At 43.3% G+C, this 144,179-nt stretch overlaps 1 long non-coding RNA gene across 1 annotated transcript; it reads right to left on the bottom strand.

Moving 5' to 3' along the window:
• Nucleotides 1-46,187: 46,187 nt before the first annotated feature.
• Nucleotides 46,188-125,404, bottom strand: LOC141144752 (uncharacterized). Its single transcript, XR_012244454.1, has 3 exons — nt 125,234-125,404; nt 121,753-122,015; nt 46,188-50,305 (listed from the first exon to the last, which is right to left on the bottom strand). It is a non-coding gene; the product is annotated as an uncharacterized lncRNA (long non-coding RNA).
• Between the last annotated feature and the right edge of the window lie 18,775 nt (nt 125,405-144,179).

Raw genomic sequence — 144,179 nt, 5'->3', positions numbered from 1 at the left:
TACAAACTCTAAAGCGATAGATCCGTGCTGGTCTGTCATCTGAAAGTGCTCTGGCCCCCCTTTTAGGAGGTAGTTCTCAGATAAGGGAGGGCTCCACCTAAAAATGGATTTCCATCCTGCTCTGGCTTGCTTGACGCCCTCTTAGGCATCTCTGTTCTCTTCTGTGTTGAGCGTATGATCTCCATTGTTTGAAACACATAACACATGAGATTGTTTGTATTCACCTGGAAGTTCTCAGCCCAATCCCTTTCCCCTTAACCTCACTTGTTGAAACGTGTTGGATTTCATCTGTCTCCCTGAGTTGTTTTAGGCCTCTTCCATTTATGGACTTTTTCTGTATATCATGTGTTTCAGTTTTACTCATGTTGCATGATGTTATTTACTCTTTGTAATAAATTTGTATTGTTTTGTATACAATTTCTACTCTTTGAGTGTTCATGGTCCTCTAAAGTCCCATTCTTGAGGAATCCGGTTTTTAAAAATCTCCAGTGTGTTCCTGCTCTGCTCCCCTGTATGACTTGGCCTGGCTGACTTTTCTTCTCATTCCTTCTCCTGATTTTTAGCTCCTGGCAACGCTGACTTCTGGTTCCCTGATCCCAGCTCATTTGATCACCTGCTCTGACTTCCAAACCCTGGCTTCTGTTTTTGACTAAGTTTCTGAACTGTTGTTATTTTTGCTATTACATTAAAGGTGTGATTTTTAACTGCGTTTTCTGTCTCTGCCTGGTTTATGGTTCCTGACGCTTACAAACCCGCATCTTTCACATTGCAATTAAAGGGACTGCATCATCTTGAAGCGGATCTCTACCTTCAAGAAACATACGTATAGAAAAGATTATAAATAAAATGAAAGAAACTTTACATTCATGTCATCTATTTTTACATTATATTGGATAGAAAAATTATATTAAAATTCTAAAATACCAAAAATGCCCCTAATATTATGAATTCTTCACAATGCATTTTTAAAGGAAATGCATCATCTTAAGGTGGCACGCTACCTCAAAGAATATTAAATATAAAGATAAATATATAAATATAAAATAGATTTATTAAATAAGGATAGAAAAGGGAAACCTTTTCATTTAAACTTGCTTTATTTACATTTGTAACAACCTGTATATACAGGAAACGAAGGTATTATATTGAATCCTACCTTAGATGGAAAACCAAATATTATTAACTAGAGTATATTTTAAAATCATCACAGCTGGATTTTCCACAAGGATCACCCAAAAGAGCAAGAAACAGGTGACTCCAATCTGCCTACAAGAGGTCACATGTATAAATTAGGCGTGCAGGGGTACATGGGCGGAAGCAAAAAAGGGGGGCTAGGAAAGAAAAGGGGAGGGAAAGAGAAAGAAAAAGGGGAAGAAATGGGGGACACAAAAAGGGGGGGGGGTGGGAAGGGAGGTGGACGATGGGACGTAAGAGTGTATTATTTATCTCTATATGCTATAGACTTAGTTGTGACTAACATATACTAGATCTAAATTTGATAGTGTATGTATAATTACCTTATCTTTGGCCGCAAATCAAGAGAATATCAAATATGTTGCTATTTCTGGCATTGAAGGGAATGTCAATCTATCATATATATGCATTTGATGGTCAGATTAGATGTCCATCACAGGGATCCAAATTATGAGCTGCATAAGTTATATATATATATATATATATATATATATATATACACATATACACACACACACACACACACACACTATATAGTTTTTTGATGCATTTTGCATACATGCATGGGAATTTTTTAACATGGGTTCCTATGGAACATGTTCACATCAATGCCTTTTTGTATTTCTGCGTTTTTGGAAAGGGTCGGGGACTTTTTTTCATGCAAAAAGCAGCGTTTTGCATGTAATGGATTTCAATGGACAAGCATCAAAAACGCAAGTGCACCGTTTTTGATGTGTTTTTGCCGTTTTTTTTTTTTTATTATTTTTTTTTTGGACTGTATACAGTAAAAAAAAAAAAAACTGTAAAAAAAAAAAAAAAAAAACGCAAAACGCGGCAAAAACGCGTCAAAAACGCTGCTCAAAAACGTGGCAAGCATGAAAAAAAACCTCCAAAAACGCTCAAATGCAACATGCATAGGTGTGAATCGAGCCTTATTGTTCCTCCTGCAGTATGCCAGTGTGTTTGTCCAGGTGGATGTGTTTGTCTGCTCTGCACATGGTGTTTATATATGGTTGTGTTAATTACTTCACCTGTGTTCTCACTTGGACCAGACATCATACACCTGTAACCCTCCTCTTAGCCCAACTCACCGACTACACAACTCACCAGCCTTGACTACGTCAGAGGCCAGTCATGTGACCTCCTCGGCATTCTGGAGGAAAGCCCCAGCATCTACCGCCGACTCCATGGCAACATGGCCAGCTAGCCGATGCAGCGCATCACGCACGCCACCACCTTACAGGGGCCCTACGTATGCGCACAAAAACGGAGCCTGGAGCCGGTCACAGAATGCCGCTGACACAGAATATAAGGACCCCGACAGTTGCCAGGGAATGAAAGGGGAGGGGCGGAACCAGGGATTCCCAGCTCATACCACTCCCCTCTTCCGCACAGGAGACAGAGGGGAACCCCCCACTTACGCCATCCAGGTGAAGATCCCCATAGAAAAGCCCGTGCTGTGATGGAACACCATCTACAAAATTAAAACAGAAACAAAACAAAACCACCAAAAAACAAAATAAAAGTAAATATAAATAATAAAATAAAGTGAAATTGAATTAAATTAAATATTGATCAAAACACTAACGGGGAAACAAAAAAAAAATGAATATCAATCTCTGCATTTACGTAAGAGCCTCACTATATAGGACAGTTATATGTGTTTTTTATATTTCAACTCATGATATATATTATACATATGTTAATATAAATGTCAGCATTGTCAACGTTGTTTTTAGTGTCTGTTTAGATTCAATCTCGGTCCGCTGACCAGTACTATTTCATTCCATTTAGTTGCATGGTGTGCAAATTCTAGTTGTTAATTGGTCTTCCCAGAGGAAAAACCTTTTAGAAAGGCACAGTATGAAATGGACTCATTTAACCCTGGAGGAAAAGTTGCCCATAGGCGAAAGATCCATTTCTGTTCTAGTTGTAACAATGTTTTGTTCCAGTTACCTCCCCGAATAGGAATGTGTATCCGATCGAGGGTGGTGACTGTGATTTGGGGAACTATGTAGTAATGATCGTTTACTATATGTCTTCCTTACAGGGACATAAAAATTACCAATTTGCATACTGTATACATGTTTTTGAATTCTTTGCCATAGCGTGTTTCGTTTTGCCTACATAAAATGAACCGCATTCACAGAGAATCAAATAAACTACCCCTCTTGTCTGGCAGTTGGAAAAATGTTTTGGAGAGAATTTCTCTTCATTTGGTAAAATAAACTTTTTATCCTTGTTGATCAATGAACAACAGGGACAGTGGCCACAGGCAAAAGGGCCTTTACTCCTGCAATGCATCTGTTTTGATGTATCTATATATTCCCTTTTGACCATTTTGTCCCTTAGTGAACTGGCCCTTTTGAAAGTGATTGAGGGGGTCTTGTTGACAAACTGAGTAACAACAGGGTCATCGGTAAGTATGGACCAATGCTTACAGAGTATATTCTTAATTTGAACATGTTGATTTGAATATCTCAGAAATATCCGGGACATTTCCCGGTTGTCCATTTGTGTTGTAGGCACTGATTTAGTCTTAAATAGAAGACTGTTTTTTCTGTTGTACTTTGTTAAATGCTTTACGTAAACATGTTCTACTGTAACCTCTGTCCAAGAGTCTCATCTGAAATTTGTTGGCCTTTTCCAAGAAGAGAGTATCGTTTGAACAAATGTGTTTCAGTCTGAGATATTTACTGTATGGTATTGAATTTTTCAGGGGGTTAGGGTGGAAACTGGAGGCATGCAATACTGTATTGCCTGCAGTTTCCTTTCGAAAAAGGGTACTGTCTAATTTGCCTCGTAAATTCCTTTCAATCATCACATTCAGAAAAGCAATTCATTTGGGTTCACATGCCATAGTAAATTTTAGATTAAAATTGTTTTTATTCAACATATTCATGAAAGGACAACAAATCATCTCTTGACCCCTCCCACACCAGGAACACATCATCAATATATCTGTGCCATGTAAGAACATGACCAGAGAATTGACCGCGTGGCCTTGTCTGAGAGGAGAGACCGCTTCCACTCCCTCTCTTTTTTTTGTTGTTTCTTCGTGGACTTGCAGGCTCTACATTTATCACACCTATAGAAGCCTTTCCTCTCAAAAAAAATTAAACATCTTTTTTGGGGGTCAACCACATTGCGAACTTTGTTCACGTTGTTTCAAAATGATAAAGCTCTTCTGTAGATGAAGTTTATAACATTTTATTCCAACACACAAAGTGAAGAGTAAATTGAAAAAAAATAATATAGAAAGGAAAAAAGGCAGGTATTTTGACATCAAAAGAAGCTAAGTATTTGATTCCCCGAGCTTCTCAAATACCCACTATTTGTTAATTGCCAAAAATACATTACAATAAAAAACAACCCTTAAGAAGGCTGATTGTCAGTGGGATAAATTCCCTATGTTCTAGAATGGGAGCGTATAGTCATTTCTTCTTACAGTAATCTTGTAGTAAAAATTTCTTTTTGTAGTAAAGCATATTTGAAATATAGTGGAGAGCCGATTAAGATTTTGGATAATCTAGAGATATTTGAAGGGATGTTTATTGGCAACAATTGATGTCAACTCAGTGTACACAAGTATAACCCAGGGAAATGCTTTATTTTGTATTTTTTTATATACATGTTTTACATGTTATTTGTGATGTCCGGGACAATGCTTTATATAATGGGATATGGGCTGACGTGCACACATGCCACTTCTGATGACGATATTATGTCGAAACGCATAAGAAAGCCTTGGGTGACGTCATCTCATACTAGCCCATAGTGGCCTGCAGCCTGTGTGTGCGGCTAGAGCTGGCGGTGTATGTTTGAACCACGCTTGTACCCCCTTGTGTCAGGTATAACATAGTGAAATGTAGGTGTAACTGCTTTATCTTCAATAAAAATCAGTTTACAGTTTTACAGTATGTGGAACTCTCCTTCCATTTCCTATGTTCACATTGGATTGTTTGACACAATGATAACCAAGATACACTAATCCCTAGTAAAGGGGAGAGAGGAGCATTTATCCATTAGGCTGGATGATTCCCGGACAAATGATTAAATCGAGATCCTCTTGTGTATTGTGCCACTTCTCAAGTCATACAAAAGGAGAAAAAATTATTACTTATCATCCAATATTTATTCCACACCACATCCCCTAATAAAAGCATTTAAAGATCGAAGAGGACATTTTTGGGATTTTAAAGGTGCACATTTACAACAAGAATTGATATCTATCAATTCTTGTTATAAATGTGCACCTTTAAAATCCCCAAAATTTCCTCTTTGATCTTTACATTTTCCCAAGTAATACAGTTTTTTCGAGAGGTGAGACAAACTTTATTAAGGACACATAGTGAATTTTCACCATCTAATAATTTTTCTTGCACTTGATTTTTTTCACTGAGTGGTGATAATTAGCACTTTGGATATCACCTTGTACTATTGTTTCATTGATTTTTGGACTTTATGAAATATATGGAATTTTGATTATATATTTTTTTGTGATTTGTGCTGCTACAATTCTTATCTTGCACTGTGACTTTATCAACATTTTATATTGTTGTAGCGGTGCCCCAGTGGGGTCGCTGCGTGTTGTAGCTCCACACATCACCCTGCTTGGTCAGACATCTATTTCAGGCACACTTTCTCCAGTCAATGAACAGTCTTTTACTTGTTTTTATTAGGGGATTAAACTTGGATGGGGAAAAGGGACATTGGATACCCAAATGATGAATCTTTCTTAGTTGAAATAAAGGTAGTTGAATCTAAATTGACAGTCTCTCCTACTTCACATCTCCTCCAGCATACTACTTGAGATCACTTGCTTTCCTCTACTATCCAATTCTAGATTCCTGTCACCGTTAGCACATGGCTAGGCCTCACTCTGAATAAGTCCTAACATTTTCCTAGTAGCCATTTGCAGGCAGGGGTCTGCCATCCCCTTAGTTGTAGCAAACATTTTAGATGAAAAGAATAGTTGTGCTGATACTTGGTGGACTACTGATCCCAGAAAGTCTGGTACAAATCCTGCCAACCCTCCTGGCTGTAACGACTTGACAACACCACAGTCTCTCCCTCTGGCTTCACATCCAAATCCTGGCATGTCTCTCCCAGAGATTCTCACTGTGCTTCTCACTCACTGGCCCAGGTATGGATCCCTCCTGAATGACTTGCTCGGCAGTGCTCCCTACTGTGCTCCTGTTCCAGGACATCTTTCAATGACCGTTTAGAGAGAGGCTCCCTCCCAGCTCCCAAGCTCCAGGCCTGTGTTTACTACCCCAGAAAGGGGTTCCCTCAAAGGCCACGACAGTCTAACAATTCATCAATCAGTTCTTCCACCTGGCAACTCCTCCCACAACAGGTTGACCATGGGTATATATCGGAGGCCATGCCCCTGCCAATACTAGTTGGGGATTGGTCAGGGCTCCCAAATACACCTAATGATCACTCCAGCCCTCTGCCCTGCCTCTTTTCCAGAACCCAACCCTCTGAAAACAAAGGAGGTGCCAGAGAGCTGAAGCACGTCAGTCACCTGCTGCTACACTAAATCACTCCACAGTCCCAGATCAAAAACAAACAGGCCTAGCTCACAGCTAGGCCTGCCTATATTTACCTGCACTGGCAGTACTAACAAAAACACTACTCTAGCTCCTACCTACCTAAGGTGGAGGGTACTGCATTGTTGCATCAATGGATCCAGATTTTTCACTGATGATGGTCAGCCACACAAGGGGTTTGCTGTAACCACTACAGAAACCATTTTACATCAAGAAGCATTGACACCCCAGATTGTCAGCACAGGAAGCTGAGTTGTGTGAAGTAGTCAAAGCATGTCAACTTCTAGAAACAATTACAATGACAGCAGATATTTGTAATAGCTTATGATTGTGGGCCTGTTTAGAAAGTACAGAACTTCCTGACCAGTCCAGTGCAGGGAAATCAGTGAGACATGCAAAACTTAAAGAGCGGCTATTTGAGGCCTTTCATAAATAAGCAGAAGTTGTCATCTTGAAGGTAAAAGGACATGCAAGGGGAAATTATATGACAGCCAGAGGAAATGCTTAAGCAGACCAAGCGGCTAAGCCCTTATGGCACTTGGAGTCACACCCACTTTAGGGGTCGCCCAGGTAGCTGGGAAAAATTCCCTTCATCAAGAGTAGTGGAATATAAAAAACAAAAAAAAAAAAACAAACTTTAATTTAGATGCAGAACCAGGTGCCTGACAAAGAAGGATAAATGGATCAAATATAACGCTACTCAAAATTAGCAGGGCCTGGGAGCACGGAGAACAGGTGGTGTTTGCCCAGGAGTTTGTCCCCAGTTTTGCACAACTGGCACATGGCGTTAGTCATCTTGCTAAGGTCGCAAAGTTGGCACTTACTGACTGTTATTGGACAGCACCTGGATTTAGTGCATTTCCAACCAGGTTTTGTGCTTCATGTCTCACTTGTGCTCTGTACAACGTAGGGAGGCCTGTCCATGCTCCCCAAAAGCAATCTCCTAATCCAGATTTTCCTTTCAAATTAATTCAATAGATTAGATTACATTCAGATGGACAGAATAGGCATCTATGACTATGCTCTAGAGTGCGTTAACATGTTCTCAGGTTGGCCTGGGGGCTGGCCAGTTGCTAAAGCAAATACAAAAACAGCAAAGAAAAAAACTTAACATATAGCAAACTTTCCATGCACGAACTACAAATCAACCACATGGGCTGTCCCCCTATGATATTTTATTTGGAGGGCCACCCAAAAATCAGGGCTTTTTTTTTCCAACAGCTGCAGGCTTCTCACTCTAGTCTGTTAGAATATGTTCAGATTTTGCAAAGAACATTGAATAGTGAAGCCGTTTACAACTCTATCCCCGATCCAGATTCTGTTTCAGGTGTTCATAGAATCCAACCACGTGACTGGGTGGTGGTCAAGCAACACATGAGAAAGCCACACGAACCAAAATTTGATGGATCACATTTGGTGCTTTTGACAACAGGTTCCGCTATCAAGTTGGAAGGAAAGCCCACCTGGATTCATGCCAGTCACTGCAAGAAAAGTGATGGTAACAGAAGTCTGGTAGAATTGGCAATTCTCCAATGACAGCTTCAACCCCTCTTCATGTAACTGCTGAAAAACCTTCTCTAAATCGGGCCTCATGTTCTTCCAAAGTTCGCCCAAACGCGATGATATCGTCAAGGTAAACTAGTACTTCTACCAGGTTCATATCCCCCACTATTTTCCATCAGTCGCTGGAACATGACAGGGGCCCGAGGCACCCAAACTCAAAGAAACCCAGTGGGTTAATAAAGGCAGTCTTCTCCCAGTCTTTGGGGTGCATAGGGATTCGGTAGTATCCACTCTTCAAATCCAACACACTAAACCCTTTTGCCCCAGATAAGCACTGCAAGGCTTCTTCTATGCGAGGGGTGGTGTATTGATCAGCGATAGTTCGATTCAAGGTTCGATAATCGATGCACATTTGTAGAGACCCATTCTTCTTTCTCACCACCACAATTGGGAAAGCATAAGGGCTTCAGGATTCTTTAATCACTCCTGACCTTTTCATTACAGCTAGTTGTTCCCTAAGGTCAGTGACACTTGCTTTGAGACAGGCTCTCTCTCCAGGCTGCAGCACCCTTTCTTGAGTGTCTAATCACCACAACCTCCTCACTCTTTCAGTGGGTGCCTTCTTTTCTTGCAATACCCTCTGAAATGCTTGTCTCAACTGAGGATGGATTTTGCCAACAGGGGCACTCTCTATGGCCGAAGGGGTGAGTAGTCGTCTCACTAAATTGGTATTAGTTACTATCAGCAAAGAATTTCTGCCAGCTCCAGGCAGTCGGGGGCATACGACAGCCAGCATGTCGAATGTCTTGGGTCTTTCAGCTAAAGCAGAGTCAAAAGTTATCTTGATAGGTGTGTAACCATTGTAAGGACACTTCTGAATTCCGATTCCCCAAATTTCCAACTCATCAAGTTTACACAAGGGCATGTGTTTAAAAAACTTATGATCGAAGTCTTTATACAGCAGCGTTACTTGAGGTCCAGTGTCCAACAGTGCTTGTGTATAGATGCCTTCCACTAGAACTGATACTATGGGGGAAGGCCCCACTAAGTTCTTGCGTAAGTTCCCTCCAGGTACCTCTAAGGCATTTGCTCTAACAGGCCGCCTTGGAGGCGGTGTTTGAGATTGAACTGCTTGTTTAGCGATGTGTGCACCAATTTCCTGTCCCCTTCTTCCATTTTCTGGGGATTTTGATTTTGAGTCGTGCTTAAGCACGGGCAGGTGCGAGGGGACTGATAACTTGCGTTCTGCCCTCTTTGTTTTCTTCCAATTTCTCTTCTTATCCTTGGAGCACAGCCTTCTCTTGGGACTCCAACTAGCTCTCTCATTGAGGTCCCTTGAAGTTTCCCGCTGGCTTAGGGAAGAGGAATTTCTGGAACGCTCTCAAAAGTTCATTAAGGGGTTGAGGGTCGACACCCGCCTTGGGACACTTGACTTGGAAATGTCCAGCTCTTCCACATCCATAACACCTCCTCTCTAGTCCTGAGTACTGTTTTGGTTCGCTTGCACGAGTCCCTTGCTCCTGAACTGTTGCTTGGGTTTTGCATTACTTGCATCAGCGCATGGTACATCTGAGTCTGAGCCTGTGCTACCTGCTTCATCAGTTCCGTTGGCCCTAGTTCTACAACTGATTTATGGATTTTAGGGAGGAGTCAGTCCCTTGGGTTCAGATTCAGTTCCACTATCAGAAAACTCTATGTCAGCATGAACAGCGCGGGCCACCACTTTCTCTGTTTCCAGAAGCAGGATTCACATCTCTCAGTCTTTGACTCTTTTCTTCCAGCAAAGCTTCTTCCCCTCTAACCTCTCTTATCAATTCAGGGTAAGTTTGTACCACCTGGGTCCTTTTCAGTAACAGCTTCAGCACAATAGGATGATTTGGCCGGGCCCCATGTAGCACCCAATCCAGTCGTGCTTGGTCAGCGTCTTTGGGGTCAAGACCTCTCTTGAGGATGATTTGGTGCAGCATTCAATCTACCCGAGAGATGTATTCGGATAAACTTTCCCTTCTTTGTTGATGGGTGTGGTTGAACTTGTACATCAGGTCAGCAATTGTCTCAACTCTTCCAAAAACAGCACACAAAGCTTCAATGTAGTCCATGGCAATACAAGTCTTCTTGCCCATCCTTAGATTACAGATCACGTCGGCTGCTGGGCCTCAAAGGCTCTCACCAAGTCGCTGTCATTTCACAGCCTCTGAAACACTCCACTCTTCCATTGCCTGTAAAGCTTGACTCATCCAGATTTCAAACTCGTCTTCTCCCACAGGCGTCGCCAACTGTCCTGAAAAAAAAAAAATCGAAGTCTCCAACAACTTTGATTTGCTTTCCCAGGCCCATTCTTCACCAAGCTAATCGACCAGACGACTCACATCTGTGTAGAGAGTCGAGGGGTGCTGGCCCCTTGAGAGTCAGTCCCCAAAGGCACAGAGCTTTTCTTGTGAGCCTTTGTTGGAGGTGGCTTCTCACTCCCTCCTCTCTCGCTAAGTACTACCTGCTCATCTGCACGGCCATGACCAAGTGAACTTCCTACCCACCTGACACTCTGGGTTCAGTCATCCTGTTAACACTATATAAAGCAAGAATCAAGCAACTCAACCGTATAAGGTTCTGAAATGTTTTACTTGAATCAAATAGGAAAAGCTATTGTACAAAGAAAGGAGTAAATCCACTGAGCTGTGATAACAGCGCCAACTCAGCAAAACAGACTCCTCCCAAACACAACAATGGTTGAACATTGAATAATGTTATATACACAAAGGTACACTGTTTTCAGATCCTAGGTCATCCTTCTAGTAGATGTTTCAGTTAACTACACTTGTGGCCACACTGAGATAAATGCAATCTAAACAGCCTATGCTATATTCATGGGAGAGCTAATATCCCGCTGGTTTTATATATATGTTTTATAATATATATATATATATATATATATATATATATATATATATATATATATATATATATATATATATATACACACACACACACATATACACACACACATACACATACATATATACACATATACACACAGGCTTCCTATAAGTGATTGCAGTAACAGCTCCACGTGGCAGATCTGTTATTCTTCGCTAGCTAGTTGGAGCTTGTTAATTGTAATCCGTTTGGTGGCAGATGAAACAATAGATTCCAAGTAGTGTAGGCCTAAGGCTTCTGAGTACAGTGTTCAAGCAATTCAGTAAAGTGTTCTTGGGTAAAGATGTGTGCGCACTGTGTTCGGCAATGGTGGTAGTAGACAGGAACATGGATGACGACACTCCGGCAGCGACTCCTCTGTCTCAGTCTTCTGTAGCGACTTTCCCCACATGTCCGCACCGATGGGTAGGCGCTATAAATCATGCTATTAACAGGATGTCCGTCAGTGGGTAACAGGACACGGCCTCCTGGGCTTCCTAAGCTCCTTTTATCATCCCTCCCAGCAACCTTCAGGCCACTGTAAGGGTCCCTTGGATTTGTAGTCTTAGGGTACAGGAATGCATAGCAGCAGATTCCGCAAGGACTATACGCCCCATAACTCACTCCGCTAGTGCACGGGTATGGGGTCACTGACTGCCGAGTGATCACGGGGCAAACAATATTCAAAACACTGGAAGGTATGAAACTTTCTGGTTACAGTCAACATCGCTACATATGCAAAAAGAGGAAAAAGGCTGAGTTAGAAAAAGACTTATTGAAGGAGCAACATGTGCGCTGGAAGCTGGAGGACTTTGGAGAAAGCAGTTGGACTCTAAGGAAATAACCATGAAGAAGATTTCATCTCTGAGTATCTTTTTAGTATACTTATTGCATATACATTGTGTAGCAAGGTCCCGGCCTCCAGAAGCCTAAATGGTGACCTCCAGAGTTAGGGACAGCTGACATCCTTCTGTGTAGAGTGGGTTACGAGGCATGGTGGGTGCACTGCAAGGTAGATTCATGGGCGGCAGACACTTCTTGAATGCAAAGCTTTATTGTCTCTTAAAAAGAACTATGGGAGAGAGGGTTTTAGGGTCAGGAAACCCTTCAGTAGTTGCAAGGCAATGACACCACATCTGCATGTGTAGACACGCTTTCTCCTATAGCAACCACCTTGAACAGTTTCTAACAAAGTTTACAATGAACTCTCTCTTTCTCTACAATCTCCTATTGTAGATCTTCACTCAACTGAGCTCAACTGAGCTCCCAGTCTCTCTCACTAGACAGGCCAGCAGAACCATCACTTCTGGTTGGACTGGAAGCCACAATCCCAACCCTATGCTGCTCTCTTGCTTCTGGATAGGCCCTCAGACAGCCTAGCAGCCAGATGTCCCCTGGATAGGCCTCAGGCTCTGGCCTAGCAGCCCGGGGTAGCACAATACACATCCACCCATACAGCCGTCCAGGTGGCACAGAACCCCGATCACCTGGTCTCGCCCAAATAAATATGCTCTCCCAGCATGCCAAGGGACCCAAGAAGATCCCAGCCCATTGACTGAGATACCCCATCTATTCCTAATCTGTCCTTGTAATGCCCTTGTCTTATCTAAAGCCACCAGATAACCGTCCATCTAGTGACAGAAGAGAGAAGTGCAACAATTCCAAAATTAGGGCGAAATCAATTGACCTATCAATTGGCCAAGGCAACTATCACTTGGCAAATAAATTTACTAGCAACCCTGCCTAAACATCAGGGTGCTACATCCTCCCCCTGCCTGCAAAACTAAACCTCGGAGCTTGCAGAAAATAATTTTAGCTCTCAAGCCTGAGAGCGAATGTCCTGGCAAAAACTGGGATGGGTGGGGAAACAGGAAAGAAATAATAACAAGTAAGGCACATAGCATATCACAGGAAATTAACATGCGCAACACATACTGTACATGAGCGAATGGTAGTTCACACAGGGTAGATAAATAACAGGCATTATATATACAGTTTAACGTGCGGTATACCACCCAACTGGTCAAGGGAAACATATCAATATTAGCCTTATATCCTATATAATATATGCAGTAATGAAGGGCATGAATATTTTAGCATGATTATCATGTCGGGGCACTGTCACTCCTTGTACAAGGAAGACACGATGGTGCAGGAACACCTGAAAGAGAAATAACAGCAATGCAAATGCATCCCATCTCTATGATAATACAGTGTAATATGTACATAAATTAACTTAACCATTTGCCGCCCGCCATATAGCAAAATGACGTCGGCAAAGTGGTTGCGATATCCTGACCGAACATCATATGATGTGGTCAGGATAACAAGCCACTGTGCGTCCCCGGAGGCGCACATTGCAGCGATCATTGTTGTAGCGTCAGTCTGACACACCGCAACTCCGATTTAGGTAAAGAGTCTCTGACAGACTCTTTACCACGTGATCAGCTGTGTCCAATCACAGCTGATCATGATGTAAACAGGAAGAGCTGTTTATTGGCTTTTCCTCACTCGTGTCTGACAGACGTGATTAGAGGAGAGCCGATCGGCTGCTCCTCTGACAGGGGGGTGTGCGCTGATTGTTTATCAGCGCAGCCCCCCTCGGATGCCCACCCAAGGCCAACAGAGATGCCACCAGGACCACCACTGATGACCACCAGGATGGCATCCCTGGTGGCCATGTGTGCCCACACATGATGCCTATGTGTGCCCACACGATGCCAATCTGTGCCCACCAGCAATACCTTCCAGTGCCTCCTAATCAGTGATTCCAATCGGTGCCATCTATAAGTACCAATAAGTGCAGCCTTTCAGTGCCCATCTGTGCCACCTATGAGTGCCCATCAGTGCTGCATATCAGTGCCCATCAGTGTCGCATATCAATGCCCATCATCAGTGTCCATCAGCGCCACCTCATCCGTGCTCATCAGTGCCCCCTTATTAGTGCTCGGCAGTGCAGCCTCATCAGTGCCCATCAGTGAAGGAGAAAACATACTTATTTACAAAATTTTATAACAGAAAGGAAGAAAAACTTTTTTTTCTCCAAAATTCAGTCTTTTTTATTTGTTTAGCAAATAAAAACCACAGAGGTGATCAAATACCCCCAAAAGAAATCTCTATTTGTGGGAAGAAAACTATAAAAAAAAATAGTTTGGGTACAGTGTAGCAGGACCGCGCAATTGTCATTTAAACAGCGACAGCACTGAAAGCTGAAAATTGGCTTGGCAGGAAGGGGTGAAAGTGCTCAATATTGAAGTGATTAAGAAGTTGTTAATTGTCCTCAGCCGAGAACAGCAGAGCAGTGTAAATACACCCTATAATATGTCTAAACTATATGCATATAAATGAAAGTGGGTCCCGTCCTCATCCAAAGATGCCACCCCCCCTTCCACAACTAGTCTACAAAAACTTTTCTTTAGCCTATTCTATCAATTACTTATAACACAAATAGAGGTTTACTCAGGTCAGCACCGCTCACGCTGCCTGATGACCAGCATAAGAACAGTCCTGGTACATTGATCAGTCCATTATTCAATTGTAAGGTGAGAATTTATGCCTCTGCCACAGCTCATTCTACCTAGCTAGCTAAATACCCCAATGTCCTTGATGTTTCACAGTCCATCAAAGTTGTTTCATGTGAGGTAGAACAACATTTCCCAGCAGTTCCCTTTCTTCTTGAAGGGTAACTCCAGAGACAAGAGGCACAGCTGCATTCAAACAAGCAGCCCGGCCATGGTTCAAGGGACTGCACTCTTGGACACAGGTCTCCTTGCAATAGTAGCCTCATTCTGTCCGCATGACAGCCGGGGACTGACTAAACTTCCTCATTAGTTGAGGAGCAAACCTGTCGAACGTCACTTCAGCAAATCGCTGTTCAGAGGGAGGCACATTGTCAACTTTCAGCATGACTAAAGTGGGCACTCCCTGTATTTGCCGGCAGCATTCAGTCCAGCAAAAGTTCAGCAGTACAGCCAGCAGGAATGTTCTCCACTAGCAATAAGATTTTCTTCAAAAGTAAAGTGGCTTCCAGCATAGCATCCTTGATTCCACACAGCACTCATTTGTAATCCAAGGGTTTATGGAACAGATACAATTCAATAGAATTTACCAGTAATAACTGGGATCTGGCAACTTCAAATCTTCCCCTCTGGTATTTACTGTAGTGATGAAGTATTTAATGACCTTCTTTTCTGGCCTGCGAATAATTACACTGTCCAGATTGATTTTACGGCCATAGCCTCAGGTGTGCAATACTGAAACATATCTCTCAGCAACTTTTGGTGACAGTTTCGGAAATTCTACCTGTGGAGGGATCCGTAGGAAACTGCGCACAGCTTCATCTACTCATTGGGTCTCTTTATCCAGAATTTCCTTTTTTAGGTGAGCCAGTATGTAGGGGTACAGATACCCATACTCATCCACTTTCTTTATGATGATTCGCTGCACCGTGGACAGCCTGGGCAGGGTCTAGGGGTCTCCATACCCGGGTAGGACCCATGCGTCTGAAGCACGCTGATCCGGGTACCCAGCAACAACATCCGGCTTGCAATCAGACTTATTCACGGGTGTCTGCTTGGTATGGCAAGCTTTGGGGACCCATCGAGCCCGATCCTCCTCAAAAGATTTAGTAATGCACACCAGCCAAGCTGCATTGGCAGACAGCTCAATTTTAACACTAGCAGCAGTAGCAGGAGAAACTTCATCCTCCTCCATGTTACACTCTTGCTCCTCGTCACTTTCACGCCACTTCCCTATCCAAGACAAAGTGTCCGAAAACAGTTCAGATAATCCATCAGAGAGGATGTCTGAATTGGTTATGGTGGAGCACTCTTCAGCCAGGAGGTAGTTGCGCTTAGCACTGGCTTTAACCAGCGCAACCACGTTGTCTCCTTTAATGGCCACAGGTATTACCTCCCCTACAGGCACACTGCTTTCACCCCTTGCAGGCTTACCCGACTCCGGCACCCTTTTTTCATGGTGAATCCGACATCAGAGCGTGCAGGTTGGCACGATCACGGCCTCTAGGAGCGACCAAAGCTCTGGGTCCTGGGGCAGCAGCCGAGACAGGAGGAGCAGCTTCCTGCATGACTCGGGTGATGGCAGATGGGCTATTGCTATCACTCCCAGCCGGGGTAGCAAAATTCTTGTCCCAATCTGCCTGCAGTATCCGCAGAGGTTGGGCTGGCGAGACTACCTCAAGCAGGGGGTTCTCCGCAGTGTCCACAGACAATCCAAGGCCTCAGAGGCGTGGCCAAACCGGAACACTTCCTGCAGATCAGTCTCAAGGCCTCATAGCCTCCAGCCATATACAGGGGAAGCCTACCCTTAGGTGTATACCACATTCCGGTGTCAGTCAGAAAACTTTGACTCGCTCAGATCGAAACCAGCACCTGAAGCGTACATATTCCAATCCGCCATCTTCTCCAACACACAACCAGGCATACGCGGCAACACTTCCTTATCCTCCTCTGTAGAGTGGAGACTCCTCCCCCTGCCAATGGATCGGTGCAGATACTTTCTAGAAACCGCAGCGCCGACCCTTTTGCAGCATGCCAAATCTGTAATGGAGTCTGTTTTAACCCTCACATCGCTGGCGGGAAGTGTCAAAAGACCATGCTGATACTATCCCATGACCAATGAGATTTGTTGGTTCTTCCCCACATTAACACAGTCTATGAGAAGTATAGATGTTATTTGCCACTTTCCCACAGAGCTGTAGCTGGTTACTATGGGCAACTGCTGCGAGGATAATGCCTTTGCCCCACATTAGGCACCAAATGTAGCAAGGTCCCGGGCCTCCAGAAGTCTAATGGTGACCTCCAGAGTTAGGGACAGCTGACATCCTTCTGTGTAGAGTGGGTTACGAGGCATGGTGGGTGTAATGCAAGGTAGATTCATGGGCGCCAGACACTTCTTGAATGCAAAGAGATTTTTTTTCTCTTAAACAGAACTATGGGAGAGAGGGTTTTAGGGCCAAGACACCCTTCAGTAGTTGCAATGTTAATTGGCAGACTCCGAGACTTCTAAGGGTAGACAGCCATGTGGGGAAAGGCACTCAGCTGGACACCACATCTGCATGTGTAGACACGCTGTCTCCTATGGCAACAATCTCTTCCTCTACAATCTCCTATTGTAGATCTTCACTCAACTGAGCACCCAGTCTCTCTCACTAGACTTGCTGATCCACTGCCACTGAATCTCCTGAGCTCTTCCAACCTTCTCTCTTGGTATCTTTCTCAATCATCACCCCCCACTTCCCTGCTGGGTCCCTAGCTTGGCATCCAAGATACTCTTCAAGCGTCACCCCACTGGCCTGCTCGGTCCCTGGCTTGGCACACAAGGCTGCTCTGCAAATGTCACCTCCGCTGGCTGGGTCCCTGGCTTGACACTTGCTGAAATTTTCCAATTCTTCACCGTGCCCGGTTGGCGAGAATACTGCTCTGGTACTTGCTTCAGCAGCTCACAGTGGTCGCTGGAAATAAGGTGGATGGTCCCTTAGTGGCGTTAGCTTCCCCTCTACCTCCGACCACGGCAGGTTCTCCGACCGGCAGAACCGTCACTTCTGGTTGGACTGCAAGCCACAATCCCAACCCTATGCTGCTCTCTTGCTTCTGGATAGGCCCTCAGACAGCCTAGTAGCCAGATCTCCCCGGGATAGGCCTCAGGCTCTGGCCTAGCAGCCTGGGGTAGCACAACACACATCCACCCAGACAGCCGGTCCAGGTGGCATAGAACCCCGATCACTTGACCTCACCCAAATAAAAAGGCTCTCCCAGCATGCCAAGGGAACAAAGAAGATCCCTGCCATTGGCTGAGATACACCATCTATTCCTAATCTGTCCTTGTAATGCCCTCGTCTTATCTAATGCCACCAAATACCCGGCTATTTGGTGACAGATGGAAGAAGTGCAACAATTCCAGAATTAGGGTGAAATCAATTGACCTATCAATTGGCCAAGGCAACTATCACTTGGCAAATAAATTTACTAGCAGCCCTGCCTAAACAGAAGGGCGCTACACATTTATTTTCTAGAAAGGATAAGTAGCTTGTGCATGTTGTAGACATATTTTATTATACTTTGCATGCTATGAAGTGTGTTTTCAGCAGTTGTACTGTATGTGCAGCTTTTCTGTTTTGTAAAGGTATTAATACACTACAGAAGTCTAAGCTTCCTTGGCTTTATTGCAACGTGACCTTATTAGATGCAAGCAAAACACACATACAGGGCAGTGATTTGCTATTATGGACAGTTCAGTTACAGGTACATTCATTTCTTTCAACTTAGTGGACTCTTTAATCAATTTGAAAAGAGGATACATGTGTGATTTAAAGGTCTTTGGAAAAAGTGAGCAACATCCCTAGGGTATTGTTAAATCCAGGACGGGCCAAGAGAGACAATGGGCACATGGATAATTGGAACTTACCGTGTTTTGGCCAGTTTTTTTATATTATTAACAAGTACTGGCATGTTGTACATGACGATAAAGATCTGTCTAAGATACTACCACAGACCCCTCAGATTACATATAGAAGGGGTAGAAGTCTCAAAGTCATGCTAGTACAGCCCTCAAATTTTCCACTCGCCTACTCGCATTTTGCGAGTGAAAAATGAGTTGGCGAGGAGCTGGGCTGCCTGGGAGCGGGGGGAGGGGCAAGCATCACTGTCAGGGAGCCATGCTCCCAGAGAAAAAGAGTGTGAAGGAACAGAGAGAGTGGCCCGATCATTATAGCGGAAGAGAGCGCAGAGTAAGAGGAGAGCCGGCTCGATCACAGAGCAGGGTTTGCCCGCTGTAACAGCTTACATTACAATTGCAGTCCGCGTGCCATCACACACACAGCCCCGCCCTCCTGACCCCGCACCTGTGACAGACAGAACGCCGTTCCAATGCAAGGGCGCTTTCTGTCACAGGTGCAGTGTCAGGAGGGCGGGGCTGTGTGTGACGGCGCGCGGACTGCAATTATAATGCAAGCTGTTACAACAAAGCCCACTCTGAGCAAGCCGGCTCTCCTCTTCCTCCAGGCTCTCTTCCGCTATAATGATCCGGCCACCCCCTCTTCACTGGGGAGGCTGTAATGATGGACACAGGTGAGGCTGCAATGATGGACACAGGTGAGGCTCCATAGGTGAGGCTGCAATGATGGACACAGGTGAGGCTGCACTGGTAATGCTGCAATGATGGACACAGGTGAGGCTGCGTTAGTGGGCACTGGTCACGCTGCGTTGATGGACATGGGTGAGGCTGCATTGATGGGCACAGGTGAGGCTGCCTTAGTGGGCACTGGTCACGCTGTATTGATGGACATGGGTTAGGCTGCATTGATGGGCATGGGTGATTATTTAGGAGGTCGTGTATAGGGGGGGGCATGGTAGGGGTTGGGTGGGGCAACTGGTGGCGAGTAACCCTTAAAGCCTGACTAGTAGCTCAGGACTTGAAATTTTGAGCCCTGTGCTAGTACAGGGCCATCTTGATAAAAATCCTATGCAACATCACCCACCCTGTAACCTTGTTACCAGATAAACCTCATCGAGGTTTAGACGTGGTCATTGCAAGGCTTGCAAATATATATGCCAACAGTGAAAAGTTTCATTGTCCTGCCTTATGTTAGCTAAATGATTCGCCAACTTAGGCACAGTGTTGAATATGTAAATAACATCATACTTTAAAAGGATAGAACCATTGGCAGATATATTTGGCAGAAGCATAGCGGAAAATCAGACTGTCTAAGCTTTTGGGCTGTCCAACAAGTTAAGTTGGCTCAGAGAAAAGGGGGACCTGGACAAAAAAACAACTTAAAACAGAGGCAAGATGGATAGTTCGCCTGGGGATGTGCTCCCCACGTGGCTTAAAAGAGGGCTTTACTTATTTGCCCTTTGTGGATGAATAAACTTCCCACTGTGTAGTTTATTTATAAATCAACTTAATATTTATTTAAATTGTGGCTGGTAGTTTGTGCTGGCCCAATGGATATGCTATAAACTGTCATTTTTAAAAGTAATTTATGTACCTGTAACTGGGTTGTCTATAACAAGTAACTGCCCTGTATGCAGGGTTTTTTACGCTGAGGAAGAATTATTATAGTTGCAGGCTATGCATCTCCTCAATTAGCCACTAAATGGCAAATGCGTCGTGACGTAATTATGTCATCGCGTATTCATGAGCGATGACGATGAGCATAGCGGCCATGTTTATGGCTATCTATAAATAGAGGGCAAAGTAATGGCCAGTCGCCATTAGCCATTGGAATTTTTGTTTGCACAGAATATGATTTATGGGCACCTCTCACTAAGCTTGTATGGAGGAAACACTTTTTCTTTTGTTCACTTACCTTTTTGGCACTTTTGGGGTCTACATAGTTAGTGGGGAGTATTTACCTCCAGTTTATTTGATTCTCATTTTATTTTGAATGCTGCTTACCTGGCTCTCTTTTTTTAAAAAACAGGATTGGGTAGAGATAGTCTTCGTTTTTGGGGGTATTTTTTCTTACACCCCCTAAAGACGACTTGTTGTGGAAAGTTATAAGCTTTGCCTATAAGCAAATAATTCCGTTGCGCTGAAAAACACAATTATAGCTCTCTTATACAATGCCAGAAAAGCGCGCTTTATATCACCAAGTAACACAGACGCCGGTATCACGTTGAGCTTAGAAAAGTCCTCCTGAATAGGACATGCTCTCTTTATAGTGTAAAACAGGGATAATCGGACACATGTACAGTATTTATTCAAATAGCTATGCAATAGTGACATATGCAGTCAGCCATGTGCAGAGCCATGTGGGCAGTTTCCTGCTGAGACACAATGTGCCTCACATTGTGAATACTACAAACATGGCATTGATCACGACCGTGTGCATATTCCCACCGCTACCATTGTTGCGAACCATACTCTTCCATGGCTCAGCGAGCCATAATTTTGCACGGTTATGCTATTGTTCCCATGTACGCGGGTCTGCTTGCCTGGAGCGTAGATGCAGTCACCATGAGGTGGCCAGTCTCTTGGTGAGGCATAATTCCTTTAAAGGGCGAACAAATCACTTAGGTCAAGGGGAAGGTTTCCATAACCAACGGTCAGTCACCGGTGTTTGTATGTGCGGACACGCTCGCATGAGCATATTGCAGCAAAACTGACACTGGGGGACATCTGACAATATACATTAATAAAAATTTCCACAACAGTCCCTCCTCTGTCATATGCTTCCATGTGTCCCTCGATGAATCTTGATCTTCTTACACCTGGAAATGAATCAGTCTTTACAGTCCATAAAAAGAAAAAAAAACACAATTTTTTCTTCTTTCCATACCACCCTTGTCAGAGTCAGTACAGGTATTTTCACTCCAGCCATCTTCAAAAATCCTACCAAGAGATCATCTACTTGCAATATACTTAATAAGTACTGTTCCATCCCACACTATGGAGTCAAATGCCTTGCCAGCATCTAAAGATGTCAAAACACTTGTCTCCGGGATAAAATCTTTCAATTGTGCCATTAATTGCGTTCTTATATTGGATTGATGTTGATTTTTCCTGGCATAAAACCTGTTTGGTCACGGTTTAGAATGCATATTTAAGCTCCTGCCCAGAATTTTTGCTAAAACTTTATGAATCTATATTTAAAAGTGAAATTGGTCTATGCGATGCACAATCGGACTTGTCTTTATCTGGCTTTGGTATTAGAACAACTGTTTCCTCATACATGGAGGCGGAGGACATCTCCTTCTGAAAGATCACTCTATGCATCCTGGTCAAGACTGGTACAATATCTATATACTGCAGGTACACCTCTAATGGTACACCATCCAGTCCTAGGGACTTACCCCTCTCTAAAAGAAGGCTAGCCTGTCTTACCACCTCCTCCTCAATCTCCTACTCCATCATCTCCTCTTGCTTCTTTGTAAGTTTAAGAAATCTCTTCCGTTGTACATATCAATGTTGAAGTGTATATAGTAATATAATATCTATGGAAGCACTTTATCTTCTCTGTTGTATTAACTACATCTCCTTTCTCACCTTTGAAATTATGAATGATTCATGATTGTTGTTTTATTAGAAAATTCAACATCTTATTAGCCTGGTTTCCTTGCTCAAAATTTCGTTGTATTAAAAAAAACAAAAAACTTTTGCACTTAGTATTAGCTAATGATGGATTCTTATATTGATGCATTAGACCTTCCCATCTTATTTGCTTATTGTTTGAAGGGCCGTTTATGAAGTCTGCTTCCGCCTGTACACAATTAAGATAATTCCACTTCTTCCTGTCTATTAGTACATTTTACATATAAAATTGTCGTTTTTAGTGCACCCCTCAAATACACCTTGAAAGTGTCCCAGAGGATACATCCATGTTTCTATCTCTATGGGCCTCTAAAAATATTTTCATCTGTTCCGGAATTCGATCATTTGATCCAATCTGACATATCCAGGTTGTAGGATTCATCCTCACTGGCGGTCTTCCCCTAGGACAGATTAATTTAAACAACCCCCGGGCATATATGTTACTGAATGTACCAATGGTAATGTCTTCTCACTCGCCAACAGTAAATCTATTCGAGCATACATCCTTTTCCTGGCACAGGCCAAGAATAAGCTCTAGTATTTGGGTCTTTAGATCTCGATAAATCAACCCATCCTGCTTTTATAAACTTCTCTAAAATATCAGATCCCACTGTTTCTTTCTGGGGTATTTTTGCATACCTATCCATCCTTGGGTTCAACCACATGTTAAAATCTCCCATACAGAGAACGCATGCGTCTGGGTGCGGTGTCATAAATACCATTGCTTCCCTCAATACCCCTAATGTAGCTGGAGGGAGATTATAAATCCCCATAATTACAAATGGTAATGAGTATACTATAGCATAAACACGTATCTCCCTTCGGGATACAGTCCCATGCCACCATCTTATATTACATAGTTACACAAGTCTATCTAGTTCAACCAATAAAATGATGTACCATCAGGGAAACCCCCCTCAAGTAAGTTGTATGGCAAGAGTGACCGGACCACTAGATCAACAATTTAACCACTTCAGCCCCGGAAGGATTTACCCCTTCCTGACCAGAGCACTTTTCACAATTTGGCACTGCGTCGCTTTAACTGCTAATTGCACGGTCATGCAATGCTGTACCCAAACGAAATTTGCATCCTTTTCTTCCCACAAATAGAGCTTTCTTTTGATGGTATTTGATCACCTCTGCGGTTTTTATTTTTTGCGCTATAAACGGAAAAAGACCGAAAATTTTGAAAAAAAAATGATATTTTCTACTTTTTGTTATAAAAAAAATCCAATAAACTCAATTTTAGTCATACATTTAGGCCAAAATGTATTCGGCCACATGTTTTTGGTAAAAAGAATGTCAATAAGCGTATATTTATTGGTTTGCGCAAAAGTTATAGTGTCTACAAACTAGGGTACGTTTTCTGGAATTTACACAGCTTTTAGTTTATGACTGCCTATGTCATTTCTTGAGGTGCTAAAATGGCAGGGCAGTACAAAACCCCCCCAAATGACCCCATTTTGGAAAGTAGACACCCCAAGGAAATTGCTGAGAGGCATGTTAAGCCCATTGAATATTAATTTTTTTGTCCCAAGTGATTGAATAATGACAAAAAAAAAAATTTACAAAAAGTTGTTACTAAATGATATATTGCTCACACAGGCCATGGGCATATGTGGAATTGCACCCCAAAATACATTTAGCTGCTTCTCCTGAGTATGGGGATACCACATGTGTGGGACTTATTGGGAGCCTAGCCGTGTACGGGGCCCCAAAAACCAAGCACCACCTTCAGGATTTCTAAGGGCGTAAATTTTTGATTTCACTCCTCACTACCTATCACAGTTTTGAAGGCCATAAAATGCCAAGATGGCACAACCCCCCCCCCAAATGACCCCATTTTGGAAAGTAGACACCCCAAGCTATTTGCTGAGAGGCATGTTGAGTCCATGGAATATTTTATATTTTGACACAAGTTGCGGGAAAGTGACCAATTTTTTTTTTTTTTTGCACAGAGTTGTCACTAAATGATCTATTGCTCACACAGGCCATGGGCATATGTGGAATTGCACCCCAAAATACATTTAGCTGCTTCTCCTGAGTATGGGGATACCACATGTGTGGGACTTTTTGGGAGCCTAGCCGCGTACGGGGCCCTGAAAACCAAGCACCGCCTTCAGGATTTCTAAGGGCGTAAAATTTTTATTTCACTCCTCACTACCTATCACAGTTTTGAAGGCCATAAAATGCCAAGATGGCACAAAACCCCCCCAAATGACACCATGCTATTTGCTGAGAGGCATGTTGAGTCCATGGAATATTTTATATTTTGACACAAGTTGCGGGAAAGTGACCATTTTTTTTTTTTGCACAAAGTTGTCACTAAATGATATATTGCTCACACAGGCCATGGGCATATGTGGAATTGCACCCCAAAATACATTCTGCTGATTCTCCTGAGTACGGGGATACCACATGTGTGGGACTTTTTGGGAGCCTAGCCGCGCATGGGGCCCTGAAAAACAAAGCACCGCCTTCAGGATTTCTAAGGGCGTAAAGTTTTGATTTCACTCCTCACTACCTATCACAGTTTTGAAGGCCATAAAATGCCCAGATGGCACAAACCCCCCCCAAATGACCCCATGTTGGAAAGTAGACATCCCAAGCTATTTGCTGAGAGGCATGTTGAGTCCATGGAATATTTTATATTTTGACACAAGTTGCGGGAAAGTGCCAATTTTTTTTTTTTTTGCACAAAGCTGTCACTAAATGATATATTGCTCAAACATACCATGAGCATATGTGGAATTACACCCCAAAATATATTCTGCTGCTTCTCCTGAGTACGGGGATACCACATGTGTGGGACTTTTTGGGAGCCTAGCTGCATACGGGGCCCCGAAAACCAATCACCGCCTTCGGGATTTCTAAGGGCGTAAATTTTTGATTCACTCCTCACTACCTATCACAGTTTCGAAGGCCATAAAATGCCAAGATAGCACAAACCCCCCCAAATGACCCCATTTTGGAAAGTAGACACCTCAAGCTATTTGCTGAGAATCGTGGTGAGTATTTTCCAGCTCTCATTTGTTTTTGAAAATGAAGAAAGACAAGAAAAAATTTTTTTTTTCTTTTTTCAATTTTCAAAGCTTTGTGACAAAAAGCGAGGTCTGCAAAATACTCACTATACCTCTCAGCAAATAGCTTGGGGTGTCTACTTTCCAAAATAGGGTTATTGGGGGGGGTTTGTGCCACCTGGGCATTCCATGGCCTCCGAAACTGAGATAGGCAGTGAAGAGTGAAATAAAAAATTTACGCCCTTAGAAAGCCTGAAGGCAGGGCTTGGTTTTCGGGGTCCTGTACACGGCTAGGCTCCCAAAAAGTCTCACACATGTGGTATCCCCGTACTGAGGAGAAGCAACAATGTATTTTGGGGTGTAATTTCACATATTCCCATGGCATGTTTGAGCAATATATCATTTAGTGACAACTTTGTGCAAAAAAAAAAAAAAAATTATGTCTTTTTCCCGCAACTTGTGTCACAATATAAAATATTCCATGGACTCTACATGCCTCTCAGCAAATAGCTTGGGGTGTCTACTTTCCAAAATGGGGTAATTTGGGGGGGGTTTGAACTGTCCTGGCATTTTATGCACAACATTTAGAAGCTTATGTCACACATCACCCACTCTTCTAACCACTTGAAGACAAAGCCCTTTCTGACACTTTTTGTTTACATGAACAATTTTTTTTTTGCAAGAAAATTACTTTGAACCCCCAAACGTTATATATTTTTTTTAAAGCAAATGCCCTACAGATTAAAATGGTGGGTGTTTAATTTTTCTTTTTCACACAGTATTTGCGCAGCGATTTTTCAAACGCATTTTTTAAAATATGAATGCACTAAAACACACTATATTGCCCAAATGTTTGATGAAATAAAAAGATGATCTTAGGCCGAGTACATGGATACCAAACATGACATGCTTTAAAATTGCACACAAACATGCAGTGGCGACAAACTAAATAAATTTTTAAAAGCCTTTACAGGTTACCACTTTAGATTTACAGAGGAGGTCTACTGCTAAAATTACTGCCCTCGATCTGACCTTTGCGGTGATACCTCACATGCATGGTGCAATTGCTGTTTACATTTGACGCCAGACCAACGCTTGCGTTCGCCTTTGCGCGAGAGCAGGCGGGGACAGGGGTGTTTTTTTTTTTTTTCGTTTTTTTTTTTCCTTTTTTATCTTATTTTTAAACTATTCCTTTCGTTTTTTAATTTTTTTTAATCATTTTTATTGTTATCTCAGGGAATGTAAATATCCCCTATGATAGCAATAGGTAGTGACAGGTACTGTGTTTTGAAAAAATTGGGGTCTATTAGACCCTAGATCTCTCCTCTGCCCTCAAAGCATCTGACCACACCAAGATCGGTGTGATAAAATGATTTCCCAATTTCCCAATGGTGCTGTTTACATCCGGCGAAACCTAAGTCATGAAATGCTCGTAGCTTCCGGTTTCTTAGGCCATAGAGATGTTTGGAGTCACTCTGGTCTCTGATCACCTCTATGGTCAGCTGGCTAAATCACCGGCTACATTCTCAGGTTCCCTGTTGGGACAGGAGAGCCAGAGAAAAACATGGAAGATGGTGGGGGGGGGGGATTCTAGAGTCTAGAGGCTAATTAGCCGCTAGGATTGCTTTTACATGAAAGCCGACCGCTGGCTGAAAAGAATGATACCAAGATGATACCTAAACCTGCAGGCATCATTCTGGTATAACCACTCAAAGTCCAGCAACATACCAGTACGTTGCTGGTCCTTGTTGGGCATATATTGTAAACTTTTTTTTCATGCAGCCTGTGGGCTGAACGAAAAAAAGATTGATCGGTGGGTATGCCCACCATTAGAATACCTCCCTTCATCCATCCACCCACTTCTAATGATGGGCATACATGCACCGTATATATATGCCGAAGCATGGGGGCATCCTCCCACAAAAGGCAGGAGCAAATCGCTCCTCCACCCACTGCTGCCCCCACTCTTCGGGATATATGCTGAAGTATGTAACTGTGGTGGTGAAATCACCTCCGACAGCGCTGGAGTCACGGCTTTATGTATCGTGGGAGCAAACGCTGTTGCTGTCAAGATAAATAAATACGTTCTGCAGCTGAATGGCGTACCTGAAAACAAAAAAATGGTTACCAACAAAACACAGTAAACAGTAAAGTATAAAAAAAATTGCATATCTGAAAAGCAGAAATGGAAATAAAAAAGAAAAAAAACGCGCTGCAGAGCAAAGTATAAAAAAGCAAATTGATAGCAGCACTTAAAACACACCAATATCTGTGTACAAAATGCAAAAAAATATAAAAAACGAAAAGTGCGCTTACAATATGATAGTACACGTGAAAATGCAAATAATTAAATGTGCAAAACACAATATATTGAGGACAAACTGGTAGCCCAGTATATCACATATAAATATGTGTATAACGTAAAAGAATCTGGTGATGTCAAAGTAAGACCTGTGAAGGTGGGCAATTCTATGCAAATAATAAATATAAAATATATCTAGACAAAAATGTGGGGACCGCAAATCACAGTCCATAAGACAAATCGAACAAAATTCATCAGTGAAAAACTTGCATCCACTATACAAACACCCAATGTCCTTAAATATGGAACAAAAAGGAGAGAGGGGTAGAGAGGGTGATTCAACTCCACTTGCAGTGACTCCAACGGGTATAGGAAAAGTAAAAGGTGGACCCTTACCCTCCGTGTTGGACCCCCTCACTGGCGGGATCTATCGAGCATGCAGACTTTGTCCTCTGCAAGGACCGTGTTACGATGGACTCTGCAACAGCTGACAGGAACGATATCCTCGGTCCGGACCGGTCCAAGTGATGCGCCTGGAGGGGGGGGGGGGGTGGAGACGGCTCTCTTGCTCCCAGAGCGATGGAATGGATAAAGCAAAAAGAGCGGAGCTTGTATTGTTACTTGGCAGTTCTTGAGGATAACTGAATATTGAAGGAGTCAGATATTGCACTGTTCTCCTCTGCTGCCACTTCCAGCAATGTAGCAGAGGAGAACAGTGCAATATCTGACAGTCCTTCAATATTCAGTTATCCTCAAGAACTGCCAAGTAACAATACAAGCTCCGCTCTTTTTACTTTATCCATTCCATCGCTTTGGGAGCAAGAGAGCCGTCTCCCCCCCCCCCTCCAGGCGCATCACTTGGACCGGTCCGGACCGAGGATATCGTTCCTGTCAGCTGTTGCAGAGTCCATCGTAACACGGTCCTTGCAGAGGACAAAGTCTGCATGCTCGATAGATCCCGCCAGTGAGGGGGTCCAACACGGAGGGTAAGGGTCCACCTTTTACTTTACCTATACCTGTTGGAGTCACTGCAAGTGGAGTTGAATCACCCTCTCTACCCCTCTCTCCTTTTTGATCCATATTTAAGGACATTGGGTGTTTGTATAGTGGATGCAAGTTTTTCACTGATGAATTTTGTTTGATTTGTCTTATGGACTGTGATTTTGCAGAATAGAATACAGTAAAAAAGAGCAGGAGAGAGAGAGAGAGAGAGAGAGAGAGAGAGAGAGAGAGAGAGAGAGAGAGAGAGAGAGAGAGAGAGAGAGAGAGAGAGAGAGAGAGAGAGAGAGAGAGAGAGAGAGAGAGAGAGAGAGAGAGAGAGAGAGAGAGAGAGAGAGAGAGAGAGAGAGAGAGAGAGAGAGAGAGAGAGAGAGAGAGAACGATAAAACGACAACTTTTTTTTTTTGTTTTTATTTTTTTTTACACTTTTTTAGTAACTTTAGTAACTGGTACCAGGTTTGGGTCTCTCAAAATGCGATGGCATCTTGGAAGACCCTGTGAAAGCATATCCTAGTCTGTGCAATGCTGTACCCTACGCTAAAACTCAACTAGTGTATGGTAGCGTTCAAAACATTCACCAATGCATAGACCAGGATTGTCAGGACAGGAGGGCCAATAATACAGAGTGTTACACCTAAATCCGCGCTTGCTACAGACACGACATCTTCTTTGGGGGGCTCTATGGGTAGGGGTACTCGAGAGGACATAAGGAAAATGCCTCTCATGCAGCCGGCTTACTGCATTTGGTTGGGGAAGGTGAGGTGGAGCACCGTCTGGAAACAGAAGGGCTCTGACAATCTCTTCCTGGAATTTAAGGAAGGATCCAGTCCGTCCTGAAGCTCTGTATAGCACATGAGCGTTCAGCAAAGCCAATTGAAATAAATAAACAGACACTTTTTTGTACCAGCGTCTGGCCTTACGGGCAACTAGGTACGGCACCAACTGGTCGTTGAGGTCCACCCCTCCCATATTTTGGTTATATTCGTGGACACAGAGGGGTTTCTCCACAACACCAGTTGCCGTAGTAATTTGGACCGTCGTGTCTGCATGAAGGGAGGTAAGAACAAAAACATTCTTATTATCCCTCCACTTCATAGCGAGCAAGTTATTACACTTCAAGCAGGCTCTCTCCCCCAGCCTAAGACGGGAATCTACAAGCCGCTATGGAAAGCCCCGGCGATTAGGTCGCACGGTGCCACATGCTCCAATCTGTTGATCAAAAAGGTGACTAAAAAGTGGCACGCTCGTGTAATAATTGTCCACGTACAAGTGGTACCCCTTTCTGAATAAGGGTGACACCAAGTCCAACACTATCTTGCCAGCGCTTCCTATGTAGTCAGGGCAGTTTGTCGGCTCTACGTGACTATCTTTGCCCTCGTAAACCATAAATCTACATGTATAGCCTGTGGCCTGTCACAGAGCTTATACATCTTGACCTCGTATCTGGCACGCTTGCTGGGAAGGTACTGTTTGAATGACAAGCGGCCAGAAAACTTAATCAGGGACTCATCACTGCAGACAACTTGATGGGGAGTAAAGAAGTCTGCAAAACGCTGGTTGAAGTGGTTTATGAGGGGCCGAAGTTTGTAGAGCCGATCGTATCCAGGGTCTCCACTAGGACGACAGAGTTTATTGTCATTGAAGTGCATGAACCGCAAAATCTGCTCATATTGTGCCCTGGTCATGGAGGCAGAGAACAAGGGCATATGGTGAATTGGGTCAGTGGACCAATATGACCGCAACTCACTCCTTTTTAGTTATGCCCATGTTGAGGGAAAGGCACAGAAAGATCTTAAATTCGGAGACCGTAATTGGTCTCCAATCTCTGGCAACGGAGGACTGGGGAATAGTGGCGATGTGTTGACCAGCGTATAAGTTGCTTTGGTCCACAATAGATCTATAGAGATCTTCGGTGAAAAACAGCGAATAAAAATCCAGTGGCGTAAAATCAACTGTTTCCACCTGAATTCCGGGTTGGCCAGTGAAAGGGGGAAGTACGGGTGCTGCAGAAGTGGTGGGTTCCCAATTCGGATTGGCGAATACAGCAGGTAGGGCACTATGGGCACGACGGGCCTGTGTTAGTCTTCTTGGTGGCAGCAGGACACTACTAGTGCTTGCCCCCTCGCCAGCTTGAACTGCACTTATGGGACTCGCCACGTCACCACGTGATACTGCAGTGCTGGATGTACGACCAGGGTGTACTAGGCCGCTGGTGCTTGCCAGTTCACCAGAAGGAATAGCGGCGCTAGTACTGCTCTGCTCCATACAAGGGACCTGCGGTTCTTGCACTTCAAGGACAGAAGAAGAAGATTGGGGTCTGGTACGCCTGACTTTAGCAGGTCCTCTACAGGATCGTATTCTGAGCCTGAATCTGACAGATGAGTGACTTCCTCTTCACCCACCTACCTTCGATTTGCCATTTTGGGCTCTAAATTTAGGGGTACACTAGTGAGACTCACAGGCAAAAATGCTTCTGACTGTTAGCGACTGATTCAAAACACTACAAAAAAAACTGTTAGTGATCGCAGGGATCAGGCCTGACTCTGCGAACGCTGCAGTTATGTGCTTAGTGTTTTGTAAGTGTCAGTGATCGATCGATACTGCACTTGGGTGGGCTGGGCAGGGCTGGGCCGAGGGGCAAAATGCAGGTGCTAGCAGGTATCTGGGCTGATAAACACTGTGTTTATGGGAACCCTAAACTGCTGGGGATGCTAGTATAGATCTGATCGGATATTGATCCGTTCAGATACTATAGCACTAAGGGAGGTGTATGCTGCGTGCGTAGGTGTTAGCGGTACTGGCACTAACCTGACCCTGCCTGGGGTGACGCAGACCTTATCTGACCCTAAAAACGTAACTTATATCACCGCTGGACAATTAGGGGGTTAAACCTTTATAAGGTAACAAACGGCGGGTGCCCTAAAACTATAATAAACTATAAAAAACAAACTAACTAACCAGCGTCACCAGTAACACTTATACGGTGATCGCTGGTGAAAGGGTTAACTAGGGGGCAATCAGGGGGTTAAAACCTTTAGTAGGTAGTATATGGGGGTCACTCTCGCTATAAAACGCTGACGGCAAACCTATATACTTACCTCCCTAACCAGCGTCGCCAGTGACACTAATACAGCCATCAGAAAAACGATCACTTAGTGATACTGGCGACGGGGGGTGATCAAGGGGTTAACCTTTATTAGGGGGGGATAGGGGGGTACCCCAGACCTAAAGGGGGGTACCCCTAACTGCCCTAACACTTATAACTGTCACAAACTGACACCAATGCAAAAAAAAAAAAAACTGCTATTGGCGTCAGTGTGACAGGGGGTACAGGGGGGTGATCGGGGGAGACTGGGGGGTGAAAAGTGTGCCTGGCGTGTTCTACTGGAAGTGTAGTGTTGGTGCACTTACTTGATGTCTTCTCTGTTCGGCGCCGGAACGAAAAAGACCGGCTCGAGGAGAGATGACATCACTTCCTCTACCTTTGTTTACATTACAGAGGCAGAGTTAGATTCTCATTGGCCGGGAGCGATCGCGAGGGGGGGCCACGAATGGATGGCCTCCCCCTCACGTCTGATCGCTGCCAGACAGAAGCCGACTGCCTCAGGTACCGGGGGGGTCCGATCGGACCCCCCACCCGCGGGAGGCAGATCACGTACAGGTACGTGATTCTGCCTGCCCGTGCCATTCTGCCGATGTACATCGTCGTGAGGCGGTCGGCAAGTGGTTAAGATAGTCAAGCCCATCTTTAATCATATGGTTTTCTTGTATACATATTTTTTGCAAATTCCTTCAATATTACCCGCTTAAGGACCGTAAGATTTTCCTCTTTAATGACCAGGCCATTTTTTTGCGATAAGGCACTGCATCACTTTAACTGACAATTGCGCGGTTGTGTGAAGCTGTACCCAAACAAAATTGACGTACTTTTTTCCCACAAATAGAGCTTTCTTTTGGTGGCATTTGATCACCTCTTGCCCTATAAACAAAAAACAAAAAAAAAAAAAAAAAAAAAAAAAGAAGAAGAGCGACAATTTTGAAAACAAAAAGCAATATTTTTTTACTTTTTGCTATAATAAATATCCCCCCCAAAAAAATTATAAAAACACAAATTTCTTCCTCAGTTTAGGCTGCTATATACTCTACATATTTTTGGTAAAATAAATATCACAATAAGCGTATATTGATTGGTTTGCGCAAAAGTTATATTGTCTACAAAATAGGGAATAGATTTATGGCATTTTTATTATTTCTTTTTTTTTTTTTTTTTTACTAGTAATGGCGGTGATCTGTGATTTTTAGCGGGACTGCTACATTAGGGCAGACAGATCGGACACCTATCTGGCATTTTTGACACTTTTTTGGCAAACAGTGACATTATTACAGTAATCAGTGCTAAAAATATGCATGGTTATTGTACTGACACTGGCAGGAAAGGGGTTAACACCAGGGGCGACTAAATGTGTTCCCTGCAGGCGTGTTCTAACTGTATGGGGGATGGGCTGCCTGGGGATCTCCCCTGTCAGAACAGAGATTCGCCTTGTTTACACAGGCAGATCCCCGTTCTGTCACTGCAGGGAATGATCGCGGGTGGCCGGCGGACAGAGTCTGCCCCACCCACGGATTAGCTCCCTAGCTGGCCAGTGGGCACGCGCTCAAACTACAGTTCGAGCTGACGTACAACGGCGATTCGCAGGAACGTGCCGACCTGCCGCACTACAATGACAGCGGCTGGTCAGCAAGTAGTTAATTGTTTTAATTTCCCTTTACCTTTTTCTTCTCTATTCTCCCTCCCTTATAGATCACTCTCATTTCAACTGTTATCTTTAGTGTACTAAGAAAAAAGAGAAAGAAAAGAAGGAAAAAAAGTAGTCTAGTGTGATTCCAATAGATCCTTCTGCCACCTTTAACCCATTGACAATCGGGCACTTAAACCCCCTTCCTAACCAGACCAATTTTCAGCTTTCGGTGCTCTCACATTTTGAATGACAATTACTCAGTACCCATATGAAATTTTTGTCCTTTTTTCCCACACAAATAGAGCTTTCTTTTGGTGGTATTTAATCCCTGTTGTTTTTTTCATTTTTTTGCGCCAAGAAAAAAAGACTGTAAAAAAGTTCTGTTCTGTAAAAAAAAATGAATTTTTCTTTGTTTCTGTTATAAAATTTAGCAAATTTGTAATTTTTCTTTTTAAAATTTGCCCAAACTTTATACTGCTATATATATATATATAAAAAAAAAAAAAAATTACTGCGCTATCCCAACAACAATAATATATAAAGGATTAAACCATATATAAAGTGGAAAAAAAGCTGCAACTAAAAATGTGAGACACACACTACAAACAATATAGGAAAAAAGAAGCTGCACTGTGTAGTGATTTGTGATCACAGAAAATTGAAAAAATGTTAAAAATTGAATCATAACCATACTAATATAAATAAAATAAAACATTCATGCAATAATCACATCAACTTATAAATAATATCACCAGTGATAAGTGCCAAAAATATTGGAATAAAGTGTGTACCAAGATACACAAGCAACAGAGTCAAGTCCACTCCGATAGGCTATTGAAAAAGAGCCCACTTAGTAGAACGATCTTCTGGATGATGGCTTTGCAATCTTCCTGACAGTGATGACATGCAACTGTAACACTATGGGGGATGTGATGGGGTGCAACAGAAAAATGCCTCCACCCACGAAAATACTGCCGCTTACCAGCTCCTTAGATCTCTTATTTAAGGAGATTATGCGTGCCTGTGGCTCTTAACCCCAGCCTCAGGTCTTTAAACGCTTAAAGGGCTCCTCAGACTATCCACGTATTGTATCTTCTCATATGGCAGGTAAATGATCATTCCCAATAAAAGGACACAGAAACTTCCATAGCGTAATAGTAAAAGTTTATTAGTAAAAAACAGTATTGCACTTACAGTTATGCAGGAAGTAAAAAGCGATGGATTAAAAAACACGAGCCGGCTGGCTCTCGTATGCTGCCCGTAGCTTCTGGGACTAGAGCGGTATGTGGTGACGTCAGCACGCCACTCCTCCCTACGCCATTTCGTCACAGACGACGTCTTCCAGGGGCACGTATACTGCTACATATCTTTGGTAAAAATAAGTACTAATTGGTGTATATTATTTGGTCTTTGTGAAAGTTATAGAGTCCAAAAGCTGTGGTGCCAATCATTGAAAATTGATCACACCTGAAGTACTGACGGCCTATCTAATTTTTTTGAGACCCTAACATGCCAGGAAAGTACAAATACCCCCCCCCCCCCCAAATGACCCCTTTTAGGAAAGAAGACATTCCAAGGTATTTAGAAAGATGCATGGTGAGTTTTTTGAAGTTGTCATTTTTTTCCACAATTCTTTGCAAAATCAAGATTTTTTTTTCTTTTTTTTTTCACAAAATTGACATATTAGCAAGTTATTTCTCACACAGCATATGCATACCACAAATTACACCCCAAAACACATTCTGCTATTACTCCTGAGTACAGCGATACCATGTTTGAGACTTTTACACAGCGTGGCCACATAGAGGCCCAACATGCAGGGGAGCACCCAGGCCAATTCTGACATTTCTCTTCTACATGTAAAAATCATCATTTATTTGCTATAAAATTACATAGAACCCCAAAACATTATATGTTTTTTAGCAAAGACCCTAGAGAATACAACGGCGGTTGTTGCAATTTTTTAATCTTACACGGTATTTGCGCAGCAATTTTTTGAACGCTTTTTTTTTGGGAAAAAAAAAAACAACGTTTTGTGCTTTAAAAAAAAAAAAAAAAAAAAACAAAACAAAACAACACAGTAAAGTTATCCCAATGTTTTTGCATAATGTGAAAGATGAAGTTACGCCGAGTAAATAGATACCTAACATGTCACCCTTCAAAATTGCACACGCTCGTGGAATGGCGCCAAACTTCACTACTTAAAAATCCCCATAGGCAACGCATTAAAATTTTTTACTGGATACATATTTTTAGTTACAGAGGAGGTCTAGGGCCAAAATTATTGCTTTCACTCTAACGTTCGCAGCGATACCTCACATGTGTCAAGGGGGGTTGTGACCAATCCACACTGTTTTTGCAGGAAAGCACCAACATGCCTCCATCCCAAATATATACAAAGAGATGGGGGGACAGAAGCGGGACTTTGTATGAGGCATGTGGGTGAGTATATTGGGCTAAAAGGGATATATAATCTAAATGTATAGATGTATACATAATCTCCACAGATAATGATAAAAGATAATCATGGTATAAAAGTTTATTGACATAGGTATTTGGACACAGTCAAAAAGAGGAGAACACATTAGGGGCCATAGTAAAACATGTTGCCAGCGATATAGAGATAAGCAGGGTTCATGAATTAATTGTACAGTTGCAGGAACACATATACATTATACAATCAGTGAATGCATCAATAGATCTAAACTCAAACAAGCAGGGTTCATGAATTGATTGTACAGTTACAGGAACACATATACATTATACAGTCAGTGAATGCATCAATAGATCTAAACTCAACGCATTTCTTGGCTTTAAACCAATCGTCAGGAGTCCGATGCGATTAAACTATATCAAACACAAAAGAATGTCTATTAATGTGTGAATAAATGTTTGTAGAAAAGATCTACTGAAAATGTAGTTTTCTATGTACTCACAAGTTTATGCAATGATTGGTTGATGATAATCTATGTGTTACAGTGTGGTGTTGGTCTGGGTCCATAGAGTCTCCCCCGGGGTTGAGGCAGAGAGCACACCCCAAAATCGTCGGCCACGGTGGCCGAAGTGACACAGGCACCCACAAAAACCGGCAGGCAGGGACGTCCGGCGAGGACAAGGAGTGTGGATGAGCTGGGAAAAAAATGGTGAAAATGAGAAAGGTGTGTGAACTGATAGATCAGTGTTGGTGAGAATGAGATGGGTGGAAGCGGCGTAGCATAGTCGTGGGTGTGTGAAAGGGAACTGAGACACAACAGGTATGAGAGTGATGGGAGAGATAGAAAGCGTGTACCAAAAGACATAATTGCTGAGGTAGGTGAGGCAGAGTGACAGTGTGTAAGGAAATACCTGGGTGATAAGTGCCCAGCCGAGCCAGACGTCTGTCATGCATGGCGGAGTAGTAGGGCGTCCGGCCAGATGGAGCCTGATATAGCCGCAGATATGCGGCGCGCTCACGCCAACGTCACGCGCGGGCGTAATGACGCAGCAAGGGGAGGGGAGGCCAATCAATGCGGCCACCTGCCATCCCGTGCAGCGCTTAGCCCGGAGGAGGAAAAACACTAAACATCCCGTATGCGGCGGCAAGGACGCCGCAGATGGGGTGTAGGAAGCATGACGCCGATGCGCCGAGGCCAGGGCCCGCCCATGTCAATGACAGGAGGGTGATGGGTCCCGGGCTGGGCGCGTCGCAACCCCGGGGAATTGACAGAACGGGTCCCAGCATCACAGGTGTGCAGAAATCAAATGGATGACAGTGGTGTGAAGGAGGAAAACAGCCAAGGCAACTCAATGTTGAGTACAGAAGCAATAGCAGAAACGGGCATGTCTTTGCCTTGAATAAAAGTCAATGTAACAAAGGAAACAATAATATTATATTTATTTTTAATCCTTGCACAGGAATCATTCTCTGTGCAAGGAAGATCTATTGATGCATTCACTGATTGTATAATGTATATGTGTTCCTGCAACTGTACAATCGATTCATGAACCCTGCTTATCTCTATATCGCTGGCAACATGTTTTACTATGGCCCCTAATGTGTTCTCCTCTTTTTGACTGTGTCCAAATACCTATGTCAATAAACTTTTATACCATGATTATCTTTTATCATTATCTGTGGAGATTATGTATACATCTATACATTTAGATTATATATCCCTTTTAGCCCAATATACTCACCCACATGCCTCATACAAAGTCCCGCTTCTGTCCCCCCATCTCTTTGTATATATTTGGGATGGAGGCATGTTGGTGCTTTCCTGCAAAAACAGTGTGGATTGGTCACAACCCCCCTTGACATATGATAATTAGGGTGGCAAACACCCGCTTTGTGTGACCAAAATATTCCACCTATTCATGCCCACACATTTTTGTATAATTTATCCGTCATTCATGCCTTGTTATCTTGTTTCATTCCTTATCCCACCCCTCATTTGACACATTGTCATCCTTTGGCCCCGTTTTCTTTTCTTTTTTCTCTTTCCTTTCTCTTTTTTCTTTTTTTATCTGCTATCTGCAAATTATCTTATTGAGACCTTTGGTCCTCCTCTTGTTCATTGACTGACTGCAATGCAAGAGTCATCTACATATTATTTTCTGTTTTTACATCTCTACTCTCTGTACTTGCATCCGCACACCAATTCCATATAGCACTAAACATCAGTTTCATCCTCTGTTTCATCCATTGTCCCATTAACTTCCCCTTCTTAGCACCATATCTACTGTTTCAATACAGTACAACACTAATTTGGTCTTGATTTGTCCCTTATGTCATATTGTCTCTTTCACACTGTTACATATATGTTTACCCTTTGCAACCATTTTTCTTTGTCTCTTATTCTGCTAGTTCCCCCTAGCTTAACCAATACTGATTTCCTTCAGGACGGAAACTGTTCATGCCTCTATAACTCTCTATTTTTTCACTCCTTGTTCTATCTGTTTATTTTGTTTATTTTGTTTTTCTTTGGTCAAATAAATACTGATTCAATTCAGGGCTTAAGTTTTCATTCTTCTTGTTTATGTTTATTTTTGTTTAATTTTTTAGCTAGGCAAATAACTGATTCAATTCAGGGCTAAAGTTTTTTACTTTGTTTACTTTTTTAACTCTTTACCTCTTTTCTCTACCTTTATATTTTTTGATATTTTTTGCTTTTCTTTAGCCAGACAAATACTGATTCAATTCAGGGCTACAGTTCTGTATATCTTATACTTCCTTGCACAGAGAATGATTCCTGTGCAAGGATTAAAAATAAATATAATATTATTGTTTCCTTTGTTACATTGACTTTTATTCAAGGCAAAGACATGCCCGTTCCTGCTATTGCTTCTGTACTCAACATTGAGTTGCCTTGGCTGTTTTCCTCCTTCACACCACTGTCATCCATTTGATTTCTGCACACTTGTGATGCTGGGACCCGTTCTGTCAATTCCCCGGGGTTGCGACGCTCCCAGCCCGGGACCCATCACCCTCCTGTCATTGACATGGGCGGGCCCTGGCCTCGGCGCATCGGCGTCATGCTTCCTACACCCCATCTGCGGCGTCCTTGCCGCCGCATACGGGATGTTTAGTGTTTTTCCTCCTCCGGGCTAAGCGCTGCACGGGATGGCAGGTGGCCGCATTGATTGGCCTCCCCTCCCCTCCCCTTGCTGCGTCATTACGCCCGCGCGTGACGTTGGCGTGAGCGCGCCGCATATCTGCGGCTATATCAGGCTCCATCTGGCCGGACGCCCTACTACTCCGCCATGCATGACAGACGTCTGGCTCGGCTGGGCACTTATCACCCAGGTATTTCCTTACACACTGTCACTCTGCCTCACCTACCTCAGCAATTATGTCTTTTGGTACACGCTTTCTATCTCTCCCATCACTCTCATACCTGTTGTGTCTCAGTTCCCTTTCACACACCCACGACTATGCTACGCCGCTTCCACCCATCTCATTCTCACCAACACTGATCTATCAGTTCACACACCTTTCTCATTTTCACCATTTTTTTCCCAGCTCATCCACACTCCTTGTCCTCGCCGGACGTCCCTGCCTGCCGGTTTTTGTGGGTGCCTGTGTCACTTCGGCCACCGTGGCCGACGATTTTGGGGTGTGCTCTCTGCCTCAACCCCGGGGGAGACTCTATGGACCCAGACCAACACCACACTGTAACACATAGATTATCATCAACCAATCATTGCATAAACTTGTGAGTACATAGAAAACTACATTTTCAGTAGATCTTTTCTACAAACATTTATTCACACATTAATAGACATTCTTTTGTGTTTGATATAGTTTAATCGCATCGGACTCCTGACGATTGGTTTAAAGCCAAGAAACGCGTTGAGTTTAGATCTATTGATGCATTCACTGATTGTATAATGTATATGTGTTCCTGCAACTGTACAATTAATTCATGAACCCTGCTTATCTCTATATCGCTGGCAACATGTTTTACTATGGCCCCTAATGTGTTCTCCTCTTTTTGACTGTGTCCAAATACCTATGTCAATAAACTTTTATACCATGATTATCTTTTATCATTATCTGTGGAGATTATGTATACATCTATACATTTAGATTATATATCCCTTTTAGCCCAATATACTCACCCACATGCCTCATACAAAGTCCCGCTTCTGTCCCCCCACCTCACATGTGTGGTTTGAACACCGTTTTCATATGTGGGCGGGACTTACGTATGCGTTCGCTTCTGCATGCGAGCACACGGACATGGGCGCTTTAAACATTTCTTTTTATTGTTCATTTTACGTTAGTTATTTTAGTTTGACACTTTTTTCTAAAAAATTTTTTTTGATCACTTTTATTCCTATTACAAGAAATGTAAACATCCCTTGTAATAGGAATATGGCATGACAGGTCCTCTTTACAGTGAGATATGGGGTCAATAAGACCTCACATCTAACCTCTAGGCTGGGAAGCCTGAAATAAAAATTAAAAAAAAAAAAAAAAAAAAAAAAAGGAAGATCCTGGCTTCGATCGTAGCGGCGAGTCAGTAGAAGCACCGGAGGGCGTCGGGAAGGGGGGGGGGGGGCGACATCCCCTCTTGCCTCCCATAAGAACGATAAAGCAGTGGAACAGCTGCTATGATAGTTCTGATGGTGTAGGGAATCGCCGGCTGAAAAAGCTGCTATCTGAATGATTCCTGTAGCTGCACCCATCATTCAGATATCCCCGCACAAAGTCAAGGACGTCATATGAAGGCCGGCGGGCGAGAAGTGGTTAAAACGCATTTTTTTAACACAAAGTTGTCCATTTATACAATATTTCTAACACATAGCACGTACATACCAAAAATGACACCCCAAAATAGATTCTCCTACTCCTGAGTACGGTGGTACCACGTGTGGAGACTTCCACAGCTTGGCCACATACAGAGGCCGAGTACAGCCGAGTATGGCAGAGCATGGCCGAGTATAGCTTAGCATGGCAGGGTATCGCCGAGTATGACTGGGTAAGGCTGGGTATGGCAGAGTATCACCGAGTATTGCAGAGTATGGCTGGGTATTGCAGGGTATTTCAGAGTATTGCACGGTATTGCAGAGTAGTGCAGAGTAGTGCAGGGTATTACAGAGCAGTGAAGGGTATTGCAGGGTATTGCAGAGTAGTGCAGGGCATTAGAGTATGGAGGGATGGCTGAGCATGGATGGATGGATCCATAGATGTGACTGTATTTGTCACTAAGCAGCGCTGTGGGCACTACAGATGCAGCCCACAGCGCTGCTACCATCCAATCCCTCCCCCTCTCCTCTCACTCTGTACCGATTGGTATAGAGAGGGGAGGGAGGAACCGGCGTCATGACGCAATCACCGTTTTACGGCCGTTTACCGTGATGCGCCGGGTCCCCTGTACTCGACTGTCACGGATGTTCTCGGGGGCGCGCGAGAACGGGACTCTGGGAGGACGTCCATGGACGCCATCCCAGAATAAGCCGACTGCGCTGTAGCAGTCTTTCGGCTATGACCCGGTCAGCAAGTGGTTAACCCATGACCTAATCGATGTAGATTTAAATGTCCAAATCCATTCTTGGGTTTGCTCCAGTGTGTGCTAAAGTACATAACATCCCCCCCATCTTCCACTCTTAACCGGGCTAAATAAGCCATCGAGTATTCTACTCCTTTCTTACTTAATTTCTGTTTTGTCTCATTAAAAAATGCCCGTTGCTTTTGTAACTCTAAGGAGAAGTCCGGAAACATTGACACTTCACTATTTTCATACTGTATCACTCCCTTTTGTGTCACTTTTTCCAAAATCAAGTCTTTGTACTTGCAATTCAATAGCTGTGCCAGCAGTGGTCTAGGGGGCGTGCCCGATTTTGGTGGTACTGCAGGCACCCTGTGTGTTCTCTTCACTGCAAATGCCAGTGAAAAAGCCATTTTTCCACAAAGTCTCCCGAATTGTACCCCTCCGATTTCTCTGGCAGTTCCACCATCCTTATATTATTGTGGCGCATACAGTTTCCTGAATCACCCACTTTCTGCTGCCACATAATCTGCTTTTCTGCTATTGATATCTTACTAAGCATAGTCTTCCAAAACATATCCTGTTCTCAACTTCTGCCATTCCCATCTCTGATTTTTTGCCTGATTAGTCCTATGTCCACTTTAAATCTTGTCCATTTTACCTGTCAAGGCTGCAACACTGGAGTGGAAGGCCGCCATCAGTTGTAAACTGTTTCAGTGAAAGCTTGGGCTGTTTCTCCAGGTTCTCAACCTGGGAGGGGTTTAGCAATTGGGTTTCGATAGCTGGGACTCGGCCCTTGTCTTGCGGCTTGTGTGTTCTCACAAACTCTCAGAGGCGCTCTGCCGCTGAATGTGGTCAGCTGCTCACCTCTCCGTTGGGACCTGCTGATCACAGGGGTACTCAGGCTTCAGTGGCCGCTAATACTGCTCAGTATCCAACTGGAGACTTAGGCTGATCTAGCTCAGGCTGGTCACAACCGGCCGTGACAGCGGAAGCCACGCCCCCTCCTTGCTGTGTGTTTATCTACCAGTCTTGTATTGTTTTTTTTCCTATAATTGTAGCAGTTTGTATGTATAACATTTGTGTGTAGTAAGGGCACATTAATACACTTTTCTTGGGGAAATTTTTCCATATCTTGTAATCTCTCCCTATAAGTAAACCCCAGTAAATTATGACCACTTAAGTCCTGACATAGGCTCTGTTCCCTGGGTTTTGATGTGGGGCTATGCGCATTCCAGTTGTATAGTGTGATGTTTTTCCAAAGGAAAAAGTTTACATCAGTTTACCATCAGTTTTTACATCCAGTAGCTGGAATCCTTAACCACTTGAGTCCCGGAGCCATGTTTTAAAAATGATTTTGTTAACAAGATTAAAAAATAATTTTAGGCCTGAAGATTACTTAAAACCCCCAAAGATTATATATTTTCTGAAAGCAGACATCCTAGAGAATAAATTTGTGGAAGTTCAAATTTTTTATGACAGTGCAACGGTTTATGAAATGCAAAAACACACTAAAGTTAATTTTAGAGCACACAAATGCAAGAACTTCCCTAATTTTTTGGTAAAATATAAAAGATTAAAGTTGAAACAAGTAAACAGATACACAACATGTCAAACATTAAAATTGCACGCGTCCATGAAAAAGCAAAAAACCTTCAATACTCTATATTTTCCATAGGCAATGCTTTAAAAGCGCCTACAGGTCATCAGTTTAGAGTTGCCAAGGAGCTCTGGTGCTAAAATTATTCATCTCATTCTGGCGTGTGTGGTGGTATATATTGTGAACCATGATTCCCAGAAAATAAGCCCAGGTCTTATATTAATTTTGGCAAACAAAAACACACTAGGGCTTATTTTTGGGGTAGGGCTTGCCACTGCAGGGAGGGGGGGGGGCAAGATCCCCCGCTGACACCCAGCGCTTCCATGGCCAGACCAAGCTGTCTTTTCTGCTCTGAACACTGCAGGGAGGGGGGCCAAGATCCCCGCCCACAGCTGAGTGCCGAGTGGCGCCGCAGCAAAGGTATTCACCGCAAACAGACCACAGCAACATACACAGTCTAGACCACACAACACTAATACAGTGCATTGTAGGACTTCACAACCCTTCCAAACTAGGGCTCATTTTCAGGGTAGATCCTATTTTCGGGGAAACACTGTATATATTTTATGAAGGCGCCGAACGCATGGGTTTTTGTATGTATATGTGCATATGTGGGGGGGCTCTCAATCATTTTTCCTATTTTTGTATGTACTGTATGTATATACACACTGCCCCCTCACTGTAAACACTACTCCTCTCTGCACTCACTGCCCACCACCCTCCCTTGTACACAGACAGCAGAGATGAGGTTGTTAAGATGCTGGCAGGTGACAACCAATGCAAAAATGGATCGTTTGTCCATTTACAGCCATTTTTTGTCCATTACATTTTTTCAAACGGAACAAAAATAGAACTTTGATCCATTACAAAAAACGTATGTTGACAGATGTGGATGTTTTTCATCCGTTTTCCATAGAGATGCATTGATGTCCGTCTTTCATCCGTCAACAGATTTATAAAAAACGGACAAACGTTCCGCATGTGTGAAAAGGGCCTAAATCCTTATAGATTCTGCAGTTAATCTTTATATGCACCGTTTATTGCTGGCTATACTGATTTGTGAGTTAATTTCAGTCTAGTGGTACAGAACTCTATTCTAAGTTTCTTTGGCATAGTGATTACAAGAATTCAAGATTAATCACTGCGCTAGTAACGGTAATGAAGCAGCTGACATAAATTGTATGGTGACAATAAGAAGAATAAAAAATATACTGGTATGCAGCGCTACAAATATAGTATTGCAAATAAAAGTCCATAGTGTTTTAAATAAGGTCCTTATTCAGGGGAAAAAGCTGGAAACACCCACAGTGTAGACAGGAATAAAAATTAGGTGACTACGGACTTAACCTCCAGCCGAACATCAACACACCAGGCCTCTTACCAAAAAGAATGGACCACTTAATTACAGGTGGTCAAACGGGCATGATAAATCCACAGAGCCACGAAACCATTAATGGAGATCACAGATGGCTGGGTCTTGTAGTCTCACCAAATAATCAGAGGTGCATGCATAAAATATAAAAAGGAGGAACTCCTCATGGTGTAGCATTATAAAACCAGAGTGAAACTTATTTAAAGAAAAATCCAGGGTACTCACATTTCATCAAATTTCATCAACTACTTACAAGTGTTTGGTGTGTTGCACGAAGAAACATTACTATATACCTTTTCCAGTCACCTCACCCCTTTTAAGAAGATTGCTATATGTGCACTTGATTTTGGACATTTTATACGCTTTCATTTTTCACATAAGATTTTTATATTTTGTTTTGCAAGAGCCACTTTGTTTATTTGATGCTTGTCATCTGGCGTGCACACATTACTTATATACGCCTAGTGTGCATTTACTTTGCATGATTTTACCAGCCCAGCTTAAGATTCAGTTCACTTTTCTTTCTTTTATTTCACCTAATTATTGGGGCTGGTTTTTGATTCAATATTAGTTTGCACATGTTTCTGGTCACATGTGGGTTGTTTAATTTACCTGTAGGCTTTATCACAGCCATAGCTATTGATTAATTTTAGCATGATACCGTGAGCACTGTCACTTTGTTGATACTGTGTACTATTTATGTCATTGCATTACTGTATAGCACCGTCACTTTTGGTTTTATAGTCGTTTATGCCGATGCACTTTATTTACTGTGTCCTTGATGGATGAGCGCCACACCATGTTTTAATCTGTTCGTGGCTCTGTGGTTTTATAATGCCCGTTTGACCACCTGTGATTAAGTTGTCCATTCTTTTTGGTAAGAGGCCTGGTGTGTTGATGTTCGGTGGATAATAAGTCCGTATTCACCCAATTTTTATTCCTGTCTACACTGAGTGATTCCAGCTTTTTCCCCTGAATAAGGACCCTATTTCTGCGTACCATTATATTTTTTATAGTGATTACCCTGTCTAGCCGACCGTGTCTGAACCTATCTTCCATGTGTTCATTTATGCTCAAACTCCCAATACATTGTGTTTATTTGCCAGTAAATGGTATTGTTTCTATTGCCTGGTACTAAATCACAGCCAAGTTAAAAAGGTATCCTTGTGTTATCATAAGTGCTTGCAGTGAATTTCATTCAACCAGGTGCGTCAGAGGTTATTCCTGGAGTCGAGGCACAGAAGAGAACCCAAAATTACCAAGCATCTTTGAGGGTAGTGTATATTATATACAGGTGCATCTCAAAAAATTAGAATATCAAAAAGTTAATTTACAGTGCCTTGAAAAAGTATTTACACCCCTTGAAATTTTCCACATTTTGTTATGTTACAACCAAAAATGTAAATGTATTTTATTGGGATTTTATGTGATAGAAAATGTGGCACATAATTGTGAGGTGGAAGGAAAATGATAAATGGTTTTCAAAATGTTTTACAAATATCTGAAAAGTGCGGCATGCATTTGTATTCAGTCTGTTTTATTCGGATACCCCTAACTAATATCTAGTGGAACCAATTCAGAAGTCACCTAATTAGTAAATAGAGTTCACCTGTGTGTATACACATGCACGCCACACTTTTCAGGTATTTTTTTGTAAAACATTTTGAAAACCATTTATCTTTTTCTTTCCACTTCACAATTACATGATACTTTGTGTTGGTCAATCACAAATTCCCAATAACATACATTTAGATTTTTGGTTGTAACATGACAAAATGTGGAAAATTTCAAGGGGGTATGAATACTTTTTCAAGGCACTGTATTTTAGTAATCCAATTCAAAAAGTGAAACGCATTATATAGATTCATTACACAGAGTGATATATTTCAAGCATTTCTTTTTTTAATTTGACGATTATTGCCTTACAGCTAGTGAAAACCCAAAATTCAGTATCTTAGAAAATTGGAATATTGTGAAAAAGTTTAATATTGTAGTCTATCGACAATATTGTGTCATACCCTTATCGGCTAATTAACTCAAAACACCTATAAAAGGTTTCCTGAGCCTTTAAATGGTCTATCAGTCTGGTTTAGTAGGTTACACAATCATGGGGAAGACTGCTGAATTGACAAATGTCCAGAAGACAGTAATTGACACCCTCCACAAGAAGTGTAAGTCACAAAAGGTCATTGCTAAAGAAGCTGGCTGCTCACAGAGTGCTGTATCCAAGCATAGTAATGGCAAGTTGAGTGGAAGATAAAAGTGTGGTAGAAAAAAGGTGCAGAAGCAACAGGGATAGCCGCAGCCTTGAGAGGATTGTGAAGCAAGGCCATTCAAGAATTTGGGGGAGATCCACAAGGAGTGGACTACGGCTGGCATCAGTGCTTTATGAGCTGCCACACACAGACGTATCCAGGACATGGGCTACAACTGTCACATTCCTTGTGTCAAGCCACTCCTGAACCAGAGATGTCAGAAGCATCTTACCTGGGGGCTAAGGAGAAAAAGGACTGGACTGTTGCTCAGTGGTCCAAAGTCCTCTTTTCGGATGAAACTAAATTTTGCATTTCATTTGAAAATCAAGGTCCCAGAGTCTGTAGGAAGAGTGGAGAGGCACAGAATCCAAGTTGTATGAGGTAGAGTGTGAAGTTTCCACAGTCCGTGATTATTTGGGGAGCCATGTCATCTGCTGATGTTGGTCCACTGTTTTATCAAGTCCAAAGTCAGCGCAGCCCTCTACCAGGAAATTTTAGAGCACTTCATGCTTCCCTCTGCTGACCAGCTTTACAGTATGGAGATGCAGATTTTATTTTCCAGCAGGACTTGGCACCTGCCCACACTGACAAAAGAACCGATTTCTGGTTTAATTATCATGGCATCGCTGTGCTTGATTGGCCAGCAAACTCACCTGACCTAATGTCATGTACCTGGGGGTCTTCGAATCAGGATGGTCCTGGTTCCACAGCTGCAGTCTTACCTATTGTGCCACGGAGGAGCTATTGCAATGTTCTCCCAGCTTGATGCATTGCCTTGGACTCACTAGCCCCGCCTGCTGCCAGCTGCGGACAATGTATAATCAAGCAGCCCATAAATACCAGCACTTCCTGCTACTCAGTGCCCAATTGTTTGGACTAGCTCCCTGGGTGTATTGATAACTCTGCGATTTGGACTACCATGTATTGAGCCTCTGCCTGAATTCTTGACCATTCTCCAGCCTGCCTGTGTATGACCTCTGCCTGCCTGACCATTCTTTAGATTTCAATTTTTTACCGCTTTGCCTGGTCTGTTGCCGACTTGACCTGCCTGACTAAGTTTTCGTCTGAATCCTCAGCATACAAGCTCCACTTCGGACACTACCTACGACAGGTACCTTACATTACAAACGGGTCACAATGGCTGAGATTAGGGCGATTTCGCATCAGGGACAATTGAACGGAGCTCATGAACAGCATCTTTCTTTTCTGGACGCTAAGTTAGATGAACTTTGTGCTATGCTTAAATCTTGCTTGCCTGGTCCCTTTGCATTGGTCCAGACCTGGCTCCTACTCCCATCCAACCCTCCTCTTCTGTACCACCCAAACTTCCCTTGCCTGAAAAATTTGTGGTGATACTGACTGCAGAGGTTTTTTTAAATGTTTGCTGTTTGCATTTCTGCAACAACCCTGGGGCATTTAGCACTTCGTCTGCCAAAGTGACTTTTGTAATTTCCTTGTTAAAAGGGGAAGGCCCTCGCCTGGGTCTCTCTTTACCTGGAATGCAATAATCCTGTGCTGCAAGACGCTGACAAATTTCTGGCTTCTCTCCAGACTATTTGGCAAGGCAGATAGAACTTCTGCAGCTCACTTTTGGACATACAACAAGGTACCAGGTCTGTGGCACAGTATGCTATTGAGTTCCGTACCCTGGCTGCTGAGACTAATTGGGACTCAAGGGCATTACGTGCAGCCTTGCGAAAAGGTCTTACAGATCGCATCAAGGACGAATTAGTCTATAAGGATTTCCCAGAAGACCTTGAAAAATTCATAGAGCTGTGTGTTTGTCTGGATGTCTGGTATCATGAAAGGTGCCAAAAGAGACTTAGAACTCGCAAGCTTCCTAAGACAGTTTACCGTTTGACCCCTAACTTCCAAGCACCACCTCAGCCAGAACCTGAAATTTCAGATGAACCCCAGGCACCTGTGGAATCCATGGAAGTCAGCCGTCTCCAACTAACAGAGTCAGAGAAACAAAGGAGGCGTGCATTGGGCCTATGCCTGTACTGTGGACTTAAAGGACATTTGTTGTCTGTCTGCCCTTCCCTTCCCTTCCAGTAAAAGGCAGGGTCTAACCAGTGTTGGAGTAGCTGGGTTAGACCTTACAGGTATATCCTCCAAGACCAAGATTACCGCTCCTGCAATTATCCATTAAGTCCCTAAACCTGTCTCCTGTGAGGCTTTTGTGGATTCTGGAGCCGCTGGCATATTTCTGGACCAACCTTTTGCTAAGGAAATTAACATGCAATTTGTTCCTAAGTCTAGACTCCTGAGCATCACCACCTTGAATGGACAACCTTTGGGAGATGGCCTTGTAAAGTTTGAGACTATGACAATCACCCTTCAGGTAGGCGCACTCCACAAAGAGGAAATCGTCTTGTCTCCTATTGATTCTCCACTTCTCCGTTATCCTTGGTTACCAATGGTTACAACGACACAACCCTTCTTTTGATTGGGAAAATGGAGAACTAACCTCTTGGGGACCATCCTGTTCTCTAAACTGTTTGTCTCAACCCAAAAGACTTTCTGGTTGTCTGCCGACTTCCGTGGCCATCCCACCACTTTGCCTCATGAATACCATGAGTTTGCAGATGTATTTTGCAAGCAAAAGGCAGAGGTTTTACCTCTACATGGTTCTTTTAACAGCGCAATTAATTTTATTCCTGAAGCACCTCTTCCCAAAGGAAGGACCTATCCCCTGTCATTGCTTAAACAAAAATCCATGGAGGAAAACGTAAAAAAGACAACTTGGAAAGAGGTTTTATCCCACCCTCTTCTCCAGTAGGGGCAGGTCTTTTCTTCATTGATAAAAAAAGATGGAGGTCTTCAACCATGCATAGACTATCAAGGGTTGAATCAAATCACCGTAAAAGACTCCTACCCTTTGCCTCTCATTCTAGAACTGTTTGACATACTTAAGGGAGCCGTTGTCCGGACCTCTGAGGGGCTTATAATCTGATTCGGATTAGAGAGGGGGACGAGTGGAAGACAGCATTCAACAACCACAATGGACATTTTGAGTATCTGGTTATGCCATTTGGACTGTGCAATGCCCCTGCTGTCTACAAACATTTCATGAATGACATTTTTCACAATTTCAGCAACAGTTTTGTGATCATTTACTTGGATGACATTTTAATCTATTCCAAGACTCAGCTAGAGCACATCTCACATGTAAAGCAGGTATTACAATGACAGAGAAAACCACCTTTACGCAAAGAAATGCAGTTTCCAACAAAGCCTTTCCTTGGATACATTATAAGTGCTGTTGATTTCCAAATGGACCCTCAAAAACCTTTCTGCTGTCTTGCCCCAACTGACCACTTTAAGAGAGCGCCAAAGCTTTCTAGAGTTCGCAAATTACTACAGACGCTTCAAAGGTTTTGACTTCATTGCTGCCTCCCTTACTGCTATGACTAAGAAAAAGGTACAAATAGCAAGGTGTGGCCCTCAGAATCGCAATCAGCTTTCCAGCAATTAAAAGACATGTTCAGCAAGGCTCCAGTTCTTCAGCATCCAAATCCCGATCTCCGGTACATTGTTGAGGTTGATGCCTCCAAGTTAGGAGCAGGTGCCGTGCTGTCCCAGAGACAGCCTAAGTCCAGTAGAACCCATCCAGTGGCATTTATTTCTAGAAAGTTTTCTCCAGTGGAGATGAATTATGATGTTGGGAATCAAGAACTACTGGCCATCAAATTGGCATTGTCTGAATGGCGACATCTTCTGGAAGGGGCTCCCAAGCCTTTTTCTATCCTGACTGACCATAAAAACCTACTGTATCTTTAGACTGCTAAACGTCTGAATTTACGTCAGGCTCGATGGGCTGTTTTTCTCCTGTGAAGAAAAAAAAAAATCAATGAAAAATGATTTCAATTTGAACTGCGCTCTCGCTAAAAAAACTGAAGAAAGCTATGAGAAAAAAACTTTAAAGTGCAAATGCAAAAAAATGTATCGAACAATATCAGCAACCACAATCATATGCATAATTTATGAAATTATGTGCAAAGTCCACAAAATATCTATTCAGTGTCTAATAAAGGTGAATAATCAAAAAATTGCTGTGAATCTTCCTGTTCTTGGTGAATAACAATGAGTATATCCTTCCACCACCATCACCTTCCACACACCCTACTCACCAGAATCCCATGATACCCATTACAGGTAGTCATAAACGCCTGTGAATAATACCAATGGAAAATGGATGATCAATCAGGATCTCATGAAACCCATTATAGGCAATCATGAACGCTTGAAGGAAATCCCAGTGTGGAAATTTTCATGACCACAGCATCGATCGGAACAGATGTCCAAGGATGAGTGGAGAAAAAGAAAAAGGGCTTCCATGGTGAACTATATCGTAATTTATTCAAAAAGTAGATCAAAATTGAAATAAAAACAAGTCTCCATAGCAGCTTCAAGCATCCATGTGCTGGAAACAAAGTTAGCATTCCAAACGGCAGAAGTGACGTATCATGCTCAAGCTTCCCTACGCATTTCGTCAGCACACTCTGACGTCATCAGAAGACAGTAGAACCAAAATACAATTTAGTAAAAATTGTTAAATTTGAATTTATAAAATTGTATCTTGTACTCTATCTTTGGTCAAAATTCAAATGGTAAGAGACTATTGTAGGAAGGGGAAAAAAACTTTTACTATTGGAGCTATCTAGTGGCGAAAAGAGAATGGATTCAAGTAGAATGGATTTACCTTTTACAATGCAGTATTCCATAAACACGGGCTCCTAATAATTTGATAAACAATTCAAATCTATAATACCCGCAGGGGTGAGTGTATTTAATTTATAAATCCAATTTCATTTTTTGATATTTTCTGGGTCACATTTCCTCCCCTCCAAACTGTATTGATTTTGTCAATCCCAAAAAATTTGGCCACACTAGGGTCCTTATTGTGATGTGTCCTGAAATGGTTGGAGAGGCTATGTTTCGGGAACCCATTTTTAATATTATTTAGATGTTCATTAATGCGGGTACATACATTTCGTTTAGTGCGTCCCACGTATTGTAACCCGCATGGGCAAATAATGAGGTAGGTTACATGGGTCGATTTACATGTAATGAACTTATCAATTTTAAATTCACTCCCTGTGCTAAAAGATTTCAATTTTAATACTTTTCCTAGCATTATTCCTTGTCAATTTGCACGCTTTACATTTTTTACAGTAATAGAACCCTGTTACATCCAAAAACGTACCATTTTTCTTTGGGAGAGTTAGTACATTTGGGGCTAATCTGTTCGGTGCATGTTGCTAGATAAACCTGAGGCGGTCAGGCAGTCTGTTTTTCTCCTGTTTGAATTTTGTTTTTTCGTATGTTCCTGGGCATAAAAACAAGAAAGCTGATACCCTTTCCAGACAGTTCGCTACTTCTGAAGATCGACTTACCGAGCAGTATATAATCCCGCCTCACAAAATTGTCGCACAGATCTCTATGGCTCTTTCCCAACAGTTGCAAGAAACCCAAAATCGCATTCCTCAAGGCTTGAAGATACCACCAGGTCGTCTGTCCGTAGGCCCTAGCCTCAGAAAACCTGTACTCCTCTGGGCACATGATGGGTGTGTTATCAGGTCATCCTGGTGTCACCATCACTCTTAAGACCTTGCAGCGTCATGTCGGGTGGCCTCATATGAAAAAAGATGTTACCAACTATGTGGCTGCCTGTCCAACTTGTGCTGCTAATAAAGTACCCCGCACATTGCCTACTGGACTGTTACAACCACTTCCTGCACCTCGCCAGCCTTGGACCCATTTGACTATGGACTTAATTACAGACTTACTCAAGTCCAAGGGCATGACTGCTATATGGGTCATAGTGGATCGCTTTTCCAAAAAGTCTCATTTTGTACCGCTGCCTGGAATACCTACAGCAGAAGCACTGTCTACCCTCTTCCTTTCCCATATTGTGAAACATCATGGCATACCTACCAATGTTGTCTCAGACCACAGATCCCAGTTTGTTTCCCGATTCTGAAGAGCATCCTGCAAAAAACTGGGAGTAACGCTCTCACTCCCTACCTCACATAACCCTCAAACAGATGGTCAAACCGAACGCATGAACCAGACCCTGGAAACCTATCTTCAACATTATGTCAATGTGTTGCACTCCAACTGGTCTGAGTATTTGCCTTTGGCTGGATTCGCCATAAACTCCCGTTGGCACAGTGCTCTTCATACCACACTATTCGACAAAACCCTAGGCTATCACCCTCAGACTTTTCCCACTAATTTAGCCTTCTTCTGGTGTACCAACAGCAGATCAGCAGGTGAAAAATATTCTGCTACACTGGAAAAAGATTTGCTTATTACTACGGAAGTCAGCAGACAAATATTTGCTTTTCTCCATATGCCGTGGGGGACAGAGTTTGGCTATCAACCAAATACATGAGACTGAAACAACCTTCTACCAAATTGGGCCCTCGATTCAACGGTCCTTACAGAATTATTGCTCGAGTTGGGCCAGTCTCCTGTCGGTTGAAATTGCCCTCCAGAATGCAACAGCCACCTCCTCCTGTTCTTGTTGATGGACAAAATGAGTTTGAAGTCTCCAAGATTCTTGATTCAAGAAGGCAGGGTAGTGGCCTACAGTATGTGGTTCATTGGAAGGGATATCCCGTCATAGAGCGTTCCTGGGTCTCAGCCAAAGATTTGCATGCCCCTGCTCTTATTCGAGACTTCTATGCCTCCCACAAGTTTCACTTTTTGAATTGAATTAATGAAGTAAACTAACTTTTTGATCAAATTTTCATTTTTGAGATGCACCTGTATACGGTATACACACGATGTGGAACCTTTTCCATGATAATTGTTAAAAGTAGAGTAAAAAAGTTAATAGGTTTCTGCAGGAGATCTAAAAATGCAAAGCTCTGCAGTGGGAGTTTTGATGACAATCTGAAATGCATAGAACACCCACCCTCACTGCAGCTGAATCTGCAGCTGCATACACACTAAAAATAGAGCCTTCGGCATACAGGCAGTGGAAAGAGGCCCTCAAGTGCGATTATGTATTTGCATCCAATAATGGTGTAAAAGGTAAATGATTAAAAAAAGTAAAAAAAATAGGATGCCAATAGAATATTTAGCTTTCCAAAGCTTGGTATATCAAACAATCTTCGTTTGTGTTATTAAAAAAAAGTATTTCACCATTAATAAGTCTCTTTTTTTTTTTTTATTTTGATTCTGGTTTCTTTCTGATTTACTCCAGAGGAAGCCTTCGCAGGTTGGCTACTCTGCAAAGAAAAAATTTTACAACAAATTAAATTTTTGGACACTGTAACCAAGAAAAAAAATGAATGATGCAAATAAGCTTTATTGGTTTTAATGCATATTATGTATGCTTTTAAGATGTAGCAATAAAAGTTTTGTAATTTTATACAGAATTCCTTCATGACTAGCACCTGAAAAATCACTGCTCCTTGAGCAAATCCTTTTCTCCCGTGTGGATATTTATGACGGGAGTCACTTTGGGTTGGGGGAAGGGGAGCTTGAGGAACCCAGCTTACCTTAGAGAGGTCTGGAAACCAGCTCCCAGCTCCCCTGGCCCCTCTTATATGCAAGTTACCCTGTGTCTATTAGGGGCATAGGGTGACCGAGAACCCCAATAGGGTCTGCACTAACCAGACTCACGATTTCATTTTACACCTGTTATCGAGGGTTCTATATGTGTGGTTTCTGTTGAAAAAAAGAAGTGGTTCTTTCACTTGGGAAAGTAATATTTCTGAACAATATCCCTCAAGAAATATATGAAGATAAATAATTCCACCTTTCAGACTGCTAGAACATTGTAGGAGTGTTTCATAGACTATTGCTAGATAGTTTGAGGTGAGGTGGGGGTTGTTATGTGTTTGTTAAGTGCCTGTATCCCATTGTTTCTGTCTGCCTTGGGAGCAAAGTATTATGGGATGTATATGTGGATTAGCTGCTAGAGGGGAGGGGGGATTTCTCCTGCAGTCCTTTCCAAGAGCCGCAGGCAGCATATACACCACTCCTTCACTGCCCTAAAGATGCTGCTTTCAGGACTTTTTTTTTTTAACATCCTGCCAGCGTAGTGCCCCAGTGTGAAAGTACTTGGGCTCTCACACAGGGGCTTGCAGGGAAGGCGTTTTTCAGGCGATTTGAATAAACAGTCTTTTGCTTCTTACCACCCTACACTGATGCCTCGACAAGTGACTGGGTGGGCTAAGGGGTCTTGGATTGTGCTGGTAGTGGGCAAGGGAAGCTTAAATGACAGACATACTCGAGTACAGGGGTCTGTCACAATATTATTTTGGGATGTGTTGCTTTCATCCTTCTTCTGACCCACCTACATATTTACTCATAATTTGATACATATACGTTCACATAACTCCTAAAAAGATCATTCAATTAACGTTAGCGTGTTTATTTTTCAACGCCTGCTACTTCAGATGCTGACTTTTAAAATATGGACACTTACCTGTCCAGGGTCGCCCGCGATGTCGGCACCCGAAGCCGATCTATCCCTCGTCTGTCGGGTGCTGCCGCCGCCATCCTTGGTAAGGAAATCAGGAAGTGAAGCCTTGCGGCTTCAATTTCTGGTTCCCTACTGCACATGTGTGTCTCGCTCTGCGCTATCCCACTGGTCCCTGCTGTTGGGAGCAAAATACCTGTATTAGACAGGTATCTGCTCCCCCCTGAAAGGTGCAAAATGTGACACAGGAGGGGGGAAGAACCAGAAAAGCGGAAGTTCCATTTTTGGGTGGAACTCCGCTTTAAGGATGAGGTGGCCGCCTGCTCTTTAACCACTTCCCGCCTGGCCTATAGCAGAATGGGTGGGGGGTCTGTGCTAATAATTAGCGCATTGATTATCAGCACAGCCCCATCAGATGTGCCACCATAGCTGCCAAAAAGGTGCCCATCAGCTGCCAGTCAGTGCCCCATCAGAAACGGATGTAGGTGCCTATACCAGTGCTACTCAGTGCCCATCACAGTCCCAATCAGTGCCCAGAAGTAACATCTGTCAGTACCTCATCATCAGTGCCCGTCAGTGAAGGAGAAAGCAAAATATTACAACTGAAATGAAGAAAAACTTTCAAAAATGTCTGGCTTTTTTAGCAAAAAATAAAAACCCCAGTGGAAAGAAAAAGAAAAGGAAAAAGAAGAAAAATTTTGATTTAAATCTGATTTTTATCAAAATCTATTTTAATAAAATGCTTTTGGAGTAAAAATCTATTTAAAAAGATCGCTTTCTATTTAAGATACATTCATAATTTCGTTTATTCAGCATGAAATGGAGCTTAGTTATGTAGCATGAGGCTATATATATATTCAACAATATTTACATTATTGGTAAACTCATTTAATGAATCCAAGCTCTGCAAGATAACATGCACTAAATTGATGCATTCACACACTTTCACAGTAACCATGAGATAAAACAACGTTCAGGAATATTCCTTTATCCCATTGTTTTGCAAATCTATGTACACTACAAAAACTGTATGATTGAATCGTTTCAGATATGGCTGTTTTACTAACCTGACAGCTTATTGTTCTAAAAAGGAAACTTTCATTTTGTTTGCAAAGATTTAAGATTCTAACTACCAGCAAGAATAAGTCCTTAAATTTAAAGAGCATCTGTCATTTTAGATCCATCATGGCAGCGCCCGTTAGCGGGCATTCAATCACCTGCTGCCGCCACCTCCCTCACCGTGTTGTGTCACTGCCACATCACCAGCCTCTCATTAATGTGAATGAGACTGCCGGTAAGTCAACAGCGGTTCAGAGGAGGAGCCGCTGTGGGACAAAGATAACAGTTGCTTTTTAAAAATTATGATTTAAGTCTAGGTTCACACCTATGCAGTTGTCTTTGATGCCTTTTTCATACATGTTTTTCAGAGCATTTTGCATTTTTTTTAACCAGCGTTCATGCAGTTTTCATGTTTTGCGTTTCTCTTTAAAGGCACTGTAAAACACACTGTATAAAGCTGGTTGTTAAGGAGGGGGGCTGGGAAGCCAGCCGCCGCGTCCCTAAAAACCGATGAGTCATCAGCTGTCAGCGGGGTTCCCACTGAAAGCCGAGTTGAAAAAAAATAAATGAATTTGCGAGAAAAACGGTGTGGGGTCCCCCCCAGTTCCATACCAGGCCCTTCGGGTCTAGTATGGAGTCGGAGGGGACCCCCACGGCAAAATTAAAAAAAAAAAAAAAAAAGGCGTGGGGTCCCCTCCAAAATTGATACCAGACCCTTATCCGAGCATGCCGCCCGGAAAGTCAGGAAAGGGAGGGGACGAGCGATCGGATGCTTTGGTGCAGCACCTTTCCCCCATGTTGATGAGGATAAGGGCCTCTTCCCGACAACCCTTGTCCGGTGATTATCGGGGTCTGCGAGGGGGGGGTTATTGGAATCTGGAAGCCCCCCACCCTATGTGAATGTGAGTCGGTTATCTGTCTATGTCGGGAACTGCGACGTGCACTGCTGGTTCATTCCCCCCCACCCCTTCCGTCCATGTCGGGGTGGGCGGGTGACGTGCACTGCGCGTCGACGTCACTCGCATCTCTCCACCTGTGCGCGTCCCACACAGGACGCTAGTGCACGTGGAGGTGTTTGTCCATCTGCGTGCTTCTTCATGGGGGTATTTTGGCGCCAAGCGCCAGGTGCTTCGCGATGCCCGGGTGTTGACGCACTCTTCCCCCACTTACACGTTGCGTGACATTGGGGGCGTATCCTGGTCGTGCCCATATAGCCCTGTCCTCGGTGGCCTCCTGTCCTGTTCGGATCCATCCACACACACTGCGCTGTCAACTAGGAATGGATAGTTTTTTCACTTTCCCACCTAAGGTATCCTTGTCATCCACTCTTCACTACTATTTATTTTATTTATTTATTTTTTGGTTGTCACTAGTAGGTTTTACTTACCTACTTCTCTTCTCCACTACATATGTTACTGTCAGTAGCCATTGTTACCCACCCACTCCCCATTTTCTCACTTTACCGTATACCACTAGTCATATCACCTATCCTTCATTCCCTGTGTCACTACCAGATACTATACTATGCCATCTTTTAGAATCGTTACCACTGTCACTGTTGACACTGTTCCTAATGGACATTTTTATCTACACTTATTCTCAGCCCTACACAGATCCGCTCTTCATGGATGCCGGTCCACCTTGGTTGGGGCTGTACTGTTGAGTCACTTCCTCCCATACGCTCCCTCAGTACCCGTGCCTGACACTACCGGTGGGCCCCCGTTATCCAGTGCTCTACCACGCCTCCTACACACAGCAGACCTGTATGTAAGTTATGTAAGTTATTACTATGTGATTGGTCCCACCCCAATTTTGGATATCACTTCTTCTGTTGTATGTCAAATATAGGATAACTATTCATCTCGTTTCAGATTATGATCACATGCTTTGCTCCTGATGAGTGGGAATACCAAACCACGAAACGCGTCCAGCTAATGAGAGAGAGAGAGAGAGAGAGAGAGAGAGAGAGAGAGAGAGAGAGAGAGAGAGAGAGAGAGAGAGAGAGAGGAGAGAGAGAGAGAGAGAGAGAGAGAGAGAGAGAGAGAGAGAGAGAGAGAGAGAGAGAGGAGAGAGAGAGAGAGAGAGAGAGAGAGAGAGAGAACGATAAAACGACAACTTTTTTTTTTTTGTTTTTATTTTTTTTTACACTTTTTTAGTAACTTTAGTAACTGGTACCAGGTTTGGGTCTCTCAAAATGCGATGGCATCTTGGAAGACCCTGTGAAAGCATATCCTAGTCTGTGCAATGCTGAGAGAGATCTCTGTCTAACTAAAGCCATGTCTAAATTTATATATTATACCTATACATTTTATACCTTATTTGTGATGCAGGATTGAGATACCTTACCCAGGGTCTCTTCCCTATCACATTTGGCAGACTAGTTAGTCTGGAGGACATTCCCATCTTTGTAAACACTGTTTTATTATGTGGACCAATAACATGTATGTGCATATAGATGAAATTGTGGGTCATACTACCACTATTAATTATTGCTTTTACCCGATCAATCATGGTCCTATTGTGTTTCATAAATTTCTATAGCTATATTATTTATTCCTGGCTTTCTGGCTTTCCCTGAGACTATGTACCTCATACATGCGTAGGTGTATTTGGGATCCTGAAGGGTTTTACGACCATCATCACTCATTTGTATTTTACTTATTATAGTCCTACTGTATATATTTAAGCAATTATATCATTAATAGCTGGTTGTCCCCGAGACTGCATGCTTCATATAAAGTCCCAACTGCCCCCAATTGTTTCCCTTCCTCCCCCCATGCTTTCTCTATGTGAATGGGTATCGGGTATGTCGTACCCCTACCCATTCACCAAAAAAGCAGTGAAAAGGTGGGGGAAGACGTTATTGGATGGCCACGCCCCATGCCTATATACAAGGCCCCGGAGAGCGTTTTAGCGGCAATGGCAAGGAAGAAAAAAAAAGGAGGGAAGAGGGAGGAGGAGGGAGGAGGGAAGGAGGGAGGAGGGAGGGAGGGAGGGAGGGAGGGAGGGAGGGAGGGAGGGAGGAAGAAGAAGAAGAAGAAGACACTGGGAGATGACAGCTCTGGGAGAAAATGGCAGCGGAAGAAGGCCGGGGCACTGGGAGAGAAGACATTGGGAGAGACGGCAGCTCAGAGCTATTTTACTAATAAAGGAATTTTAAAAAACTGGCTCTTGTTTTTCCTTAACTTTCCACTGCATTTTTGGTGAATGGGTAGGGGTACGACGAACCCGATACCCATTCACATAGGGTGGGGGGCCGAGATCTGGTGGTCCCCTTGTTAAAGAGGGCTTCCAGATTCCGATAATCCTCCTGCCTGCAGACCCCGACAACCACCAGGCAAGGGTTGTCGGGAAGAGTCCCTTGTCCTCATCAACATGGGGGCAAGGTGCTTTGGGGTTGGCAGCGCAGAGCCTCCCCGGTGCTAAACCACCCGTGCCCCCCCATGTTGAGGACATGTGGCCTGGTATGGTTCGGGGGGGGGGGGGCTCACTCGTCCCCTCCCTTTCCTGACCTGCCGGGCATGCTCGGATAAGGGTCTGGTATGGATTTTGGGGGGGACCCCATAACGTTTTTTTTTTATTTTGGCGTGTGGGTCCCCTCCGAATCTATACTAGACCCAAAGGGCTTGGTATGGACCTGGGAGGGGGAACCCCCACGACGTTTTTTGTTTGAATTTTTTTGCCAATTTTTTTTTTTTTTTACATTCAGCAGGGAACCCGCAAAACACATCAAAAATCGCATCACAAGGCATCACCTGCGTTTCTGGTGCAGCTCCATTGAAATCTATTAGCTGCAATTCGGGGGAAAAAAGTCCCCGACCCTTTCTAAAAATGCACAGGCCACAAGAGCCATTTGAAACCATGTTAAATGGACTGTAGCGCATTTCTGCAAACTGCAAATTGCACTAAAAAAAATGCATAGGTGTGAACGTAGGGTAAATCGAGTTCATTTAACCACCTCCTTCCCAAGCCTCTTCTTTTTTAAATTCCTTTATTTTGTTATAAAGAAGGCATAGATACATAGTCCAGTATAAAGCAGGTTGTACATTTTCATACATTAACACGTTTTGGATCCGATAAATGGAGACCGTAGACCAAGATCAAGTTATCCACCAAGCAAGTGGGATAATATATGTGTGTTCTAGCCAACCATAAATCATTTCTAAACATAGTAAAGCAAGGTACCTGCAAATGGGCCTCCTTGCATAAACCTTGAACAGATCTTAAACAATATTGATATGTGATGTAAGGTTTAAAACATTTTAAGACAAATGTGTCTTATGCTATATGAGTATATATTTCCTGCTCACCGTGAATGACATATTCTCATTAATTCGTTAACGCCGTCACCACGGCTACCTGGTGAGCTTATCATTACAAAAGAACAGAAAGAGGAGGGTAGAATGAAGAATAGGAGGGAAAGCAGGGGGAGGGAAAAACCAGAGGGGCTTAGGGAGGAGGGGGAGAAGGGAGCAAAGCAGAAGGGAGTTGGAAGGGCATGGCTGCGACACCGCCCCCCCCCATCGGACCCAACCGCCAGACCCCAGAGGGGTGTGTACAGGTGCCTGTTTTAATAATATCTACGGGGTTGCCATTTCAGGTAGGCTGGGTTTGTGCTTGGGCCAACTCCTGTAGATATGTGTTAGTACCAACAAAATATCTCCAGGGTCTCCACTTGTCATTAAATTGTTCCTCCTTGTTTTGTAGGGTTGCAGTCAGTTCCTCCATACGTAGGATACAGTTTACTTTCGAATACCACAGGACCCCTGAAGGTGGGAGGGGATCCCGCCATAACGCGGGGATGCAAGCTCTCGCTGCATCGTCAAAGTTTTTTTGTATTTACGGGTAGGTCTTGTGGTTAGGTGTAGAAGGCATGCAGCTGGGTTATCTTTAAGTTCGACCAAGGTCAAACTTTGAATAGTCGAAGTCACCTTCTCCCAAAAGGGTCTCAGGACCGGACACGACCAAAAGACATGTAACATACTTCCCACTTCCGTGCCACACCTCCAACATCTATCCGACAGCGCAGGATTCATTTTGTGCAACATATATGGGACTCTATACCACCTGGTCAGGATTTTGTAACCCGATTCTTGATAATGGCTCGCAATCGAGGACTTGTGTGCCAAAACCAAGACCTTCTCCCTTTGTTGTGTGGTAAACTGAGTCTCCAGGTCTCTTTCCCACTTCAATAGGAACTCTGGGGTCGTGTCCTCCCCCTGAGTAGTGAGGAGGCTATATAAAAATGAGAGTGTGTGTCTCATTGATTCCCCAGATTTACAGAGGGATTCCAGAGGAGTGTGACCTCGAGGGACATAGGGAGCCTTCTGAAGAGTCTGCAGAAAGTGTCTAAGCTGGATGATGCTAAGACTGTCTAATGGAGGTTTAGTGAGTCTCGAGATGGTGGAAGGAGATGGCAGCTCTCCCTGGGGCCAAACCCAGAGACTGTTTCTCGTGGGTAATTAATTAGTTGTCTCAATCTACGACTTGTAAGTCCGGGAGTAAAATCCGGGTTACCTATGATAGGTGTCAGGGGGGAGGGTAATGGTGATATGTCCGTAGTACGGAATATTTTCCTCGCTACCAGGAGGGTAGCTCCTATCAGCGGGTGTGTTTTCTGGTCCTCCGGAAGTGGGGACAAGAGCCATGGGGACAAGAGCAGGGGGATAGAGGAGTCCTCAATTTCCATACCCACCCATTGTTTTGAGTCCTTGTTACAATGCCAGTCAACAATTCTGGCAAGGTGTACAGCTCGGTAGTACCGGAAGATGTCTGGGAGACCAATACCCCCCCTCTCCTTGGGTCTGGACAGTGTTTGCATGTTTATTCTGGGGGATTTATGAGACCAGATAAACTCCCTCACAATAGACTGTATTTGCTTAAAGAAGGTCATTGGTAACTTTATCGGTAATGTTTGGAGTATATATAAAACCCGTGGTAGAGCCGTCATTTTCAGTGCATTGCACCGCCCAAACCAGGTCAAAGTGAGTTTGTGCCAAGTCTGAAGGTCTATTTTAAGTCTCTGGAGTAAGGGTTGGAAGTTACTTGTGTACAGGTGTGTCAAGTCCGGAGTGATGTCCACCCCCAGGTAGCGGATAGATTTCTCCGCCCATCGAAACGGGACGGATTTGCTCATATTTACTGCTTCCGTGGCTGGTATTGTGATATTCAACACTGCGGACTTGGCACAATTGACCTTGAAATTTGATACTTCGCCATACAACCTTAGAGCTGACAAGATGTTGGGCAACGAGATCCGTGGATTGGAGACGAAGAAAATCAGATCATCGGCGAAGGCCGCGATTTTGGGGTGTCCAGAGGACTTCGTGATCCCAGTTATATTGGGATTCCTACGAACGCTACACAGGAACGGCTCAAGGGTCAAAATAAAAACCAGTGGAGACAGGGGGCACCCTTGTCTCGTCCCGTTAGAAATGTCAAAAAAGTCCGACCGCCACTCATTGACCCGTACCGCCGCCGAGGGAGCCGAGTAGAGAGACGATTTCCAGCCTCTCATGTTTGGGCCAACACCAATATGTTCCAGAGTGGCCCGCATAAAATGCCAGGCCACTCTGTCAAAAGCCTTTTCCGCGTCCGTAGAGAGTAGCAGAAAAGGCTTCTTGATGGACCGCGCTTCGTGTATAAGGTTGAGGACCCTAATGGTATTGTCTCTCGACTCCCTCAGCGGCACGAACCCTGCCTGGTCAAAGTGGATCAAATGTGGGATATGCGGCAATAGTCTGTTAGCCAGAATTTTGGAGAACAATTTAAGATCTACGTTTAGGAGGGCAATCGGGCGGTAATTACTGCAGTGGTTAGAATCTTTCCCCTCTTTTGGGATCAAAGAAATAAATGCCTGTAGGGAGTCTACCATGTTGGTACTGCCCTCTTTTAATGCGTTGTAGGCTTTCAGAAAGTGTGGCGATAAGTTAGACCCAAAGGTCTGGTAGAAGGTCAGGGTGAAGCCATCCGGCCCGGGTGCCTTCCTAGGCTTCGTTTGTGCCAAGGCTAGCGAGAGTTCTTCGGGTGTGATGTCTGCCTCCAAGGAGTCTCCTACATCAGCTGACAAAGTAGGCATACCCAAAGACCTGATGTATTCACCCGCTGGCGCCTCCCTCTCTGTCAGAGGCCCATCAGGTTCCCCCCTGTGTAAGTTATATAATTGTTGACAGTAAGCAGCAAATTCATTAGCTATATCCCTGGAGGTATGGACTGTAGATCCCTGTGAGGTCACTATAGAGGGAATGTAGGTGCGTTGTCTCGGGCCACGAAGGAGTCTGGCCAGCATGGTACCTGGCTTGTTAGAAAATTCAAACATGGACCTTCTAGCCCAGGCCAGATTTTGTACCGTTTTATGGTACAAAAGGTCTTTCAATTCACCCCTGGCCTTTAATAAAGCCTTGAGGTGTGTTTCCGCTAGAGACTTTTTGTGAAGTAGCTCGAGAGTCCGCACCTGGGAGAGCAAAAGATCAATCTGTTTGGTCCTTTCTCTTTTTTTTACAGCCCCAATCCTAATTAACTCCCCTCTTATTACACATTTATGGGCCTCCCATACTGTCATTGGGGACAACGAGGGATCTATGTTTTCTGAGAAGTAATTGGTCAGTGTCCTGCTTATCTCTTCACGTACCTCTGGGATTTGTAGTAGTGACTCGTTAAGTTTCCAGGTTGGGGGGACCTGAGTTCTGTATCCCAGCATAGGGTTACATGGGTGGGGGCATGGTCAGAGAGGGAAATGTAGTCAATCTGAGATGCGGTGACATACGGTAAATCTTTATGCTGGATCTGAAATAAGTCTATCTTGGAGTATATACCATGCACCACAGAGAAGTAGGTAAAATCCCTCTCCCCAGGGTGCATGATCCTCCAGGGATCAACCAACTGTAGGTTGGTCAATTCTACCTTGAGTTTTTTTAAGGTATGAGAACGACAAGTGAGACGCCCCTCTCGATACGTCTAAATAGTGGTTCTGAGGCAAAATTAAAATCTCCGCCCATCAGGAACAAACCCTCCCGGAAATCCAGGATTAAGGGAATGAGAGATCGCAAAAAAGACAGGTGGTCAGAATTAGGGAAATAGACGTTTACCAGGGTCACTGTGGTATTTCTGATTTTGCCTTTTAAGAGCAAGCATCGGCCCAATGGGTCGGCTCTTTCTTCCAACAGCGTCCGCGGTAGTGATCTGGCTATCAATATGCTGACCCCCTTTGATTTCGATATAGGGGAGGGAGCATGGTATGCATTGGGGAAGTCCCTGTTACAAAGTCTGGGGACTGCCGACTGCTTGAAATGGGTTTCCTGGATGAGCGCCACCTGTGTGCGTGTTTTTCTGAGATCTGAAAGCAGTCTGGAGCGCTTTTCCGGAGTAGCCAGACCCCTAACATTGAGGGGCGTAAATTTTATCTCCCCTCTAGAGTGTAAACCCGGGGGCACTCCCGGGGGGGCCATGTCGCGCACCAATATCAAAACGGGGGGGATAGAAAAAATCAGAGAGGTATAAGGAGGGAAAAGAGGGGGGAGGGGTAATGAAAGGAAAAAGAAGGAGTGGAAGGGAGGGGTGAAAAAGGAAGGGAAGGCTAGATACAAGGGGAGGACGGGGATTAGGAAAAAGGAAGGAAGTGAAGTTGGAAAAAGAGGAAGGAAAATACTAGGAAGGATAAATTAATTATCCAACTGTTGCTATACTAAGCCTTGCGCAAGTATGCGCTTCCTATTAGAGGGTGTGATAGGCTAGACTCTGCGACACAACGGGAGACGTGTCGTCAGGAGAGAACCGGCATAATTAGTGATACCAGACTGTTACCGCTACAATCAGAAAACAATATAAAAGTCCATAGACAACTCTGATTCTATGCTGTGGTATCTTCAGGCTGTGCGTATGCAACCTCCTAAAATGAAATGTATATCCACTAAGGGAACTATATGAACCAACATTCCCAATACAATGTAAGTATTGCAACTATCGCTCTTGACTAGCAGCAAGAGGGTAATAGACTAAACACTACTCCGTGCCTTTTAAATTAGGGCCCCCCCACACCTCCACCTCATGACCCAAATATAAAAGAAAACAAAAAAAGATAACAGAGGGTAACAAAAATGCCCTTAGCAAAACTATGGAACCCTGAGGGGGAAGTGCGGCGAGACGCCCCCGCATCATTTAAGTCAAAACACTAATTCAAGGCACTTCATCTTTTTACGGAGGGGTAAAAAGTTCCTCCAACATACACCTAATATACCCCTTAAATACTTTATGTCCCACTCATCCCGGAGGGACCAAGCCTATTTTACAAGGTATTTACAAGTTAAAATCTTTTTCTTTGCCGGAAAATTACTTAGAATCCCCAAACATTATATATTTTTGTTTAGCAGAGACCCTTTAGAATAAAATTATTATTATTATTATACAGGATTTATATAACGCCAACAGTTTGCGCAACGCTTTACAACATCGGGGAAGACAGAAAAATTAAAATACAATTCAATACAGGAGGTATCAGAGGGCCCTGCTCGTTAGAGCTTACAATCTAGAAGGGAGGGTCAAGTGGAACAAAGGGGAATAGCTGTGGGGGGATGATCAGATGGACAAAATGAAAATACAGTTAGGTGTGGGTATGTCATGGACATACTACTTCCAGACCTGCAACAGGGCTCAGGAGCATCCCCACCAACAGGTTCCTAGTAACGAACAGGCGTGCGCCAATGTGCATGTGCCGATCGCAGAGATCGCACGCACAGTAATGCGGCATTGGTGCCCAGTGGCCTTTAAGAGGGGCTTCCACCATTCAGCTCTTGCTGTTTGATCTGCAGCTTCACCTGTGACCTGTTCCTGTAATCAGCATCCGATCACCTGACCTGGCTCTCTGACCACGCTGCTGTCTCCAATCCTGAACCTTGGCTTTTCGTGACTCCAATTCTGTTTACCTGCCTGCCTGATCTCCTGTTACCAGAAACCAGCCTGAACTTGACTATTCCTTGCCTGCCGATTCTGTTGAACTGATCCACTGTGTATGACCCGGCTTGTCTGACCTTGCTTCTGGCTGCTGTGTGCACCCTGCTCACCTGCAGCCTGCTCACCTGCAGCCTGCTCACCTGCACCTGGCACTCCAGCCAGTTCCAGTGTCTCCCAGTGGACATCATCTCCAGTTCCAGAGAATCCACCAGGCACTCATACCCCGCTGTGCTCCGTGCGGTCACTGTCCTCAACTCTAGTGATCTGGGAACCAGGGCTGTATGATAGGTCTCCCTCTGCATATCAGGCTCACATACGAGGTACGTGTCAGGGTAGGATAGGCTTCTCTGAAGAGGAGGGTTTTCAGGGATCATCTAAAAGCTAATAGAGTAGGAGATCGACAGACAGATTGGGGTAAGGAGTTCCATAGGCTTGGAGAGGCTCTGGAATAGTCCTGAAGACGAGCATGGGAGGAGGTGATGAGAGAGCTAGAGAGAAGGAGGTCTTGAGAAGAACGAAGAGAACGATTAGGTTGGTATTTGGAGACTAGTTCAGTGATGTAGCTGGGGTTAGAGTTGTGGATTGCTTTGTAGGTAGTTAGTATTTTGAATTTAATTTGTTGGGTGAGCGGAAGCCAGTGGAGGGATTGACAGAGAGGAGTAGCAGAGACAGAGCGGTTGGTAAGGTGGATGAGTCTGGCAGCAGCATTCATGATGGACTGAAGGGGGATAAAGTATGCAGAGGTAGGCCAATGAGGAGGGAGTTGCAGTAATCGAGGCGAGAGATGACCAGGGAGTGGATTAAGAGCTTTGTTGTGTCATTGGTTAGAAAGGGGCGTATTTTGGAGATGTTCCGGAGGTTTAGGCGGCAAGATTTGGACAGTGATTGGACATGGGGCTTAAAGGAGAGTTCAGAGTCCAGGACTACTCCTAGTACCTTGGCATGTGGGGATGGGCTGATAGTTGTGCCAACAATTTTGACCGAGAGATCAGGGGAAGAGGCACGTGGGGGAGGAAAAATGTTCAGTTTTGGATAGATTAAGTTTGAGGAAGTGGTGTGACATCCAGACTGATATATCTGATAGTAAAATAGTGATACATGAGGAGACTGGAGGAGACTGTAGGAGTCAGTTGAGGGGTAGAGAAATAGATTTGAGTGTTGTCACCATAGAGATGGTATTGGGAGCCGTGGGCTATCAGCTGACCCAGGGAGGAGGTGTAGATTGAAAATAGGAGAGGTCCAAGAACCTTGGGGGACCCCAACAGAGAAAGGAAGAGGAGAGGAGGCAGTAGAATTGTAGGTAACGCTAAAGGTGCGGTTAAATAAGTAGGTAGAAAACCAGCGAAGAGTACAGTCACAGAGACCAAAGGCATGGAGTTTTCTGAGGAGGGGGTGGTTAACCGTATCGAAGGCAGCAGAGAGGTCCAGAAGTAGGAGTACAGAATAGTGTCCCTTAGTTTTGTCCGTTAGTAGATCGTTTGTTAGTTTTAGGAGAGCAGTTTCTGTGGAATGTTGAGGACGAAATCCAGACTGAAGGGGATCAAGAAGGCTATTATCAGCAAGATGGACGCTCAGTCGGTTGTAGACTAGTCATTCAAGGAGTTTGGATAAAAAGGGGAGCAAGGAGATGGGGCATAGGGTGTTAAGATTGGATGGGTCCAGTGAGGGCTTTTTAAGTATCGGGCAGGCAAGTGCATGTTTTAAGGAATTGGGGAAGATGCCAGAAGAGAGGGAGAGATTGAAGATGTGGGTTAGAGAGTGTAGAATAGAGCTAGAGGGTGACTGTAGCATTTGCAAGGGAACAGGATCCAGAGGGCAGGTGGTAAGATGGACATTAGCAAGTAATTTAGCAACCTCTTCTATAGTGGTGGGGCTGAAAGAGGGAAGTAATGATTGTACCTGTGGACATGAGGTGTCTGAACAGTAGAGATCTCCTCGCGAATTGTATCAATCTTCTGTTTTGAGTGATTGGCGATCTCCTGAGCAGTGAGTGAGTTAGTGGGGGGAAGCAGTGGAGGGCGAAGTAGAGAGTTGAAGGTAGAGAAGAGTTGACGGGGAAGGGATGATAAGTTTTTAATGAGGGTGATGAAATAGGTCTGCTTACTGGCTGAAATCTTTCTGGGACTTCGTCTTACGTCACAGGCGCTCGAGAGCTCAGCTGTGTTTTTTCAGACTTCTAGTGTGATCTGTTTGCCAGGGTTGAAGGGGGCGAGGCCTAACTGTGTGTGTAGTGAGGTGGGCCAGTGTGTCCAGTGAGGCTAGAAGTGAAGTGTTGTAGACAGAAGTGGCTAGGTTGGTGCAGGACAGGAGGTGCGATTTTGTCATAGAGGTGGTCAGTAGCAGAGAAGAGAAGGGTTGAGATGGCAAAGGTTTTTATGGGTAACCATTAGGTGTATGGAGGGTGAAGAGGCAGAGGAGATGGAGAGAGTGAAGTTAATAAGGTAGTGATCAGAGAGAGGGTAAGGAGAGTTGGAGTGGTTGCATGGAGTGCATAGGTGGGAAAAGACGAGGTCAAGGGTGTTGCCTTCAGAGTGAGTAGGAGCATGTATCCATTGCTTCAGGTCAAAGGAGGAGGTTAGACTGAGAAGTTTGGATGTTGCAGGAATATTAGTATTAGTAGGGATGTTGAAGTCCCTAAGAATGATTGTGGGGATTTCAGAAGAGAGAAAGTAGGGTAGCCAGGCAGAGAAGTCATCAAGAAAGGATGATACTGGACCGGGGGGCGGTAAATCACAGCTATCCTTAGAGAAACTGGGGAAAAGAGACAAATGCAGTGCGCCTCAAAAAAAGAGAGTGACAGTGAGGGAGGTGGGTGAAGTACTTGTGGGTCTAAGAGGATTCCAACACCCCCTTCTTTGCGTCCACTGGGTCAGGGGGAGTGAGTCCAAAGAAGACCACCGAGGGATAGAGCAGCAGAAGACGCAGTGTCTGATTCGTGAAGCCAGGTTTCGGTAATGGCAAGGGATTAAATGAGTTAGTGTTAAAGAGATCGTGGAGGGAGGTGAGTATGTTACAGACAGAGCGAGCATTCCAAAGGAAAGGGAGTCTGGTCTTGGGAAGAAGAGAAAAGGAAACTAGACTGTCTGCATTGTGGCTGCAGCCAGAGGGTGTACGATAATGGGCATGTTGAGTACAGCAAGATGAAGGAGGCCCAGGATTTGGGGAAACATCACCAGAAGATAGAAGGGTGAGGGAGGTAATGTGGGAGTGTGATTTATATGAAGGGACATGCCCCAATGGCTTGGAGTATTGGGCATGTGGATTTAGAATTAGCCAGAGTTGGTGAGTGCAGTAATATGGAGAGGACAGAAGTGAGGGTGATATATATATAAAGCTGTGGGGTGGAGAGGAGGGGTGTAGGAGAGATAGTTTAAGGATAGAAGACACAGCTGTCAGAAGGAGTGGTAGACATTGCATTTTAGAAGGGGGAGGAAGAGCTGAAAGTGTAAACAAGGTCACCTGTATTGTATGTTTCAAGGTGTTTTCTTGTGTTCCTTCTCTTTGTGCATTCACTGAAGTGCAGTCAGAAGTGCTCCCACTTAGAGAAATACCACCACTTTGAGAAAAAACCCCATCTGCAAACGTGCCACCCCATGGCAAACGTGCCTTTCCCAAGAGATTCTATATACAGCTAGCAATGGGGGTAGGGTGCTTCTAATTGCTAATCGGGGAATTAGTAAAACAAAGCAGAGAAAAATTCCCACTTTAGAAACAGACTTATAGGTGCATAGCTAATAAAGATAAAGAGGCCATAATTTAATGGAAAGGCATGGGGGGGAACAAAAACAATAACAATGTGGGCAATCAACAGATGTTTAAGCAAAAGAGCATACCAAAAGAGACTTAAGATACAGTTTTCAGTAATGCGATTCTAGCTGGAGTTGCAGCAGTAAGAGCATACTTGTGGGAGAAAAAAAAGATGATATTTTCAGATCAGACAGTCAGATGATAAGTGCAGAGTCAGAAGTTCTCCCACTTAGGGAAATACCCCCACTTTGAGAAAAAACCCCATCGGCAAACGTAAAATGGTGGGTGTTGCAATTGTTTTATGTCACACAATATTTGGGCAGCGGTTTTTCAAATGCAATTTTTTGGGAAAAAAAAAACCACTTTCAATGAATAAAAAAAAAAAAAAAAAAACAAACACACACACACACACACACACACAACAGTAAAGTTAGTCCAATTTTTTTGTATAATGTGAAAGATGTTACACCAAGTAAAGAGATACCCAACATTTTTTACCTTAATGCATTCCTTGCATTAACCAGTTGCCGACTGCCGCACGCTGATGTACGTCGGCACAATGGCACGGGCAGGCATAAGGGCTTACCTGTACATTCCTGCCTCCCAGCGAGCGGGGGGGTCCTATCGGACCCCTCCCCATGCCTGCGGTGGTCTTCATAGCTTCAGGAGCGAGGGGGAGGCCACTGCTGAGGGGGGAGGCCACTGATTCATGGCCACCCCTTTGCGATCGCTCCTGGCGATTAGAATGCTTCCTCTGCTTCTGTAATGTAAACAGAAGCAGAGGAAGTGATGTCATCGCTCCATGTGAAGCCTTTTCATTCCGGCTTCCGAGGTGAGAAGACATCCAAGTAAGTGCACCAACACTACACTTACAGTAGAACATGCAGGCACACTAATCATCCCCCGATCACCTCCCCCCCGCACCCCCTGTCACAGTGACACCAATAGCAGTTTTTTTTTTTTTTTTTTTTACCGATTACTGCATTGGTGTTATTTCTGACTGTTATAAGTGGTAGGGCAGTTAGTGGTAGGCCCCTTTAGGTCTAGGGTACCCCCCTAATAAAGGTTTAACCCCTTGATCACCCCCCAGTTAACCCCTGTTGTGTCACCAAGCGATCTTTTTTCTGATCGCCGTATTAGTGTTGCTAGTTAGCCAGGTAAATATTTAGGTTCAGCATCAGGTTTTTATAGCGTCAGGTACCCCCATATACTACCTAATAAAGGTTTTAACCCCCTGAATGCCCCCTAGGTAACCCTTTCACCAGTGATCACCGTATAACTGTTACGATGACACTGGTTAGTTAGTTTGCTTTTTATAGTGTCAGGGCACCCACCGTTTAATTACCTAATAAAGGTTTAACCCCCTGATCACCCGGTGGTTGATATAAGTTAGGTTTTAGGGTCAGATAGGGTCTGCGTCGCCGCAGGCAGCGTCAGGTTAGTGCCAGTACCGCTAACACCCACGCACGCAGCATACACCTTCCTTAGTGGTATAGTATTTGAACGGATCAATATCTGATCTGATCAGATCTATACTAGCGTCCCCAGCAGTTTAGGGTTCCCAGAAACGCAGTGTTAGCGGGATCAGCCCAGATACCTGCTAGCACCTGCATTTTGCCCCTCCGCCCAGCCCACCCAAGTGCAGTATTGATCGATCACTGACACTTACTAAACACATAACTGCAGCGTACGCAGAATCAGGCCTGATCCCTGCGATCGCTAAGAGTTTTTTGGTAGCGTTTTGATACAGTCGCTGACAGTCAGGAGCTTTTTCACCTGTGAGTCTCACTAGTGTACCACTAAATTTAGAGCCCAAAATGGTAAATCGAAGGTACACTAGTGAAGAGGCCTACACGTTTCTGAGCATGACAGATAGTAAGGAGGAAGTCACTCATCTGTCAGATTCAGGCTCAGAAAACGAACCTGTAGACAGCAGCAACTCCATGACAGATAGCTCTGACGACGGAGTTGTGGTTGCTGCCAAGGTCAGGCGTACCAGACCCCAATCTTCTTCTGCTGTTGAGGTGCAAGAACTGCAGGGCTCTCGTATGGAGCAGAGAAGTACTAGCGCCGCTATTCCTTCTATTCCTTCTGGTGAACTGGCAAGCACCAACGGCCTAGTACACCCTGGTCGTACATCCAGCACTGCAGTAACACTTTGTGACATGGCGAGTCCCATAAGTGCAGTTCAAGCTGGCGAGGGGGCAAGCACAAGTAGTGTCCCGCTGCCACCAAGAAGACAAAGACAGGCCCATTGAGCCCAAAGTGCCCTTCCTGCTGCATTCGCCAATCCTAATTGGGAACCCACCACTTCTGCGGCACCCGTATTTCCCCCATTCACTGGCCAACCCGGCATGCAGGTGGAAACAGTTGATTTTACTTTGCCGTTTTTCACCGAAGATCTCTATAGATCTATAGTGGACCAAAGCAATTTGTATGCTGGTCAATACATCGCCACTAATCCCCAGTCCTCCCTTGCCAGAGATTGAAAAACCAATTACGGTTTCCGAATTCAAGATCTTTCTGGGCCTATCCCTCCTCATGGGCATAACCAAAAAGAGTGAGTTGCGGTCATATTGGTCCACTGACTCAATTCACCATATGCCCGTGTTCTCTGCCTCCATGACCAGGGCACGATACGAGCAGATCTTGCGGTTCATGCACTTCAACAACAATGAACTCTGTCAACCTCGTGGAGACCCTGGATACTATTGGCTCTACAAAACCACTTCAACCAACGTTTTGCAAACTTGTTTACTCCCCATCAAGTTGTCTGAGTTGATGAGTCCCTGATTAGGTTTTCTGGCCACTTGTCATTCTAACAGTATCTTCCCAGCAAGTGTGCCAGATACGGGGTCAAGATGTATAAGCTGTGACAGGGCCACAGGCTATACATGTAGTTTTATGGTTTACGAGGGAAAAGATGGTGATGTAGAGCCGACAAACTGCCCTGACTACATAGGAAGCGCTGGCAAGATTGTGCGGGACTTGGTGTCACCCTTATTCATAAAGGGGAACTACTTATACGTGGACAATTACACAAGCGTGCCACTTTTTAGTCACTTGTTTGATAATCAGATTGGAGCATGTGGCACTGTGCAATCTAATCGCCAGGGCTTTCCCCAGCGGCTTGTAGTTTCCAATCTTAGGCTGGGGGAGAGAGCCTGCTTAAAATGTAATAACTTGCTCGCTATGAAGTGGAGGGATAATAAGAATGTTTTCGTTCTTACCTCCCTTCATGCAGACACGACGGTCCAAATTACTATGGCGACTGGTGTTGTGGAGAAACCCCTCTGTGTCCGTGAACATAACCAAAATATGGGAGGGGTGGACCTCAACGACCAGTTGTTGGCGCCGTACCTAGTTGCCCGTAAGGCCAGACGCTGGTATAAATAAGCGTCTGTATACTTATTTCAATTGGCTTTGCTGAGCGCTCATGTGCTATACAGAGCTTCAGGATGGACTGGATCCTTCCTTAAATTCCAGGAAGAGATCATCAGAGTCCTTCTGTTTCCAGACGGTGCTCCACCTCACCTTCCCAATCCAAATGCAGTAAGCCGGCTGCATGAGAGGCATTTTCCTTATGTCCTCCCCCTTCCCCTACCCAACGAGCCCCCCAAAGAAAATGCTGTGTCTGTAGAAAGTGCGGATATAGGCGTGACATCTGCTATTATTGTCCCTCCTGTCCTGACAATCCTGGTCTTTGCATTGGTGAATGTTTTGAGCGCTACCATACACTAGTTGAGCTTTAGCGTAGGGTACAGCATTGCACAGACTAGGTACACTTTCACAGGGTCTCTTAAGATGCCATCACATTTTGAGAGACCAGAACTTGGAACCGAACTGTTACAGTTACAAATAAAAGTATGTAAAAAATTAAAAACATACACAAAAAAAAAAAAATAAATAGTTTTATTGTTCTCTCTCCTTCTATTCGCTCTATTGTTCTGCCCTTTTTTACTGTATTCCAATCTGCAATGTTTTATTGTTATTAGGTTTTATCATGTTTGCTTTTCAGGTAATTTTTTTTATTACTGTTTACTGTGTTTTATTGTTAACCATTTTTTTTTGTTTTCAGGTACGCCATTCAGCTGCAACAAGGATTTATTTATCTTGACAGCAACAGCGTTTGCTCCCACGATACATAAAGCCGTGACTCCAGCACTGTCGGAGGTGATTTCACCACCACAGTTAAAAAAAACAGCATGTATGCCGAAGCATGGGGGCAGCAGGGGTGGAGGAGCGATTTGCTCCTAACTATTGGGGCGGATGCCCACATGCTTCGGCATATATAAATGGTGCATGTATGCCCATCATTAGAAGTGGGTGGATGAAGGGAAGTATTCTAATGATGGTCATACCCAGCGATCAATCTCTTTTTTTCGTGCAGCCCACAGGCTGCATGAAAAAAATAAATAAATAAAAAAAATAAGCAACGTACTGGTATGTTGCTGGGACTTTGAGTGGTTATACCAGCTGACCATAGAGCTTATCAGAGACCAGAACGGCTCCAATCATCTCTATGGCCTAAGAAACCGGAAGCTACGAGCATTTCATGACTTCGATTTCGCCGGATATAAACAGCGCCATTGGGAAATTGGGAAAGCATTTTATCACACCAATCTTGGTGTGGTCAGATGCTTTGAGGGCAGAGGAGAGATCTATATAATATCTAATATATCTATATCTATATCTATATACACACACACACACACACACACACATATATACACACATATATATCTATATAAAATGAAATGAACAGTTTAAAAATAAAATAGTAAAATAAATAATTAGAAAAAAAAAAAAAAAAAAAAAAAAAGCACCCCTGCCCCCCCCTGCTCTTGTGCAAAGGCGAACGCAAGCATCGGTCTGGCGTCATAATAAACAGCAATTGCACCATGCATGTGAGGTATCACCGCGAAGGTCAGATCGAGGGCAGTAATTTTAGCAGTAGACCTCCTCCGTAAATCTAAAGTGGTAACCTGTAAAGGCGTTTAAAGGCTTTTAAAAATGTATGTAGTTTGTCGCCCCTGCACGTTTGTGCAGAATTTTAAAGCATGTCATGTTTGGTATCCATGTACTCGGCCTAAGATCATCTTTTTTATTTCTTCAAACATTTGGGCAATATAGTGCATTAAAATAAAAAAAAAAATTGTGTTTTTTCCCAAAAAAAATGCGTTTGAAAAATCGCTGCGCAAATACTGTGTGGAAAGAAAAAATGAAACACCCACCATTTTAATCTGTAGGGCCTTTGCTTTAAAAAAAATATATAAATGTTTGGGGGTTCAAAGAAATGTTCTTGCAAAAAAAAAAAATATTTTTTCACGTAAACAAAGAGTGTCAGAAAGGGCTTTGTCTTCAAGTGGATAGAAGAGTGGGTGATGTGTGACATAAGCTTCTAAATTTTGTGCATAAAATGCCAGGACAGTTCAAAACCCCCCCAAATGACCCCATTTTGGAAAGTAGACACCCCAAGCTATTTGCTGAGAGGCATGTCGAGTCCATGGAATATTTTATATTTTGACACAAGTTGCGGGAAAAATAATTTTTTTTTTTTTTTGCACAAAGTTGTCACTAAATGATATACTGCTCAAATATGCCATGGGCATATGTGAAATTACACCCCAAAATACATTCTGTTGCTTCTCCCGAGTACCGAGATACCACATGTGTGAGACTTTTTAGGAGCCTAGCCGCGTACGGGACCCCGAAAACCAAGCACCGCCTTCAGGATTTCTAAGGGAGTAAGTTTTTGATTTCACTCCTCACTACCTATCACAGTTTCGTATGGTGAGTATTTTGCAGATCTCGCTTTTTGTCCCAAATTTTGAAAATTGAAAAAATAAAAACAAATAAAAATACATTTTTCTTTTCAAAAACAAATGAGAGCTGCAAAATACTCACCATGCCTCTCAGCAAATAGCTTGAGGTGTCTACTTTCCAAAATGGGGTCATTGGGGGGGGGGTTGTGCCATCTTGGCATTTTATGGCCTTCAAAACTATGATAGGTAGTGAGGAGTGAAATCAAAAATCTACGCCCTTAGAAATCCTGAAGGAGGTGTTTAGCTTTCGGGGCCCCATACGCAGCTAGGCTCCCAAAAAGTCCCACACATGTGGTATCCCCGTACTCAGGAGAAGCAGCAAAATGTATTTTGGGGTGCAATTCCACATATAATCATGGCATGTGTGAGCAATATATCATTTAGTGACAACTTGTTGTAAATTTTTTTTTTTTTGTCATTCAATCACTTGGATTTTTCTTATAACAAAAAGTAGAAAATAATATTTTTTTTCAAAAATTTCAGTCTTTTTCCATTTATATCGCAAAAAAAAAAAAAATAATAATATTGCAGAGGCAATCAAATACCATCAAAAGAAAGCTCTATTTGTGGGAAAAAAAGGACGCAAATTTTGCTTGGGTACAACGTTGCATGACCGCACAATTACCAGTTAAAGCAGCGCAGTGCCAAATTGTAAAAAGTCCTCTGGTCTTTGGCCAGCCAAATGGTCCGGGGCTGAAGTGGTTAAGGTCAAAAATGTTTAGATGTCAGCATCTCCCCTCAATCCGTGCCATTTACTTGCCTGAGCCCTCACTCGATCCAGCGCCATGCACATCTGCAGCTCTCCTCTCCCCTCACTTCTGGGTCTCGCTGGCTTTGCTGGGGCACCGGAAGCCATTGGCTCCCAGTGCGGTCAAAGTCAGTGACGAAGCTCGGGTGCAAGCACGCACGAGTGCCCACATGGGAAGCACTTTCCCATGGGGGCACTGGACCGGCAGAGGGGACAGGAGCGCCGGCGGCGGCCACTCTGTGGAATGGAATTCCACAGAGAATGCATGTATAGACATTTTGGTATTTTAAGAAAAAGAAAAAAATTTACCTTTACGATTACTTTAAGGAATTTGTCTTGCAATACTTCATTTTGGAATGTCCCTGTGGGATGCAACATGGGAAGGACCACAAGAGAGTTAAGAACCAGCATAAGCGAGCATATAAACATTAGAGAAAGGATGTTAAAACACAGCGTGTCACAACATTTTAAGAAGAAGTATAGAAATTACCCTAGTGGTTTAATTTTTTATGGAATTTACAAAATTGACAGTCATTGGAGAGGGAATGATTTAATTAACCACTTGCCGACCAGTTGCCCTATAATGTTATACGGCAGCAGGTCGGCTCTCCTGCGCAAATCGCCGGAGCTGTACAGCAGCACGGGCTGGCGCCCGCTGCGGAGTCGTGGGTTGGGCTGACTCGATGGCCATTGGCGACCCGCGATCGCCTAGTACAGAGGCAGAACAAGGATCTGCCTGTGTAAACAAGCGGATCCCCGTACTGATAGGGGACATGACAGATCTACTGTTCCAAGTGATCAGGAACAGTGATCTCTGTCATGTCCCTGCCAGCCCACCCCCCCTACAGTTAGAACATGCTGAGGGAACTCACTTAACCCCTTGATCGGCCCCTAGTGTTAACCTCTTCCTTGCCAGTGTCATTCTTACATTGATCAGTGCCTTTTTATAGCACTGATGTAATAATGTCACTGGTCCCCAAAAAGTGTCATTTGGGGTCAGATTTGTCAGCTGCAATCTCGCAAAAAAAAAAAAAAAAAAAAAAAATTTTGCCTTGTTTTTACTAGTAAAAAGTCCCTAAATCTATCCCATAGTTTGTAGACGCGATAAGTTTTGTGCAAACCAATCAATATACGCCTATTGCGATTTTTTAACCAAAAATATGTAGAAAAATATATAAAAATTGGCCTAAACCGATGAATATTTTTTTTTTTATTTTTTTTTTTTGGATATGTATTATAGCAAAAAGTAAAAAAATGTATTTTTTTTCTTCAAAATAGTTACCGTTTATATCGCAAAAAATAAAATCGCAAGGGTGATCAAATGCCACCAAAAGAAAGCTATTTGTGGGAAAAAAAGGATGTTTGTTTGGGTACAGCACTGCACGGCGGTGCAATTGTCAGTTAAAGTGACGCAGTGTCGTATTGCAAAAAATAGCCTGGTCATTAGGGGGGGGCAAATCCTTCTGGGGCTGAAGTGGTCAAAGTAAAAATAAGGGAGGTAGCTGAAAAAAAAAAAAAAAAAAAAAAGGGGGGGGGGATTTTTTAACTCAGAACGTTACAGCCAGATGGAATGACCATAGAAGTTGATTTAAACTGTTTGTTGACTCATTTTTTGTGACGGATATTTCCATTCAGTCTGGCTGAATTTTAACAACTTGACCACTGGGCACTTAAACCCCCTTCCTAACCAGACCAATTTTCAGCTTTCAGTGCTCACACTTTGAACAACAATTACTCAGTCATGCAACACTGTACCCATATGAAATTTTTGTCTTTTGCACACAAATATAGCTTTCTTTTGGTGGTATTTAATCACCGCTGGGTTATTTTTTGCGCTAAGTGAAAAAAGACTGAAAATTCTGTAAAAAAAAAAAACAAAAAAAAAACAAAAAAACAAAAAAAACACTTTTTCTTTGTTTCCGTTATAAAATTTTGCAAATTAGTAATTTTTCATAATAAATTTTGGCCAAATTTGATACTGCTACAGATCTGGTAAAAATAATCCAAATCAGTGTATATTATTTGGTCTGTGTGAAAGTTATAGAGTGTAGACTCTTGTAGAAGCTATGGTGCCAGTCACTGAAAATTGATCACACCTGAAGTACTGACAGCCTATCTCCTTTCTCGAGACCTCAACAAGCCAAGAAAGCACAAATACTCCCCAAATGACCCCTTTTTTTGTCTTGTCAAAGATATTTTTAGAAAGGAGGCATGGTGAGTTTTTTGAAGTTGTAATTTTTTCTCACAATTCTTTGCAAAATCAAGATTTTTGTCATATTATCAGGTTATTTCTCACACACAGCATATGCATACCACAAATTACACCCCAAAATACATTCTACTACGCCTCCTGAGTATGGCGATACCACATATGTGAGACTTTTACACACCGTGGCCACATACAAAGGCCCAACATGCAGGGAGCATCTTCAGGCGTTCTAGGAGCATAAATTACACATCTAATTTCTTGACTACCTCTTGCACTTTTGAAGGCCCTGGAGCACCAGGACAATAAAAACGCCCAAAAAATGACCCCATTATGGAAAGAAAACACCTCAACATATAATCGATGAGGCATAGCAAGTCTTTTGAACATGTCATTTTTTTCTACAAGTTTTTGGAAAATGTGGAAATAAAATGAAAACGCTTTTTTTTTTTTTTCACAAAAGTTGTCCATTTATACAATATTTCTAACACATAGCATGTACATGGCAAAAATTAGACCCAAAAACATTGTCTGCTACCCCTCCTGAGTATGGCGATACCACATGTATGAGACTTTTACACAGCCTGGCCACATACAGAGGCCCAACATGCAGGGAGCACCATCAGGCGTTCTAGGGGCATAAATTTCAAATATAATTTGACTACCTATTACACGTTGAGGCACTGTAGTGGCATGGATAAGCTGTGGATGGGGATGGCCAAGCATGGTTTAGCCATGAATGTGGATGGCTGGGTATAGGTATGGCTGAGTGTGGATGGCTGAATGGATGAGTATTGCTTATTATGGAGGAGTATGGATGGCTGGGCATAGATGGATGGATGAGTATTGCTGAGCATAGATGAGTATGGATCGCTGAGCATGGATGGATGGATGAGTATTGCTGAGGATGGATGGATGTGTATTCCTGAGTATGGATGGCTAAGCATGGATGGATGAGTATTGCTGAGGGTGGATGGATGGATGGATGAGTGCTGGAATTGTCACATATCAGCGCTGTAGGCACTGCACATCCAGCCCACAGCGCTGCTGCACCTGATCTCTCCCTGTACCGATCAGTACGAGGAGGGCAAAGATGAACCGGACATGACACCAGTTTGTTTACAAGTGATCGCTCCGTCATTTGATGGAGCGATCACGTGGTAAACCGCCGCTGTGTGCAGCCATTTACCGTGATCCGCCGGGTCCTCCAGACCCGGCGGTCATGGATGTTCCCGGGTGTGCACGGGAGCAAGATTCTAGGAGGACGTCCATGGACGCCCTCCCAGAATATACCGACCGTGCTGTAGCAGTCTTTCGGCTATGGCCCAGTCGGCAAGTGGTTAAGTATATTGGGTACATTTTTTAAATAGCTTAAAGTGATACTAAAGTCTAATTTTTTTTTTTTTGTTAAAAATAACAAACATGGGGGGCGTGGCCAAGAACGGCATGTGAGAGGACGTGTTTCACAGTGCTCCCGCACAGAATCCTCCATAGATCCTTCTCCCGGCCGGCTAAACCGCAGGACTTACCCCAGACAGCACCAGTACCTCTCCCGGACTCACAGGCAGCAATGATGACCCGCAAATAGACGGAGACCGGAGGCCTGCCTGAAATCAAAGATGGCGCTGGCCCGTCGTTCCCTGGGACCTCACGAGGAGCTGACATGCAGAAGGATGTGAGTAAATCTCCCAAAACCCTCAAACAGACCAGGAAAGACCCCTCCCGGGGACATGAGATATTATACACAGAAAATGGTGGGGCAAACAACACAGAGAGGGGAGGAAGACATGGATGCCACCCCAGCCATACTGCATGCAGCCCTAGCAGGGGAGCTGAGCTCACAGACCCAAGCTGAATCCAGGGACTCTGGCACCCCTTGACACTGACATGTAGGAAAAGGGGGGGGGGAGCCCTTGTAGCCCACTCTGGCTGATATCCTAAGAGCGATGCACAATTGCACAGCCTCTGTGCACACATTACAGGAGCAATTTGGAGGCATGAAGGAGGAACTGGGCTTCATCCACCATGACATTCAGAAGATAAGAGAACGCACCACCGCAGCAGAGGGACGCATTAGTGACATAGAGGATAAAATAGCCCCACTGCTTAGAGAATAAAATACAGCTAGAGTGGCCAGGGCCAATGAGATCAAATCTGATGATCTTGAAAATCGCATGAGAAACAATGTGTGTATAGTGAGGTTGCCAAAGAAAACACAGGGCCCTTCAAAGAAAGCTGAGCAACATGACCACCATCTTTATTTTGTTTCCTGCACAAGATGCCGACGACCCGGCTGGGAGCCCCAACACTTTTTACTCCCAGCGTCGAGAGCAATGTGAATTGTGCGATTAACACAAACTTAATTGGAAAGCACTATTTGGCCCCCCACAAGGGATGCAGGCTATGCCAACCGTGGAAACCCTAAGTTTGTTGTTTGGGTTTCCGCCTTACTTTCCTATACAGTTCAAGCCGCACGATTTACTTACAAATTGCAGGCAGGCGACAGTTTGTCCAGTCAGTTTTTTTTCTAAGTACCCAGTCCAAGGTTGAATAATTCCGAAGTTATGGTTCCAGAACTGTCTACCTCAACTCTGTCCACCGCACCTATACCACAATGCTTTGCAGTCCTGATGGTTACTATACCGCTGCTCTATTAGTGGCCAAGCAAGAGCAAGCAACACCCAGAGAACGAGAGGCCCAGACCTCCCCATACCATCCCATTTCTGACTTCCATTTTTACAGATGAATACTGTCCCCATATTGTCCTGGAACATTAGAGGTCTCCAGGACCCACTAAAACGCACCATAGTTTCCACGGTTCTTCAGAAACACGCCCCGGCAATCTATTGCTTTCAGGAGACTCATTTGGTTCCCAAAAAAACTGTATCTTGTATAAACTATGCATAGATGGGAAGGGGGTATTACTCTACGCACACCTCCTACTCCAGGGGGGTAAGCGTACTAGTGCACAGGTCAGTAGACTTTCAGGTATATGACCAACTGATTGACACTGAAGGGAGATATGTTATCCTAGAATGTAAAGTGTACCAATTTAAATGTATTTTAGCTGCTCTGTGTATCCCACCGCCTTTAACTCAGAGGCATTGAGAACACTCCTGGCCATCCAATTAAGCCACCCTGACCTCTCTCTAATAGTTGTGGGGGACCTGGAGCCCTTCCTGGACAATTGCCCAAACGGCGCTGCGGAAATTCGCTGAGAAGGTGGGATAGTTGGATCCATAGCGGGACTGTAACCCACTGCAGAAGCAGTTCTCATGTTTCTCAAAGACACACATGTCCCTGTCGAGGATAGATCTGTGCATTTGCACAGGCCTAACATCCCGCTTTCTACAGGACATCCAATACCTTGGCAGAGACATCTCTGACCACTCCCCCATCTTGATCCAACTAATTGCTAAACAGACTGCGACCCAGCAAAGGGCCCCCTGGAAACTCAATGACTTTTGGTTGAACTTAATTCCCTCACACGAAGGCCTATTAGAGGCAATTAGAGAATTCTGGGAGAGAAATGCAGACCCCCCTAATCCTAACATCGCATGGGATGCTTTTAAAGTGAAGAGGGGTTCTCTTATAAAGGAAGTGACAAATATTAAATCCAAACGAGGGCACAAGGGGAACAGATGGAACAGCTTGTTCTCCGGCTTGAGACGAGGTTTACAGATGATCCTAGCAACTTAAAAACAGGGAGGCATAGCTGGCAGCGCAAATGGAGGTGGTTCAGATTACCAAATCAGCAGCTAATAAGAGGTTTTTTTAACAGGCTCGCTTACTATGAGGAGGGGGAGCAGACTGCTGGCAAAGATTGTGAGGTCTTCCCAGACCTCCCCTTCGATTGGTGCTCTTCGCACTAGGCAGGAGAGGATGGTGAACACCCCTAAACTAATCATGTAAGAGCTGGTTGAATACTATTCAGACCTCTATAGGTCCACAGCCGGGTATACGGAGGCAGAACTGAAGACATACCTGCAGTCCGTAGATCTGCCTTGCCTCTCTGCTTCCAGAGAGCACTGTTGGACGACCCCATCACTATAGAGGGTTTACAAGAGGCGATAGCCCTCTCCCCTAACTCTAAAGCCCCAGGAGACGATGGCCTACCGACTGAAATATACAAGCAATATGCATCCTGCCCCACCTTCTTAGAGTGCTTTACTCAGCTAGGACCAGCCAAAGATTACCAGAATCCATGATGAGAGTGAATATTGTCCTTGTATTGAAACCGGGGAAGGACCCCATAGACCCGGGCTCATATAGGCCAATATCTCTTTTACAAAGCGACATCAAAATCCTGGCAAAGGTCTTGGCCCCAAGACTTAACAAGGTGATCTTCTCCATAATACACTCGGACCAATCAGGCTTTATCCTCCAAAAATCCACCACAAACCTCCGCAGACTCTTCCTTAACCTTCAAGCCCAACCAGATAATACGGGGGACAGGGCACTACTGTAGTTGGATGCCCATAAAGCATTCGACAACATAGAATGGCAATACTTCTGGGCAGTTATGGGCAGGTTCGGATTCGGAGATATGTTTTTATCCTGGGTCAAGCTGCTCTATAGCTCCCCACAGGCGGTCATTAGAGAGGCAGGACACATTTCCCCACCCTTCATAGGGGGACACGTCAGAGCTGCCCATTGTCCCCGCTTCTGTTTGTGGTGGCAATTGAGCCAATGGCTGCCCTGATTAGGTCTAATCCACAGGTTCAGGGATTTAAGTTTGCAATTTGGGAAGTATTCTGGGCTGGTGATCAACTGGACTAAGTCTTCCCTAATGGTACTAGATGCAGACCCAAACGCCCAGGACGTTGTGGCATTCCAAATACCGCTAACTTCTAGTTTAAAATATCTAGGAATTCAGATCACCCCGAAAATATTAGAGTATATCCCCCTAACCTGTCACCGTTACTGGGACAAATTTGTGCTAGGATTAAAGTATGGTTGAGACTAAAAATGTCACTAGTAGGAAGAGTCAACCTTGTTAAAATGATTTTCATGCCCCAGCTCCTTTATATAATGCACAACAGCCCCATGGTAATTCCCCTTAAAATATTTTGCATAATAAACTCAATTTTTAGGTCCTTCCTGTGGTAGGACAAGCCCCCCAGAGTCAAGCTGGAATTATTTCAGAAACCCAAAGATGAGGGCAGTCTAGCTTTGCCTAATCCATGGCTTTACTACATTGAAGCTCAGCTGCAGCATGTGGCCCAAGCCCCTACCCCACTGGAGGGCCACACAATGGCAGACCCAATCAGAACCCTGCCATATCACGAGGATCCCAGTTGCAGCGGAGGGCCTAGAGGGCCCGGCTTACGCAAACTCCAATAAGAGATTTCCCACTTATGCCCTAGTCCAAAAAGTTTTGAACAAGGCCAGACAGTTGAAATCAGTAGAAGGCTTCACTAAATTCAGCCCTATATGGAACAACAGGTACTACTCGGAACTACAGATGCTGACGTGCGGGGCTCGGTGGAGGAAGCACGGAGTCACACACTTACGCCACATTTTTAGGACAGGTAAATTGAGCACCTTCTCCGATCAGAGAGTGATTTTGTCTCCCCCAGACCATGCATTTCTATTACCTTCAATTACAACATGCAATAAGGGCTCAAACCAATGGGACTCCGTGGACTCTATCCCCAACCCCCATATTTCACTACATGGAGGAGGTGATCAGCCTTAAAGGCTTTATTTCCAACTGCTACTCAATGCTACTCGGGATATTCCTGACACGGTTCCCCCTAAAGACGACGGCTAAGTGGGAGAATGACGTGGGCGCCCTTGAGGGGCGCCCAGTGGGAAGAGGCGCTCCAGGCAGTATGAACGTCGTCCCTAAATGTAGCACAGCGACTATCCCAGTAGTACATTATACTAAGAGTGCATTACACGCCAGCCAAGTTGGCCAGACCAGACTCGGAGTGGCCGAGATGTGCAAGAGACCAGACTCGGAGTGGCCGAGATGTGCAAGAAACCACGGGGACTTGATTCACATGCTATGACGCTACCTCAAGCTACACCTATACTGGACAGGGGTCCTGAATACTATTAACTATGCCTTTTCAGTCTCCATCCCGACCGACCCCAAACCATGCCTGCTGGGTATCTTAGATGACCTCCCCCTGGAGGACAACCTCAAACCACCCATTGCAAGGGTCCTTCGAAGGTGGAAGGCGACTGCCCCCCACAATTAGGGAATGGATCAGATAGATTGGTGACACCTTACCGTTGGAAAAGTTTATATTCCAACATAGGGGACGACTGGGCAAATTTGATGATCTGTGGTCACCTTGGCTGAGCTAACCAGGCCTATCCCCAGTGGACCTCATACTAGATAGGTTACTGGGTTGCCAAATTACAAAAGGCAACACACAAGGTCACATTGATGGTCCATAGCTAGAGCAGCAGGCCTTGAGGATTACAGGCTACATTAACCGGTTCCCGACCGGCACACGCCGATGTACGTCGGCAGAATGGGCAAATGGACTTACAGGTACGTCCATTTGAATTCCCCGCCGTGCCATTGCGTGCGCGCCGCCGGCCGGGAGCTCCGTGAGTCGGGTTGCGGGTGCCGCGGACTCGATCACCACGGGAATACCCACGATCGCCTCACGGAGAGGACGAACGGGGAGATGCTGATGTAAACAGCATCTCCCCGTTCTGCCTAGTGACAAGTGTCACTGATCACAGCTCCCTGTCATCGGGAGCAGTGATCAGAGTAATGACACTGCTAGCCCATCCCCCTACAGTTAGTAATCACTCCCCTAGGACATACTTAACCCCTCCCCACCCCCTAGTTGTCATTTACACAGTAATCAGTGCATTTTTAATCGCACTGATCGCTGTATAAATGACAATGTAAATAGGGTGATTAGCTTCCCCAGGCTCAAGAAAAGCAGTGCCACATCCTTTTTGCTTAACTGGTTCTCTGCTCAGAGAATATGATTTACTTGTCATCACACAAATATTGCATGAGCAAAAAAACCCCCCTCCCTTTTCTGTGTATATTTCTCACCACTTATCACCCATAATCTATGTTTACGCATTTGTTTGTTTCTAAACAAAAAAATTTTTTCTTTTTAAATAATTCTCCTTTTTCACACTCCACAGGCTCTTGTCTGAGAGCTCGATAATGATACATATAATTATAAGGTATACGCATATATTTAGTTTTCATGTTTTACTTTTTTAAGATGGCTGACACAGTTAATCTTTTTAACTACCCTCTACACCTTAGATTATTAAAAACACTCAGCTATGTTAAAACTACCTACACATAGATGTACATATGTTACCATCACTAACATTAAATATCAGGACATACCAGCAAATATGTATTTGCTATTATTAACAACATCAAACATTGTTATACACTATCATGCTATGTGTAAATGTTTTAACATAAACATCCTGGACTAAACATTATGCTATATGTAAATGGTTATTACAACCTAAATTTAAAAAAAATTAAAAATCTTACATCAACATGAATAAAATGAAATAATAATACTCTAAATTATATGTCCATATATGCATGTATGTTATTACCAATATTATTTAAAAACATTTTTTGATATTATTGTGCCATATGTAAACTACATATAACAACCATAGCCTATAATATATTACATGAATCCCAATCACCCCCCCCCCCCCCAATTTTTTATCTCTTTATATGAGAAATAAAATTATGACTTTTCACCTTTAATTATTGTTCAACCTACACTTACATATACTTACTGTATGTACATTATTTTACCTCTAGGGGTTCCTCTCATCTCGCCTCAGTACATTACTCTGGTCTGCACGCGCCCGGGAGGGAAGGGGGTTGGTGAGATTTTGTGTCCTAGTTACGGACAATACCAACTAATGATACTTATTGTGTCCCTGTGCTAACAACTATACCAGCAATAACGTCCAATGCCACTCCAATTCGAAAGTTTTTAAATAATTCAACGTAACATATTTGAAGTGAGTGATGTACATAGATTCACTAAAACATATTTACTCTTATATGTCATGACAATCCACTCATTTTGTTGTATTTTAACCACTCTAGACGAAGTGCTCTTTTTTGCTACACCCCTGAAGAAGGATAATTATAGTACTTACTCCGAAACGCATTGGGTGTGAACAAGAGCCCTCGTACAATTTATTGTTTGACTACAGCATTGTCATCCATTATTTCCACACTTTGTTTCGTTGAATGCATATATGTTGTAACATGTTTTTAATCTATGCTATGTTTAAATAAAAAATCTTTTTACTTTATATACTCTGACATACGTACTTACTATCCAAATATTTGTCAGCAAGTGCCGGTAAAGTCCACTCAAGGGAATTGTCTTTTCTTATGTATATATAAAATGACAATGGTCCCAAAAATGTGCCAAAAATGTCCGCCATAACGTCGCAGTCACAATAAAAATTGCTGATTGCCGCCACTAGTAGTAAAAAAAAAAAAAAAATAATATTAATAAAAATGCCATAAAAATATCCCCTATTTAGTAAACACTATAACTTTTGCGCAAACCAATCAAACGCTTATTGCGATTTTTTTTTACCAAAAATATGTATTAGAATACGATCGGCCTAAACTGAGGAAAAAAATGTTTTTTATATATTTTTGGGGGATATTTATTATAGCAAAATGTAAAAAATAATGCGTTTTTTTCAAAATTGTCGCTCTTATTTTGTATATACCAAAAAAAAGCTCTATTTGTGGGAAAAAAAGGACGTCAATTTTGTTTGGGAGCCATGTCGCATGACCACGCAATTGTCAGTTAAAAAAACAAACACTCTGGTCAGGAAGGGGATAAAATCTTCCGGGGCTGAAGCGGTTAGTAACAAAATGCAAGCTTAAATTATACTGTCCTAGATAGTAGTGTAGAGATGCTAATAATTAAGCATAGCAAGACCACTTAAGGTTATCTCACATATATATTATTAAGTGTTCTTGCATAGCAAGACCACTTACTGTTATATCACCATATATTATTAAGTGTTCTTGCATAGCAAGACCACTTACTGTTATCTCACATATATATTCTTATTAAGTGTTCTTGCATAGCAAGACCACTTACTGTTATCTCACATATATATTATTAAGTGTTCTTGCATAGCAAGACCACTTACTGTTATCTCACATATATATTATTCTTATTAGTGGGAATGCTTTAGCAGTCCCACTATTGTTATTCGTTTTTGTATTTATTTTTCTTCTTATTCCGTACGTTTTTTGGTTCTGCGTAACTTCTGCATACTTTCAGCTATTAAAACCATTCAACTATTAAAATGTTCGTCTTTTTTAGCTGATGTGTGCTCTTTTTCAACTTTTTTTCTACCATTTATACTTTTTAAAATATTAAGCTTTTTAACACTTTTTTTTAACATTGAAGTCAATGGGAGCATGCTTGAAATCCTTAAATTCTTCTTCCGCTCCCAAAAGTTTCAGCTCCTTCATACTTTCACCTAGAGACACCAAACAAACTTTAAAATGTTCATAAAATATTCAGCTATCTGGCTATATCTTTTCAGTTTGATATCTTTTACAGTTTTTGAGAAAAAGCTTTTTGTTTAGAGGTCATTTTAAGAAATTTTAGCCATTAATCAGAGTGTACGGTGTTTGTTTTGTTGCCATGGTTACCAAAGCTTCTGTTATACACAGGGGGGGAGGTGGCTGGAGCATCTCAGCTTTGATTACAGAGCCCGGGGGAGGGGACAGACACACCATGTACTGATTTATAATAGAGGAATATGATGGGGCAGTTTTGATGGGGTAATTCTGATGGGGCAGTTTTGATGGTGGCAATATGATGGGGCAGTTTTGATGGGGTAATTCTGATGGGGCAATTATGATGGGGCAGTTTTGATGGTGGCAATATGATGGGGCAGTTTTGATGGGGAAATTCTGATGGGGCAGTTTTGGTGGGGCAATTCTGATGGTGGCAATATGATGGGGCAGTTTTGATAGGGCAATTCTGATGGGACAGTTTTCATGATGGCAATATGATGGGGCAGTTTTGATGGTGTCAATATGATGGGGCAATTCTGATGGGGCAGTTTTGATGGGGCAATTCTGATGGGGCAGTTTTGATGGTGGCAATATGATGGGGCAATTTTGATGGCAATATGATGGGGCAGTTTTGCTGGGGGCCATTTTAGCAATTCAGCATTCCCACGCATTTTCCCCAGGAAATGCATTTTCTAGTTATTAAGTGTTCTTGCATAGCAAGACCACTTACTGTTATCTCACATATATATTATTATTAAGTGTTCTTGCATAGCAAGACCACTTATTGTTATCTCACATATATATTATTAAGTGTTCTTGCATAGCAAGACCACTTACTGTTATCTCACATATATATTATTCTTATTATTATAGCCAAATTTACCACCCTAACTCCTCCCACAGTTTTTACACTACATAGACAAGTAATATACCGAAACGTGCGGATTGTTCCCGAATGGTGTGCTATTACTTTGTGGAACGTTTCGCCGAATGGTTCACGAAATATCGTCATTTTTGCGGCGAAATTGGTCCCATAGGAATGAATGGGGAAACTAGAGTGGGAGATGACAAAAGCTGGAAAATCAGAACATGATTTCTAAACTGCCGCCACTCCCTCATTTTCAAGCCCACCTACACAAATCTTATATCAAAACGTTCAGCTATCCCTGCTGCCACTAAACATGTCCACGGCTAAGCCATAGTCCTGATAGTTTTCACAATATGACCATTTGTTTGCAACTCACGCCGTCCATTGACATTCATTGAAACTACACTCTAGCCCCCTTCAAATTTGAAGGGCAATTTCTAAACTGCGACCGTGCCTTCATTTTTAATATTTCAGAGACATACTATGTATCAAAATCTAGGTCTGGGTCTTGTGATTCTCACAATATAAAGATCTTCGCTGTAGGATGTATAGTTTTTAAAATACGGCCATTTGTTTAGAGGTCATTTCAGGAAATTTTAGCCATTAATCAGAGTGCACTGTGTTTGTTTTGTTGCCATGGTTACCAAAGCTTCTGTTATACACAGGGGGGGAGGTGGCTGGAGCATCTCAGCTCTGATTACAGAGCCCGGGGGAGGGGACAGACACACCATGTACTGATTTATAATAGAGGAATATGATGGGGCAGTTTTGATGGGGTAATTCTGATGGGGCAGGTTTGATGAAGTAGTATTTGGGAAGCATAAACAGGGCATGAGCGTTGCTAGGAAACAGTGGTTGTAAACACAAGATGCTGAGACACTCCAAATGCATGTGACTTCATCTGCTAGACTTGATAATGCTTGTAGACTCCTCCCACAGTTTTTACACTACAGAGACAAGTAATATACCGAAACGAGTGGATTGTTCCCGATTGGTGTGCTATTACTTTGTGGAATGTTTCACCGAATGGTTCACGAAATATCGTAGTTTTTGCGGCGAAATTGGTCCCATAGGAATGAATGGCGAAATGTTCAAAACTAGAGTGGAAGGTGACAAAAGCTGACAACCCCCTGATTAGCCAAAACATTATGACCACCCCATGATCAGCCAAAACATTATGACCGCCCCATGAAAAAAAAAATATTTTTGAAAAAAAAAAAAAAAATTCATTTTTGAAAAAAAAAATATTATTGAGAAAAAAAAATATTTTTGAAAAAAGAAAAAAATTATTTTTGAAAAAATAAAAAAAAAATCATTTTTGAAAAAAAAAAAAAATCATTAAAAAAAAATCATTTTTGAAAAAAAAGTTCAGCTCTTTCAGCTAATGATGGGACTTCAACTGTTTTACTACTATTTATACTTTTTAAAATATTAAGCTTTTTAACACTTTTCACAGTTACTCCGCCCACTCCACCCAGTTACTCCGCCCACTCCAGTTGTAGAGGCAAGAACACTTTCACAATTTCCCCAGAAATTGTACCTTTTCTAGTTCTAGTTCTTATTATTATAGCCAAATTTACCACCCTAACTCCTCCCACAATTTTTACACTACATAGACAAGTAATATACCGAAACGTGCGGATTGTTCCCGAATGGTGTGCTATTATTTTGTGGAACGTTTCGCCGAATGGTTCACGAAATATCGTCATTTTTGCGGCGAAATTGGTCCCATAGGAATGAATGGGGAAGCTAGAGTGGGAGGTGACAAAAGCTGAAAAATCAGAACATGATTTCTAAACTGCCGCCACTCCCTCATTTTCAAGCCCACCTACACAAATCTTGTATCAAAACGTTCAGCGAACCCTGCTGCCACTAAACATGTCCACGGCTAAGCCATAGTCCTGATAGTTTTCACAATATGACCATTTGTTTGCAACTCACACCGTCCATGGACATTCATTGAAACTACACTCTAGCCCCTTCAAATTTGAAGGGCAATTTCTAAACTGCGACTGTGCCTCCATTTTTAATATTTCAGAGACATACTATACATCAAAATCTAGGTCTGGGTCTTGTGATTCTCACAATATAAAGATCTTCGCTGTAGGATTTATAGTTTTTGGGAAAAAGCTTTTTGTTTAGAGGTCATTTCAGGAAATTTTAGCCATTAATCAGAGTGTACTGTGTTTGTTTTGTTGCCATTGTTACCAAAGCTTCCGTTATACACAGGGGGGGAGGTGGCTGGAGCATCTCAGCTCTGATTACAGAGCCCGGGGGAGGGGACAGACACACCATGTACTGATTTATAATAGAGGAATATGATGGGGCAGTTTTGATAGGGCAATTCTGATGGGGCAGTTTTGATGGTGGCAATATGATGGGGCAGTTTTGGTGGGGCAATTATGATGGGGCAGTTTTGATGGTGGCAATATGATGGGGCAGTTTTGATGGTGGCAATATGATGGGGCAGTTTTGGTGGGGCAATTATGATGGGGCAGTTTTGATGGTGGCAATATGATGGGGCAATTCTGATGGGGCAGTTTTGATGGGGCAATTCTGATGGGGCAGTTTTGATGGTGGCAATATGATGGGGCAGTTTTGATGGTGGCAATATGATGGGGCAGTTTTGATGGGGTAATTCTGATGGGGAAGTTTTGATGGTGGCAATATGATGGGGCAGTTTTGATGGGACAATTCTGATGGGGCAGTTTTGATGGCAGTTTTTGAAAAAAAAATTTTTGAAAAAAAAAATGTCGTTTAAAAAAAAAAAAAAAAAATCATTTTTGAAAAAAAAAAAAACTTTTGAAAAAAATGTTCAGCTCTTTCAGCTAATGATGGGACTTCAACTTTTTTACTACTATTTATACTTTTTTAAAATATTAAGCTTTTTAACACTTTTCACAGTTACTCAAGCCACTCCACCCAGTTACTCCGCCCACTCCAGTTGTAGAGGCAAGAACACTTTTCACAATTTCACCAGAAATTGTACCTTTTCTAGTTCTTATTAAGTGTTCTTGCATAGCAAGACCATTTACTGTTATCTCACATATATATTATTAAGTGTTCTTGCATAGCAAGACCACTTACTGTTATCTCACATATATATTATTCTTATTATTATTATTATAGCCAAATTTACCACCCTAACTCCTCCCACAGTTTTTACACTACAGAGACAAGTAATATACCGAAACGAGCGGATTGTTCCCGATTGGTGTGTTATTACTTTGTGGAACGTTTCACCGAATGGTCCACGAAATGTAGTTTTTGCGGCGAAATTGGTCCCATAGGAATGAATGGCGAAATGTTCAAAACTAGAGTGGGAGGTGACAAAAGCTGACCACCCCATGATCAGCCAAAACATTATGACCGCCCCATGTAAAAAAAAAAGTATTTTTGAAAAAAAAAATGTTTAGCTCTTTCAGCTAATGATGAGACTTCAACTTTTTTACTACTATTTATACTTTTTAAAATATTAAGCTTTTTAACACTTTTCACAGTTACTCCAGCCACTCCAACCACACAACAGTTACTCAAGCCACTCCATCCAGTTACTCCGCCCACTCCAGTTGTAGAGGCAAGAACACTTTTCACAATTTCCCCAGAAATTGTACCTTTTCTAGTTAAGTGTTCTTGCATAGCAAGATCACTTACTGTTATCTCACATATATATTATTCTTATTATTATAGCCAAATTTACCACCCTAACTCCTCCCACAGTTTTTACACTACATAGACAAGTAATATACCGAAACGTGCGGACTGTTCCCGAATGGTGTGCTATTACTTTGTGGAACGTTTCGCCGAATGGTTCACGAAATATCGTCGTTTTTGCGGCGAAATTGGTCCCATAGGAATGAATGGGGAAACTAGAGTGGGAGATGACAAAAGCTGGAAAATCAGAACATGATTTCTAAACTGCCGCCACTCCCTCATTTTCAAGCCCACCTACACAAATCTTATATCAAAACGTTCAGCTATCCCTGCTGCCACTAAACATGTCCACGGCTAAGCCATAGTCCTGATAGTTTTCACAATATGACCATTTGTTTGCAACTCACGCCGTCCATTGACATTCATTGAAACTACACTCTAGCCCCTTCAAATTTGAAGGGCAGTTTCTAAACTGCGACCGTGCCTTCAATTTTAATATTTCAGAGACATACTATGTATCAAAATCTAGGTCTGGGTCTTGTGATTCTCACAATATAAAGATCTTCGCTGTAGGATGTATAGTTTTTAAAATACGGCCATTTGTTTAGAGGTCATTTCAGGAAATTTTAGCCATTAATCAGAGTGTACTGTTAGTGTTTGTTTTGTTGCCATGGTTACCAAAGCTTCTGTTATACACAGGGGGGAAGGTGGCTGGAGCATCTCAGCTGATTACAGAGCCCGGGGGAGGGGACAGACACACCATGTACTGATTTATAATAGAGGAATATGATGGGGCAGTTTTGATGGGGTAATTCTGATGGGGAAGTTTGGATGAAGCAGTATTTGGGAAGCATAAACAGGGCATGAGCGTTGCTAGGAAACAGTGGTTGTAAACACAAGATGCTGAGACACCCCAAATGCATGTGACTTCTTCTGCTAGACTTGATAATGCTTGTAGACTCCTCCCACAGTTTTCACACTACAGAGACAAATAATATACCGAAACGAGCGGATTGTTCCCGATTGGTGTGTTATTACTTTGTGGAATGTTTTGCCGAATGGTCCACGAAATGACGTTTTTGCGGCGAAATTGGTCCCATAGGAATGAATGGCAAAATGTTCAAAACTAGAGTGGGAAGTGACAAAAGCTGACAACCCCATGATCAGCCAAAACATTATGACCACCCCATGATCAGCCAAAACATTATGACCGCCCCATGTAAAAAAAAAAAAATATTTTTGAAAAAAAAATATATTTGAAAAAAAAAAATTATTTTTGAAAAAAAAAAAATTACCTTTGAAAAAAAAAATTACTTTTGAAAAAAATGTTCAGCTCTTTCAGCGAATGATGGAACTTTTTTACTACTATTTATACTTTTTAAAATATTAAGCTTTTTAACACTTTTCACAGTTACTCAAGCCACTCCAACCCACCCAGTTACTCCGCCCACTCCAGTTGTAGAGGCAAGAACACTTTCACAATTTCCCCAGAAATTGTACCTTTTCTAGTTCTTATTATTCTTATTATAGCCAAATTTACCACCCTAACTCCTCCCACAGTTTTTACACTACATAGACAAGTAATATACCAAAACGTGCGGATTGTTCCCGAATGGTGTGCTATTATTTTGTGGAACGTTTCGCCGAATGGTTCACGAAATATCGTTGTTTTTGCGGCGAAATTGGTCCCATAGGAATGAATGGGGAAACTAGAGTGGGAGATGGCAAAAGCATTCAAAATCAGACCATGATTTCTAAACTGCCGCCACTCCCTCATTTTCAAGCCCACCTACACAAATCTTATATCAAAACGTTCAGCTATCCCTGCTGCCACTAAACATGTCCACGGCTAAGGGTCGGTTCACACTGGGACGACTTGGGATCCGACTTGTACGCCCTCAAGTCGCCCCAGAAAGAGATTCACATTTAAGTGAATGGGAGCGTCTTAATAGACACTACTGAAATCGCTCCGACTTCAGAGCGTACTCCCTGTACTACTTTGATCCGACTTTGATCCGACTTCAGCCTATTGACTATCATTGAAGTCGGATCAAAGTCGGATCGCCGTCTCGCATGATCCGACTTCGGCATGCGACTTGTGCTCAGATGATCTTGAGGGGGAACTCCGCGCCAAATTTTAAATAAAAATCCGGCATGGATTCCCCCTCCAAGAGCATACCAGGCCCTTTGGGTCTGGTATGGACCTTGAGGGGAACCCCCTACGCCGAAAAAACGGCGTGGGGGGTCCCCCCCAATCCATACCAGACCCTTATGCGAGCACGCAGCCCGGCCGGACAGGAATGGGGGTGGGGGACGAGCGAGCGCCCCCCCCCCCCATCCTGAACCGTACCAGGCCGCATGCCCTCAACATGGGGGGGTTGGTGCCTTGGGGGAAGGGGGCGCGCTGCGGCCCCCCCACCCCAAAGCACCTTGTCCCCATGTTGATGAGGACAAGGGCCTCTTCCCGACAACCCTGGCCGTTGGTTGTCGGGGTCTGTGGGCTTATCGGAATCCGGGAGCCCCCTTTAATAAGAGGGCCCCCAGATCCCAGCCCCCCACCCTATGTGAATGAGTATGGGGTACATCGAACCCCTACCCATTCACCTAGGAAAAATGTGTCAATTTAAAAAAAAACACTACACAGATTTTTAAAGTAATTTATTAGACAGCTCCGGGGGTCTTCTTCCGACTTCGGGGGTCTCTCCGGTTCTTCTCCGCGCTCTCTGGGTCTTCTGTCGGGCTCCTCCGCTATTTTCTGCTCTTTTGCTATAGCGGAGGAGCCCGGTCTGCTGCCTTCTTCTCTTCGGGGGTCTCTCCGGTTCTTCTCCGCGCTCTCCGGATCTTCTGCCGGGCTCCTCCGCTATTTTCTGCTCTTTTGCCGCTCTTTTGCTATAGCGGAGGAGCCCGGTCTTCAATCTTCTGCCTTCTGCCCTCTTCTCCTGATGTTGACACGACGCTCTCTGGGGCTGGAATGCACTCTGAGCGCTCCGCTCTGACTTATATAGGTGGTGACCACGCCCCCTTATGCCGTCACAGTCCCTGGGCATGCTGGGACTGTGACGTTTTAGGGGGCGTGGTCATCACCCAATGAACACGCCCCCTTATGCAGTCATAGTCCCAGCATGCCCAGGGACTGTGACGGCATAAGGGGGCGGGGTCACCGCCTATATAAGTCAGAGCAGAGCGCACAGAGAGCATTCTAGCCGGAGAGAGCGTCGTGTCAACATCAGAAGAAGAGAAGAGGGCAGAAGACGGAAGACCGGGCTCCTCCGCTTTAGCAAAAGAGCGGCAGAAGAGAGCGGAGGAGCCCGGAGGAAGATCCGGAGAGCGTGGAGAAGAACCGGAGAGACCCCCGAAGTCGGAAGAAGACCCCCGGAGCTGTCTAATAAAATACTTTAAAAATCTATGTAGTGTTTTTTTTTAAATTGACACTTTTTCCCTAGGTGAATGGGTAGGGGTACGATGTACCCCATACTCATTCACATAGGGTGGGGGGGCCGGGATCTGGGGGCCCCCTTATTAAAGGAGGCTCCCGGATTCCGATAAGCCCTCCGCCCGCAGACCCCGACAACCAACGGCCAGGGTTGTCGGGAAGAGGCCCTTGTCCTCATCAACATGGGGACAAGGTGCTTTGGGGGGGGGCCGCAACGCGCCCCTCCCCCAAGGCACCAACCCCCCCATGTTGAGGGCATGCGGCCTGGTACGGTTCAGGAGGGGGGGGGGGGCGCTCGCTCGTCCCCACTCCCATTCCTGTCCGGCCGGGCTGCGTGCTCGGATAAGGGTCTGGTATGGATTGGGGGGGACCCCCCACGCCGTTTTTTTCGGCGTAGGGGGTTCCCCTCAAGGTCCATACCAGACCCAAGGGCCTGGTATGCTCCTGGAGGGGGAACCCATGCCGGTTTTTTATTTAAAATTTGGCGCAGAGTTCCCCCTAAAGATTCATACCAAACACAGTGGCGGGGATCCAAGTCGGATCCCCGTTCATTGAAAGTCGGACACATGTCGCAGGGCAAAGTCGGATCCAAAGTAGGACGGCTGTCGTGTTGCCCCAGTGTGAACCGACCCTAAGCCATAGTCCTGATAGTTTTCACAATATGACCATTTATTTGCAACTCACGCCGTCCATTGAAACTACACTCTAGCCCCTTCAAATTTGAAGGGCAATTTCTAAACTGTGACTGTGCCTCCATTTTTAATATTTCAGAGACATACTATACATCAAAATCTAGGTCTGGGTCTTGTGATTCTCACAATATAAAGATCTTCGCTGTAGAATTTATAGTTTTTAAAATACAGCCATTTGAATTACTGCACAGTTGTTAAATCTTTCATTATCCTGTCTATTGTGTATTGAGCAGTATTTGTGAAGCATAAACAGGGCATGAGCGTTGCTAGGAAACAGTGGTTGTAAACACAAGATGCTGAAACCCCCCAAATGCATGTGGTCATACCTTCCTCTGCTAGACTTGATAATGCTTGTAGACTCCTCCCACAGTTTTTACACTACAGAGACAAGTAATATACCGAAACAAGCGGATCGTTCCCGATTGGTGTGCTATTACTTTGTGGAACGTTTCGCCGAATGGTCCACGAAATATCGTCGTTATTGCGGCAAAATTGGTCCCATAGTAATGAATGGCGAAATGTTCAATGTCATTTAATTGGTGCGCTTTTACCTTGTGGAACTTTGTGAAAAGCTGAAATATACCACTGTGAATCCGGCCTCAATGTCATTTAATTGGTGTGCTATTACTTTGTTGAACGTTTCGCCGAATGGTTCACGAAATATCGTCGTTTTTGCGGTGAAAATGGTCCCGTAGGAATGAATGGCGAAAATGTTCAAAACTAGAGTGGGAGGTGACAAAAGCTGACAACCCCATGATCAGCCAAAACATTATGACCGCCCCATGAAAAAAAAAAAATATTTTTGAAAAAAAATCATTAAAAAAAATCATTAAAAAAAAATAATTTTTTTTTTTTTTTTTTTTTTTCAAAAATCACAAAGCTCTGAGGGGAATTATAGCTCCTCTCACACAGCTCTAAGGACAATTATAGCATTATAGCTCCTCCCACACAGCTTGGAGGGAAGTTATACCTCCTCTAATACAGCTTTGAGGGGAATTATAGCTCCTCCCACACAGCTCAAAGGGGAATTATAGCATTATAGCTTAGCATTATAGCTCCTCCCACACAGCTCTGAGGAGAATTATAGCTCCTCCCACACAACTCTGAGGGGAATTATAGTTTCTCCCACACCGCTGTGAGGGGAATTATAGCTCCTCCCACACAGCTCTGAGGGGAATTACAGCTTAGCATTATAGCTCCTCCCACACAGCTCTGAGGAGAATTAGAGCTCCTCCCACATAACTCAGAGGAATTAGTTTCTACCCACACCGCTATGAGGGGAATTATAGCTCCTTTTAAACAGCTCTGAGGGGAATTATAGCTTCTCCCACACAGCTCTAAGGGGAATTATAGCTCCTCCCACACAACACTAAGGGGAATTGTATCTCTTCCCACACAGCTCTGAGGGGAATTATAGCATTATTGCTCCTCCCACACAGCTCAGAGGTGAATTATAGCTCCTCCTCCAACACAACTCTGAGGGGAATTATAGCTCTTCGAACAAAGCTCTGAGGGGAATTATAGCTCCTTCCACAAATATCATCATGCCATCTAAAGGAAAGAGATCTAAAGCTGCAAAGATACGCTGGACTAAACTGGATCCGGAGCCCCACAGCAGCATAGTGGATATGGAGGTTTGTGACAGTGAATGTGCCCAGGAGGTACATAGTGAACCTGTGGTGTCATTTTCATGTTCAACTCAGTGTCAAGTTCAAGAGCACAGTGACAGTGTGATGGGCACTTCTGAAAACCATGGCATGCAAGAACCATGTGTACCAAGTGAGATTTCTGTGCAGGCATCATTTCATCAGGGTCATCATGGCTATGGAAGGTTAAGGAACAAACAGTGTACATGCATGGCTCTGACATTTTTGGCATACCACAGTGAGCTTGATGATGTGAGAAAGGGTGATCTTGATCAAATACTGAAGAAGGGCAACAGCTTGTATGGCTCAACAATAAAACAGCTAAAACAAAGAAATGTCTATCAGCATCAGCACTTGACAATGGAAGAAGTGCCCCTCAGAGTCAACACTGACAAATATGAGTATAACGTTGTTAAATCTCCAGTGTTAATCGGGATGTATGAGAGACACGGTAGACGGTGACAACCAAGGTTGGTTTGTTGACCTCTCCACAAGACTTCAGTGCCTCAATGCAGATGTTACACATGCACTTTTTATAGTAGTGCCATATTGCATTGCATTGTTCAGAGACAAGTCTGGGAGATATGGACTGTTTAATTCTCATAGTCGAAATAAGGATGGACTTCCTGCCACTGGAAAAGGAAAAGCTGTTATGATCACTTTTACACATTTGAGTGATATGGGGGCAAGGATTTATAAGTTGTATGAATTGCTCCTTACAGACACCAGAGGCCCTATTGATGGACTGCAGTATGACTTCATGCCAGTCTCATTTCATTGTGCAAGACGTCTGTCAGATGGTTTGCTGTCCCCACTGGTGCAATCTGACAAACCACATAATGCAAAGCATGTGGAGAACAAAGTGACACAGATGACCAAAGATGCAACACACACTGGATTCCCAGCCAGCAAGCATTCTCCACGGTCACTTGATGCAAAATCCTCACAGGGCATATGGAAGGACAGTAAGGCATTGTCCAAATTAAATGCACAGAGACGACAAAAACTGAAGACAAGACACAGAAATGAAAGAAGGCGTGATTTCAAGGCTACAAAGATGTCTGTCACCAATAAGAAAAGGACATACATCACCAGCCGATACAGAGCAGATGCTGATTTTAAGTTGAAGCAGAAGCAATATATCATTCGCAAATATGCAACAGATGCCAATTTCAACTTGAAGCAGAAGCAATACATCACCAGAAAATATGCAACAAAATACAGATTTCAATTTGAAGCAGAAGCAATACATCACCAGAAAATATCATAATGATCCTGCTTTCAGAAAACGTCACTTGCAACATTGCATGATTTACATGAAAATGAAGCGTCACACTCAAGCAGATTTTCGCATAACCCATAAGATGCAATGTGCCTTCAAAATAAGAATGAAATACAGACGATGGACTCGTGTCATGCGGGAATGCAGTCAACCAGTGGACAACAGCCTAATGCAGACAGCTATATCCACTTTCCATGAATGCATTAAAGCTGGGCCAACATTTGTGTGCACGAAGTGTCATCGCACCCTTTTCCCTAACCAAGTGAAACATTGCATTCACAGCAATTACAGGAAGAATCTACACATTGTTGCTGCCTGTTTGACAGGGAAATATGTCCATGTGTGCAACAATCACTGTCAAAGGACCTGAACAATGCACCGTACCAGATGAAAGGACCAAAGAATGGATTTGTCACAACTGTGATTCACATTTAAAAGCAGGACACAAATCATCCATCGATGTGGCTAACAACATGGAGCTGGCGCCCATTCCCCCAGAGCTCTGCAATTTGAATGTGTTGGAAAGACAACTTTTGGCCAAAATACTGCCATTTGCCAAGATCATCACACTTCCCAAAGGTCGACAGGCAGCTATACATGGCGCTGTAGTGTGTGTGCCATCCGAGGTGGAAACCACGGTCAATACTCTACCAAGATCGCACAGCACATCCCAGTTACACAGAGTGAAGCTGAAAAGACGTCTGACTTACAAAGGCCACCAGCTGTTTCATTATGTCAACATGGGAAATGTAGTAGCAGGTCTGTCAAAACTCATTGACACACACCCCGACTACAGTGACATTTCAATTAGAGTGGATGAGACAATCGCTGATGATGATGATGATGATGATGACGATGGGATGGAACTCGACAGTTGTGACGAAACTGAAATGGAGATACTTGAACGCATCGAAAATTGTGATCCATCAGAGGTACAGTCTGCATGTTTACCGGCTGCTTCTGAGCAACAGGAAGGCCATGACCAACAACCTCCCAATGCAGAGGATGAGAAGGATACACTAAGACCTGGAATTGGCCTAGACAGTTGTCTGCAGCCATCTGACCTTGGAGAGGAAGCACTGACACACGGTGATGGAATATTCAGCATTGCACCTGCACAAGGAAACACACCTGTCAGCTTCTTTAAAGTTCCTAGGCTTGAGGCAATGGCTTTCCCTGTTCAGTTCCCTACTGGACAGAATACATTGGACCAGGCAAGACAAGTCAAACTGTCCCCGAGCATGTATTTCAATGCAAGGCTTTTTTGTGTTGATACTCGTTTTGCAAGAGACACAAGCTACCTCTTCTTTGCGCAGTTTGTCACAGAAACGCACATGGCCAAAAGCAGCATGTCCATCCAGTTAAGGAAAGGAAAACCCAATACCAGGGATGGACGGAAAATATCCAACAAGCTGCTACAGGACAAGTGTGAGGTTGAGAGGTTGGTGCGAAACCGAGATGCCACAAGGTTCATGCAACCACTGAGAGGGAGTCCAGCTTACTGGGATAAAAATCTGAAGAATTTGCTAGCCATGGTCAGACAATTGGGTAAGCCAACATTTTTTCTTACCTTCTCTGCTGCAGAATTCAGATGGCCAGAGGTAATAATGGCAATAAAGGCACAACAAGGTCAAAAGGTGGATTTTGCGGGGCTAGACTGGGCTGAAAAGTGTGACATTCTTCGAGGCAACCCAGTGACCACCATGCGCATGTCTGACAAACGGGTTGATGCTCTGATGCGAGAGCTGCTGTTGGGTCCTGCACAGCCAATTGGTGAAGTTATCGATTACTTTTACCGGGTTGAATTTCAGGCGAGAGGGAGCCCTCATATACATTGTCTCTGTTGGGTAGCAGGAGCTCCTATATTTGGACAAGACAGTGATGACAAGGTGTGTGCCTTTATAGATCATAACATCTCATGCCAGCTGCCTGATGAAGCCAAACAGGCCTTACTTCACAGATTTGTAACAGAACTTCAAATGCACAGCAGGTCTCATTCAAAATCATGCAAGAAAGGTAACAGAGTATGCAGATTTGGATTTCCAAAGCCACCTATTAGAAAAACGAGGATAACTTACCCGATGCCAGAAGAACAAGGAGATTGTGCAATGAAACCACAAGCAGCCAAAAACAAACTGAAACCAGTCTGGGATTTGCTTAATAACCCAAAAGTGCAGCTTGAAGACATGTCACAGCTACTGGCACAGTGTGATATGACTTTGAATCAGTACAACTCGTACATTCAGGCATTGACCTCCTCAAGCGTGATTCTAATGAAGCGTGATGTCAAGGACTGCTGGGTGAACAACTACAATCCACATTTGCTGACGGCCTGGAACGCCAACATGGACATCCAGTACATTCTTGATGAGTATGGTTGCATCATGTACATGTTGTCCTACATATCCAAGCCAAAACGGGAGCTGAGTGACTGTCTCAAAGCAATAGTCAAAGAAATGAGCCCAGAAACAGCGACAGAACGAGAAGAAATGAAAAGAGGTTCTTCAGGCTTATTCAAAACACAGAGAGGTCAGCGCCCAGGAGTCTGTGGCCCGTACGTGCAGCCTGAAAATGAAGTCTTGCTCACGTGAGGTTGTTTTTCTGCCAACTGGTGACAACGCACTGAAAATGAGTCTCCCGCTCAGTGCATTGCAGAACAAACCTGCCGATTCTCTTAATGTGTGGATGACGAGTTTTGTCCACAAATACAGAGCCAGACCCGAAACACCAGAGTTTGAGTCCATGTGTCTGGCAGACTTTGCATCCCATTACAGGGTTGTCTATGGCAAGCAGAAGGAATATGGCAAGCAAAAAGGAAGACAGCAAGCGTGTCAGCCTATTGAATGAAATGGGAATGATTCAAAAACGCACGAGAGGGAAGCCTGCAATCATCAGGTACGCACGCTTCTCAGAGAAGAAGGACCCCGAGAACTACTACGGCAGACTGCTTAAACTCTACCTCCCCCACCGTTCAGAGTCATCACTGAAAACTGTAAGGTTCCCAACACACCAAGATTTTTACAAAGGCGCCTGTGTGAGCTTATCAGGGGAAGAAGCAATCCAAGCAGTGTCTGCAATTGTTACCAGCAACCAAAAGGAGTTCGAACAACACAACAAAATTGTGGAACAAGTCTTGGATGACTTTGTAAAAAACGGCCCTGTTGAAGATGCTTGGAACACCTTTGCCCCATAAGCTGAGTTGGATAGGTTGGAATGTATAGAGGAACGCAAAGAAGGGGAGCCACTTCATGAGAATGAACAAGATGATGTTCCGGAGTATACACGTCACAAACAAACAGGTGGAATTGCGTTTACTGTGAAGGCCCCACAAATGTGCCCTGATTTCCTTCGGAAAATGTACAGAAACCTTAACCGGACACAAGCTCAGACATTCTACTCAGTTTGTGACTGGTGCACTAACCGTGTGCGTGGCCTAAATCCTGACCCATTCTATTACTTTGTCACTGGTGGTGCAGGGACAGGCAAATCACACCTGATAAAGTGCATCTATGCTGAGGCGACAAAGATACTCTGTAAACTTACCAGACTACGTGAGGAAGCAGACATATCCATGCCCAGCGTTTTACTAACTGCATTTACAGGAACAGCAGCTTTCAACATTTCAGGCAACACTTTGCATTCTCTGCTGAAGTTGCCAAGAAGCTTGAAGCCACCCTACCAAGGACTTGGAAATCTAATAGATGAAGTGAGGGCACAGCTGTCAAATGCGGAGATCATTGTTATTGACGAGGTGTCAATGATTTCAAAGCCCGTTTGCCTACATCAACTGGAGATTACAGCAAATCAAAGGCAGTAAGAAACCTTTTGGTGGTATGTCAGTACTAGCAGTAGGAGACTTTGACCAGGTCCCCCCGCTGGGAAAAAGTAAGCCACTCTGCGTGTTTGAGGAAAATACCAATGACGTCTGGAAAGACAACTTTCAGATGATCACGCTGACAGAGATCATGCGACAGAAGGATGACATTTCATTTGCTGAGCTTTTGAATAGAATCAGAGTCAAGCAGAAGACTGGCACCTTAAGCAATGATGACAAAGCTCTGCTTGCTCAGGCTTTTACAGATCCCACCCACTGCCCTAATGACGTGCTACACATATTTGCCACCAACAAAGAGGTTCACAAACATAATGCTGCAACTGTGTCTGTTCTCCATTCAAACATCACCAACATAGATGCCGACGATTACAGAAAAGACCCTAAGACAGGAGTGATGCTGAGGCAACACCAACCTTTCAAAGGACACAAAGACAATCTGATTGACACACTGCAAGCAGCTGAAGGTGCCCGTATCATGATCACAAGAAACATTGATGTAGAAGACGGGCTTGTTAACGGGACATTTGGAAAGATTGCAAGAATAATCATCCAGACTGAGAATGGTGCTACTACGGTAAACAAGCTTGGGCTTATGCTGGACAATCCAAATGCAGGACAGAGATACCGTAACAAGTCGTCTTGTGATGCTGACAACTTGGTGTACATAGAAAGGGTAGAGGAAAACCTGAGACAGAAAGGAGTTGTTCGCAAGCAGTTCCCCCTGAAGTTGGCTTTTGCATGTACGATTCATAAGTGTCAGGGGATGTCGATACAGTCGGCAGTGGTCTCATTGAAACGGGTCTTCCAACCGGGAATGGCCTATGTTGCTCTGAGTAGAACGACTACACTGCAAGGACTGTACATAACAGACTTTGATGAGAAGAAGATCTTTGCTGATCCTGAAATCACAGCCTCCCTGGATTCAATGAATGAATGCATCACTGGAAAGTGTTATGCCCCTCTTAAAGTTTCTACAGACAACAAACATTAACAATTATCCATCACAACACGGAAGGATTACCAGCTCACATTGAAGATATCAAATCTCACCATGAGTTGACACTTGGAGATGTTTTATGTTTCACTGAAACTCATCTCTCAGGCTCTTCTGTTGCTGAAAGTCTCCAGCTGGAGGGCTACAACCTGTTCAAACGCAACAGACACCTCTCGTACACGAACCTTCCTGACGTTGCAAGTAAAAGTGGCGGAGGTGTCGCCTTGTATGTCAGAAACCATTTCAAGGCCTTTGAAAAGCAGTATCATCACAATGTGACTGACTTGGAGTTCTTGGTTGTCAAACTGGAGTCCCCTGTACAAGCTTTGATCGCTGTTGTTTACAGGCCACCGGATTACAGTATTAGCCAATTCCTTACTAACCTGCTGGGCCTCTTGGAATCTTTGGAAATAATGGATTGCCAACCTATAATACTCTGTGGAGATTTCAATGAAGATTTTCTGTGCAGAGAAAAGAAGCCAATATCTGACCTTCTTCACTCAAGAGGATATACCCAACTGGTCTGGGCAGCCACCACAGAAAAAAAAAAAAAAAAAAAGCACACTGTTGGATCACATTTACATCTCCAGGGTGCAGCACTGTCTCCAGTCAGGAGTACTGCACAGTTATTACAGCTATCATGATCCTGTGTATTGTGTTTTGAGCATTGGTTGTGAACACGCTTACAGCCTGCATAAACAGGGCATGAGTGATGCCAGGAAACAGTGGTTGTGAAAAAATACGATCGTTTGAAGTACTGCAGTTATCACAGCTATCATGATCCTGTGTATTGAGCAGTGGTTATGAAGTTATGCTTCATACAGGGCATGAGCGTTGCTAGGAAACAGTGGTTGTAAACACAAGATGCTGAGACCCCCTGTAACGAGCCCCTTGCTCGCTCGGTTCCACTCTCCCGACACTCCTCTGCAGCTATTGAATCAGATTGCAACGTCTGATGGTTCGGTCATCCAATGCTCCGGGATTAGAACTTCAGCTATGTGCCGTTCTAAACCAGTTGTGTAGCTCAGAACAAACACCAGGCAGGCTGTATGTAAGTTCAACCAGGAATATCCTTTATTGCAAAATACAGGCTTTTATACACTAAAAGTGGAGCTGCAGACCTCCTGCTCATATTACTCTAACAATACAGCTGTAACCTAATTAACCTAATTAACATGAGCTAATTAACTAATCCCTTTAGACAGCCTTAGATGACTCAGACATGACCGTTAGGCCAGACTGGACGTCTTGTAGTTCAGAAAATCCAATCAACATTATCACAATCAACATAGACTCTTCTTCACACAATAGCAGAGGTAATTAACACAAATAACAATGGGGATCTAATGACTCTTAGATCCCATAGTAGACTTATTTACAATACACATTTTAGCAGACAATGTGTTGGAATTTACATCAGCATCTCCTAACAGTATCTGTCCCAGCATTATGAATCAGCCACCATTCCAATATGGCAAATCCAGGGTCCCCAGAGTCTGTGTGTCCTGGGGGACCAGGACCCGAATCCACAGTAATACCATCTCAAGGGTCCCCAGGCATACAGCTCACAAAGAGCACCGTTCCCCCAAATGCAAGGGCCCCCGATCGATCGGCAAGAGGCTAGCATACAGTCCCCTCCAAAAGTCTCTTTCCCGGCTAGGTCTGTCACACCCCCCAAATGCATGTGGTCATACCTTCATCTGCTAGGCTTGATATGGCTTGTAGACTACTGGTGGAGGCAAGATTGGTGTGCTATTACTTTGTGGAACGTTTCGCCGAATGGTTCGCGAAATATCATCATTTTTGCGGCAAAATTGGTCCCACAGGAATGAATGGCGAAATGTTCAATGTAATTTAATTGGTGTGCTATTACCCTGTGGAACTTTATGAAAAGCTGAAAAATACCAGTGTGAATCTGGAATCAATGTCATTTAATTGGTGTGCTATTACTTTGTGGAACGTTTCGCCGAATGGTTCACGAAATATCGTCGTTTTTGCGGCGAAATTGGTCCCATAGGAATGAATGGGCAAATGTTCAAAACTAGAGTGGGAGGTGACAAAAGCTGACAACCCCAACTCCTCCCACAGCTTTTAAACTACATGGACAATATACCGAAACGTGCGGATTGTTCCCGATTGGTGTGCTATTACTTTGTGGAACGTTTCGCCGAATGGTTCACGAAATATCGTCGTTTTTGCGGCGAAATTGGTCCCATAGGAATGAATGGCGAAATGTTCAAAACTAGAGTGGGAGGTGACAAAAGCTAACAACCCCATGATCAGCCAAAACATTATGACCGCCCCATGAAAAAAAAAAAAATTATTTTTGAAAAAAAATGTTCAGCTCTTTCAGCTAATGATGGGACTTCATCAACTTACTACTATTTATACTTTTTAAAATATTAAGCTTAACACTTTTCACAGTAACTCCAGCCACTCCAACCATACAACAGTTACTCAAGCCACGCCACCCAGTTACTCCGCCCACTCCAGTTGTAGAGGCAAGAACACTTTCTACAATTTCTGGGGAAATTGTGTCTTTTCTAGTTAAGTGTTCTTGCATAGCAAGACCACTTACGGTTATCTCACATATATATTATAGCCAAATTTACCACCCTAACTCCTCCCACAGCTTTTACACTACATAGACAAGTAATATACCGAAACGTGCGGATTGTTCCCAATTGGTGTGCTATTACTTTGTGGAATGTTTCGCCAAATGGTTCACGAAATATCGTCATTTTTGCGGCGAAATTGGTCCCATAGGAATGAATGGGGAAATGTTCAAAACTAGAGTGGGAGGTGACAAAAGCTGAAAAATCAGGACATGATTTCTAAACTGCCGCCACTCCCTCATTTTCAAGCCCACCTACACAAATCTAAATTAAAATGTTCAGCTATCCCTGCTGCCGCTAAACATGTCCACGGCTAAACCATAGTCCTGATAGTTTTCACAATATGACCATTTGTTTGCAACTCACGCCGTCCATTGACATTCATTGAAACTCCACTCAAATTTGAAGGGCAATATCTAAACTGCGACTGTGGCTTCATTTTTAATATTTCAGAGACATACTATGCATCAAAATCTAGGTCTGGGTCTTGTGATTCTCACAATATAAAGCTCTTTGCTGTAGGATTTATAGTTTTAAAATACGGCCATTTGAAATATTGCACAGTTATTACAGCTATCATGATCCTGTGTATTGTGTTTTGAGCAGTGGTTGTGAAGCATAAACAGGGCATATGCGTTGCCAGGAAACAGTGGTTGTAAACACTTATCATCAAACAGATAGCACACCTTCACCTAAATTAAAACAAGACGGCGGGTTGGCCCTCCCAGATCTATCTATCTTAGATCTGTGTTTATTACAAGGATAGTAGATTGGGTTCACGGGGCGGACAGCAAGCAATGGGTTAGGTTAGAGGAAACGATCGCAGCGGTTAAACTGAAATAATTGCCTTGGTTAAAAAAAAAGTAAATAGAACTCTAGAAGAAGGAGAGCTTCCCTTTCTGGTGGCTTCAACACTGAAAGTGTGGGATGGAATGTTGAAACTGGGAATAGGGTCGACATATAGAGGTCCAATGACCCCTTTATTCAATAATCCTGAATTCCCACTAGCTAGGGAAGCTAGGTATTATCTTAAATGGCAAAGAAACGAAGATACCAGGATAGTTGAGACTATGGAAGGGGATAGGCTTCTCCCATTTGAGGCTTTGGATATAGATTATAAAAACAAACTGGATGCAATACAGACAGCTACAGAAGTATATCTGCTTACTGGCGAAAGAGGCGGAACTAGATAGACCACTCACATATATGGAAAAGCTGCTTCTACAAAAGCAAAAGCCAGTACACACACTCTCTAAGATATATAGATATTTAATCTCAAATAACAACTTACATGAATTAACATATATCAAAAAAATGGGAGGCAGAACTGGGGATGACTATACCCAAAGAAATATGGGAAAGGGCAATCAATTTAACACACAAACTATCGATCTCCTATAGACATCAGGAGAGGAATTTTAAGATTCTGCCCCGTAGATCTACATAAGATAAACCCAGATAATGAAGACATCTGCTGGAGGTGTCAGAAAGCAAAAGGTACAATGTCACACATATGGTATTTTTGCCCGGGGGTTCAAAATTTGGGGGGAAAATTTTTTGAAATATATAAGGCAATAACAGGAAGTAATATACAGCCCATACAGCACATTAATGTACCCATTTATAACAGTACTTTCTATGATCCCTGGGTCATGAAAAAGCATAAGAAAAGGTATCCTTAAACATTTTGTAACAGCAGCACGCACAATTATAGCAAGGAAATGGAAAAGTAATGTGGAACCATCTATAAGGGAATGGGAATGTGAGCTGGGCGATATGCGATCAATAGATGAGAGGATGATTATAGAAACTGGGATAAAAAAAAAAACAGGTGATGGCCTCCTGGCAGGCTTTGGGGAGAGTATAGAGCCTCTTTGCATTAGGAGCATAGAATGTATGGATAAAAATTTTTGTAAAAAACCTATGGATAAATAAAGGTATATATAAAAAAAAAAAAAAAATATTTGCAAATAAATAATTTTTGTTCAATTCAAAAAATGTATTCTGCTACATTTCTTTGATGGAAAAAAAAAAAAAATTTATATTTATATATATATATATATATATATATATATATATATATATATATATATATATATATATATATATATATATATATATATATATATATATATATATATATATATATATATTTTACACATACACACACACACATTTTACAGGGTGCTTTCACACTGTTGTGGTGCGGTTCTGCAGTGTACACGCAGCTTAGTGCATGTTAACTGTGCTTTGCCATAGACTTCTATTGTGTCCCATGGTTTTGGTGCACTTTTTGAAAGCGCACAAAAACTTCTGGACATCAGCCTGATGCTGCAGCTGTCCCCCTCACTGGAGCACTGGGCTGAAGAGTGGGCGGAAGCAGCTGGCTCAGGCTTTAAGAGGCACGCTGAGAAGCTGAACCAGCTGCCAATCAGGCATCTGGGTGGATCACAAAATTATTGTTGGAATGCAATCAACTGGAGAAGCTTGGCGACGTCAGCCAACAGCTGGCTTTGGCCCGCTGCTGGCTGATTCTGGGTAACAGGAGAGCACAAGTAAGTGCATTCCTGTGTCCCACAAGACAAGTATGGCCAAAAAAAGCTTAACTCTGTTAGGCTCCATTCACACAAGTGCAACTCCAAAGGCGCGTGATTTTGAGTGCGACTTTCATGCAAATTTACACTCTGACACTCAAGTCACAAGAAAGTCGCATCAAAGTAGTGCAGGAACCTTTTCAAATTCTCTGCAACTTTAAGTCACATGGATTGGAACAGGTGCTATTGCAATCAATGGGCTGCAACTTACTTACGCGACTTTATTTGTCCAAAGCTGCATGACAAGTGAATATATTTCTTACAAAAAGCACAGGCATACTTACAATTGCACCTCAAAACATACTCTGCTACTCCTGAGTATGGCAATACCACATGTTTGGGACTGTCACAGCCTTGCCATATAGAGAGGCCCAACAGCCAAAGAGCACCATCAGGCATTCCAAGGGCATAAACTACACATCAAAATTTCCTGATGACCTATCCCATTTTTGGAAGCGCCAGCGCACCAGGATAGTGGAAACACTCACAAAATTACCATGTCTTGAAAGGAGAACACCAAAAGGTATTTCCTAAGAGACATAGTAAGTCTTTTAGAACTGTCTTTTTTTTTTGCACAGGTTTTTGAAATGTGGAACAAAAGTGAAAATGTATTTTTTTTTTTTTAAACACAAAGTTGTCAAAGTTGTCAATTAACATGATACAGTATTTCCAACACACCGCATGGGCATACTCAGAAGTACATTCCAAAAAACATTTTACTACTCCTCCTGAGCATGGGGATACCACATGTGTAAGATCTTTTCAATGTATGGATTGATAGGGCTTCAACAAACAATTATTTTTATAATTGATTAGTTGGCCCGATTATGGTTTTGAATAATCGGATAAAACCCACAAAAAAAAAAACAAAAAAAAATAAATAAATAAATGTTTGGTGTAGAATTTAGTTAAAACGTAAAGAAAAAAAAAACAAAAAAAAAAACCAAACACACACCACACACCCCAGACAATTTATTCTTGAATGCAATGATATAAAAAAAAAAAAAAAAAAAAAAAACCACAAACAGCTATATGGTTAGGGAACAAAATATTTAATCCATTCTGAGAATAAAACAGACAGAAGAGATATGGAGATATAGACACTGCTCCGGACGACTTCATGTGCAACTTCAATGAACAGGATTTTGTATGAATCTTGAAGGGGGAACCCTGCTCCAAAACATGAAAAAACAAAAACAGCGTACGGTCCCCCTCCTCCCTGCTCCTGAACTATACCAGGCCATTGATTACTGAGTGAACTTTCTCTTCATTTTCCATGTGAGCCAGCAGTTTCTGGGCCCTTCTACTCATGGAGCTGACTTTTTCACATACCGTTTGTATTTTATGGTTTACACCTGTTCTTAAAACTATAAAGCTAGGTTCACATTTATGCGGTTTTCTGGTGCATTGTGTTTCAGAACATGCAATTTTGATGCGTTCTTGCATTTTGCTTTTTTTTTTTTTTTCCTTCTCTTTAACTACTTGCCGCCCGCGCTATAGCCGAAAGACGGCTACAGCACGGGCCTTAATTGCCAGGAGGGCGTCCATGGACGTCCTCCCGAGCAAGCGCGCGGCATGCTCTATGATCACCGAGTCTATGAGCCTCGGTTGATCACAGATCCGAGTAAGGGGGGTAGATCCTGGCCCCTTACCATGCTATCAGCTGACAGCCAATGACGGCTGATCACGTGATGTAAACAGCAGCTCGGTAATCGGTTTTTTTTTTTCCCTCACACTGTCAGCGTGAGGGGAAAAAAAAAAAGCGCCGATCACCGGCTTCTGTCAGAGGGACATCGGTCCCTCACACAGAAAGCCGCAGGTGCATTTTCTGTGCCCACCAGTGTCAGCTGTCAGTGCACATTGTGCCACCTATCAGTACCCACCAGTGCCACTTACCAATGCCCACAGTGCCACCCAATGCCCACCAGTGTCTCATAATCAGTGCCACAGATTAGTACTGTCCATCAGTGCCATCCATCATTGATCATCAGTGCCGCTTATCAGTGCCACCCATCAGTGAAGGAGAAAAATTACCCGTTTTCAAAATTTTATAACAAACTATGAAACAGTTTTGTTTTTTCCAAAATTTTTGGTCTTTTTTTGTTCCATTTAGCAAAAAATAAAAAACCCAGCAGCAATTAAATACCACTAGAGCTGCACGATTCTGGCTAAAATGAGAATCACAATTTTTTTTGCTTAGAGGATAGATCACGATTCTCATGGTGTAACATCATCTTTCACATTAAAACAAAAACAAAAAAATTGGGCTAACTTTACTGTTTCGTCGTTTTTTTTTTTTATTCATTGAAGTGTATTTTTTCCCAAAAAATTGCATTTGAAAGACCGCTGGGCAAATACAGTGTGACATAAAATATTGCAGCAATTGCCATTTTATTCCCTAGGGTCTCTGCTAAAATATATATATAATGTTTGGGGGTTACAAGTTATTTCCTAGCAAAAAAATATTGATTTTAACTTCAGAAAGAAGTGTCAAAAAAAGATTTAGACTTTAAGTGGTTAAACTTCCTGCATTTAAAAACTTGGCAGACTGCCAGGCTTATTTATTTACACAGAAGTTCTATCCCTTTGATCTAAGAAGAAAGCTTAGTTAAAATGTATCAAGTTAAAGACTTGGCAGAATGCCTGGATGCTTTCTTTTGACAGCTGAGTAAGCAGATAGTCTCTCCACTTGTTAAATGAAAGAATCGGCAACCTCTGCAGGAGAGATCTCAGGGGAGGTGAATCGAGATCACGATTTTTTAACGATTAATTGTGCAGCTCTAAATACCACCAAAAGAAAGCTCTGTGTGAAAAAAAATAAATGCTAAAAATGTATTTGGGTAAACTGTAGCATGACCGCGCAATTGTCTTTCAAACAGTGACAGCGCTGAAAGCTGAAATATGGTCTGGGCAGGAAGGGGGTTTAAGTGTCCAGTAAGCACGTGGTTAACCAACTGTGAATAGCTGGTCATTAACCCCATGCTGACCAGCTCACTACGATATACGTCGGCAGAATGGCACTCCTGCGCAAACTGATGTACCTGTACATTAGTCCGCAAAAGCAGGATAGCGGGCCCGCTGCACGCCATGTTAGCATGTCCGCCGGCGGCCCGAGATCACGGCGAGGAGAATCAGAACAGGGGAAATGCCTATGTAAACAAGGCATTTCCCTGTTCTGCCTAGTAACATGACAGAGATCTTCTGTTCCTTGTCATCGGGAACAGTGATCTCTGTCATGTCAGTGGTAGCCCATCCCCCCCTGCAGTTAGGACACGCTGAGGGGACACACTTAACCCCTTGATTGCCCCCTAGTGTTTATCCCCCTTCCTTGCCAGTAACATTTATACAGAAATCAGTGGCCCAAAATAGTGTCACCGCCATTACTAAAAAAAAAAAATTATAATAAAAATGCCATAAATCTATCCCCTTATTTTGTAGATGCTATAAAACTTTTGTGCAATCAATATACACTTATTGCGATTTTTTTAACCAAAAATATGTAGAATACATATCAGCCTAAACTGAGGAAGAAATTATTTTTTTCATATTTTTGGGGGGGATATTTATTATAGCAAAAAGTATTGTGTTTTGTTTTTCAAAATTGGTCTTTTTTGTTTATAGCACAAAAAATAAAAAAGTAGAGGTGATCAAATACCACCAAAAGAAAGCTCTATTTGTGGGAAGAAAAGGATGTCAATTTTGTTTGGGTACAGCGTTGCACAACCGTGCAATTGTCAGTTAAAGCGACGCAGTGCCATATCGCAAAAAATGCTCTGGTCAATAAGGGAGTAAAATCGTCCGGGGCTGAAGTGGTTAAAGAGCAGGCAACTAGAGCTGCAACTAACGATTATTTTTATAATCGATTAGATGGCCGATTGTTTCGATTAATCAGATAAATCGTATAATAACTAGAGGTCGACCAATATGGGTTTTTCTCTGGCCAATGCCGATATTTAGAAAATTCTCTGGCCGATATATGATGCTGATTTTTGCGGCCGATATTTTAGGCCGATTTTTCCCTTTTCCCCCCTTCATCTCATAAACTCACCCACTCCCCCCTGCCACTCTACCACACACTTGATGTCCTCAATAAAGATGGCACTGATTAGTACTGGCAGGAGGCACTGGCAGGTTTCACACTGAGCTGATATAGTGTAACTGTGTGTGAAACTGACATATCTAACTGAATGCAGAGAAAGACCAGCTGTCAAAATTCAGCAGTGATGTCAGGGGTGGGCAGGACCCAGCAGCTATAAAACACCAGCCAATGATTGGGCTACTTAAGAAATAGGGCGGGGCCACATACACATAGCGGTCTGCCCAGATACCATCCCATTGGCTGGTGTTTGATAGCAGCTGGGTCCCGCCCACCCGGCATCAATGCTCAATTTTGACAGCTGGTCTTTCTGCACATTCAGTTACATGTGTCAGCTTCACACACTCAGCGACTCTGGCAAGCGTCAAGTGCTGCACTGCTCTGTCAATGGAGTGTGGGGAAGGGAGGAGGAACACTTGTGAGTCAACGGGGCACGGTGCGGTCAGTGTTAATCGGCCTAATTTGCATAATAAAATCGTCCAATTTCGATTAAAAAAGACCAAATATCGGCCAATATATTGGTCGACCTATCGGCCGATATATATTGGTCGACCTCTAATAATAACCTTTAAAAAGGTGTGGTGTATAAATTTAGTTAATATGTAAAGTTTTTTTTAAAAAAAGGCAATTTATTCTTAAATATCAATATGCAGTGGTAAATATAAACCAGCTATATAGTTAGGGAGCAAAAGCTCTAATTCAGTAATTTTAAGAATGTTTCTTCGATTTTCTAAAAGACGTTTGTTTTTGACCACAGTGATGGGAAAATTTGAAGGAGCAGAATAGAAAACTTCTTGGTCAAAAGGATATTTCAGACAGTGTATGTGGTTTTTATTCAGAAATTACCTTCATTTTAAAACTGAATGTTAAAAGCAAGGGACATTTTCAAATGACATGCTTTCATTCAGCGAATGTACAAAGATTTTTTGTATGAATATTCTCATCCAAAAATCGATACATGTATGGCCAGCATAAGGCTTTTGTTCACACCTTTGCAGTTCGCTTTGCATTTTTACACACGCAATTTTGCTGCAATTTGCGTTTTGCATATTTATGCTTTTTTTGGCCAAACGTTAGCCATTTCTATAGCCATGGGGCATGGCCATCCGGTGACATCATCCGGAGACCCCGCCCCCTTGTGACATCACCATCCAGGGGAATTATAGGCGGTGATGTCACAAGTGGGCAGGGTCTCAGGATAGCTATATAAGAAATGGCACACACACCGGAGCTAACACAACAGCAGGAGCTAGCGCTGGGAGAAGAACCAGAGGAAGAGGACAGCAGAGGGAGAAGAACTGGAGGATGAAGACATCACCGGAGAAAGATGACACGTTGGAGCTACGACGGGGGATATTCTTAATTTCTAATAAGGGACTTTATCAAAAACCTGCGTACTGTTTTTATTTAATTTTTTTGACACTGACCTGCCAGGCTACGTGCTCAGATAAGGGTCTGGTATGGATCGTGGGGGGGGGGGCCCCACGCCATGTTTTTGTTTGTTTTGGCATGGGGGTTGCCTTCAAGATCCTCAGAGCACAAGACGCATGCCACAAGTAGGATCAGTTAAGATGATGATCTGACTTGGATGTAACTTACATTCAAATGAATGGGCTGAAATCGTGTCCAAGTCAGACCAAAGTAGTGCAGGAACCTTTTTCAAAGTTGGACCAACACAAGTCAGACCAGTTAAGACGGCTTTCATAGGGAACTGTTGATTTATACCAGTCATGTGACATGTGCTCCCAAAGTCAAAGTGCATGTCACACCAGTGTAAACTTGTGGGCCTAAAGGTTGAATCTTGTACATATCAGACACAGACTCATTTAAAGATTAAAATATATAATGTGGTACCCAAAGCTAGATTGTATTTTATAGCTTCCCAACTACAGCATTGGTATGGTTTGAACAAATTGAACCTACAAAAGATCATATACAGTGTTGCACTTTCTCAATTTAATGAAACGCCACCTGTTGAATTAGTATAAGAAGTACCTTATGCTCCACTGAAGCTTCACTCTTGGGGGAAAGGCGGCATCTCCACTATGCCCCCGATGTACCTCAGCCACCGGATCCCTCATTCACATGGTGTGGTACTGCCCTAAACTTCATCGCTACTGGGTATTAGAGCTGCACGATTCTGGGAAAAATGAGAATCGTGATTCTTTTGCTTAGACTAAAGATCACGATTTTCTCACGATTCTTTAAAATGGTTAATTTAAAAAAGAAAAATCAGCTGTAGACAGCACATGCGCAATCAACACATTTTGGGTTAACAAGTTTATACCAATCTATTCCTTACATCTGTGAAGGTAGATGTCAAGTCACTGTTTTTTGTACATAATTTTTTTACCACGTCACATTAAAGGATAGTTTATGCCTTTAACCACTTCAGCCCCGGAAGCATTTACCCCCTTCCTGACCAGAGCACTTTTTACAATTTGGCACTGCGACGCTTTAACTGCTAATTGCGCGGTCATGCAATGCTGTAACCAAACGAAATTTGCGTCCTTTTCTTCCCACAAATAGAGCTTTCTTTTGATGGTATTTGATCACCTCTGCCGTTTTTATTTTTTGCGCTATACACGGAAAAAGACCGAAAATTTTGAAAAAAAATGATATTTTCTACTTTTTGTTCTAAAAAAAAATCCAATAAACTCAATTTTAGTCATACATTTAGGCCAAAATGTATTTGGCCACATGTCTTTGGTAAAAAAAAAGTCAATAAGTGTATATTTATTGGTTTGCGCAAAAGTTATAGCGCCTACAAACTAGGGTACATTTTCTGGAATTTACACAGCCTTTAATTTATGACTGCCTATGTCGTTTCTTGAGGTGCTAAAATGGCAGGGCAGTACAAAACCCCCACAAATGACCCCATTTTGGAAAGTAGACACCCCAAGGAAATTGCTGAGAGGCATTTTGAGCCCATTGAATATTCATTTTTTTTGTCCCAAGTGATTGAATAATGACAAAAAAAAAAAAAAAAAGATTTACAAAAAGTTGTCACTAAATGATATATTGCTCACACAGGCCATGGGCATATGTGGAATTGCACCCCAAAATACATTTAGCTGCTTCTCCTGAGTATGGGGATACCACATGTGTGGGACTTTTTGGGAGCCTAGCCGCATACGGGGCCCCGAAAACCAATCACTGCCTTCAGGATTTCTAAGGGCGTACATTTTTGATTTTACTCCTCACTACCTATCACAGTTTTGAAGGCCATAAAATGCCCAGATGGCACAAACCCCCCCCCAAATGACCCCATTTTGGAAAGTAGACACCCCAAGCTATTTGCTGAGAGGCATGCTGAGTCCATGGAATATTTTATATTTTGACACAAGTTGCGGGAAAGTGACAATTTATTTATTTATTTTTTTTTTTTTTTGCACAAAGTTGTCACTAAATGATATATTGCTCACACAGGTCATGGGCATATGTGGAATTGCACCCCAAAATACATTCTGCTGCTTCTCTTGAGTACGGGGATACCACATGTGTGGGACTTTTTAGGAGCCTAGCCGCGTACGGGACCCCGAAAACCAATCACCGCCTTCAGGATTTCTAAGGGTGTACATTTTTGATTTCACTCTTCACTGCCTATCACAGTTTCGGAGGTCATGGAATGCCCAGGTGGCACAAACCCCCCCCAAATGACCCCATTTTGGAAAGTAGACACCCCAAGCTATTTGCTGAGAGGCATGGTGAGTATTTTGCAGCTCTCATTTGTTTTTGAAAATGAAGAAAGACAAAAAAAAAAATTTTTTTTTCTTTTTTTAATTTTCAAAACTTTGTGACAAAAAGTGAGGTCTGCAAAATACTCACTATACCGCTCAGCAAATAGCTTTGGGTGTCTACTTTCCAAAATGGGGTCATTTGGGGGGGTTTTGTGCCACCTGGGCATTCCATGGCCTCCGAGACTGTGATAGGCAGTGAAGAGTGAAATCAAAAATTTACGCCTTTAGAAAGCCTGAAGGCGGTGCTTGGTTTTCGGGGTCCCATACGCGGCTAGGCTCCCAAAAAGTCTCACACATGTGGTATCCCCGTACTCAGAAGCAACAGAATGTATTTTGGGGTGTAATTTCACACATTCCCATGGCATGTTTGAGCAATATATCATTTAGTGACAACTTTGTGCAAAAAAAAAAAAAAAAAAAAAAAAAAAAAATTTGTCTCTTTCCCGCAACTTGTGTCACAATATAAAATATTCCATGGACTCGACATGCCTCTCAGCAAATAGCTTGGGGTGTCTACTTTCCAAAATGGGGTCATTTGGGGGGGGTTTGAACTGTCCTGGCATTTTATGCACAACATTTAGAAGCTTATGTCACACATCACCCACTCTTCTAACCACTTGAAGACAAAGCCCTTTCTGACACTTTTTGATTACATGAAAAAATAATTTTTTTTTGCAAGAAAATTACTTTGAACCCCCACACATTATATATATTTTTAAAGCAAATGCCCTACAGATTAAAATGGTGGGTGTTTAATTTTTTTTTTTTTCACACAGTATTTGCGCAGCGATTTTTCAAACGCATTTTTTGGGGAAAAAACACACTTTTTTACATTTTAATGCACTAAAACACACTATATTGCCCAAATGTTTGATGAAATAAAAAAGATGATCTTAGGCCGAGTACATGGATACCAAACATGACATGCTTTACAATTGCGCACAAACGTGCAGTGGCACCAAAATAAATACATTTTTAAAAGCCTTTAAAAGCCTTTACAGGTTACCACTTTAGATTTACAGAGGAGGTCTACTGCTAAAATTACTGCCCTCGATCTGACCGTCGCGGTGATACCTCACATGCATGGTGCAATTGCTGTTTACGTTTGACGCCAGACCGACGCTTGCGTTCGCCTTAGCGCGAGAGCAGGGGGGACAGGGGTGCTTTTTTTTTTTTTTTTTTTTTCTTTATTATTTTTTTGCTTTTTTATCTTATTTTAAAACTGTTCCTTTCATTTTTTTTTTTTTTTTTTTTTTTTAATCATTTTTATTGTTATCTCAGGGAATGTAAATATCCCCTATGATAGCAATAGGTAGTGACAGGTACTCTTTTTTGAAAAAATTGGGGTCTATTAGACCCTAGATTTCTCCTCTGCCCTCAAAGCATCTGACCACACCAAGATCGGTGTGATAAAATGCTTCCCCAATTTCCCAATGGCGCTATTTACATCCGGCGAAATCTAAGTCATAAAATGCTCGTAGCTTCCGGTTTCTTAGGCCATAGAGATGTTTGGAGCCACTCTGGTCTCTGATCAGCTCTATGGTCAGCTGGCTGAATCACCGGCTGCATTCTCAGGTTCCCTGTTGAGACAGGAGAGCCAGAGAAAAACACGGAAGACATTCTCTCCCACTGCTTGTAAAAGCAGTCTAGAGGCTAATTAGCCGCTAGGATTGCTTTTACATGAAAGCCGACCGCTGGCTGAAAAGAATGATACCAAGATGATACCTAAACCTGCAAGCATCATTCTGGTATAACCACTCAAAGTCGTGAATGCTGTACCTGAAGACAAAAAAATGGTTAACAATAAAGCACAGTAAACGGTAAAGTATAAAAAATTGCATACCTGAAAAGCAAACATGATAAAACATAATAACAATAAAACATTGCAGAATAGAATACAGTAAAAAAGAGCAGAAGAATAGAGAGAGAGAATAGAGAGAGAACAATAAAACGACAACTATTATTTTTTATTTTATATTTTTGTTTGTGTTTTTTTTTTTTTTTTTACACTTTTTTTGTAACTGTAACTTTTATAACTGTAACCGGTTCCAGGTTCGGGTCTCTCAAAATGCGATGGCATCTTGGGAGACCCTGTGAAAGTGTGCCTAGTCTGTGCAATGCTGTACCCTACGCTAATACTCAACTAGTGAATGGTAGCGTTCAAAACATTCACCAATGCAAAGACCAGGATTGTCAGGACAGGAGGGACAATAATAGCGGGTGTCACGCCTATATCCGCGTTTGCTGCAGACACATCTTTTTTGGGGGGGGTTCGTTGGGTAGGGGTACTCGGGAGGACATAAAAATGCCTCTCATGCAGCCCACTGCATTTGGTTGGGGATGTGAATGGGGGAAGTACGGGCGCTGCAGAAGTGGTGGGTTCCCAATTAGGATTGGCGAATGCAGCAGGAAGGGCATTATGGGCACGACGGGCCTGTTTGTCTTCTTGGTGGCAGCGGGACACTATTTGTGCTTGCCACCTCACCAGCTTGAACTGCACTTATGGGACTCGCCACGTCACCAAGTGTTACTGCAGTGCTGGTTTGACTACGACCGGGGTGTACTAGGCCGCTGGCGCTTGCCAGTTCACCAAAACGCTACCAAAAAAACTGTTAACGATCGCAGGGATCAGGCCTGACTCTGCAAACGCTGCAGTTATGCGTTTAGTGTTTTGTAAGTGACAGTGATCGATCGATACTGCACTTGGGTGGGCTGGGCTGGGCCGGGCGGAGGGGCAAAACGCAGGTGCTAGCAGGTATCTGGGCTGATCCCACTAACACTGCGTTTTTGGGAACCCTAAACTGCTGGGGACGCCAGTATAGATCTGATCGGATCAGATCAGATATTGATCAGTTCAGACACTATACCACTAAGGGAGGTGTACGGTGCGTGCGTGGGTGTTAGCGCTACTGGCACTAACCTGACGCTGCCTGGGGCTGGTGCTTGCCATTTCACCAAAACGCTACCAAAAAAACTGTTAGCGATCGCAGGGATCAGGCCTGACTCTGCGAACGCTGCAGTTATGCGTTTAGTGTTTTGTAAGTGACAGTGATCGATCGATACTGCACTTGGGTGGGCTGGGCCGAGCCGGGCGGAGGGGCAAAATGCAGGTGCTAGCAGGTATCTGGGCTGATCCCGCTAACACTGCGTTTTTGGGAACCCTAAACTGCTGGGGACGCTAGTATAGATCTGATCGGATCAGATATTGATCTGTACAGATACTATACCACTAAGGGAGGCGTATGCTGCGTGCGTGGGTGTTAGCGGTACTGGCGCTAATCTGACGCTGCCTGGGGCGACGCATATCACCGCCGGGCGATCAGGGGGCTAAATCTTTATTCGGTAATAAACGGCGGGTGCCCTGACACTATAAAAAATAAACAAACTAACCAGCGTCACCCGTAACGGTTATACAGTGATCAGTGGTGAAAGGGTTAACTAGGGGGCAATCAAGGGGTTAAAACATTTATTCGGTAGTATATGGGGGTCCCTGTTGCTATAAAACGCTGACGGCGAACCTAAATATTTACCTCACTAACTAGCGTCACCAGCGACACTAATACAGCGATCAGAAAAATGATCGCTTAGCGACACTGGTGACAGGGGGTGATCAAGGGGTTAAAACTTTATTAGGGGGGGTTAGGGGGGTATCCTAGACCTAAAGGGGGCCTAACACTCACTGCCCTAACACTGTAACTGTCACAAACTGACACCAATACAGTAATCAGAAAAAAAAAAAAAAAAAAAAAAAAAAAAAAAAGAAAAAAACAGCTTGGTGTCAGTTTGTGACAGGGGGGGGGAAATCGGGGTGTTTTGTGTGCCTGGCATGTTCTACTGTGTGTGTAGTGTGTTGGTGCACTCACATTGCAGTCTCATCTCCTCGGCCCGGAACGGAAAATACCGAGCCGAGGAGAGATGACATCATTTCCTCTGCCTCTGTGTACAATACAGAGGCAGGGAAATGATCCCATTGGCTGGGAGCGATCGCGAGGGGGGGGCCATGAATGGATGGCCTCCCCCTCACCACCGATCGCCGTGGGAGATTTGCCGACCGCCGCAGGCACCGGGGCGGGGGGGTTGGGGGTCCGATCGGACCCCCCACCCGCGGGCAGGCAAGGACGTACCTGTAAGTCCTTTTGCCTGCCCGTGCCAGTCTGCCGACGTATATAGTCGTGCGGCGGTCGGCAAGTGGTTAAGCACTTTAGTCTAATCAGTGGAGTTTAGCATCCACTGACTGGTACAATACAAAGGGCCTGAGCAATCACCCCTTAGCCTAAGGTAGCACCACCACAACCCATATTCCTTTAAATAGGCCATTGCTTCTTATTACCTAAAGCCTGCTTCTGTGAAGTGTGAATGCAACGCTGGAAAGTGTGCACACTGCGCAGTCACTGCAGTGTTTCCCGGGCGGGGTTTTCTCCAACTAAGCGACAGTGTAGTTCCACCCACACCCAGGCATCCACCTCGGCGCATCACTCTCTGCTCTGCTGACGACTGACGTCAGTTCCTGTTGCTGACGTCAGTTCCGATATCGGTGCCATCAGTGTCGCTTGCGTTCCACGCTGGTTCCGGCGGCTTCTCCTCTGGTCCAGGCTACATCCCAAAAAATAAATAAATAAAAATATTAAAAAACAAAACAAAAAATAAATAAAAATCGCAGTAATCCAGACTGGAGATGGTGGGGGGGGGGGGGGGGGGATTCGAGATTGCGATTCTATATATGATTAATCGTGCAGCTCTACTGGGTATCTATAGTTGCAACTCTTAATTCTCTCTGCTCTACTCGGGTGCTGTTAGAGCCCAAACTTGCCCTTTTGGGAATTATTCCAGACGAAATGCACTAACTGTAGATTTAGCTCATAAATTCATTCTACAAAAATGTATTTCACCTACACCTCCTACATACAACCAATGGCGTGAAGCACTTAACTTCACACTGTGGAGAGAAGAGTTAAAGTGGAAGTTTAGGTAAAAACTAACGCTAATCCTAAAAATATATATATATATATATATATATATATATATATATATATATATATATATATATATATATATATATATATATATATATATATATATATATATATATATATATATATATATATATATATATACACACATACATACATACATACATACACACACACACACACTTACCTGGTGCGTCACTGGATTGCTGACACCTACAGTGATTGTACACAGTGGGAGTCTGTCAGCAAGTCCCAGCCAATGATTCATGCCTGTGACCTGCTGATCAGCTATATCCAATAACAACCCAGAGCCCTTTTGACAATCAAAGCAGGGATAAGAAACAGAGAGATATGTTTGTAAAAGCAGCACACACTACACACATTTCACCCCTTAAGTGGGCTGGACTGTGGACATCAGGAGTAGAAAATGTACCAGCAACAGTGGGACTAAACAGTGCCCCATTTTTGGTGTCAGAAGAATTGTGCCCCATCGCTGGTCTCACTGAGAGGAATTGTGCCCCATTGTTGGGGTCTGTGCTAGAGGTCAACCGATATATCGGCCGATATTTGACCTTTTTCATGAAAACAGCATTGGTTGATTATTATGCAACTTAGGCCGATATTTAACACTGACCGCACCGTGCCTATTCCTCCTCCCTTCCCCACACTCCATTGGCAGCGCAGCGCGCTGTGTGAAGTGTTTAAAAGTGACATATGTAACTGAATGCAGAGAAAAATTGAGCGTTGCTGTAGGGGGTGGGCGGGACCCAGCAGCTATCAAACACCAGCCAATGAGATGGGATCTGGGCGGGCCGCTACATGTATGTGGCCCCACTCCCTTTCTTAAGCAGCCCACCCCCGACATTACCGCTGAATTTTGACAGCTGGTCTCTCTGCCTTCAGTTACACTATATCGGCTCAGTGTGAAACCTGCAAGTGCCACCTGCCAGTGCCAATCAGTGCCATCTGTACTGAGGACATTAGGTGTGTGGTAGAGTGACAGGAGCAAGCAGGGGGAGTAGAGTGGGAGAGTTTATGAGATAAAAGGGAAAAAAAAAAAAAAAAAAAAAAAAAAAAAACCACGGCTGCAAAAATCAGCATCATATATCGGCCATCAGCCGCCCCAATTTCAAAATATCGGCATCGGCCAGAGAAAAACCCATAATCGGTCAACCTCTAGTCTGTGGATGAAATAGGCCAGATAAAAACAAGCAAAAGGCTGCATCTGGCCCCCGGGCCGCAGTTTGGAGACCACTGCACAAGAGGGTAACCCCTTCCCAGCCTGTCATTAGTACAGTGGCAGTGTAAAGAATTATCATTGATCACTATATTAGTGTCACTGGTGAGGTCAGTCGCAGTTAGTTCCCTCCCAGCGTCAGATTGCCAGCTGCACTGTTGCAGTCCCATTATAAGTTACTAAGACCCATTTCACACTGAGGCGTTTTTCAGGCGCTTTTGGGCTAAAAATAGCACCGAAAAAAAAAAAAAGCCAGAGGGCTTTCACACTGAGGCGAAGCGCTGGCAGGACGTTAAAAAAAAAAAAAACTCCTGCAAGCGGCATCTTTGGAGTGATGAACCGCTCCGGCCCATTGAAATAAATGGGCACCGCTGCCGAACCAAAAAAAAGCTTTAATAATTATATATATATATATATATATATATATATATATATATATTTACACACACACACACACACACACACACACACACACACACACACCACAGTTTGTAGGCATTATAATTTTCACGCAAACCAATCAATATCCACTTATTGAGACATAGCAGAATACATTCTGACTAAAATTTATGAAAAAATTAGATTTTTGTTTTATTAAATAGGTTTTATAGCAGAAATGTTTTTTGAAAAAAAAAAAAAAAAAAAAACAACAACAACACACACACACTAATGATCATATACCACCAAAAGAAAGCTCTATTTGTGTAAAAAAAAAAAAAATTATATTTTAGAATGAGTACAATGTTGCACAAATCACCAAAGGTGTACGTCGGCCGCTTTAATATCTATAGGGGGCGCCCGTGGTGCGACACTGGAACCGATGCGCGTGGCCAGAGCCACAATCGCTCCTCAGAGAGCCAGAACGGGGATCTGTCAATGTAAATAGTCAGATACCTGCTCTATCAGGGAAGTAGAGAGAGATCTGCTGTTCCTAGTGATCAGGAACAGCAGATCTCTCTCTACTCCCAGTCAGTCCGCTTGGATATTATAGCAAAAAGTAAATAACATTTTTTTTCAAAATTGTCACTCTTTTTGTTTATAGCGCCAAAAATAAAAACTGCAGAGGTGATCAAATACCACCAAAAAGAAAGCTCTATTTGTGGGGAAAAAAAAAAAAACACACATCAATTTTGTTTGTGCACATTTGTCAGTTAAAGCGATGCAGTGCCATATCGCAAAAAAAAAAAAATGGCCTGGTCAGGAAGTGGGTAAATCCTTCCAGGGCTGAAGTGGTTAAATTAGTGCAGTGCAAAAAGTGGCTGTCATGAAGAGGATAAAGCCTTCCAGAACGCAAGTGCTTAAGAAATATTCTAACTTATCCAATCACGGTTTCCTACAATGCTGTACAAACTGTAGGGCAGTGTAGGCATACGCCACACGAACTACATACATAAAACGATATACCTTGAGGCAAGTACCTGAGAAGCTCGAGCACATACGTCTGTAATCACTACACCAGTTCACAAACCCAGGGCACAACAAACGTAAATGAATAAAACAATGGATTGAACTTGTCACCAAATCGTTAGCCAAAATATACCACTGGATTTCATACGTTACCAAGACCTTATTCTATTCATTCTGAGATAATATTTGATCCATACCTTCAAACCTCGACAAACCGATCCGACACAGCCAACAATCTTACATTTAGTTTCAATTGTAATCTTTTACACCTTTCGATAGGTGATATCAGTATTCTCCCAGAAGTACTCTTGCAAAGGCGGTAGTGGCTTCCTTGTACTTTGTGCGCAAATGCAAAGGATGACCCGGACGTGGGATGTCTCTACGAAGTGCGTTGTAAAACCCGCTATGGATTAGCGGGAGCTGGAGGAATTTATTTTAGCTGTATACGGATTTGACACAAACCGGGACCAAAAAGTTATGAAAGCAAATTGCGTTTACTAGCAAATATTTGCATAACAAGATGTCAACTGGGAGACAAGCAGTTTAGAACAGACTAAACGGCTGAGTATATAAGGACTGATAGCTGCTACTGCTTTAGGTATTGATTATAATACAGTCACAACTTCTCATAACAGGCGGGTTACTTACCACCTAATAAGCACATGAAAACTGTAGAACTTTTCATTCCTGCGTTATGTGTGCGCTGCAGTGTTGGCCAAGGGCATTTTCTAAGAGCAGTGGGCTTGTGTGCAATGTCATCAATTGGACCCCTGTCGCTTGAGAACAAGCGCATAGCATAGCGTGGATCTGGTTTCCATTGTGCTGAAAATTGGGCATGGCTTAAAGCAGTAGTAAACGGCTTTTTTTCTTATATCCCCGGTGAGCCCATAATAAGGTTTACCTGTAGGTACAGTGAATATCTCCTAAACGTGCACCGTTTAGGAAATATTTACATGTTTAGCAGCTGATGACATGCATACTGTGCTCTCAATGACAAGGATGGCATGCCATTTCGACCCCATGCATTGCATGCATGCATGGGAGTAAAGTAATCGCGGCTCGGCCATTCAAACGGCCAAAGCTAGCAAACCCAGAAGGAAGACTGGGTGAAGACGGAAGCTCTGTTAGCGGTGGAGGGATCTGTTTTTTAGATACGTCTGTCATAAAGTGGTAGTATGCGTTGTATACTACCGCATTTTGACATTAGCCTGCATGGGGACCAGTTTTTCACAGTTTACTACCGCTTTAAAAGAGAAGTATGGGAATCCATTTATTTTTTTAAAAATCATACTTAGCTAGCAGGATGCAGCATCGGTCCCATACTGCATCTGTCCCTCACCGGCTCTAACACTGAGAACCGAGCGATCTAACACTGCCGATCACTCGGTTCTCACAGCTCCCTGAGCAGTGAGAAGCTCTCTGCTCTGCATCTCCACACTCACTGGAGCGCTGGGCTGTGGAGGGGCTGACTCAGGTTCTCAGCGGCTCACTGAAAGGCTGAGCCGGGTGCCGGTCCAGGCATGTGGCCGGATCCCAAATTCATTGTTGCGATCTTGCCAAAGCCTGGACTGGCTCTGTGACGTCAGCAGACAGCGGACTTCAGTCCACTGTCTGCTGAAAATGGGTTACAGGAGTGCAAAACAATCAGCACTCCTGTGATCCACAGAAGTACAGCCAAACGAGCTTTGGCTGCATTTCTCCTTTAGACTGGGTTCACATATGCTGTGGCCCGTGGTTCACAGCATGGAGTCTGGTGCATCCCTGTTCACCGATTTAGGCGCGAATCAGGTCTGATTTTTTTGCCTGAACTCGCACCTGAATCAGAAACCAAAGATGCGCAGGACCCTTTTTAAATTGTGGACCGCGGCCACCCCAGAGCTGTGTGAACCGGCTCCATTGAGAGCCAGTCGCACTCCCCTGTCATGCAATTTGGATGCGGGCATCCAATTTGCATATGTGTGAACCCGGCCTTAAAGGCTAAGTTCAGTTTGTTTTTGCTTTTTTTTCTAAATTACAGCTCCCCTATGTACCAATATAGCATTAATGTACATCTGTTGGTGAAAATAAAAGCTTTCTTTGATTTTTAGAACACAACCTTACCTTGGCCCTTGCTGTGTACATAGAAATCTTTATGACTTCCTGGTATTTAGATTTGGGACATAAGAGCCAGCAAGACACAAGACGCAGTTCAGCAGCTGACCTCATTAGCACACACACCCTGCCCCCATCTAATATGTTTGCAGGGCATCCCCAGCGTCTCCCCAGAAGGATCCCCCCAGGGCCGTGAATTGGACACCCCCAAATCAGTGCAAGGACCTGCCTGATTGGATACAGGGTAAATGGATAGATAGGTGAGTACTCTTATTCCATAGTTCTGATAAATCTAAAGGAAATTTTACAGAGATTGTACAATCAGATTGTATAGTGTATGGCCACCTTTATACTGTACATGTAATAACAAAAAGTAAAAAACGGTGCTATTCCCATATATCATGAAACACTGCAGCAGCAACTCTCCTGTGAGACACACACACAGTACAATAATATTCCTTTACAGAGTTGCTCTTAACATTAAATAAATAAAAAATAAATAAAAGAAAAGAAAGGAGTCCAAATAGTGACAAAAGTCCTTCAGATGGTAAGTGCACCATCCATCACCAGAAAAAGTGTGCAGTCCTGAGTAAATGCCTCCACCTTACAAAATGCTTGCTTACCAACTAATGGTGACATCCTATTAGAAGGTCAAACGCACTTGTGGCTCAAAAACCCAGCCAGTGCCTTTATCCATTCAGGGGGACTTTGAATCCAGGATAAGGAAATCCGCCACTTTAAGAAGACTCGGTCATAGGGAGATCCCCAAAAAAGATACAAACTTGCCATAGCATAAAATCCTTTAACCACTTGCCTACAGGGCACTTTCATCCCCTTCCTGCCCAGACCAATTTTCAGTTTTCAGCGCTCTCACACTTTGAATGACAATTACTCAGACATGCAAAACTGTACCCAAATTAAATTTGCGTCCTTTTTTTTCACACAAATAGAGTTTTCTTTTGGTGGTATTTAATCACTAGTGGGTTTTTTATTTTTTGTGCTATAAATAAAAAAAGACTGAAAATTTGGTGAAAAAATGCCTTTTTCTTTGTTTCTGTCATAAAATTTTGCCAATTAGTAATATTTCTTCATAAATTTTGACCAAAATTTTTGGCCAAAATTTATACAACTACATATCTTTGGTAAAATTAACCCTAATTAGTGTATATTATTTGGTTTTTGTGAAAGTCATAGAGTCTACAAGCTATGGTGTAAATCATTGAAAATTGATCACACCTGATGTACTGAAGACCTATCTCATTTCTTGAGACACTAACAAGCCAGGAAAGTACAAATACCCACAAAATGACCCCATTTTGGAAAGCAGACACCCCAACGTATAATCTATGAGGCATAATGAGTCTTTTGAACTGTTCATTTTTTTTTCAATCAGATTGTATAGTGTATGGCCACCTTTATACATGTAATAACAAAAAGTAAAAAACGGTGCTATTCCCATATATCATGAAACACTGCAGCAGCAACTCTCCTGTGAGACACACACACAGTACAATAATATTCCTTTATAGAGTTGCTCTTAACATTAGAAAATAAAGAAAAGAAAAGAAAGGAGTCCAATAGTGACAAAAGTCCTTCAGATGGTAAGTGCACCATCCATCACCAGAAAAAGTGCGCAGTCCTGAGTAAATGCCTCCACCTTACAAAATGCTTGCTTACCAGCTAATGGTGACATCCTATTAGAAGGTCAAACGCACTTGTGGCTCAAAAACCCAGCCAGTGCCTTTATCCATTCAGGGGGACTTTAATCCAGGATAAGGAAATACGCCACTTTAAGAAGACTCGGTCATAGGGAGATCCCCAAAAAAGATACAAACTTGCCATAGCATAAAATCCTTTAACCACTTGCCTACAGGGCACTTTCACCCCCTTCCTGCCCAGACCAATTTTCAGTTTTCAGCGCTCTCACACTTTGAATGACAATTACTCAGACATGCAAAACTGTACCCAAATTAAATTTGTGTCCTTTTTTTCACACAAATAGAGTTTTCTTTTGGTGGTATTTAATCACTAGTGGGTTTTTTATTTTTTGTGCTATAAATAAAAAAAGACTGAAAATTTGGTGAAAAAATGCCTTTTTCTTTGTTTCTGTCATAAAATTTTGCCAATTAGTAATATTTCTTCATAAATTTTGGCCAAAATTTTTGACCAAAATTTATACAACTACATATCTTTGGTAAAATTAACCCTAATTAGTGTATATTATATGGTTTTTGTGAAAGTCATAGAGTCTACAAGCTATGGTGTAAATCATTGAAAATTGATCACACCTGATCACACCTGATGTACTGAAGACCTATCTCATTTCTTGAGACACTAACAAGCCAGGAAAGTACAAATACCCACAAAATTACCCCATTTTGGAAAACAGACACCCCAACGTATAATCTATGAGGCATAATGAGTCTTTTGAACTGTTCATTTTTTTTCAGAAGTTTTAGGAAAATGTGGGGAAAAAAATGAAAACGCGTTTTTTTCCACAAAGTTGTCCATTTTTAAGATATTTCCAACACATAGCATGTACATAGCAAAAATGACACCCCAAAATACATTCTGCTACTCCTGAGTAAGGCGATACCACATGTGTGAGACTTTTACACAGCCTGGCCACATACAGAGGCCTGCCAAGGAAGTAGCACCTTCAGGCGTTCTACAAGCATAAATTACACATCTCATTTCTCAACCACCTATTACAGTTTTGAAGGCCCTGGAGCCCCAGGACAATGGAAACGCCCACAAAATGACCCAATTTTGTAAAGCAGACACCCCAACGTATAATCTATGAGGCATAATAAGTCTTTTGAACTGTTCATTTTTTTCCAGAAGTTTTTGGAAAATGTGGAAAAAAAATGAAAACGCATTTTTTTTCCACAAAGTTGTCCATTTTTAAGATATTTCCAACACATAGCATGTACATAGCAAAAATGACACCCCAGAATACATTCTGCTACTCCTCCTGAGTATGGCGATACCATGTGTGAGACTTTTACACAGCCTGGCCACATAAAGAGGCCCACCAGTGAAGTAGCACCTTCAGGCGTTCTACAAGCATAAATTACACATCTCATTTCTCAACCACCTACTACAATTTTGAAGGCCCTGGAGCACCAGGACAATGGAAACGCCCTCAAAATGACCTCATTTTGGAAAGCAGACACCTCAATGTATAATATATGAGGCATAATGAGTCTTTTGAATGGTTCATTTTTTTCCAGAAGTTTTTGGAAAATGTGGAAAAAAATGAAAACGCATTTTTTTTTCCACAAAGTTGTCCATTTTTAAGATATTTTCAACACATAGCATGTACATAGCAAAAATGACTACCCAAAATACATTCTGCTACTCCTCCTGAGTATGGCCAAACCACGTGTCAGACTTTTACACAGCCTGACCACGTACAGAGGCCCACCATTAAAGTAGCACCTTTAGGCGTACTACAAGCATAAATTACACATCTAATTTCCTGACAACCTATTATTTTTGAAGGCCCTTATATTTCTAACACATAGCATTTACATACCAAAAATTACACATTTTACACAGGCAGCAGGCAGGAATGTACTTAGCAACAATAGTAATTATCCAGGCAGCAGGCAGGAATATTGTCTATAGTCAGCACAAGGATATCGTCAGCACAGCCAAAGCATTTGTCCATAGAAATTGTCCAGACAGAGACAGCCAGCACAGCATATTGGTCCTGGTACACCGTAACCTCCCTGCACTCATTATTGTACCACTCTCCAGCCCTTTGTAAACATACTGCCTCTTGCTACAGCTAATTATTTCCATAGTCCAGGTAGCAGGCAGAGGTGTGGTCAGTTTATGCTGCAGGCAGGGGGATGGCGGCAGTAAGTCAGCAGCAGGCTGAGGGCCACAATCAGGTAAGACCTGTGCACAGGGGCACAGGGGTAGAGGCTTTGACCCACCCAAATATCTATGAAGCCTCCGGACTGCAGACCCTAATCCAGAAATTACGAAACCCGGAGACAACAAAAAAAATTGTTTTCTCCATCCGGAAAAACATTTCTGGAGCCCCTCACATGTGAGACCCCTGTGTCCTACAGTAGCAGGGCAATGGATCAGTCCAAGTTGTAGGCAAAAGCATAGTCTATAAAACAGGCCAGGGTCAGATGACGTGCAAGCAGTCCAAGTGGTGGGCAGAAGCGTAGTTGGTAAAACAGGCTATGGTCAGTTCACATGTAAGCAGTCCAAACAGTAGGCAGAAGCGTAGTTGGTAAAACAGGCCAGGGTCAGTTCACGTAGAAGGCAGTGGCATGGTTATTTGAGGAAGCATGGGAAATGGTCAGCACAGATGATGAAAATGGGGAAATGGTTAAGAATATGGGCTAATATTTTAGGGATGTGTGATATAGTTTGAAGCATTCACCAATGCAAAGGCTGGGTTCAAGGGGACACTGGGGACAATGGTAGCTGGTATCTCTTCAAAATACTTTACTGCTGCATACTCGACATCTTTTTTGGCATCTTCGGCCTGCTTCAGATGATGGAATATGGTCCGGGAAGTGGCATTCATGAAGTCGGCTAACAGCATCAGAGCGAAGGTTTTCTGGGGGGGGGGTCTTTGATGGTAGATGAGGGACGTGACAACTTCTTCAATGAATTTTAGGAAGTGGGCAGGGCTTTCGGTGGATTTGATGTAAATTATGTAGGCATTATAAATGGCCAAATGAATTAAATAGAGTGCTACTTTCTTGTACCAAAAACGGGACCTCCTTATTGCTAAATAGGGCTGAAGCATTTGGTCATTGAAATCCACCCCCCCCCCATGTACAGATTGTAATCTTGTACACATTTTGGCTTTACAATGGGACCTCGTGTTCTCTGAACTTCAACTGTAGTGTCGTCATGGATGGTGGACATCATGTACACATTCCTGGTATCCTTCCACCTCAAGGCCAGCACTTCGTTGCATCTCAAAGTTGCTCTTTCTCCCCTTCACAATTTCTTATTCACTATGGCTTGTGGGAAGCCCTTCCTATTCTTTCTGGAGGTTCCACAGACCAGGGTTTGTGCGAGGTATAGGTGTTTGAAAAGGGGCAGGCTTGTATAGAAGTTATCCAGGTATATGTGGTAACCTTTCTTCAGCAGTGGGTAGGCTAGGTCCCATACAATTTTACCAGTTGTGCCCATGTAGGCCGGGCACTCAGGGGGCTGGAGCTGGGAATCTCTTCCTTCGTATATGCAGAACGCATACAGATATCCTGTGATTCTCTCGCAAAGCTTATAAAATTTCACTCCGTATTTGGCCCTTTTGCTAGGAATGTATTGTTTTATTCCTAGCCGGCCTGAGAAGGGTACCAGGAACTCATCTACACATATATGCTTATTGGGGACATAGAGTTCTGCAAATCGTTGGGAAAAGAAATTAATGAGTGGGCGAATTTTATATAATTTATCGTAATTTGGATGATTGCAGGGAGGGCACTGGGTGTTGTCACTGAAATGAAGAAAGCGCATTATCATCTCGTACCTGGACATTACAGAAGAATAAATGGACATGTGGTGAATGGGGTGGGTGGACCAATAGGCATGTCCTTCATTTTTTTTTGTAAGCCCCATGTTTATGGTGAGGCCCATAAACATTTTGAACTCCTCCAGAGTCAAACCCTTCAACTCGAATGAACGGGCGTATGAAGATTGGGGGTTTTTGGCAATATGCTGCTGGGCATTAGGGATGAGCCGAACACCCCCCGGTTCGGTTCGCACCAGAACCTACAAACGGACCGAAAATTTGCACGAACGTCAGAACCCCATTGACGTCTATGGGACTCGAACGTTCAAAATCAAAAGTGCTAATTTTAAAGGCTAATTTGCATGGTATTGTCCTAAAAAGGGTTTGGGGACCCGGGTTCTGCCCCAGGGGACATGTATCAATGCAAAAAATTTTTTTAAAAACGGACGTTTTTTCGGGAGCAGTGATTTTAATGATGCATTAAGTAAAAAAAAAGTGAAATATTCCTTTTAATATCGTACCTGGGGAGTGTCTATAGTATGCCTGTAAAGTGGAGCATGTTTCTCGTGCTTAGAACAGTCCCCGCACAAAATGACATTTTTAAAGAAATAAAAGTCATTTAAAACTGCTTGCGGCTTTAATGTAATGTTGGGTCCTGGCAATATGGATGAAAATCAGTGAGATAAACGGCATGGGTACCCCCCAGTCCATTACCAGGCCCTTTGGGTCTTGTATGGATATTAAGGGGAACCCCGCACCCAAATTAAAAAAGGAAAGGCGTGGGGCCACTAGGCCCTATATACTCTTAACGGCAGTATACAGGAGGTGCAAGCAAGACAGGGACTGTAGGTTTGTTGTTAAGTAGAATCTGTTTGTAATTTTGAACTGGTACATTTTTAACGTGTTTAGCTCCAGCCAAATCTATTTTAAAGGGGTTGTAAAGGTAATTTTTTTTTTTTTAAAAAATAACAAACATGTTATACTTACCTTCACTGTGCAGCTCGTTCTGCACAGAGTGGCCCCGAACCTGGTCTTCTGGGGTCCCTCGGCGGCTGTTTCAGCTCCTCCCCGCAAGTATTAACCACCTTAATGCGAGCTCCCTCGCATGGTGGTGAGTGCTTGCGGGCGCGCTCCCGTAATACAGCCGGTGGCTATAGCCGCTCGCTGTATCACTTGGCCCCGCCCCCCGGCGCGCCGCGTCATCGGATGTGATTGACAGCAGCGCGAGCCAATGGCTGCGCTGCTTTCAATCCATCCACTGCAGCCAATCAGCGACCAGGCTGAGCTGCAATGAAGATGACGAGAACGAGCAGCGAAGATTCGAGGCGTCAGGTAAGTAAAACGGGGGGGCTGGGGGCGGCGGTATTGTCAAAAGTTTTTTCACCTTAATGCATAGAATGCATTAAAGTGAAAACATTTTTACCTTTACAACCCCTTTAAGCTTTCTGGAAAAAATAGGGAAGGGTTATCACCCCTGTGACATTTGTTTCGCTGTCTGTGCTCCTCTTCAGAAGATTTCACCTCACTTTCTGTCCCAATGACAAATGTTTTTAGAAAATTTGGGGTTTTTAGTGAAACAAGGATTGGTGATAAAGCATCAGTGGAAAGGAGAAACGTTTTTCCCATATTAACTCTTACAGGAGAGAATTTCCCTTCCTAGGGGTAGATTTCATCTCCTTCCGTTTGCAAGTAGGAGTCGTTTGTAAGTTGGATGTTTGAAAGTAGGGACCTGCCCTATATACTCTGCAGAAATTGGGGCCTTAGGTGTTGGTGTTGCCACAACACTGTAAGCCCTCACAAGGCCCTGCTGTGAAATATTAGATCAAGAATTGTAATTACATGCCCCTGTTGAACAGAGGCAGAAAAATTGGGCCTTTGGTGATGGTGGTGGTGCTGGTGCCACAACACTGCAATGCCCCGTATACACGGTCGGACTTTGTTCGGACATTCCGACAACAAAATCCTAGGATTTTTTCCGACGGATGTTGGCTCAAACTTGTTTTGCCTACACACGGTCGCACAAAGTTATCGGAATTTCCGATCGCCAAGAAAGCGGTGACGTACACCACGTACGACGAGACTAGAAAAGGCCGGTTCAGAACCAAGCGCGGCACCCTTTGGGCTCCTTTTGCTAATCTCGTGTTAGTAAAAGTTTGGTGAGAGACGATTCGCGCTTTTTCAGACTCGTGGCTTTCAGATCGTTTTCTGCCGTTCAGTTTGTGCTTGTGGGTTTGTATCTGCTCTTCAGTGCGTGCAGTCAGTTCGTATCAGAGTTTTCTGTGCGATCTTGCCCGCTCGTTGCTGTTTTTCAGGTCGCTCTTCACAGGCCTTGCTGTTCTTCAGTGCGTTCTGTTACTTCGTTCTGAGCAGCCGACCGTTTTCTAGCCATGTTTCGTATGCGTACTCCTCGTAGAGTTCGTGCTGTGCGGGGGCTTGGTGTTGGGGTCCTGACCTTGACACAAGTCCAGTCCATGAACAGGGTGGGGAGGAGTTCATGGACCAAGAATTGGTTGCTTCAGCGTGACCAGTTCTGTCATATGCCTTTGCTCCGTGAGATCCGTGAGAATAATCCTGATGATTTCAGGAACTTTCTCAGGATGACGGACCCCGTATTTCACCGTTTGTTGGCTTCACTGACCCCCTATATTAGCAGGCAGGATACCTGCATGAGGCAAGCCATCACTCCGGAGCAGAGGTTGGTCGCTACCTTGCGGTATTTGGCCACAGGGAGAAGCCTGCAGGACCTCAAGTTCTCGACAGGCATCTCCCCCCAGGCTCTGGGGATCATTATCCCAGAGACCTGTTCTGCCATCATCCAGGTCCTGCAGAAGGAGTATATGAAGGTAAGATTTTTATCCTTTTATATCACATTTTATTGTATTGAATGTTTGATAATATATTGTATTTCTTCCCTCATTCCCTAATTACCATGATTGTAATATGCTGTGAATGTCCCCTTTGTTCTCATGCATGCTGGATTTTTAGGTAATTATTATTTTATGTCCTTCATACATATTTGCGCTTCAATAACCTCCCCAGCATGGTGTCTCCTGCCCTATATTCACCTCATGTAGTCACTTAACAATGTATTTTATCAGCTCCATAGTAGTGCTTTACCCCAAACACCCCCTAAAATGTTTGGAAATGTTATTTTTGATTTAATTTCAGGCAGAGTGCCAGAGGCTTTTTTGTGGTGTCCCCAAATTTTTTGTAACCCTCCCTCCCCCCAACTGCTAAGTCAGCTGATCACAATTCTCTATCCTCAATCATCTATCTGCTGACTTTGCCAAACCCATACACACTATACCCATCTCTTTACTGGTCAGATTTATGGATAAATTCCCCAAAGCATGTAGTGCAAGGGCCTGCCTGTATACTTTCCAATGGTACTGTTTAAAGTTTTTGTATCCTATTATTATCTTGATAGGTAATAGCAGAATGTTCAAATGTCCTCAAATGTGTACAGTGTGTATTTATATCTTTGTATTATGACACTTCTTACCTGTCCAGTGGTCTGCCAATAGTGTAACTAAGGAGGGGCTGTTCCAAGTAATACCCTGTATTTAGGCATTCATCTCTCAATGAAGTGAAGAGGGTTACCTGTCCAAGAGTTCCCCCCCCTATAATGTTAGAAATGGCCCATGAGAGGGGGGGAGGGGGAATATGATAGGTGTACCTTATACTTTGTTGTTGTTAAATTCCCCTTAGTAAATGCTATCTGGAGGTTGCCCCATCATGTTTGTGTCTAATCTGCTTGCCATGTTTCTGTGAAAAAATAGTAATGTTTATTGTTTTTTCCTCAACAGTTTCCTTCAACGCCACAGGAATGGCAGACTGTGGCCTCCCACTTTGCCCAGCGGTGGGACTTTCCTAACTGCGGAGGGGCAATTGATGGGAAACACGTCCACATCGTCCCACCACCCAACTCGGGGTCGTACTATTATAATTACAAGGGGTTTAATAGTATAGTGATGTTGGCGGTGGTGTCGGCTAATTACGAGTTCTTGTATGTGGACGTGGGGAAGAATGGCCGGATGTCCGATGGTGGAGTGATCGCCCAGACGGAGTTCTACAGGCGTCTCCAGAATGGCAGCTTGGACTTGCCACCTCCAGAGGACAATGTTGAAGGTCTCCCATTTGTGTTCGTTGCTGATGAAGCACTTGCGCTGGGGGACCACCTGATGCGGCCATTCCCGATGAGGACCCTCACCCCGGAACAGAGGGTTTTTAATTACCGGCTGGCCAGAGCCCGAAGAGTGGTGGAGAACACATTTGGAATCCTGGCCAGCTGGTTCCGATTATTTCTGACACCCATCCATATGGCGGAGTATAAACTGAACCATATAATCCTGGCCTGCTGTGTTCTCCATAATTTTTTAAGAAAACATTCAGCCAACTATGCTGGCTCAGTTGGGCCTGAGGCCGGAATCCCTAATCCATCAACACTGACGGCGCTTGAAAGTGGCCGTCCTGGCTTGCCCTCCCTGAATGCCCGTGATGTCCGGTTACGCTACCTGGAGTTCTTTGCGGGTAGGGGGGCTATCAATATGCCAGACAATCTGTGACACCTTTTTCAAATAAAAAACAACCAAAAGAAATTCTTTGTAGACATTTACTGCTTGTGTTTGTTTTAGCTGACCCTGACAGAAATGTGTTGAGTGCAGAAAATGTCGTGATTGGGTAACCTTATAAAAAACAGTGTTGGCTGGTACTTCCTAAATGCAAAAACACATTTCACTATAAGTGCACTTGCAACTGCACTGAACCTGCACTTGTAGTGCAAAGTGTATTTGCCCTTAGGAAATAACCCCCATTTTTGCATAAAACAGCAATTACATCACCCCAAAAGTGTTGTAGTGTTGAGACAATAATCCACACATTCTTGAGTAAGGCACTTTTTTATACCTGCACAATCACATGTGCATTTCCCAAAGGTTTTTAAAACAAACCAACATGTTTGTTGTATAACAATGTTTGCAGTAGCATTATCAAAAATCGAAATATCCATTTCAGATAAAACAGGCCTGTGTAAAACCAACAAGAAAGCCAAAAAACTTGAACTTACAAAGTTCACATTAGGTAAAACCTGAAGGCTATATCAGACATCAGTATTTAGGAACTGGGTTTGATATAGCGTTCAGATGGGGGGAAATCACCCCTGGAAAAGCCAAATTTGGAAGATGCACACCAATTTACGAATGTCAACATGTGCTATCTGCCATCAGGGGGGATCAAGGGACATGTTTTGGGGGAGCAAGCCCTTCCTCAACGCTACTTTATAATTGAGGAAGGGGTTGCACCCCCAAAACGCGTCCATTGATCTCCCGTGATGGCAGATAGCACATGTTGGCACACTGTGTGCATCCTCCAAATTTGGCTTTTCTAAACATTGAAAAAATGTTCGTACGATAGAACAGGTGATTTTGTGGGGTTTAAATTCGCCCCAAAACATCAATGATGTTATTATTTTTTTTAATAACATCACTGATTTGTTGCTGGATGTTTTGCAATTGGAGATTACACCCCATGATCTCCCCGATCAGTATTTGGGCACTTTCAGATGTAAAGCGTTCCGGATCACGATCACCTAAAAAGAGATAAAGAACAAAAAAAAAGGTCTCAAAAATCTGCCACCATCCATCTCTTTTACCTGAGCCTGTGGTTGCAGACACTCACCTGTTGTGGTGCCAATCTCCACCACGTCTTCTTCTTCCTCCTGCTCAGCTTCTTGGGTTGGTATTTCCCCTTCTTCCAGAGGGGGGGGGTCTCTGGTCTCCTGGGATGAGGGGTGTCCGAGTCTTTTCTCCCCTATGTAAAACAAAAATGGTATAATTAGCACACAGATATTTGATGGCAGAACTAGAAATAGGAAACATTGCTTGGAAGTGGGGTACAATTGTCTATTTTAGCAGAGTTCCAAGATGTATTTTTTTTATTGGCCTTTGTCAAGCTGCAATACTTTACCTGTTTAGTACAAGCTTCACAGATGTAGCCCCCCCTATAGTATACACTGGAGCACCTGTGTGGCCCCCCCTAATAAAAATGGTGTTCTTGTGTCCCACACTAGTGCTCCAGTGTCCAGATGTGAAAACAGCTGCTCAGTGTCCTCTCCTTACACACAATCTAGTTTGCATTTCATTCTAGTAACAAACCCATCTACACAAACAAATATTTGGCATCCAAGTAGGCCCCCAAAAATGTGTGAAAATGCATATGGCCTAAACAATGGTGTTCTAGAGGCCGAAAGAAAAATGTTTGATACGAACGAATAATGGGCCCATGAACAATAAAGTTGACCTTTTTAAACGTTACAATTAATAAAAGCATATGGAGCAGAACGAACGCAATAAAGACAGAAAGAATAGGAACACAGCACAACTACTTACTTTTTTGCAGCACTCTCCGGATCTTTCGGTACTGCTCTGGCTCTCTCAACTTCAGGTCCGACCACCGCTTCCTGAGCTGATCTTTAGATCTTCGTACCCCGAAATTCCTCTCAAGACTCCTGACCACTTTCGCCATGATCTTGGCCTTTCGGATGTTGGGGTTGGGGTTGGGGTTGGGGTAAGGCCCATATTTTCCGTCATAGTCGGACTTCCTCATGATGTCGACCATCTCCAACATCTCCCCAAACGACATATTTATAGCCTTAAAACGTCTCCTTCTGGATCGGGACGTGCCTGGATCCGGGCTTTCCTCCTCCCCCTCCTCGTTGCTAGAATTAGCACGCACCTGTTGTAACTCCCCCATGTGCTCTTCACCCACTGCGCCGAATGAAAAGGGGCGGGGAATACACTAGAAAGAACGTTAGGGGCGGGCGGAGTTACACGCATGCGCAGTGTGTATAAAGCGTAACACGCGTGCGTATTACTTTTGTCAGTGGATCCGCGCTACAGGATGTATTTGCAACTGCAGCCCCCCTAGGTAGACAGGGGACACTAACGTGTACCCTCAAAGGGATAGATATAAAAATAGGGAGTGGCGCTGTGCATAAAGGATGTGTTGATATATGGTGATTATCTATTAATAATGATGGGTGTGTCTATATGACATACTATAGGGAACGGCAATAAACAATAACGCTTTGGATGCAGTGGTATGTATCCCACATAAAATTGCTGATTAATAAAATAAAATAAAAATTATTTTGATATAAATAAATAAAGTGCAGCCGTAGTCCCATATACAAAAATAAACACTAATAATCCCTAGTGATGTTAGTGTAATGTGAATAATAGGTGATGTGTGCAAAAGTGTCAGGTGCAATCCAATAGTCAGTGTTCCAGCACCTGCTGAATAGTGAAAGTAAACTGCAAGTAATATATAAAGTGGAGGGTATCAGCAACCCTCTATGATAGAGAACTAAAGATGCAAAAAGATGTGTGTGAAGAATATATATATAAAAGATATATATATATAAGAATTAATATAAGGTAGAGGGTATCCACAACCTTCTATGGTGAAGTGCTGAAACTACAAAAGGATGTGTGTGAAAAAATATATATATAAGGTACATATATATTTAAAGTGAATTTTATACAAAATATAATGAATGTGTCTCTAATAGACTAGTGATGATATAATTAATAACAGCAATAAGTCTCATGTGAAATAACAAAAAGTTCATATGATGTCTTCCACCCGACTTCTTCCAAATATTTTTAAAAACAGCTCCCCCTAATGTGATTCCACTCACCGGAACGCTATACCCCTGCAGGGGTATAAGCATAAGATGTTTGTATACCAGGTGCCAATCAAATCCGGGTGCCGATGTCGTAGTACAACATCCTGGGGACATAGATGTCATCTGCTGCTCTGGATCTCTGTGAATCCAGGACTTTCTTGCGCTCCCTCAGATATGTGCTCCTCAGGCAACCAATTAATATCTTTAAATAAGTGATGTCTGCCGTGGGGATCACCTGCTTCACAATTTCACACAATTGCTCCAATGCTGCCTTCCTCTTTGCTTGGTTCTTGAAATGGGGGTGGGTAATCTCCCACAGACAGGGCAGCTCACTTAGCATATCAATGAATAGTGACATGAAGTCAGTATCTCTCATTAAGATATCCATGTTCACTGCAAGACACAACACAAGACAAAGCCTAATGTCAGACAAAACTCTCCTAATCTTGTTACAATATAGGCCTCAATCTAGAAGCAGTATAGGCACAAGTTTGTCTCTTACCTTCGTTCTTACGATCGGCGCGTCCAATGCTCCTTCCTCCGCTCACAGATCGTACGTAATAAGCACGCGTGTTACGCTTTATACACACTGCGCATGCGTGTAACTCCGCCCGCCCCTGACGTTCTTTCTAGTGTATTCCCCGCCCCTTTTCGTTCGGCGCAGTGGGTGAAGAGCATGATGGCAGAGTTACAGCAGGTGCATGCTAATTCTAGCAACGAGGAGGAGGAGGAGGAAAGCCCGGATCCAGGCACGTCCCGATCCAGAAGGAGACGTTTTAAGGCCACAAATATGTAGTTTGGGGAGATGTTGGAGATGGTAGACATCATGAGGAAGTCCGACTATGACGGAAAATATGGGCCTTACCCCCACCCCAACATCCGAAAGGCCAAAATCATTGGTAAAGTGGTCCGGAGTCTGGAGAGGAATTTCGGGGTACGAAGATCTAAAGATCAGCTCAGGAAGCGGTGGTCGGACCTGACGTTGAGAGAGCCAGAGCAGTACCGAAAGATCCGGAGAGTGCTGCAAAAAAGTAAGTAGTTGTGCTGTGTTCCTATTCTTTCTGTCTTTATTACGTTCGTTCTGCTCCATATGCTTTTATTAATTGTAACGTTTAAAAGGGCAACTTTAATGTTCATGGGCCCATTATTCGTTCGTATCAAACATTTTTATTTCGGCCTCTAGAACACCATTGTTTAGGCCATATGCATTTTCACACATTTTTTGGGGCTTACTTGGATGCCAAATATTTGTTTGTGTAGATGGGTTTGTTACTAGAATGAAATGACAACTAGATTCTGTGTAAGGAGAGGACACAGAGCAGCTGTTTTCACATCTGGACACTGGAGCACTAGTGTGGGACCCCAGAACACCCTTTTTATTAGGGGGGGCACACAGGTGCTCCAGTGTATACTATAGGGGGGTCTCCATCTGTGAAGCTTGTACCAAACAGGTAAAGTATTGCAGCTTGACAAAGGGCAATAAAAAAAATATACATCTTGGAACTCGGCTAAAATAGACAATTGTACCCCACTTCCAAGCAATGTTTCCTATTTCTAGTTCTGCCATCAAATATCTGTGTGCTAATTATACCATTTTTGTTTTACATAGGGGAGAAAAGACTCGGAGGACAGCCCTCATCTGAGGAGACCACAGACCCCCCACCTATGGAAGAAGGTGAAATACCCCCAAACGAAGAAGAAGAGCAGGAGGAAGAAGAAGACGTGGTGGAGATTGGCACCACAACAGGTGAGTGTCTGCGACCACAGACTCAGGTAAACGAGATGGATGGTGGCAGATTTTTGAAACCTTTTTTTCGTTCTTTATCTCTTTTTAGGTGATCGTGATGTGAGGGATCCTGAATGCTTTACTTCAGAAAGTGCCCAGATCCTGATCGGGGAGATCATGGGGTGTAATCTCCAATTGCAAAACATCCAGAAACAAATCAGTGATGTTATTAAAAAAAATAATAACATCATTGATGTTTTGGGGCGAATTTAAACCCCACAAAATCACCTGTTTTATTGTGGTCCAATCTTCCAAAAATTTTTAAAATGTTTAGAAAAGCCAAATTTGGAGGATGCACACAGTGTGCCAACATGTGCTATCTGCCATCACGGGAGATCAATGGACGCGTTTTGGGGGTGCAACACCTTCCTCAATTATAAAGTAGCGGTGAGGAAGGGCTTTCTGCCCCAAAACACGTCCCTTGATCCCCCATGATGGCAGATAGCACATGTTGACATTCGTAAATTGGTGTGCATCTTCCAAATTTGGCTTTTCCAGGGGTAATTTCCCCCCATCTGAACGCTATATCAAACCCAGTTCCTAACTACTGATGTCTGATATAGCCTTCAGGTTTTACCTAATGTGAACTTTGTAAGTTCAAGTTTTTTGGCTTTCTTGTTGGTTTTACACAGGCCTGTTTTATCTGAAATGGTTATTTCGAGTTTTGATAATGCTACTGCAAAAATTGTTATACAACAAACATGTTGGTTTGTTTTAAAAACCTTTCGTAAATGCACATGTGATTGTGCAGGTATAAAAAAGTGCCTTACTCAAGAATGTGTGGATTATTGTCTCAACACTACAACACTTTTGGGGTGATGTAATTGCTGTTTTATGCAAAAATGGGGGTTATTTCCTAAGGGAAAATACACTTTGCACTACAGGTGCAGGTTCAGTGCAGTTGCAAGTGCACTTGTAGCGAAATGTGTTTTTGCATTTAGGAAGTACCAGCCAACAGTGTTTTTTATAAGGTTACCCAATCACGCCATTTTCTGCACTCCACACATTTCTGTCAGGGTCAGCTAAAACAAACACAAGCAGTAAATGTCTACAAAGAATTTCTTTTGGTTGTTTTTTATTTGAAAAAGGTGTCACAGATTGTCTGGCATATTGATAGCCCCCCTACCCGCAAAGAACTCCAGGTATCGTAACCGGACATCACGGGCATTCAGGGAGGGCAAGCCAGGACGGCCGCTTTCAAGCGCCGTCAGTGTTGATGGATTAGGGATTCCGGCCTCAGGCCCAACTGAGCCAGCATAGTTGGCTGAATGTTTTCGTAGAAAATTATGGAGAACACAGCAGGCAAGTATTATATGGTTCAGTTTATACTCCGCCATATGGATGGGTGTCAGAAATAATCGGAACCGGCTGGCCAGGATTCCAAATGTGTTCTCCACCACTCTTCGGGCTCTGGCCAACCGGTAATTAAAAACCCTCTGTTCCGGGGTGAGGGTCCTCATCGGATATGGCCGCATCAGGTGGTCCCCCAGCGCAAACGCTTCATCAGCAACGAACACAAATGGGAGACCTTCAACATTGTCCTCTGGAGGTGGCAAGTCCAAGCTGCCATTCTGGAGACGCCTGTAGAACTCCGTCTGGGCGATCACTCCACCATCGGACATCCGGCCATTCTTCCCCACGTCCACATACAAGAACTCGTAATTAGCCGACACCACCGCCAACATCACTATACTATTAAACCCCTTGTAATTATAATAGTACGACCCCGAGTTGGGTGGTGGGACGATGTGGACGTATTTCTTATCAATTGCCCCTCCGCAGTTAGGAAAGTCCCACCGCTGGGCAAAGTGGGAGGCCACAGTCTGCCATTCCTGTGGCGTGGAAGGAAACTGTTGAGGAAAAAACAATAAACATTACTATTTTTTCACAGAAACATGGCAAGCAGATTAGACACAAACATTATGGGGCAACCTCCAGATAGCATTTATTAAGGGGAATTTAACAACAACAAAGTATAAGGTACACCTATCATATCCCCCCTCCCCCCCCTCTCATGGGCCATTTCTAACATTATAGGGGGGGACTCTTGGACAGGTAACCCATTTCACTTCATTTAGAGATGAATGCCTA

The sequence above is a fragment of the Aquarana catesbeiana genome, linkage group LG05, assembly GCF_042186555.1.
Source record: "Aquarana catesbeiana isolate 2022-GZ linkage group LG05, ASM4218655v1, whole genome shotgun sequence".
Lineage (NCBI taxonomy): Eukaryota > Metazoa > Chordata > Amphibia > Anura > Ranidae > Aquarana > Aquarana catesbeiana.
This window is presented reverse-complemented; position numbering and strand designations above follow the sequence as displayed.